The sequence below is a fragment of the Gobio gobio genome, assembly GCF_949357685.1.
Source record: "Gobio gobio genome assembly, chromosome: 23".
NCBI classification, from domain to species: domain Eukaryota; kingdom Metazoa; phylum Chordata; class Actinopteri; order Cypriniformes; family Gobionidae; genus Gobio; species Gobio gobio.
In genome coordinates, this window is record NC_137119.1 from 35827348 (window position 1) to 35971526 (window position 144179).

The window sequence follows — 144179 nt, forward strand, 5'->3', positions numbered from 1 at the left end:
TCCATAAAAGTGCATCTATCCATCATTTAACTGCTCCACACGGCTCCGGGGGGTTAATAAAGGCCTTCTGAAGCCAAGTGCTGCGTTTGTGTAAGAAAAATATCCATATTTAAAACTTTATAGACTAAAATCACTAACTTCCGGCGGTCAGCGGTACGCATGCCGACTTGTGCTAAAAGAGTGACGCGACGCGACGCATATAGGCATCGCAAGCTTTGACGGATAGGGCTGGGCAACAAACTCAAGCCCCTCTTCTCTTATATCGAAATCCTCCGCCATTTCTCTTTAAAAAATTCTCGTTTTAGACTCTAATTCATGACCGGTGTTTTGTTTTGCTCTATCCTCTGCGCTTCTTGCGTTCGTCAATACGCATGCGTCAATGGTTCAAGGGTCAAGGGTTACTCTTTTAGCACAAGTCGACTTGCTGACTGTCGGAAGCTAGTTATTTTAGTCTATAAAGTTTTAAATATTGATATTTTTCTTACTCAAACGCATGACTTGGCTTCAGAAGGCCTTTATTAACCCCCCAGAGCCGTGTGGAGCAGTTATATGTTGGATAGCTGCACTTTTATGGACTTCAAACACGACAACCTGCCATTATAAAGCTTGGAAGAGCCAGGACATTTTTAATATAACTCAGATTGTATTCGTCTGAAAGAAGAATGTCATATACACCTCGGATAACTCGAGGGTGAGTAAATCATGGGCTAATTTTCATTTTTGGGTGAACTATACCTTTAAGGCCAATTCACACTGCACAGATAAACGCCAACAAACACCAACAAACAAGTCTGTCGGAGTTAGTTGGATCAGTGTGTTACCCCTGTCTGCGTCTTTTGCCGTTGGTCGGAGTTGGTTTTCACTCGACTGAAGATGTTTAATCGGCACTTGTTGGGTCGTGGAATATCTAAAGCAGTGTGGTATGATTTTCCAAATAAGGAAAACAAACTCTGACATGACCTGGACACAAACCATTGTTGATGATGAGGCACGTCCCTTGCAAAGACTGTGTGTAGTGGTTGGGATGCTTAGTACATTAACTTTGTTGTGAAAATGGCAGGTTTCTGGACATATCAGAAGACAATTTTAGAGAAAGAGCAATGAGATATTCGCAAAAGCACGCTGGACAAAGTTTAAGCACACACGCATAAAATCTGAGCGAGAGCAGAGCCATTTGAAAGCACCAGTTTTGTGCTAGTGAAAAAATCTGGCTGTGAGCGGATAGATGCATTACATGGATGCCCTCTCCGCCTCTCGCATTACAATAATGCGCTCTTGACATTTAACGCCACAGAAACGGTCTCCAATGAACTATAAAATGAGAAGAAAGTTGTGTCTGAAAGCTGTAATCTTTTATTTTTATTGGTTAAAATGAATGGGGAATATCTTGTGTTTTTCCGTGGGTGCTCAACGATTTCCGTGGGTGCTCGAGTTTGTCGGTGTCTGTTGGGGCAGTGTGAACATGACAGTTATTTTGCATAAAATTCTAAAACCAACAGCTAACTTGTTTGTTGGCGTTTGTCTGTGCAGTGTGAATTTGGCCTTTAAAGTCCCAGTGAAATCAAAATGGACAATTCTTTTTTTTATGGAATATTGCACTATTTAGTATCAATTATTTATCCGTGCACATCATTATCTATTGTTTTAATTTAAGTGCCCTCGTAATCTTTAAGCCACGGTCACACTAGACTTTGAGCATGTGAAATTTCTTCATATGACAAATAGTAATACAATCAAAATGTAAAAAATATACAAATCTACTCGACTTTACTGCAAATATATTGTTCTTTTAATTCAGCCAAGAATTCACGCTGTGACGCTTCGATCTTCTACAGGTCACGTGTCTGCACGTGAAGCAAAACTTTCCGGTCTGACGCGTTCGCATGCGTTTGAATGGGAATCAATGGAACAAAAAGTGCAGTGAGGTGCCATGAGGTGTTTACTGGCGCGAGGGCGGGACAACCTGTCACTTACATGAGATCGGCCAATAGCTAACCCCAACCATCCAATTAATTCACCATGGACAGAATCAAGCCCCGCCCCTTTTCTTGTTCGAGAAGCCGTTTCACTCACATATACATCACAATAGGGAAGGAAAGACTATCACAACTTCTATTTCATGCCGACTTTAAAAGGAACACTAAATTTTTTTGAAAATATGCTTATTTTCCAAGTTAAACGGCTGAGTTTTACTGTTTTCGAATCCATTCAGCCGATCTCCGGATCTGGTTGTGCCGTACCATAGGTGCAGCGGTGCAATGATATTACGCAGCACCTTAAAATAGGCTAACTTCGGTCAACATAACCAACGTGACAACCTGCTTGCACAGGGAGTGTGCTGGGGACTAAGTTCCTTGATTACTATGCAGGAATGAGAGTATAGTTCCTAGCCATATTGGCCTAGAAAATCGCAACTTTTGATTTTCCGTCAGTCTTAGTACACGATGTAACTACAGAAGAGTCAAGTTTTAAATAGGAAAAATATTAAAGGGGTGGTAAAACACGATTTCACTTTTCTAACTTTAGCTAGTGTGTAATGTTGCTGTTTGAGCATAAACAACATCTGCAAAGTTACAACGTTCAAAGTTTAAAGCAAAGGGAGATATTTGCTTTTAAAGAAATCCATTTCTAAGGACTACAGCAAACGGCCGGTAGGGACTACAAACATTCCTCCAGGGTTGTTGACATCACCAGTCCCAATATTTACATAAACCCCTACTTTATTAAATAATATTAACGGTGAATATACTAATATTAAATAAGGGGGGGCGAGGCCATTTTGTATTGCTGTGGGGAAGAGTTGTTGTGGTATAGTTAGTAGGCTGGAATGTTGTTGCCGCAATGCCGACGAAACGCTGTTATTTTCATCCGGATTGCAGGTCCACTTTGTTCAGCCTTCCTAGGGATGGGGGAGTTAGGGATCAATGGTTAAAATGTATTTTTAACTCGGTCCCTCATAATTATTACCCAAATCTCGCTCTCTGTGCTGCACATTTCACGGAGGAAAGCTTCCACAATCTTCGCTTGTCCTGAAAGATGAATTTAAAAACAGAAGCTGTTTACGGGACACAACCTGTAAGTATGATTTATTTTTCGTCGATGTGTTTTCCTGTAATAGTTTGTATTGTTAATTGTTCATTGTAGGAAGGAAGTAAACAGATGACAACGCTCATTCATACTTAACGTTATCCGATAAAAACCTAACGTTACAAACTTTTTTAAAAGCGAACTTGGAATTAGTGTAAATTATTCTTTGATTAGAGCTTTTATGTATTGTTTATCTACAGGCATGCTAAACATGGTTCTGTGTTTGATTTGGCTACTGTAGTAAAGCCAATGTTTGGTGTTCGTTTTGGGTTAATAGTTATTGCGACAGATATTTGGCTATAATCGTTCTAAAAATACAAAAGTAACGGTGCCATTCAGTAGCGATCACTATAGATCTGCAGTCTTTACTAAAAAAAATCCCTTTGAGGACTGAACAGATTCTGCTCGATCATCTTAACTAAAATAGTCTGGGTCTGATTCGGGCTCAAATTGGTATGGTTTTATTGACGCCATTGTTTCTAATACTACCAAAGCACAGTTTACCGGTAAAGGTAAGGGGCGTGACGTTTCCGACAAACGTGCACTAGGCAGTTAGCGAATCACAACACACTGGGCCAGCTAACCAATCTGAGCCCACTGCGTATTTTTGAGGGACCGGCTTCATAGAACCCGGAAAACAACAGACCGTTTTTACAAGGAGGGACAGAGCAGTGTAGAATAAAGGTAAAATATATGAAAAATAATAGAATTTTTTTAAAACGAAGCATGAACACATGTTACAGTGCACCCCACAAACACAATCAAGCCTTCGAAAGAATGTGTTTTACCACCCCTTTAAAAATCTTTGGTCATTTTTGAGCGAGATGCTAACGGTCTAATCAGATTCAATGATCTATGCTAAGCTATGCTAAAAGTGCTACCGCCAGACCCGGAGATCGGCTGAATGGATTCGAAAATGGTAAAACTCAACTATCTAAGTATAGGGGAGTTGGAAAATGAGCCTATTTTCAAAAAAAGTTTAACAAGCTTGACATACGGATACCCACGATTACTAACGCAATCCCATTGCTCTAAAACAGCAAGCTACAAGGCCTTTTATTGTATTTTACCTTTCACTTTCTTATCTTTATTGAGTGAACATAGTCATTGTGACACGCTCTACCTTCGGGTCGGTCGAGGGTCGTCCTGAGCTTATGAGCGCAGGAAATGAGAATCTAAATTAATTCACATTCGCTCCAAGCCGAATCTTCAAAGCTGAAATGAGTTCCCATTCGTGGTGAATCTATCAATATGTAAATCAGCAGATGGGGGCGGCCAGCAGAAAACGCAGCACAGCGCTGATCACTCCAAAAGAGGTCCAGATAGGAAAGTGAGGTTTTCTGAGATGAAGGTGTCTTTAGTAGCGTCTTCCAGGTTTCAGTACTTCATTTATGCAGTACGGTGATATGAGAAAGTACCAGACTGTTTCATATATCACACTCAATCAGGGAGACTGAAATGCTTTATGCACACAAGCGTAACGGCGCGCCATATGAGCGTGACACGCTGAATATTTCATGTGGAATTTTTCTTACTGTGTTCCAAACACTCCCGGAGTGTTTTCTCCACTTTGCTGGCTGTGAAGGGAATTACTAGATGCAATTCCCATTACCACAAAACAAACACATAGACAAAAGGCAATAAACAAGGCTGTACTTTGATTCTCAAAGCACAGTTCTGGCATTGCATTAAATGACAGTAGTTGTTATGTTATCTAACGAGTATTGTGTATAATAATCACTCTTGAATGAAAGGACATTGGCCTACCATGTTATTTACACAGAGTGGATCAATGAGAAAAAAATCAACTCTACTATACAATTAAGAACTAAACTCAAGGCTGGAATCAAGTGTTTAAAGAGATAGTTCACCCCAAAATTAAAATTCTGTCATCATTTACTTACCCTCATGACCTGTATGAATTTCTTTCTTCTGCTGAACACAAAAGATGATGTTTTGAAGAATGTCGGAAACCAAACAGTTGATGAACCCCATTGACTTCCAGAGTATTTTTTTCCATACTACAGAAGTCAATGTGGCCCATCAACTGTTTGGTTACCCTTATTCTTCAAAATATCTTCTTTTGTGAACAGCAGAAGAAAAAAATCATACAGGTTTGGAACAACATGAGGGTGAGTAAACAATGACAGAATTTTCATTTTTGGGTGAACTACACTATAACTATTGTTCAAATGTTGCAACAAAAAAAGCAGTATGTAATGTTATTAATAATCCATTATCCATTATTAATAATCTTCTTTCAAAGTCAGGTGCATTATGTTTAAGCAAAATCACCCATGCAGAAGTGCTGAATGAATAATAGTATGGTGATTAGCCATAGGCACAATTTGAAGTGTGATATTGCTTTAACATATCTACATATACATTTTTTTTAATCCCTTTTTTGCAACTAAAAATAAAGACCATTTTATGAATGATATTCTAAAAACGAAATTGCCTTAAGCACTAATAGTAATAATGAATTCAGATATAATGGTATGCAAATGATACTCATGGTTTCTACACTCGAACATAAAGATTTTCATAGCATAGTAGTTGAACTGGACTGAAAGTGTCCAGGTTTTGCTGGTAGACGCCGGCAGTGAAGAGCATTCAAAATTAGCCATCTATTCGGAATGATAATAATAATAAAACATGTCGCAAGCAGCATTTAAATTGCAAATATTTAATGTATTTAAATATTTAACTTATTATATACAATATAATATTCATCACATTATGATGTGTTACCAATCCCAGTTTCTTTTTTGGGGAATCAAAGCTCAAAGCCCAGAAATGTAACATTTGCTATTTTTCCTTATCTCCTGCCTTTGATTAAACCTAATTGATTAATAATAATAATAATAAACAAACATGTAGCAAGCAGCATATATCAATTGCAAATATTTCATTAAATCATTATATATATATATAATGGAGCTCAGTGAATTCAAGCGTGGTACTGTGATAGGTTGCCACCTGTGCAATAAGTCCATCATGAAATTTCCTCACTACTAAAAATCCCACGGTCAACTGTTAGTGGTGTTAATTCAAAGTGGAAGCAATTGGGAACGATTTGCCATGAAGTGGTAGGCCACGTAAAATCACAGAGCGTGGTCAGCACATGCTGAGGCGCACAGTGCGCAAAAGTGACCAACTTTCTGCAGAGTCAATAGATACAGACCTCCAAACATTGTGTGGCATTCAGATTAGCTCAAGAACAGTGTGTGAGAGCTTCATGGAATGGGTTTCCATGGCCGAGCAGCTCATCCAAGCCTTACATCACCAAGTGCAATGCAAAGTGTCACAATGCAAACCCTCTAGAGCAGTGGAGACGTGTTCTCTGGAGTGACAAATCACGCTTCTCTGTCTGGCAATCCGATGGACGAGTCTGGGTTTGGCAGTTGCCAGGAGAACGGTACTTGCCTGACTGCATTGTGCCGGGTGTAAAGTTTGGTGGAGGGAGGATTATGGTGTGGGGATTGTTTTTCAGGGGTTGGGTTTGGCCCCTTAGTTCCAGTGAAAGGAACTCTTAATGCTTCAGCATACCAAGACATTTTGGACCATTTCATGCTCACAACTTTGTGGGAACAGTTTGGGGACGGCCCCTTCCTGTGCCAACATGACTGCACACCAGTGCCCAAAGCAAGGGCCATAAAGACATGGATGAGTGAGCTTGGTGTGGAGTGAACTTGAGTCCTGACCTCAACCCGATAGAACACCTTTGGGATGAATTAGAGCAAAGACTGCAAACCAGGCCTTCTCGTCCAACATCAGTGCCTGACCTCACAAATGTGCATCAAGAAGAATGGTCAAAAATTCCCCTAAACACACTCCCAAACCCTGTGGAAAGCCTTCCCAGAAGAGTTGAAGCTGTTGTAGCTGCAAAGGGTGGGCCAACTCCATATTAAACCCTACGGATTAAGAATAGGATGTTTTCTTATTATCTTAATATAATATTCATCTCATTATGATGTGTTGCCAGTCACAGATTCTTTGAGGAATCTCTTAAAACCAAGAAATCTAATATTTACAATTTTTCCCTGTCTGCTGCCTTTGATTAAACCTAATGTATGGCCTTTTAGTATAATAAACAAATTATTATGGTTGAAATAACATTTGAGCCGTTTCATCACTGTCTGTACACGACACACAGAACATCCGATAACCAGTGAACACTAATGAGCGAAAGATTGGAAAATGAATGACACTATAGGCCATAAGTCCAAACTGTATGGCCTTTAGTTCAGGCTGTAAAAGTATCTGTGAATAAAACTATTCTGTGTGTTACATTTGCCTCTAATTAATGTGAATCGCTCCATATACAGTAGCTTTCATTCAGTACTCCTATAGAAAATAATTTTCCAGGTCAAAAGTTATTACTTAAGGGGTTATTAAGGGTCAAAGGTACTGATAATTACACTCACCGATCTGTGTTCAGCCACAGAATAATTATGATGTTCAGTCATCGCAGCAATTGCTTAATGAATACTTTGAATTGTTCACACATGGCTAGAGATGTAATTTATATTTTCAAAAATCTCAGCTCTGAGACTGAAAATTGCAGTCTGATGGGTATGATGTGTTTGTTTCTTTCTTTATACATTATTATTTCCCCCCTGATTTATTATTGAAAGTGTAGACAAAAATGTAAATGTCATAATATAAATTGTAAAGGATGAAAATAAAAAACGAACCTTCCTGCCTTAAATAACGAGATGTCTTGGGACTAAATCCTTTCTTATTTCCTTTTTTTATTCTTTACCTGAAAAGACAGATCACATCTATCTATTACTTGTGAAGTTATTATCCGTTTGCTTTTATGGAATTGGCTCGATAGAAGCCACAGAGTGTTACTTTGCCCAATAATATTTCCCACAATGCATTGCTCAAATGTATTATTGAGGCTGCGTCTGCCATGTGCTACTTTTATCCCTAGTGACCCTTCAGAGGCACTTAAATTCATAAAATCTTCAAGTGTTGACTGAAACCGCCAGACTTATGAGAAAAACTACTTTTGCTTGTTTACTTGAACTTATTCCAATATTGGTTGTTTATGCAGGGAATTTCTTTGTTTCCATAAAGGTAGGATCATCTATAATCTCTCTCCTCACATATTTATATTGGATATGATCCAGAAGCATTTGGACTTCCCGTTCCTGTTGATGCCATGGCACTGAGGGCTTTGAGCGTGGTGTCATTTCTTCCAAATCTATTGAAAAGAAAACCCCTTATTGATCAAAACATAACCACATTGAGGATTAATGACAGCGAATAAATGAAATATAGATTAAATGATAACTGTGTGAACCAGAAACCTACAGAGAAAGAGGAACCTAAATGAATGACTGTGGAGGAGAATTGACTTTCCGAGGTTTAGGGCATTGATTAAATGAAATCCCGGTCTGATTATGGCAGAATGGGATTACATGGATGAAAAGCCAGGAAGAGGAAATGCTGGTTGCTCACGCTGCAAATGTCTGGAGTCATCGCCACATCACAAGCTTATAGGAAAAGCCACAGCGATTGACATTTCACAGCTGTACTGATGGACTATTCAAGCACTAAACAAAACCAGACAACAGTAACGAAATCTGAGAATCAGTGATGATTTTTATTATTTCTTACCTTCTCTTCAATAATAACTTCTTGATTTTCCTAATCATGCATCCAGTACATACACTAATGTAAGAGTTTTGTTTTGTTTTGCTAAAAGCTAAAAGTTATTTATATGTGATCTTGGACCACAAAACCAGTCACAAGTCGCCGGGTATATTTGTGGCAATAGCCAACAATTCATTGTATGGGTCAAAATTGTTCTCTTATGCCAAAAATCATTGGGATATTATAGGTAAAGATCATGTTCCATGAAGATATTTTGTAAATTTCCTACCGTAAATATATAAAACAATGTATTATTAGTAGTAATATGCATTGCTGAGGACTTTATTTGGACAACTTTAAAGGCGATTTTCTCAATATTTAGATTTTTTCTGCACTCTCAGATTTTCAAATAGTTGTATCAAATACTGTCCAATCCTAACAAACCATACACCAATGGAAAGCTTATTTATTCAGCTTTCAGATTATGTATAAATCTCAATTAAAAAAAAAAATTACCCAATTGGTTTTGGGGTCCAGGGTCACATATGGAATGTTTTTTCTGAAACATTTTAGTTGGACGTTTGTGTAACGTTTTTTGAAGGCCCACTGAAGTGCCTTGAAATGCGCAGCATTATTCAAAGTGTTGACGTAATTTCCTCTGAAACAGGAAACAGGCGGGACACAAACAGCTCCTCCCCTTTTTTAAAATAGCCAATAGTGTTTCGTTTATGTCACAGCTCGATCAGAGCGGTTGAACTCAGCAAAACCATGGTTTCCTCCTAATCTCTAACTGTTTCTCATCATAATCTCCTCTACATCACTTTAAAATACAGCATTCTGTGCAGAATGGAATTCAAATGGGTCCGATACGTTTTCTGGTCTGTGTCGACTCGCTCATATGATCCGCTCTGTGCTATCGTGTCTCTGGACCGGAGCTGCGGCGGTTCGCGTAACGCTAACGTGAAACCAGACTTCATTCGCCCAATGGAAAGCATATGTACTGTCTGAATCGTTCCCCATCCCCTATAGTGCACTATGTGCCATTTACCATGTAGAAAATAGTAAATGTGTGAACAAGTGACCGATTTCAGCCACGCCTTCAGCATCTATTTATAGTGTAGGGGGCGGGGCTTCATATTCTAGAGAGCATTTTGATTGGACAGAAAATCTGATGAGAAGCTGAAGTGCAGAGTGAAGTGCATCACAATCATTGATTCATATTGGCGGAAGTGAGAGACTAGTGTTTTGAATGCTTATATCTTCTAAATTTTGTAGCACAATAGCTTATAGATTACAGTAATGCTAACATATTCATACTAAAAGCCAAAAAACTTTCAGAACATTCAGAGAACATTTAAAAGTAACATGTTTGCAAAATTATGAAACGCAATGTTCCCTTAAAGGTTCAGTGTGTAGTATTTATGAGGATCTATTGACATAAATGCAATATAATATACATAACTGTTTTCATAGGTGTATAAAGACCTTACATAATGAACCGTTATGTTTTTATTAAAAATCCTTCGGATGAGACGTTAAACCGAGGTCCTAGACTCTCTGTGGTCATTCAAAATCCCAGGATGTCCTTCGATAAAGAGTAGGGGTGTAACCCCGGCATCCTGGCCATTTGCCCATTGGCCCCTGTCCATCATGGCCTCTTAATCATCCCCATATATATATACACATATACATACACACGTTTGCTTTCATCACTCTGTCTCCTCTCCACCGATCAGCTGGTGTGTGGTGGGCGTTCTGGCGCAATATGGCTGCCGTCGCATCGTCCAGGTGGATGCTGCACATTGGTGGTGGTTGAGGAGATTCCCCCTTCTATATGTAAAGCGCTTTGAGTGCCTAAAAAAAGCGCTATATAAATGTAATAAATTAAAATGATTTGTACCTTAGAATGAGCCATTTCCATCTCCATACACCGCGGGTCCCCTTACAGTGAAATCGCCATTTTGTGCCGCCATGTTTCTACAGTAGCCCTAAACGGACAAACTTCTCTACAGAGCGCTAGTCACTCTCAACTCTCTCCGACAACAACATTTTTGCCCTGTGTCAGCCCCCGTAGATTCTTTGTGCTCCGTAAGAAAGAGGTGAGTGTTGGGTGATGCAATTTAAAAACCCCACCACTAGATTCCGCTAAAAATCACAAATTGCACCTTTAAATCTTTGTACAACCAAGGAAAGAAAGAAAAAAAAAATGGACGGTTGGAAAGTTTAGGAAATTTCAGAAATATAATTTTTATAACCTAATGGCAATGTTAGAAAAAAGTTATTTTGAATATATTTTTGAACATTCATTTTACAAGTCCCCTAGAGTTAAATAGTTGAGTTTTACCGTTTTTGAATCCATTCAGCCGAGCACACGTCACGCCTCTCCTCATCAGTCTGCACTGGCTACCAATAGCCGCTCGCATTAAATTCAAGGCACTGGTGCTCGCCTTCAAAACATCCACTGGCTCTGCACCAATATACCTAAACTCGCTCGTTCAGACTTACACACCCTCCAGGAACTTGCGTTCTGCCAGTGAACGACGCCTTGTGGTGCCATATCAGAGAGGCATGAAATCGCTGTCACGGACCTTTTCCTGGACCGGTGCCACCTGGTGGAATGACCTGCCTATCTCAATTCGTGCGGCCGAGTCTGTAGCCATTTTCAAAAAACGTCTAAAGACACATCTTTTCCAGCAACACCTGACCGATCGAGAATAGCACTTATCATTCTATTCATTGTCTGTCTGTCTAATTTATTTAAAAAAAAATAATAATAAAAAATAAAAAAAATTGTATACTTCTGTGCTAGACTAACAGACTTGTTACAGCACTTACATATTGCTGATATTGTTGCCCTTCGACTGCTCTAGCTGCTTCTATTGCCCCCATTTGTAAGTCGCTTTGGATAAAAGCGTCTGCTAAATGACTAAATGTAAATGTAAATGTAATGTTTCACAGAATACCAAGGAATCATTGCGCCGCTGCAGCCATGGTACGCCCGCGAAGATCAACATTATCCATCTGCAATAACGGAGGCTGCACTTTCAGGACCACATTTCTAGGACCGCATTTCTAGGACCCTATTTTTTTGTGAAAGCGCCACCTACCGAATCGGAGAACCGCAATCCCAGGAACGCATTTCCAGGACCCTAGTTTTGGAGATCCGAAACAAGTCCCACCCAGGCAGTATTTTAAACTTTTTTTTTTTTTTTTTTTTAAGGTTTTTAAAGGTTTATTACACTCAAATACTGCTTTCTTTATTGCAATTAAATTTGGTTTCTAGGAATGTTGAGTAGTTACTGGGTCCAAGTTGCATAATTTAATTACTCATCAAGTAAAATAAACAAGGAATGGTTTAGCCTTTTCAGTCAATCACATTTTCAAGTACAGAGGGAATACACAAGGATGACTCTGGGGGTAGATTTAAGATTGTGTACATTTTATAAAATAATATATTGCAACAGTTGAATTTGAACCCACACAAAAACAAATTTGTTCATGACGTGATCCACATAGGAAGAACTTCATGGACAACGTCTGCACTGACTCCTAAGAGAGAGAAAGATAGAGAAGTTAATGAAATAAGGAACATTGAGTTGAACTTGTTCAACTCTCTAATTTTTAACTTCAAATTTTAATTTTTCAAATCTTAGTCACCACAGAGCACACACATTATATACACTACAAAATTATATCAATCTTCATACCAAATAATGTTCATATTACGGTTATTGCATACTGTAAGATTTGGGTAAACAGGTTCTTGAAACATTCATGTCAATAAAGCGCATCTGAACCGAGAAAAAAAAAATAGAGAAAGATGCAGGAAATCTGAATAGAAATAACATGTTATTTCTACAATAATATGAAGTTTCCGGTCCTTTAAATATTTAAAGCACACATTGTGATGTATGCAGCAGCTCTACCTACCAACTGGATGCTCTCCCCTCTTTTCAACAAGTTCATTTTATATAAATAAATAGACATAAATTAGGGCTAAGTCTAGGACTTGACTAATTAATTCATCTTTTGTTATACTTCTGCCTGCCCTGAGCTGTGTCCTTGAAAGCACTTCATAGAGTACAGTACACAATACATGACACAATCTAACACATGGTATTTTAACAGTCAATTATTATGATGGCCTCTGTTATGCCGGACTATAAAAACGTCATATGTCTCAATCAACATTATAAAACCATGCCAAAATGAAGAGACGTACTCACAACATGTCATGTATTGTGTGGTAACAGGCTGACTGTGAGCACATGACAACATTACGATTATTTTAACTTAAAATGAAGAAAAAAAACGTCTCGATTACGTATGTAACCCTCGTTCCCTGAAGGAGGGAACGGAGACGTACCTCGGAACTGACCGACGAATTGGGATCTGTTTCCAGAGACCGACCTACTTTGAGTGATTAAAACGAGCCAATGGACATTGGCATGCGGTTCACACATTCCACGCACCGCCCCGCAGCGCGGGTATAAATACGGAAGTGGAATACCGCATCATTGCTTTTCAACTGAGGAGCCGAGATAAGTGACTCGGCCTTCAGCTGAAGCACAGCACCTGGCGACGGGACGTACGTCTCCTTTCCCTCCTTCAGGGAACGAGGGTTACATACGTAACCGAGACGTTCCCTTTCAGTCGTTCGACGTACGTCGGAACTGACCGACGAATTGGGATCCCTACCAACACGCCAGGAGGCTGGCCCTTCCAGCGTCCTGCCTGAGCTCGCTGGACCACTCCTATGTTAGAGTGTGAGTCAGGGCTCCGGGCAGGGAAGGACAGTCACTGCTGTTCCTGCAAGACCCACTCAGTGTGACTATTGGATAACGCTGGGAAAGTGTGCCCATCTCGGAGATGGTACGCTGCGGAGCCACGTCCTTCAATGGAAGGAGAGGTGGAATACACATAAGGACTAACCTAACAGGGTAGTGCAACAAATGGCAGTCTCTGGAGTGGACCCAACCTGGTTCCAGGGGGGGGAGAACATACCCAGAGACGACAGACACGGGGCTAGCCGAGTAGGGTAGCTGGTACCGTGGAGAATACACATATGGGGTAGCCGTGAGGGGACCGCAACATATGGAACCCAGCCTACACACACGTTCCACAAGCATACGGGTGCAGGCCTGGCGTCAGACGGCCGCCACGTCTGACACCGAAGGGGTGACGGAGGAACTCACAGGGTTAGCCATTTCCGGGGAACACAACTGGAGCAGAATAGACGCACGTATCCGGCCCAGAGGGCGGGAGTGGCGTATGCAAGCCGACACTCGAACGGGCACTTAGCGCTGCTGGCCACTGGGGGCGAGAATGCGGGAAGATACCGGCTCTACACGGAGGCTATAAAATCTAGCGAACGTGTTAGGTGTCGCCCAGCCCGCAGCTCTACATATATCTGTCAGCGAGGCGCCTTGAGCCAACGCCCAGGAAGAAGCAACACTCCTTGTTGAGTGTGCTCGCAACCCGAACGGGCAAGGTACGTCTTGGGACTGGTAAGCCAAGACAATGGCATCCAGTGGGCCAACCTCTGCTTGGAGACAGCCTTTCCCTTCTGCTGGCCTCCGTAACAGATGAAGAGCTGCTGTGAGGATCTGAAGCTCTCAGTCCGGTCAATGTAAGCGCGAAGAGCGCGGACGGGACAAAAAGCTAGGGCTGGGTCTGCCTCCTCCGAAGGCAGCGCTTGCAGGCTCACCACCTGGTCCCGCAAGGGAGTGGTAGGAACCTTGGGCACGTATCCAGGCCGGGGTCTCAGGACAACGTGAGAGTTGGCCGGCCCGAATTCTAGGCACGATTCGTCGACCGAGAGTGCATGCAGGTCCCCTACCCTCTTGATTGAAGCCAATGCAATCAGGAGAACTGTCTTCATGGACAGGATTTTTAGCTCAACAGACTGCAAAGGTTCAAATGGAGGACCCTGAAGTGCTCTGAGCACCAGGGCTAAGTCCCAAGAGGGTAACGAGGTAGAACGAGGAGGATTTAGTCTCCTCGCACCTCTGAGGAACCTGACGATTAAGTCGTGCTTACCTAAGGATTTACCGTCTACTGCATCGTGATACGCCGCTATTGCTGCGACGTATACTTTGAGGGTGGAGGGAGACAGCCTTCGCTCCAGCCCATCCTGCAGGAAGGAAAGCACAACGTTAATCGAACACCTTCGGGGGTCTTCCCGGTGGGAAGAGCACCACTCGACGAACAGGTTCCACTTCAGAGTAGAGGCGCCTCATAGAGGGGGCTCTAGCTGAAGCTATGGTGTCTACCACTGCTTGTGGTAGGCCACCTAGAACCTCCGCGTCCCGTCCAGGGAAAAGACATGGAGATTCCAGAGGTCTGGACGCGGGTGCCATAGAGTGCCCTGCCCCTGAGAAAGCAGGTCCTTCCTCAGGGGGATCGGCCAGGGAGGGGCTGTCGCGAGGAGTGTGAGTTCTGGGAACCAGGTCCGGTTGGGCCAGTAGGGCGCAACTAACAAGACCTGCTCCTCGTCCTCCCTGACCTTGCACAGTGTCTGTGCGAGAAGGCTCACTGGGGGAAATGCATATTTGCGTAGGTCCCAGGGCCAGCTGTGCGCCAGTGCATCTGTGCCTAAGGTACCTCCGGTCAGGGAGTAGTACCACTGGCAATGGGTTGAGTCCGGAGAAGCGAACAGGTCTACCTGTGCAACTCCGAAGTGGTCCCATATCAGCTGGACGCTCCGGGGGTGGAGTCGCCATTTGCCCGGAGGTGTCGACTGGCGAGAGAGCTCGTCGGCTGTCTGGTTCAGCGCACCTGGGATGTGAATGGCACGAAGTGACCTCACAAACTTCTGACTCCACAGGAGGAGATGGCGGGCGAGCCGGAGCATGCAACGGGAGCGTAGACCACCCTGACGGTTGATGTAAGCAGCGGCCGTAGTGCTGTCCGAATGGATCAGTACGTGCTTGCCCCGAAGCGACTTCCTGAACCGGGCCAGGGCAAGACGTACCGCCAGTAACTCTAGGCAATTGATATGCCAACACAGTTGGGGCCCCGTCCACAGACCCAAAACTGCGTGCCCGTTGTACGTGGCCCCCCAGCCCGTGGATGAGGCATCCGTGAAGACCACAGCATGCCTCGACACCTGTTCTAGGGACACTCCGGCCCGGAGAAACGAGGGGTCTGACCACGGACTGAAGGTTTGGCGACAGTAAGGAGTAACTAAGACCCGGTACTGACCGCTCTGCCACGCCCATCTCGGGACTCGGTCGTGCAACCAGCATTGAAGCGGTCTCATATGAAGCAATCCGAGCGGCGTTACCGCGGCTGCAGATGCCATATGCCCCAGGAGCCTCTGAAAGAATTTCAGTGGGACCGCTGTCCTGCCTTTGAACGTATTCAAGCAGTTCAACACTGACCGGACGCGCTCTGGAGTGAGGTGCGCTGTCCGGCTGACCGAATCCAGCTCCATACCGAGATAAGAGATCCTCTGTGCGGGGCAGAGTTTGCTCTTCTCTCGGTTGACCCGAAGTCCCAACGGGCTGAGGTGACTGAGCACCATGTCCCTGTGTTCGCACAACTGCTCCCGAGACTGGGCGAGTATAAGCCAGTCGTCGCGATAGTTGAGTAAGCGAACGCCGCGTTCTCTGAGCGGAACAATGGCTGCCTCGACGACCTTCGTGAAGACGCGAGGCGACAGGGACAGCCCGAAGGGCAAGACTTTGTACTGATATGCCTTCCCCTCGAACGCAAAGCGTAGGAACGGTCTGTGTCGAGGAAGGATAGAGACATGAAAGTACGCGTCCTTCAGGTCGATCGCTGCGAACCAATCTCGGGGACGGATGCATTGGAAAATGCGTTTCTGCGTTAACATTTTGAACGGGAGCTTGTGCAGGGCCCGATTCAGAATGTGCAGGTCCAAGATTGGCCTTAACCCACCCCCTTTCTTGGGTACAATGAAGTAGGGGCTGTAGAACCCCGACCTCCTATCGGCAGGAGGAACCGGCTCGATCGTGCCCTCGCCAGCAGGGCATGATCTCGGACCGCAAGACATGGGCATCGCTGCTCCGCACGGAGGTGAAGAGGATGCCCCTGTACTTGGGAGGCCGGCGTGCGAATTGAATCGCATAGCCGAGTCTGATGGTACGGATGAGCCAGCGAGACGGCCTGGGGAGACCTAACCAGGCCCCCAGAGACCGAACTAGCGGGACCAACGGCACCACAGACTTACCCGGGGTGAGGCAGCGAGGTGGGGTATTCAGACCCGACTCGGGAGGCCCGGAGGCGGCCCGGAGTGTTGCCTGAATACTCCAGGTGGGGCAGAGAGTGGGTGAGAAGGCCCGGGGGGCGTCCTCGGTGCCCAATCTGCTGCCCCCTGGCGAGGGGTGAGAGGGGAGGAAAGGAGTGGCAAGGCCCGGGGGCGTCGCACACTGCCAACCTGTCCCTCTCGGGGCTCAGGGAGGGAAGAAACTGCTCTGAGAATGTGGGTACCGCTGGACTCCGGGGAGCCAGCGGCAGGACCAAAACCAAAAAAATATTCCCCCCCCGGTCCTCCTCCGGGGGAGGGAGGGGTGCGGACACCGTCTCCCCGAGCAATTCCTCTCTCGCTGGGCTGCCCGTTTCAGGGTCGCTTGCCCTTGTGCTTGCTAGCAGGCTCGCGGGACCCTGGACGGGTTGGGCGCCTCCCTTGCGCCCGGCCACCTGCTGCCTGGGTTGAGGCGGACGCAGGGTGGCGCCCTCGGCGACAAGCAGATGGAGGTGCTGCGGCCGACGACTGGGTGTAGGCAGCAGCTGGTCGTCGGGGCAGGTTTTTTTTTTTTTTTTTGCCACCTCCGTCTGTTTCTGGGCCATCAAGAACTGCTGGGCGAAGTTCTCGTTGCCGTCGCCGAAGAGGCCAGCCTGACAGACAGGGGCATTGAGGAACCGAACTTCGTCGGGCTCACGCATATCTGCCAGGTTTAGCCCCAGCTTCCTGGACCACTGGTGTGGACATCGCCTGACCCAGGGAGCGTGCAGTGACTTTCGTCACCCGGAGAGCGAGGTCCATCACCGCACGCAGTTCCTGCATAACCCCTGGGTCGGGACTACCCTCATGCATGCAGGACAGAGGGCAGTGAGAGAGGGAAAAACTTATACAGGTTATGGCCCTTTTGGTGTTCCATATTTTGACACCAAATAGTTCCATGCTGTTAAATTTTTCCAATGCACATCCGGGCAGCCACCCCGGAAAGCATTGCTGTCAACTCTGAATCTGATTCAGCATGAGCACACACCATTATAGTGGGAAACTCAGCATTATCATTTCCAGCGCATAACAGCCCTCTCTCCGATGCAGCAATTGACATCTGTCCTCCGCCAGAGCGCCAAATGAAACGCTAGATCCTTTTTTTTTTTTTTTTTTTTTATAAAAAGGACCAGCAATCCCATCTCACCCCTTTTCCACCAAGGCAGTGCTAGAGCTAATTCAGAGCCAGAGCTAGTCCCAGTTCATAGTTGGTTCAACTGAGGAGCCTTCTAAGAACCGGTTTGCTTTTCCATGGGCTGAGAGCCACAACAGAGCCATGTCTTACGTCACTGTATACGTCTCATCTCTCTCAGCAACGCTATTGCGAATTTTAGTGCCAAAAAAACACATTTTACCCCCAAATGTGATTTTTACTGGGGAATCCCCCCCTGGAATGCGATTGGGCTTGTTTTGAGTAGCAATTGGGAGGGTTTGTTGTGAAAACCTGGCAACCCTGGGCAGCGGGAAACACAAACACACCAGGCTTGTTCGAGATGCATCGTCCTTGCACAGACCGTTCCACGTATGATATAAAAAAAAAACCGCATAAGTGAATCAAACGCATAAGGAGTCATGTGCTCTCGCTGGACTCGTTATCATACGGCGATCGGTCTCTGCACAGCACCGCTGCGAACAAGCCTTCCATCAACAATGCAAACGTTGCGTTACTATTCATTCACATGGCTTTACGATCCTACATCGGCATCAAAACACAACGCAAACACAGCGAATCCAACGCATTCATGTATTTCGCCGTAATTTGTATAGACGGAGATTACAAACGAACAGCAGCTGTTAGCTCCATTAGCTGCTATTTCAAAAATGGTGGATCTAAAGTTTGTGTTCGTCTTGTTGACCCCGCCCCCAGCGCCTGACGTAATCGGTTCTTACTTCTAGCAGTCCGATTGCAAGCCTGCGTGTGAGCACTCAAAGAACGGAAACTCCCAGCCAACCAACACAGGAACAAGTGTATGTTGCAGCGGCCACTCGCTGACTCGCGCCGTCACACCAGCACCCAGGTAAGAGAGCGATCCTCCTCGAGACTTGTCTAAACACTCTTCGTAGAAACAGCTTGATACAGCAAACCGTTCGGCTCCGAAGTTAAAAAGCAATGATGCGGTATTCCACTTCCGTATTTATACCCGCGCTGCGGGGCGGTGCGTGGAATGTGTGAACCGCATGCCAATGTCCATTGGCTCGTTTTAATCACTCGAAGTAGGTCGGTCTCTGGAAACAGATCCCAATTCTACGTCGAACGTGACCGAAAGGGAACAACGAGTAACTAACAAGCTTTCACAACGAACGTAATACAGTTGTCTTAAAGCTGTAGTCTACGATGTTGAAAATCAGTCGAGAAAGCCTGAATTTTTAAAAAACTCATCCCGCCCCTCCACACGCACACCCCTCCCCTCTGTGCGTCACTCCAACAACAACGTCACTCAGTCAAGCAGGAGTAAACATCGGAACAGAGATGTACCATGTGCTTAGTCGCTTCAATCTAATGACCGCGCTAATGACACATCATATGTAAAGTTGACTTTCAACACTTGAACTTAGTTGCTTTATCAACAATTCAATGTCACCATTGTCGTAACAAAATAGCTCAGAGGCACACGTTTGAGTTCACGCCCACACAAGATTAGCAACACATGCAATGTTCTATCGGCTCGAACAGAAAACCGCTAACGTTAGGACTATTGAAACAGTCAAGCACTTCAAGAAATATAATTACTTTGACCCGTGATAGGCGATGCTAAACGGCTAACATTCCAATGCCGACCGGCAGCATGATCATGTTGTCAGACTGATAAAAAGCTATTTATGTAATACACCACACCATAAAAGTATAAATAAATGCATACCTGCTCAACAAAAAGTCAGCGTCGGTTTTAAGTCCAAGGTTTCTCTGAAGCTTCCTCAAACGGGCAATGGTGGACCCTATATTGATTCGGCTTTGAGTCCGGCGTTCTTCACTTTTTTTTTTTAAATCTCTGCTCTTTCCTCAATTGACTTTCTCCTTCTTCCAACCTTGATTGTTGGGGCGAGCAGGGGCCGCTTTCTGATGTCTGTTTGTTGGTTTTTCTCCATTGCTGAGTTGACGCTGCCTACTGTTGTGAACTTCAGTTGTTTGTTGAAGAATAGACCAGGAGACGTCGGATCAAGACAGAATTATTCTTTTAATGAGAACCTTCTGTGCTGCAGGTCGTCCGAAAACAGTCTGATTTCACAGCACAAGATAATGCAATTTATCTACATTTCATGGGAAGTGGTTCTACAGCAGAGGAGGAGACATTCAAACAAAGGAAATGCATATGTTGTGTAGGTAAAAGACACACCCTACTATGAAATCCCTACCAGTCCCATTGAATCAGCATACCTATTCGTATGCTGATACTAGCCAGGCCAAAAAGCCATTAAAGTCTGGGCTCCCAAAAGGTGGGCTCTGACTCATTTAAAACACAATAGAGAATAACAGTTCTGGCAGGAAAGGAGACTCTTGTTAGAGCCTTTGAAGTCAGTAAAACAGGTCTGGGAGATTTGCGTAGCAGACTAATTCATCTGACATCATCATTTTTACCTAAAATCCTAAATGCAATGTACTTTCTAAAATTTGTAATCCCACAATTCCCCCCTTTGGGAGTTCTAATAACTCCCACATAATACAAATTTAAACCTTCATCAGTCCATTCTATAGCTTATGTTTTTTTAGCATAAGCCCCATCGTCTAGTCATGTAACTTGGAAAAAGTTACAGGCACATTTCACTTTCTCTGTGTTGATTGTCTGTAGTGACGAATGACATGCTGCCACAGGAAACAAACATGCCACTAGGGTCCGTGTAGTTCATTACGGGCAATATTCTTTTGTGGTTGGAACAGTCCTTGTGAGATCTTTGTTGACCTTACAGGTTTCCGAACCATGAAGAATTATCTTCAGTCATCTGAAAGATCAAGAATGTCTTGTTGGATTTTGTTCAAGAGTTCTTGACCACCATGTTTGTGCATATGTGAGTCCTTGAATGCAGCCATCTTCTTTGTTGGTGGTAGGAGAGCAACCAGGGTGCACCTGCCATTGAATTGGCTGAGCAGGATGTTATATACAGACGTTCCTCCCATCATGTGCCACCCATGGGATTCCTGCTCCTACTGAAGGCAGGTGTGGCATGCAAACGTTCTTTCCAGCAAACAAGGTGTTTCTTGACATATTCATCAGCTCTGAGAATATGTTGTTTCTGGAGTCTACACTTTGTGCGATGTCGCAAGGCAATCTTGTAGTAGTAAGGCTACTAGTAGCAAGTAGTAGCAAGGCAGTCTTGATCATGTTGATGGAAGACTGAAGTTCCCGTAAATCATTCTCTGCGTTGTGTATTTTTTTCTTTTCTTCTTCTTGACAGTTGACTCAGTAGTGGGTCTCGTTGTCCTTCAGAGGTTGTGGCTTCATACGCAGGTGAGGATCGGTGCGTATGGGTCTAGTTGTCCTTCAGAGGTTGTGGCTTCATACGCAGGTGAGGATCGGTGCGTATGAATCTGGGGACAGCCATCAATAGATATCTGCACAAAGAAAAACAAAAGACAACAGAGCAGTATTTGTTCTAAAAGACAACAAACATCAGGGTTGTCTCATCTGTTCAATTGGAGTCTGCTATTGTTGTTCCTTCTTTCCCTATTTGTTAATTCCTGTGACACCTAAAGAAACAGTGAGGTAAGGATGGACTAGTGGATGGGAATGCCTACAAGGGAATCTTCGCCGCAGGTTTGGCCCCCGAATGCCTGTTGCATTCAGTTCTTTCCTGGGCTCCTCACTGATTCGTGTCCTACCCTATCCCTGTTGGTGGGGGAACAACTTTATAGTGTGTCACATGACTCCAGGTTTTCCTTCCCTGACACAACACTGCAGCTGCTGTAATGTTACCTTCAATCACTTGAGCTGAACCCTCAACAAACAACTCCAATTCTGCATTCTCAATGGGAGTTTCTGCTATTTCATTCGTAGTTGCGTTTGTAACCGTAACACAATCATGAGTCATTTCATCCTCTAACAAAACTTCAGTCATTGCTGACATCATACATGAGGATGGGTTTGTGACTGGTGCACTCTGTAGAACAATGTCCGGGGCTGTGAGGGTCTCGTTCTCTTGTATGCTACCTTTCACAAAAATTATCTGGTCATTGTGATGGATTACCGGGGAAAGGTAGCTACTCACAGCCCCAACAATTAGTTTTTTTCCTGGTCTTGTTGTGCTCTTAGAAGAGCCTGAACGAGCTGTCCTAAAGTTTCAGTGGATACTTGCGGAACTACATCAGGGTTGTAAGCCGGCTGAGAAGGGGCAGAATTATGCATTCTATTTCTTTTATTATCATGCCACTTCTTCCTACATTCTTTCTCCCAATGCCCTAATTTTCCACAGTAGTGGCATGTACTTTCGTTTTTAGGCCATCTATTGTCTTGTTTCGTTGGGTTAAACGTAGCTGCTGCTATTCTCACTTGGGTTTTAACATCAGCATCCCTTTCCCATGTAGCTAACCTGTCTAGGTTACTTCTGAGAGTTTCGTTAGCCCATGTAACATGTAGGAATGGCAAGGCTGATCTGTACTCAGCTATAAGACCATCTGCCCAAATACGGATTAGAGCTCCTCTATCATCTAGTACTTGTTCAGAATCCTCCACTATTCCACTGTAAGTTGCAGCTGCCTGACAAAATCTTTCAGTGTATTCACTTATAGTCTCTCCTTTCTTTTGTACACATCTAGTAATTTTCGACCAATCTATTTTGGGTCCTAAAAGATTTTTTAGGATTTTCACAACACCTTCTCTCAAATCACCCTTACTGGCATGTTGCAGTTCGGAAGTAACAGCAGACTCAAAACTGTTGAATTCAGATTCAGTTAGAATTTGTGACATCAGCTGTGTAACTTCCGGCAACGACATGTCGTAAAGACGCATTTTACTGATCAATGCCCTTCTAAATTCAGAAAAATCTGTGCGTGCTGAGGGTAAACTCTGGGATAGTCTCTCGATATCTTTGGGTCCTAGCGCTTTGGCAACAGCTTGTATTTGGACAACAGAAGAGTTGGGAGGAACACTTTCAGTTCCCTCAATTCCCTGAGACCTTCTCCTTGCCCCACACACCTTCACTGAATCTACTGGCTTATCAGTTACTGATTGGATGTTTACATCTGTTTCAAAGAAAACTTTTAAGTCAGGATAAATGTTATCCGGCTGACTAAATTCTCCCTCATCCGTTTTTTCTGCATCTTTGTTGCGGTGTAATTTCTTAGTCAAAGAAGATATTCTAGCCCGGAGCTCATTGTTCTGTTTCTCCAGCTCTGAGTTGCGTTTAGACTGTTCTGTAGCTATTGCTAAAACAAATTCTCTGTGACAACAAATAATGCCTTTCACATTGTTCTTGCGAATACATGCTCCTAAAACTTTTTTACATTCATCAATCGACCAAGTCTTGTCTGGATGTATTTCATATTTCTGCGTTAGTTCTCGCTTAACTTTCTCTGTGACAATTAAATCCATCTGCACCCCTAACTGTGATTTGAAATCACTTTCGGTCCACAAAGGAGCTGCAAGACCACCTTTTTCAGTTGTGGGGATCAGTCTAGCACTTTTCCTAAACATTTTATGAATTTCTCTGTTACCACACACTCACCAACACTGACTTTTCTGATAATTTCTTGGTTAACACAGCTTAACTATTGTTAACTTTCTTTGACAAAAACAGAGGACAAACACAAATATTAACTAAATGTTAATCTTCCCTGCTTGAAAAACAGAGGATAACTCATCCCTAAAAAAAAAAACACTTTTTTAGAGGGTAATACAAATATTAGCTATGCTAATCTTCCCTATTTAAAACAGAACAATTATTAGTTTGTGAGGCTAATAACTTCCCTATTTGAAAAACAGAGGATAACTCATCCCTAAAAAAAACCTGACTTTTTTTTTAGAGGGTAACACAAATATTAGCTAAATGCTAATCTTCCCTATTTAAAACAGAACAATTATTAGTTTGTGAGGCTAATAACTTCCCTATTTGACAAACAGAGGATAACTCATCCCTAAAAAACACTTTTTAGAGGGTAACACAAATATTAGCTAAATGCTAATCTTCCCTATTTCAAACAGAATTAGAGGGTAACACAAAACACAAATATTAGCTAAATGCTAATCTTCCCTATTTCAAACAGATAATTATTAGTTTGTGAGGCTAATCTTTTCTGTTTGATAACAGAGGATAACTTAGTTAACCAAACCCTACAGCCGTCTGTTAACTCTTCCCTGGCAGCCAGAGGATAAACAAATTTGTACTGGTCTTTTAAGGTTCTTTTGGATAGAGCAGCACTCACCACAACCCTTGGTTGAAAGATTCAGTCTGGAAAATCTTTGTTCAGCTGGAAGTTTCGCTCTGGATTCCAGTCTGGAACGTAGGCAGATCTTTTTCTTTGAGCTTGAAGTTTCAATCTGGATTTTAGGTGAGGAAGCTGGAAACTATATCCGGGTCACAAGGCACCATCTGTTGTGAACTTCAGTTGTTTGTTGAAGAATAGACCAGGAGACGTCGGATCAAGACAGAATTATTCTTTTAATGAGAACCTTCTGTGCTGCAGGTCGTCCGAAAACAGTCTGATTTCACAGCACAAGATAATGCAATTTATCTACATTTCATGGGAAGTGGTTCTACAGCAGAGGAGGAGACATTCAAACAAAGGAAATGCATATGTTGTGTAGGTAAAAGACACACCCTACTATGAAATCCCTACCAGTCCCATTGAATCAGCATACCTATTCGTATGCTGATACTAGCCAGGCCAAAAAGCCATTAAAGTCTGGGCTCCCAAAAGGTGGGCTCTGACTCATTTAAAACACAATAGAGAATAACAGTTCTGGCAGGAAAGGAGACTCTTGTTAGAGCCTTTGAAGTCAGTAAAACAGGTCTGGGAGATTTGCGTAGCAGACTAATTCATCTGACATCATCATTTTTACCTAAAATCCTAAATGCAATGTACTTTCTAAAATTTGTAATCCCACACTACTTGCCCGCAAAATTTCATGTCGCAGGAGGGGGCGGGGTGGGAAACGCGAGTGGAGCAGGGATTGGATGAGAGCAGTTAACCAATGTAAGCTGTCCGGCCGGACAGCTTACATTGGTCAATTTCTCTGCGGGTGTACACCCAATAGAGTGAATGGATTTTTTTCATTCTTTTTTCTCTTCATATTGTTAGGATTGTACTGTAGAACCATAACCAGCATCTAAACGAGGTTATTAATAATGAACAATCTTTGAAATCGTAGACCATAGCTTTAAGACACAATTGTGCTGTCACTAAGTCAACACAAGCTTGCATGCAAGTTAAGTTAAAGAAATGTGCTAACAATTCATTTACAGCACTATCTAATAGTGTTGGGTCCGAGTCCACCTTTGTCGAGTTCGAGTTAAGTCCAAGTCTTAAACAATCAAGTCCGAGTCCAAGTCCGAGTACCCCAACTCTACTATCTAATATACGTATGATAGCTATGCATTCAAGACTATTTAGCAAATCACGATCACTTCGGCTACGTTACATTTCTAATGAAATGCATTACGACTGTTTTTAATGTTAAAATAAAAACTGATTCACATGTGATAGGGGAGAGCAGGGACGAAAGTACCATTTTTCAGAAAATCGTAATGTTAAAAGATAATGTTTTAGATCGAGATATATTTTTGCTGTGGTCAATAACTCACAAGTGTGGTCTATCAATAGCAGGTGGTATTTTGTACAAATGTAGAACGACTACAGTATAATTTCACTTTGAACATAAGCTGCACATTGTTACTTTTGACCCCATCAGGTGGGACGAAAGTAACAACAATACAAGCTAGATTTTTTGGTGCTACTCTTGTTTTTATTAAACATACCTGACTATGACCTTGTTAATATGTAACTGCAAACATATTTTGTCCTTTATCTTTGCAAAAAAAAATATTAAATTACATTTTCATTTTATATGTTAAAGTTCATCAAATGTTTCAAATGTAATATGACAGTACAAACTTGAATTGTTTAGAATATTTTTTATTTGCAAAGTCAATCTATTTGATACGTTTTTTTCTTCAACAGTATGAACAATATAAGAATTAAATTAAATTAAATTAAATGTGCATAATATGCATTATATATATATATATATATATATATATAATAGCGGGACAAAAGTGACAAGTGTTACTTTCGTCCCGACAGGAAGTCCTGACATTTAAACACGATTTACTTTTATACTGAAAAACTCTGAAAAGACAAACCTTCAGGGTGTGTAACAGCACTAAATAACCCGTAGATTGATCATTACTGTGACACATAAAACAAGAAACACAACTTGTAATTAAAAAAAAAAGTACAGCTTCATTAATTTACTTGCCGAACTTGAAAACTGTATTTCGTACCTAACCGCGGGAAACGAGGGCGGAATCACATTATATTTGGCAGATCCGTCATGGGTTGTGTGCTGAACGTGCTGTCATAGCTTGGAATGCAAATGTATTCAGGGCTCGGAGAAAATCGCGTTGTTACTTTCGTCCCGTGTTACTTTCGCCCCGGTTCTCCCCTACTCAAACTCTGATCGTCATCCATCTTTGCTGGTCCTCTAATTCGCTAGGTGGCGTTGTCAATAAAAACCTAGGGTCCTAGAAATGCGGTCCTAGGACTGCGTTCCTGAAAATGCAGCCTCCGGTTGTGCAGGCAGATGCTACTCGCGAAGATCCGCGACTATTACGCAGGAATGAGAACGTAGTTCCTAGCCATATAAGTGTAGAAAATCGCAACTTTTCATTTTCAGTTGGTCTTAGTACACGATGTAACTGTAGAAGAGTCAAGTTTTAAATAGGAAAAATATTGAAAGTGTCTTTGGTCATTTTTTGAATGAGATGCTAATGGACTGACCAGAACCAATGATCCATGCTAAGCTATGCTAAAAGTGCTACTGCCAGATACAAAGATCGGCTGAATAGATTCAAAAACGGTAAAACTCAACTATTTAACTCTAGGGGACTTGTAAAATGAGCCTATTTTCAAAAAAAGTGGAGTGTTCCTTTAACACACTTAAAATAATATTGACATGCAATAAATGAATAAAAAAAAACTCCTTCATGACATTGACCAGATGCACAAACACAAATGATTCTTCAAATAATTACATACAATTATATAATAATAATAATAATAATATAATAGCCCATCCTAAACATAACTCAAGCTTCACTCTTCACTACAATGATAACTCACAGGATAGAAAAAAGAATTGTGTTCCATTCGTCATTTTAAGTAACTTGAGTAGGTAGCATAAATCTATTTTTGAGTAAGCGATGACAGAAAACGACATATTCGTGGGACAGCAGGGCACTGTGTACACAAATGGATCTGACAGGACGTGCGGACAGCAGCGGTAAACATCAGCCGTGGCTTGGATTTACTGTACTAATGTCAGATGGAGGAAAAACACCCCAATGCGCTCTGGAGCAGCAGCCCTGATTCGCATGGATTCTGTGGATTTATGACGTCTCTGCCTTTTGTCCATGACAACTCCCATTATTTTAGGATCACTAACCGAGACGTAGTCAAATCCCAGTGATTCAAAACAAATTGCCCTGGATCAGCCACATTATTTTCGAATGGCTCATCCCTGCAGTACGATGTGGAATGAGTCGGATTACATCCGCCCTCCTTTCTACTCTCCATTTGCTACTTGTTGTGGTAAAATGTCTCAAACTATGATCATCAAATTCGAATTAAGGAAATCAAATTCGCCATCATCAATCACATAAATCTTTTCTGCACTATAGCTGTCATGATAGAGCTCAACAGTATGACAACACACGTTTTCAACAGCCCGGTTTCAGAAGTAGGCTTAATTTCTCATTCATTTTCCATATGAACATTTCAGAACATTCTGTGGTAAACAATCCTAACCCTTGAACCAAATCAGAGATGAAATTGTCGAACATGTGATTTGAATATTCAAAACACTGTGTGAAAGACAATAGCCCTTCTTATTAAGTGAACGAGCAGACTAGGCTACTTTAAAAAGCAGCATGAATGATTGAATGTGTCTGTTTTTGTGTTTATAATGTATTTATATAAAAAAAAAATTATCATAAGAAAACACCAATTCTGTATTTTATTTATTAGGTGGCTAGCAAACATTTTTTATCAAGCTTCTTTTACTAAGGAGATATAGCCTACATTACCCGGAGGGAGCATTCCCATTCATCTCAAAGTCGCTTGGCTCGTACATCATCTTTGCGTCATTGTTTCGGTTTCTGAGATTTTGAGGTTTATTTTGAATGACCTTCAATGGAGAAGCATGCTTTTTGCCCACATAATGTTGTGGGCTTGACTGCTGTAGATAACTAGCCAAAACTTAGATAAATTAACAGGGATGCGTTTCCCAAAAGCATCATAAACCTAATTCTGTCAGGACCATTATCGTCAAAGATGATTGACAATTAGCATCTAGTTTGGATTGGCGGTATGTTTCTGTTCTGGGCAAGAACTCCCTGTGCATCCATGCAGCCTAGCATGGATGAGAGCAGGGAGAGCAGCGAAAAACCCCCCTTAGGGTAAACAGAACAGAACCAACAATGTATTGCAGATATCATTCATGTCAATATTTAAATGTACAACATAATTCAAGGGGAATCGGAATGCCAAATCCTGACTGACGAGAGGAGCTGGGGATGGGGGAGGGTAATTAGCTCCGGAGAAACATGATAGCTGGTGATAATACTGAAGGAGCTTATATATGCATGCTGTGATAGACCCTATAGGTAGACGACGTGATCAGCTGACAGTCAGCTGATGCGTGCTTGACTAACGTGACACGCCAGAACTAATGCTATGCTTGATGTAGATCATAAAGCATTCACACCAATGGTTTCCACGATCAACTTGGCTCGTGATGCTTTTGAGGAGCACAGCCCTGATTGACTCAGGCTCATTTATGATAGAGTGTTTGACCTGAAGAACTGGCTCACTTTCAGTTCATGATTAATTCGAATTGGCCACACCCTACAGGAAGTTCAATTGGAACTTTATTTGTAATGACAGGAAAAGGAATTTACCCAATTGTAGTTCAGAGAAATTAAACATCCATCCATCCATCCGGGATCGTTAAGATTTTTAAATGTTTTTTGAAGGCCATGTCGACACTACTACTAGACTGGGTAAACCCAGCCTGATCTGCCGGCGATTTAATTTCGCCCTGCAACTCTGTCTGGAAACCTGTACATTCATTTCTACTGCTTCTGTTACACTTTTGCGGGAACCAATCACAGACTGGCTTATCCACCTGGCGCGCTATTGGCGGGTTTAACACGATGACGGATAGAGAAGCGATGGGTCGTTGCCCGTTGATCGCGCCTCTTGTGGTCTGATTGGTTGGACTATCCAATTGCGTACAGAGTCATTTAATTTATGCTCGTTGATCACGCCTCTTGTGCAGTAGAAAATACAGAGCAGACTCCCAGACCAATGTTCAATCTTAAATTGAGCTTGGTCTGGTGATAGCCAGACAACACTAATACGTTCGATTGAAAACATATATTTTTATTGAAAACTTATATTTTCAATTGAAAACGTATATTTTTCTCTCCGTTTTGGCCTTCCGTCCACACTGAGACTGCGTTTTAAGTCAATGAAAACGTAGCTTTTTGAAAACGCTCTCCAAAGCAGAGAAATTTGAAAACACCGTCTTCGCGTTGTAGTGTGGACTGTGAAAACGTTGATATTTGAAAATAATGACGCATGTTTAGTCATGTGACACATATTGTACCAATAGGTATTCATAATTATACCGCTATTGTGCCTGTTATCTGCTATGTATAAAATAGGTTACTTCGCGCACTCTTCAAATCACAGTCCTGCAAAGATGACAAGATTTACTCGCAATTGCCGTCCAGTGGCAAAACATGACAGCAGTTGTGTTTTAGACCAAACATATAATGGTGAGTGAGTGCCACCTGGATGCATTAGTAAAAGGGAAGACATTTTGCTTAAAATGATCCTGCCAGAAGAATTGTGTGATAACTTGATAATGTCTTGTTCTGTCTGTCATCTCAGTGAGCTTTTATGAGGTAACGCATGCACAGTAAGGTGAATTTAGCGTTTTCCGACGTTTCAGTGTGGACAAGAGTTTTTGGGAAAAACGCTTGATAATGCTAGTGTGGACAGAGCGTTTTAAAATGAAAATGCCGTTTTAAAATGTATCCGGATTAATGTATATGTAATATATGTAGCCTAAGTCTCTAATGCTCACCAAGGCTGCATTTATTTGATTAAAAAGGAGTACAATTTTTAAATATTACAATTTATAAAGAACTGTTTTTTATATGAATACGTTTTAAAATTGTATTTATTCCTGTGATTCAAAGGTGAATTTTCAGCATCATTACGCCAGTCTTCAGTGTCACATCCTTCAGAATTAATACTTATTCATTCTAAAAAAAAAAAAATCTTATTGAGGTTGAAAACTGTTTTCAGGATTTTTTTTAACAGAATGTTAACATTACAAAGTAACTATGGTCACTTTTGATCAATTTAATGCATTCTTGCAGAATAAATGTATTAAATTCTTTAAAAACAATATCTTACTGACCAATATATCTATTTTTATTTATTTTTTACTTTCAAACAGGCCAAAAATTCATTGTAATTCTGCTTAGTTTTCGAATTGCTATAAAATATGAACAAAGCAGAATGGGGTGTTCTGTGATCCTCAATTTTTTTTTATTGTCCACCAACTGAACATTGAACTATATGAAACTAAGCAATGGGTTTTTAGCACAGGCTCCATTTCACCCATTCATGCAGCTTTAATTACTGAACATTATCAGTTCTAATACTGCTCCTGTACAGCATAAAAATGCATGAGACGTTGCCGGCACGGGCAGAAATATGAGAATCATTCTGCTCACGTTACCGTTCAGCTATTACCAATTATTTCCTCCTGAATAAACACTGTGTCAAAGGAGGAGCCACAAGGTGCATTTTCCTACAAATTAGTCAGGAAAGGAACTGTCCCCCTCCACACCAGTGACAGTGTAATCGATATTCATCACTTATTTTAATGTCTAAACCACAGCTACAGACACAAAGAGGCAGTTTGGTATTCAGCGTTTGTTCTTTTGTAACCGCTCAGAGTTGCAGTTCTGTAAGTTTTGGACATGTTGAGTGAAATACCAATGCAGGCAGTGGCAGGTTGTGCAGAAGTTTAGAAGACTCATAAGCTGTGTGAAATCACCCCCTAAACCCTCATTCATTATTCCCTACATTACTCCACTAATATAGTCCACTTGAAGGAGTGAATGAAAACGAGTGAGTGAAATCGGACACTGAGTGCGCCGAAACTTTAGTTTGTACTTTCTGTTTAATAATCATTTGAAACTTAGCAAAGTGGCATACTCCATTAGTAATTAAAAGATAGCATGACACTAGCATAAACCTTAATTAAACAGGAATTTATACCCATATGATATTACACTGTACCCACATTGGACCAGCGTTTTGGAAAATGGATGGATGGATGGATGATTGCAGATGCCATCTTCTGGTCAGACACAGGAATTAATCCGCATTGTGCATTGTGGGTCTTCACTATAGCTGTTGAGTAAACATCAGTTGTCCACTCATAATTGCAGTGCCGAATGAGTACGCCCACTATGGTTTTAGACACCACTACAAATGGCTGACCCCTCAAATAGTGCCCTATTGAAGGGTATAGGGGGCAATTTCAGACACACCCATAAATTCATCCACGATAGGGCTGTTTCAAGGCAAACTAGGCGGTTGCCTATAGCTCCATCAGTTGAAGGGGTGCCAATGAGTGGGACAGGCGACCTAGGGCTCCAAAATGTCAGCCTGAATCCAGAATCAGCCCTGATCCCAAGAATCCCAATCCTAGACATGCGTGTGTTGAAGCTCTGTAAGACTGTTGACTGACTGAGGTAAACCTAGAGAGGGAACAGTAAAAGAGATCTGGGCGTCTTTTTAGAAAACGAAGAACAAACTTTGAATTTTTCAAAAGCACGATTCATCCCAAGGCATTACTCAAGCTGTTTGTGGGAGGAAAAATGTTGTGTAATGTATTATTAGTGATGTAGAAAAGGAGTATTTAGAAGCCCTCTAATGTTGTTTTCAGCTACAGTCTAATGCAGAATTTTACATGAGAGGTTTTTAGCACATTTAGCTTGTCTAGTGGTTACAAACGCCCCCTAAAAACCCCAAGTCAACCCTCAGCGTTTGTACTACTTCAAACAGTGCTTTCCTTGCACAGCAATCAATGCAGATGATAAAATTCAGAATATCATAGAGACAAGGGCTGAATCCGAAATCACCCCTAAAACCCTCAATCACTATTCCCTACATTAGCCCACTAATACAGTTCACTTGAAGGACTGAATAAAAACTAGTAAAGTGAATTTGGACAGCCGTTGAGTGTACATCGGTTGTACACTCGTTATTGCGGTGCAATGTGGGATAGAATGAGTGCACTCGATAACGTTCACTATGGTTTCGGACACCACTACAAATGGCTGTCCCCTCAACTAGTGACCTATTTGAGGGTATAGGGGACGATTTCGGATTCAGCCTAAGAAACTACTCTAAAAACTCTAGCAACTGTCTAGCAGCACAACAACAACCATTCAGAACAGAACACCACATAGCAGTCGGGTTCCGAAAGTAAAAACTCCTATTTGCTAAAGGAAATAGATTTTTAACGATAACTTATAAACCTTTAAAAGACAGACCCGCTGTGAGCTACGAGGTTGTTAATCGATGGTATTTGCTTCTGCTAAAGCCGTCATCCCGCATGCATTCATCAGATTTTTAAAATAATCATGTTTAACAGTGCAATTCCTGGTGAAAACTACATTACCCATGATGCTGTACAGAAAATTACACCAATCAGAGATGAAAAGCAACACTCCCCAAAATAGTTCTTTAGCTCCGCCCACTCCCATGAAACAGTCTCTCTACGCTCTCAAAATACTGAAATGTTTGTATATGTATGCATATTTTGCCAATAAAATTAAAATATATTGTTTTTATACATATAATCATCATTTGTAAACGAGTAGTTTTATATCTCTCCATTGATTTTAATTTAATTATCCTGACCGCAATGCTTCATTGAATTGTAGTTCTTTCCCTCACTAAAACCGTTAAGTAAACAGTCTTTTACCTTTGTCTGTTTGTTCAAACTTTCAAATACTTTTTTGCTTCAAATCAAAGTTTGTAATGTTATGATTCACCTCGTAGCTGATTGGCTTGGTTCATGGCTTATAACTTTTTTGAAATAAATGGAAAATATACTTACACTGCTGAAAAGGTGGGCGGGAACTGTTCGACTCTATTAAGAACCAATCAGAATACTCCAGCAACCACCTAGCAACACAGGAACAACCACTCAAAACAGGGTGATTCTATCCATCCATCCTAGGGGTGTTGAAATTAATCGATGCGGATGATTCTGCATCGATGCAGTAATAGACCATAATCGATTATAGCATACTGATGCTTCTCTGACACCATTCGTCGAATACGCACTTGTCGCGCTAGCGTGAAATGGTGGAGGGAGGAGAAACAAAAGCGAGTTATAAAAAAATATCCCGTCTATTTTAACATTTACAGCATGCAAGTGTGTGTGCGTGTGTGTGTGTGCGAGCGTTAATGTAACTCAGAACACACACACACATTTCACACAAGTTTCACAAGGCAATGACCCCCTTTTTCTTTTCAGAAAATGTTTAAATCTAACACTTTTATATAAGAGTTTGTCTTCATACATATTTCAATATTTCGCATATTTTTTTAAATTCCTGTGGCTTTGATCAACAATTTAACATCATCAAATCCTAAAATGATTATTAAATTACAGCACACTCCAGGCGTCCTACAACCCTAATTTCATTGGCTCAGTCTCACCTACTCTCCCTCTCCGCCATTATTCATGTAGGTAGGTGTTCATTTAGGTCTTATGTAAAGGGTTGCGGTGAGACTCTGGAGGTTCTGTGTTATTCAAAAGCATTAACCCAAAGCTTTAGCAGTATTATGCAGAAATATAATAAGAATTAGCATTTCATACGTCCTTCTCATTGAGCATTACAATAATCACTAGTACAAGCCACATTCTGAAATATTAACACAATTATATTGCATTATTAAGAACCAAGACTTGTGCAATATAACATTAGCAATGAGAGTTAAAAAGATGACGGTTTCCTTTAGTCACAGAATGGCCATTTAAAAGTTCAAAGTTCTCAAGGAACAATTTCGCCACCTAATTTCAAATCGGCACGCTTGCAAATTGATTATTTTAACGTCAAGAGAAACTCTCCCTCATATAAAACCACGGTACTTAATGAACAGATTCTTATTTGCCCACTGGGTGTCTTCTGACATACTCTGAAAGAGTGCTCATTATCGACTCATTAATGAACATCTTAATTAAGTACATCATTCACGGCACTGCCATTCAAATGTGTGCTTGTCTGTTATGAGAACGCCTAAATCTTCGTTTAACTTCTATTTAAATGAAGGCATTGCATGATGAACATTTATACATCTCAATGAAGTGGTAATTGGCTGTTTGTGTCTCAGAAAATGTACCCGCTCCAACTAATCACAGACACACATAAGAATCGCCCGGCGTAGCAAATTTGTACTCTATTGTCTTTCTCTGTTAAACAGTGATGTTGACATGTATTTTGGATTTATATCAACTAAATTCAACCACTCCTGGCGATTTTCACAGTTTTAGAGAACTCCATAGATGTATCATAAAGACATATAATTATGACATGGCACATATCAATAAAACAGACAATTTGCATAATCACATAATGCTTTATGTCATCTTCATATAGAATAATAATTATGATCATTAGTGCGATAGTCTTGATTACACTTATATTTTTTACTATGTCTCATGCTGAAGACTTAACTATCCCATTAGCTAAATCAGAATAAAAATGTCTAAATTAAAAAAATCACACACCTGTAATCACCAACATAATAAGCTTTGATCATAGGAAAAAGTGAGTCTTGCCCATAAGTCGCCACCTTGATGCTAAGGTGTTGTGTGTGAGTCGAGCTACACAATTAATTGTTAAAAGGATGCGATCTTCATTCAAACACTCACGCAATCTCATTCCTAAATGACAACGATTTGCCTGTGTCTATTAAAGGAACACGCCGACTTTTGGGGACTTTATCTTATTCCCTATTTCCCCCAGAGTTAGATAACTCCATACATACCATTCTCATCTCCATGCGTGCCATAACTCTGTCTGACACACCCGCCGCTAGCCTAGATTAGCACAAAGACTGGAGGCAAACGGCTCCAGCTAGTCTACTGCTCAATAAGTGACAAAATAACGCCAACATTTTCCTATTAACATGTTGTGATGTGTATAGTTACATCGTGTACTACCATGGGTGCAGCGGCACAATGATATTACACAGCACCTGAAAATATGTTAACTTCCGTCAACATAACCAACGTGACAACCTCCTTACACAGGGAGTGTGCTGGGGACTATTTTCAGGCGCTGCATAATATCATTGCACCGCTGCACCCATGGTACGGCAGCAAAGTTCCTTGATTATTACGCAGGAATAATAGTCTTAGTATACGATGTAACTACACACACCACAACATGTAAATAGGAAAATGTTGGTGTTATTTTGTCACTTATTGAGCAGTAGGCTAGCTGGAGCCATTTACCTCCAGTCTTTGTGCTAAGCTAGGCTAGCGGTGTGCGTCAGACAGAGTTATGGCACGCACGGAGATGAGAATGGTGTGTATGGACTTATCCAACTCGGGTGGATACAGGGAATAAGCTAAAGTCCAAAAAATTAGGCGTGTTCCTTTAAACCTTTGACAAAATCAGATTCAGAGCAGTTATCATGTACAAGTATGAAACGGCGTCACAAACAGTCTTTTCAACCACACAGAAGAACTGAGATTAAAGTTTATAGTTTGGATATAAACCCTGTCGTCTACGGAATCGAGCAAAATCACCTTTTGAAAAGGAACTTGATGCTTCAAATAATGATTGTATCAATTACATTGTTACGCCAGTAGGTGGCGACAAGTGACTTTAAAAAAAAAATATTTGTCATTGAATCATTCAAGGGATTCGTTCAGAAATGCTGATTTATCCAGTAATGAAACAAGTGAAGTATTTATGAGCGAGTCATTGAATCTTTCATTAAACCAATATTTCAAAAATAATTAATTCAGATTAATTCAACATTTTTAAATAGACTGCAGCCATTAACATTTTATCAGAACCTCTAGTAAATTAGGCCTACATGTTATTTTGTTTATTTGTCTGTTCAAAATCGTGGGAGAATCGTGTGGCTCTACCAAGGAGTTTTCTACATGGTTGCTAGGGTGTTCTGGGTGGTTGCTAGGTCGTTGCTAAGGTGTTATGGGTCAGGTACGACACACCTCTTCTCAACAAACTACACAATTTGAGGTATCATTCATGTCTGTAGAAAAAAATTGTGCTGTCTATCGATCCATCAATCTCTCTCTCTCTCTCTCTATTTAGAACAATAGCAACCAACTGGCAACACCCTAACAATCACTCAGAATTATCTAGCAACCAACGAGCAACACACTAACAACCACTTAGAATACCCTAGCAACTGCCCAGGAACACACTAACAACCACTCAAAACTATACGGTTGCTAGGGTGTTCTGGATGGTTGCTAGTAGGTAGTCACTAAGGTGCTCTGGGTCAGTAGCGACACACCTCTCCTCAACAAACCGCAAAATTTAAGGTTTCATTCATGTCTGTAGCCCAATTAGTGCGGGACGAGTTACACAATAAAGTTGAATAAGCTTAGGGATTTGATTCAAACTTCTCCAGGCAGAACAGGTGTTTTTGGTTATGATGTTACCACTGTTAAGAAATTCAAGTGATCACTAATTAAACAGAGCTGGGAGGAAAGAAGGCATGTACATATGCTCATACTCACACACATGCCTGCAAGCTCACCTTTGCCATCTTCTGGTTCATAAAAAAGTTAGAGAGAGTTAGAGATTGAGACTGTAATATCCAAGACAATTTTCAATTATCTGATCTGACATTTTGCCATATAAACAGACTATTTATTCAGTTTTAGGTTAAACAAATTCTAAAATGAGCCGGTGTGATATTTGTAAAGGAGAGGGTTTTATCAGCAAGTCTATTTCACAGTTGACCCGTCTTCCTTGAAAATCAAAAAGCTCTCTATAGTCAATAAATTGGTGGCCCTGGAATATAATGTTTAAAACGGCAATTTTCCAAGAGCTGTAGGTACAGGTCTCACTAATAGCAGTTCAACCCTCCCCTCCCAAGTCATTTTACTTCCATGACCCCATCGTACTTCTAAGTGAAACAACATTCAATGAGGAAAAAAAGTATGTTGTTATTCGATAGACAGTCTGAGGGGCCGTTCACATGGTTTTTTACATTTCACTTAGCTGGTTTTCCATTGTTTTGTATACAAGAATGTGCTAGACGGATGCGTTTGACCACTGTGCGCACGGCGTTCTTAAAGGTGCAGTAACATTTACCTTTGTTTGGCAAATTTTCATGGTCAAAATCAAGCCATATCAAATGGAATCCGCACAAATCGAGAATTTCACTTAAAGGATCACACCACTTTTTTTTTTTTTTTTAAAAGGCTAATTTTCCAACTCCCCTAGAGTCAAACAGTTGAGTTTTACCGTTTTCAAATCCATTCAGTCGATCTCCGGGTCTGGCGGTAGCACTTTTAGCATAGCTTAGCATAGATCATTGAATCGGATTAGACCGTTAGCATCTCGCTCAAAAATGACCAAAGACTTTTGATATTTTTCCTATTTAAAATTGGACTCTTCTGTAGTTACATCGTGTACTAAGACCGACGGAAAATGAAAAGTTGGGATTTTCTAGGCCGATATGGCTAGGAACTATACTCTCATTCATACGTAATAATCAAGGGACTTTGCTGGCGTACTATGAGTGCAGCAGCGCAATGATATTAAGCAGCGCCTGAAAATACTTCCGTCAACATAACCAACGTGACAACCTGCTTGCACAGGGAACATGTTGTGGGGACTATTTTCAGCCGCTGCGTAATATTGCGCCTGCTTCTATCTGTCTGTCTGTCTGTCTGTCTGTCTGTCTATTAGTGGTGGGCATAGATACATTTTCTTTAATCTAGATTAATCTCACTGTAATCTTGGAATTAATCTAGATTAAAATGGCTCATTTGAATTCTGCCGAAGGCATTCAGAATATGTGTGCTCGTAAGTGATCGTTTGTCTTTTTGTAGTTTGGATAATAAATAACTTCTGTCCCTTTAAGACCTGACGCACACATGGATCCCAAACACTGTTCTTGTGAGCTGGTTACGACTGTGTTTACCATTAATAAGATGGGAAAAGGAGCTCATTTTTGCACTTGTATGTCAGAGGCAGCTTTATTACGGTATGTGTGTGTGCGCTTCAGATGAGAACGCGATATCTGCAGGAATTAGTAGAATTAACGTTATGTGCAATCCCGCGTGAAATTCAGACCGGTCACACCAATACTAACACACTGTCATGAGGAAAAATCCAGCAGAACACGCGTTCGCAATGTTCAGAGGTTTAACCCATAGGGTTAAACGGACTGAATGAGAGGAGGCGGGTGCGTGTCAACTCGCTGTCGGTCGGAGAGGAGAGCGCAGCTGATATCGATACTGTAGAAAATGAGTATCGCATCGTTTCAGATATTTCAGTATCGATACATAGCGAAATAGCGATATTTTTGACAACACTAGTAGGCATACACACAGGTTCGAAGACTCGTTCTCTCGCCCCCTTCAGTGCAATTCGGCTAGGTATACATCCGCGCTAAAATATCAAGGTGAAAGTCATCATAGCTTGCGTAGTATAGACCCAGCTCCCAACCCAACTTTGAGAATAGATTAACGGCAATATTTTTTTTAATCGCCCAATAAGAGTCTCACGTTAACGCAGCACGTTAACGCCGATAACGGCCCACCTATATATTTTGTTTTTTTTTTGGTCATATTTATTTACTTATTTTTCTAAATGTATTTATCTATTTTAATTTTATTAAGTCTTATTTCTATACCTTATAATTGTGGGGGGATATTGGGCTTTGATGTAAATAGTAAAAAAAATGAAATGTCTAATAAATAAATAAAAAAATAAAATAATTTGTATCGGATCAGGCTTATAATCTATGAGTTAAATCGGTTTCATTCAATGTATTGTTGTCTACTCGTGGCTTTGTTTTTGTCTGAATTTTATCTAAGGGTTATTAATTTGTATACAGTACATTGGTCAATGGCAGTTGTTTTTTAATTGTAATTGTGTTTTATAAATAAATTGAAAGCACAGTCAGCCATTTCTGAGAAACGCTGTTGAAAGTGGATCGGACCGAGCACAAAACCACTGCTCTGATTGTAGCCAATCAGCAGTAAGGGGCGTGTCCACTCGTGAGGGGGGAGGTGTCTGTGTTTTGTAGTGTGTTGGTGAATTTCAGGGAGCTATCAAGAGAGGGGTGTGGCCCTGTCCCAAACGGCACACTTCATATGCACTTTCGGTCTTGTGGACTTACAATGGCTGCCGTGTGTGCATGTCCATTAGGTCCACGAGAACGTAGGGTGTCCCATTTGTCATTTTAGGTCTCAGAAGGGTGCTCGCGAGAGCCACTTTTGCGGTCGATACACTCACAAAAATGGTGCTATATGGCAATAAAAGTGGTTCTTGGTCGTAGTCATAGAGGAACCACTTTTGGTGCTATATAGCACCATATCTTAACATGTTCTGTATATGGTAGCGCTGCATAGCACCTCAGCCAAAAAACCACTGAAGCACCAAGATTGGTGCAATACAGCACTTAACCCTCTGGGGTACTTCGGGTCAAAAATGACCCGTAGCTTCACCGGAATGGTCCGAAACTTGGTGACTTTATTGGTACTTGGTATATGAACACTCAAACTAATTGGGGACAGGATTTGAAAAGTCTAAGTGGTCGTAAAAAAAAATAGTCACACTCAGGATCTTCGGTTCAAAAATGACCCCATAGGAAATTAATGGGAAATTGGCAAAAATATGAAAATACAGAGTGCATTTTTTTGTGCATATAATCTACAAATCAGCCAGGATGCAGAAAAAAGGACTCAACAGTGAAGAAGTGAATCTCTAAAACATCAAGAGTGTAAAACAGACAAAAAAAAACTAAATTAGCAATTAGCTTTTGGAATGGCACGCGTTCATTTGTGTGTGTGTGTGTGTGTGTGTGTGTGTGTGTGTGTGTGTGTGTGTGTGAGTTTTTTTGTCATATTTTTGCCAATTTCTCATTCATTTCCTATGGGGGTCATTTTTGACCCGAAGGTCCTGAGTGTGACTATTTTTTTTACAACCACTTAGACTTTTCAAATTTGTGGGTGTTCATATACCAAGTACCAATAAAGTCACCAAGTTTCAGACCATTCCGATGAAGCTACGATTTTTTTTTTTTTATAATAAAACACAAGATCCACTATAGTGGTAAAAATGTGCTATTGCGTGATAAAAATGCTCAATGTGTCCACCGGATGGCACCGATCTCATTAAAAAAAAATGCTTTCATGAGGCCTAGGCTTGACTCTAAAATTAAATACAGCTTTAATTAAAGATAAAATAAATGTAAAAAAAAAAATGTTTTTTTATTATTATATTCAATGGGAAAAAATGGATCATAATTATAGCATAAATATTAATTATAAATCATAAAATTATCTCAAAACACCAAAAAAGAAAAGAAAATATTATTGAATAAAAATATATTTCATTGATTTTACTCAAATCTTTTTTATCTTAATCCCGCCCTCCTGGGCATTTTTGACCCAAAGGTCCTGAGTGTGACCCATAAATGAAGTACCCCAGAGGGTTAAAGAGGTTCGCATATGATTACGAGCCAAGAACCACTTTTAATGCCATATAGCAAAAATTTTTTAGAGTGTATGCGCTTTTGATGCACACGGATGTGGGCTACGCAGCGGACTTCTTCCCGACAGTCAAAGTGGCGTTGCGAAAGTGCGGACTCATGGGAAGACCACAAGGGTCTAGGGTGCCATTTAGGACAGGGCATGTGATGCTTTTGTGTATGGGCGTGTTTGTTTTGGTGATTTCAAACATCAACAGCCTTTCTCCGAAATCGCTTACTGCACCTTTAACATTAGACCACAGGTTGGCACGATTGACCAATCAAAATCAAGTATTATAGAGTATTCCAGAGAGCCGTGTAACAAACACATTAGAAATCTTATATATATTTTTATATAAAAACTATATTTAGGTAAATGTCAGACAAACATCTAGTATGAAATCTTCATATATCACACTGAAAATGAAGGGAAGTGTGCACCAGTCAGTCAGGATTTACACTCGCCATAAAGGAGGTGAGGAGCGAGGTTTTCCTGTGTACAGTATCCTGTCTTATCTCCACCTCTCAAACTGCTCTCTCAGGATTCTGATGACAGTAAAGCAGCTCTTCTGCACCAATTGAAGTGCCTTAATGCCTGCACTGGCATTTTAAAACCATTTCAGGGAGCCTGTGAATTCGCCTTCACACGGGTCGAGACATTGCGATGGCAGATTTGGCCACAGCTGACATCAATGCAGAATGCAGCACATTATTCGGATGTTTGTTTCAGATATTATGTATAAGGTCTAAGGTAAATGCTTTTAGAATGTGTTTATCGATTCTGCACTCTGGGAACATTTAAGGCTTTCAGATCTACACAGTTCTGCTGTTTCGTCTCCAGGAAGCTTCTTAAATGAGTGTGAGAACATAATAAAACAGGTGAAATTTCATTTTTCTACTCCTTTTTTCCATTTCCAAGAATAATATTGTTTGTCTACCAGCTATTTTAGTATGTGCCATCTGAAGAAATAGAACAAACAAACGCCATTCCAGCTGAAGTAGCCAATTCAAACCTCCAGATAAGCAGCTCTCATTTACATACAAAAATTATGCATGACAATGTCATTTTTGAAATGACATGTATGGAAAAAAATGTTAAATAGGAAAGGAAGGAAAAGCAATTGTTGCTATCACAGTTCATCACTGTTGCCTGAAAGGAGATTGAAAATTTGCTTCTAACTAGAAGAGAACATCCAGTGACAAAATTTAGTTTTACCTGTGAAATGAATATTGAAATGAAGTTCAGCCCAAAGGCTGTTTTGCTTGGAAAATTAAATTACTACATGCTGGCCAATGTAGCCTGAAGCTGTGGCGGTTTAGATTGCGCTAGATCAGTAGCTCTCAACCTTTATAACTCCAAGGTCTCCCTTTGTCAGAGTCGATTTTGCCTATACAGACTTTGATTTTCCTCTTGTACTTCTGTTGAAATGATAACAAAAAGGTGCTTTTTTCAAAGTGCTTTTATAAAGAAACAAAGTAAATATACAGGGAAAATGCGTGTGTATGTACACACACACACACACACAGTCTGTTAACACAAACTCTTATTTCGGATTCCATTTAATCGATTTGACAGCACTAATATGTTATTATTATTAATTATATATAATTTATTCCTGTGTTGAATTCTCAGCATCATTACAAAATCATTTTATAAAATATACATAATTTAAAACAACTTTTTCAAGTATGTACTTATTCTTATAATTTTGTATTCAAATTCATAAATATTGATAAAATATAAAATTAGATGAGACTAATTTAAGACATTTTACATCACTCTTGGAAGTTTGCTGAGGCCACCTAGTGGTAATACAGGCAATAAGAGAAGTTAGAAAACAACTAAACTTGATGGAGGTTAAAATAAGAGATGAAAAGAAAAACTAGAACTGGGAAAAGCATGCAAAAGGGAGTGTAGTCAGCCTGAAATCTTGTCACACTATGCAATGTATTGAAATATTTTACTTTGAAATTTTAGTTTCAATGTTGCTTCACTCAAAAAAAAGTACAAGAAAAAAAAAAAAAAAATGTGTACCTTTTAAGGCACAAGTGGACGTCAAAGGGGTGGTACCCTTAAGAGTACATTTTTTGTACCTCTAAGTAGAGGTAAACAATGGTAGAATTGTACCCTAAAGAACAATTGTGTATCTTTAAAAAAGGTACAGATATACATTTTGTTCCCCTAGGAACAATATTGTACCTCCGCTGTACCTTTTTTCTGAGAGTGATGAAAGGTAGATGGAAGGATTCTTTGCACGAGTAATAAACTAAAACTCTCATTAATTACTTACCCTCATGTCGTTCGACACCCGTTCATCTTCGGAACACAAATTAAGATATTTTTGATGAAATCCGATGGCTCAGAAAGGCCTCCATTGGCAGCAATGACATTTCCTCTCTCAAGAGCCATAAAAGGTACTAAAGACGTTGTTAAAATGTCCATCTCACTACAGTGGTTCTACAATAACTTTATGAAGCGACAAGAATAGTTTTTGTGCGCAAAAAAAAAAGTTGAAAAGCTCAACAAGTTCTTGTCTTCTGTCTGGGCGAAGCACCACGACGCATGCGCGAGAATATGACGTAGAGCCGGCTTTGATAAGGCACTTTTACATGCACTTCGTTTCTCACGGTTTGTGCATCCAGGAAATGCACACTTTAGCACCATTTTGAGCACTACGCCAAGCCCTACAATGTAGAATTCAACGTATACATATATGAGAACGCCGGCTCTATTCTCGCGCATGCGTTGTGGTGCTTCGTGAGTTCACGTCAGAGGCCCAGACGGAGGACAAGAACATTTTTCGTTATTTAGATTTTTGCGCACAAAAACTAATTCTCGTCGCTTCATAAAATTATTGTAGAACCTGCACTGTAGGGAGACTTTTTAACGACGTCTTTAGTGCCTTTTATGGCTCTTGAGAGAGGAAATGTCATTGCTGCCAATGGAGGCCTTTCTGAGCCATCAGATTTCAACAAAAATATCTTAATTTGTGTTCCGAAGATGAACTAAAGTCTTACGGGTGTCGAACGACATGAGGGTGAGTAATTAATAAGAGAATTTTTCATTTTTGGTTGAACTAACCCTTTAAGATGAAAAGTGGGTGAAAGTGAAGGAAAGTTTCGGAGCAGTGTCGATCTTATTAGGGGAGACCTGGGCTGAAAGTGACACCTTTTGTTTGAGCTGAAGCTAACTCAGTGGTTGTTTGTGCTATATCTCTCAAAATTTGATACATGGTAGCCACATTTGTCTGCTACAAATATAACTCACATGGACATGTACAACACAATGAGAGAGTTAATGTCAAACACAAAGAGTTCCGTTGTTAACAACCTACTCCATTACTCGTGTGAGTTATAACACTAGCAGGGGATAGACTGAGATGTAATTTGAAATCTAAATGTATGCAAGAATGTTATTTAAGAACAAAGAATAATCTGTTTTGAATAAAAGTGAACAATTTAAAGTAACACAAATATTGTATTGCATTTCTTTAAGGACTTTGTGTGAGTGTTCTGTATTCCTGTCACATAACCGTTCAGTCACTAGCTCTGTTGCCATACACCTATTTTATGTGAATGTTGGGATATCACATAAACACTGGATGTAAACACTGAGATGCACATACATTCAAAAATGTACTCACAAAAAAAAATTAATAATTTCATGTGCTCAATTGAGGTGGATAATGTTTTTATCCGATAAGACATGCCATAAACTATGATGGAAACATATTAACCACATGAATCCCTCAATGCACAATAAAAAAAAAACTTGCATAATTTTATCTTAAAGGGTTAGTTCACCCAAAAATGAAAATTCTGTCATTAATTACTCACCCTCATGTCGTTTGAAACCCATCAGACCTCCGTTCATATTCGGAACACAAATGAAGATATTTTTGTTGAAAGCTGATGGCTGAGAAAGCCTTCAGATAGGCCTCCATTGGCATTCAGTACATTAATACTCCCAAGATCCATAAAAGGCACTTAAAACGTCGTTAAAGTCCATCTCACCACAGTGGCTCTACAATAATTTTACGATGCGGCGACAATAGTTTTTGTGCGAAAAAAAAAAAAAAAACGCGCGTCTTCCTCTGCTTGTAAACAAATCACTTCTGGGTCATGTGTCCGAGCGCCGGATCTGCGTCATATTCTCGCGCATGCGTCGTGGAGGCACACACGGAAGACAAGAACAAGTTGGATAAAGGTGTTATTTAGATTTTTTTTGCGCACAAAAACTATTGTCGTCGCATCGTAAAATTATTGTAGAGTCACTGTGGTGAGATGGACTTTGTAGCGACATTTTAAGTGCCTTTTATGCGTCTTGGGAGTATTAATGTACTGAATGCCAATGGAGGCCTATCTGAAGCCTTTCTCAGCCATCAGCTTTCAACTAAAATATCTTCATTTGTGTTCCGAATATGAACGGAGGACTTACGGGTGTCGAACGACATGAGGGTGAGTAATTAATGACAGAATTTACATTTTTGGGTGAACTAACCCTTTAAAGGTGCACTGTGACTTTTCCGTCCACTAGAGATCGCCTATTCAAAACAAGGGACTGGTTTGATAATGCCACGTTTGAGCACAGACTCTTGGGACATGTGGTCTTCACCTTACAGCCGGTGGAAAAGAATCGGGATAGGACTCATGTTCATGGATGTGATTATTAACGTTACTGTAGTATGAAGCAGAGCAGGGCCGAGTGTTGTGGAGCTGAGCAAGGCTGCTAGAGCGATTGTTAATAAGATGAACGCAACACACGCCTCACGAGCAGTGGGACTTTTATTATGACACAGTCGCCGGCGCCACTTCCGGTCATGAGTAGGAGGTAATGCAGCTCTGTTTATCATATTAGACACATCTGAGTGTGTTGATGATGTTATGACGTTACTCTGTGTGTTCGCTCGGCGGCTGCTATGACACTTGTTCACACTGCAGTGAGAGTAAAGTGTTTCAGCAAAATAAAAGCGGAAACCGAGGGTAACGCAAATATGACGCCATCGACAGGCGATTCCCTCACACGTCCCGGTTCCTTGGTTAAAATAGCAATTTCTCACAATTAACAAATAGTTGGAAACATTTAGGATATTGTACTCAACTGAACAAAATATATAACACTGGCCTAGTGGTTTTTGGATATTTTACTGAAAAAAATGTTACATAGTGCATTTAATGGGTTGTGATTGATAACTGGAATCATCATAAGGTGTTGTTTGTAACATTTTTAATGAACTGTTACAACTATCCCCACCCTAACAGCCATAACTGTTTGAAGTTAGCATGAATGCAAAGCCAAAACAATGCGCAACACTGTATTTTATGACCCAAAAAAATTATTTTCAGGAAGGAAAGTCACTCTTTTTAATCAAGATTATTTTTTGTCTAGCAATCACAGTAACATGCCACTTCTCCTGTGAGTGTATGATATTGATGACATCACCATAGCTCTTTTCTGACTGGTCAAACTGACAGTGTTACAAATGACCCTGTGTTACAGTACTTTCCGGTCTCAAAAAGATTAAAATCCCAGAAGCAAATACACCCATTAACACCTCAAATAAGATGACAGAACACAAGTAAAAAAAAAAATGTTTCCATCACAGTATGATGTAAAAGGTGTGGTTGCCATGGAGACGGAAGCTGTGAAATTCTGTACTGTACAGCCATCTAGTGGCAGTACATGAGTTGGATCCTTCATGGGTGAATCCCAGTGTTGGATATAATACAGCATTTCTAAGTCATTAAATACAGTTATTTAATGACTTTTCCCATGAAAAAGTAAAGCAAGGGATTACTCTAAATTTTTCTGCAATTTAATTAGCTGAAACTTCTGATGCAATTGCATTAAATGCTGTTTAGAACTATTTATATAAAACAACAGTTTTTTACATCAGAATCTAACGTTAAAATGTATGTTTTCAATGTAATCGTTCCCCTTTAAATATTTGGTCAGTTCAAGAATACTTTATGCAAGTTTATATTATTTATTTGAAAGAATTAAAAGAGCAGTTTCATGTCTATCTTTGTATTGTTCAACTGGTCGAGGTTGATATGGGATTTAGAAAGTAATTAGTAATAAGGCAATAATTTTTAGAGAGTAATCAGTACAGTGATCTAATTAAACTGTTGAATATGTAATTAGTAGCAAGTAATAAATGACTTTTTTTAGAGTAACTTACCCAACACTGGTGAATCGCACCTAAAAAGAATGTGAACGTGAGCTTCTTTGATAAAATATACAGTAAAAACTGTAATATTGTGAAATATTAAATAAATATTTTCCATTTTAATATATTTAAAAATGTAGCTGGATTTTCAGCATCATTACTCCAGTCTTCAGTGTCACAAGATCCTTCAGAAATCATTCTATGCTGATTTGCTGCACAATTATCAACAACTATTATTGGTGCTCAATTATTAATATTAGTTCTTATCATCAATGTTGACATTTTTTTTTGCAGAGTAATATTTTTTTGCAGAAAACTAATATACAGCTTTTTCAGGATTCTTTTATAAATAAAAAGTTCAAAAGTATTTAAAAAAAAACCATTTATTTGAAATAGTAATCTTTTGTAAAATTATTCATATATTTACTGTCACTTTTGTGATTTGTGATGCTGAAAATAAATTCAGCTTTGCATCACAGGAATATATCACACTTAAAAATATATTTAAATGGAAAAAAAAGTATTTTAAATTGTAATAATATTTCACAATATTGCTGTTTTACTGTATTTTTCATCAAAATCAATTTTTGATGAGCCTTGGTGAGCATGAGACTTCTTTTAAAAACATTTTTTTAAAACCTTAAATATTCCAAACTTTTGACCGCCAGTATATTTATAAATATATTGAAACAACTTGCCGCAATAAAATTGATGATAATAAAAAAAAAAAAGTGAATTAAAAGTGTCAAATAAAATAAGACACAAACCATGATGCTGGTTTCAGTCAAATGCATTTTAACTAACTAACATGTTAGTATAACAATCAGAAGTGAAAGACACATTTGCATGAGCAGGGTGGAGTGAGGAACAACTGTTTTTCCCGGAATAGAACAGCACCGGTGCCAGATGTTCACTGCCCCAAAGGGAGCTCAGTTTTAGATTCATAAATAAATGAGGCATGCAAATCCTACCTGTCATAGGGGACTCAGATATGGCTTCATTCCCAGGAGAGAGCAGGACCTACTGGGAAGCATCAGAATTGCCTGTTTTCATGGGATCTCATCGTGTGTTACTCTGCAGACATGCAACTCTCCCTTCACCCAGCATTATTTGAGGAGTTTTAGGATGATCCGTTAAGCTCACTTTCTTCAGCCCTCAGTCACCTATGACACATCATGTACGACACACATGGAGGAGAAATGCAGAAAACATGAAAAAGCATTTTAGTATAGAGCCATTCGATAATTTCACATACACAAAAAGAACTGAAAAATATGCTTTCAGTTTGAAACGAATTTTAAGAATCATATTGTGTATGCTTTCCAAAAAAAAAATAGATTATCAATGAACAAGAAATGATCGTATTTTAGTTTTAACAACATGTACAATAAAAATAGTTCAACAGATGCTCAACTTAATAACTATCACTTAATAGCATTAATAATTGTGATCAATTAATTAAATAATGTTCATATAATCATTTTCATAAATTATATTTGTTCTCATATATTTCAATATTATATTAAAACAATGTCATCTATTCAACATATCCAATATTAAAAGACTTTCAGGTTTGTCAGCATCTTATTAGAATTCAACCATTTATTTCCCCATTTTATTTTAAAATAAAATTAATAAAAAATAAGCTAAACTGGCACACGTAAATGTTTATGAATGTATGCTGACTAAATCTAAACTGACAAAGTAAAGTATTAGGTAAGAGTCTGTGTAAATAAATAAATGCACAAATAAAAGTGTTTTTTTTATTAAACACTCACGTTTTTTATATTATTTAGGGTGGGCAAACATAAATAAAAAATATATAAAAAACATCCTTATGCACAACATCATTATTACATTTACATGCTAAATCCTGGCTTGTTTGCCTTATAAAATATGATATAAAATATTCTTACATTAAAATTATACACATTACAAATATTAATATAATTGTAAAATAAAACTAAATTATTAAACAGCAGCGACAACAACAATTAATAAAACGTTTATTGACCATATTTAAATTGAACTTTAATAATCCTATTATCCTAAAATCCCATTTCTTATTTATCATTTTGGTCAAATATTCCTCATTTAAAAATTTTTTTAATCTATTTCTTTCTTTAAATGTGACCCGTGTTTAACCACATAATGAAACTATAAGACTTACATTTCCGTTGTGTACTAACAGAAAACTGCTACACTTGAAATTAGACCAAAAAATGATTATGCTTTTATCAATAATTTTATAGCAATACTAAAGAAGCTACTTTTTATGTGCTGTACAATATAAAATATGATCATATGAATATTGCATTAGGAGCACATCTTTCTTTGACCGTCATTATCCTTATGTTAGGCGCTGTTAAAAAGATTGATACATATTTGTATAGATTATTTTATGTAGTTACATTACATTTAATGACAGATTTCCGTTGTTCCGGCGATTATTTTCTTAGGAACAGCATTATTTGCATTGCCACTGGCAACTATATAATCCTGTGACTTTAACCTCTTAACCATAACCTGCTTTTCTCATAAAACAGCAAAAATGCAATTTTTCATTTTTCTCACCATCTTTCTTTGGTCACTGACTCTAGGTAACTTTCCTATCTCATCTCTTAATAGATTTACTCCACTTTTCCTTGTTATAGTTTTATGTTTTGCTCTTTTTGAACGTGTCTTAATAATTGTATTATCGTTAACAGTTTCCAGTCAAGAGCAAGTGACTCAGAGCCCTTCAGAGAAGACTCTTCAACTGGGACAGTCAGTTACAATAACATGTAAAAGCAGTCTTGATGTTGGTCAATGGTGTAATGGTAAATATTGTTTTAGCTGGTACCTCAAGAAATCGGGAGAAGCTCATAAACTCCTCATCTTTGGAGGAAACGTCCGAGACTCTATCCCATCTCGATTTAGTGGAAGTGGATCCGGTAAACTTTTCCAGCTGATCATCAGTGAAGTCCAGGCAGAAGATACAGGAGATTATTATTGCTTTGGTGACTTGGGCGGTCATAGATTCACACAGTGATAAAGAGCCGTACAAAAACCTTCTTCAAGAACCTGAGGGGATCAACTGCAGATGCTGCGATACAGGAAGTGAAACCGCTCAATAACAACACACAGTGGGGAAGCAGAAGGTTCAGAGATATCTTCATATTTCAATTGATTAGATTAGAAGATAAAAAGATGACAAAAAACACTTTATCTAACAGTACCAAAAAAGAATAGTGCTGAAAATGCACTAGGATTTCAGCACGTCTACATATGCCTAAATGCATGGAGTTGCTGCCATGTGATTGGCTGATTAGATATTTATTTTAATGTGCAGTTAGGTGTACCTAATAAAGTGGCTGGTAAGTGTTGACATACATGATTTAAGTTATTGCCATCGCAATGTGCTCAGTGATAGTGAAATAACATTTCTTTCTTGATGTGCGTTGTTCACTCTCTTGACTTGATATTTGATGGAATAAAACAACCACAGAAGTTTTGAACATGTTGATTTGTCTGCAGTGAAGTTTTGCAGATGCTTGAGCATGCGTGCGCGTGTGTGTTAGTGATGCGGTTTGCGTTCATATCCACCGATTGGGCGGGCCAAGTAATACAAAATAACCATTAACCAAATAATCATTGTTTGTTTGATAAAGACATATTGCGAGCCCTGCTGTGGGCGAATCATTCCGGTTGCTGTTTTCAAAACAATTCCCACATGTACTGACGGGGAGCCGAAGCTCAATATAATATCCAAAACCAATCATAGCAGTGGGCATTTACTTCATAGTCTTCAATGCAGCATGCGGCCCATAAATACAGAGCATTCCAGCAGCTAGGCTCAAAACCAGGGTAGAAATTAGCCTATTACTTATTCATTATGATGTTTTTGAATGTAAAAACCACACAAATGTCATAAGTTGACCTCAAACAACCATATAAAACATTTTTAAAAGCCAGTTCATGACCCCTTTAACATGCTTTTAAACCATGTGCAAATTCATGTCAACACCATTGTTGAGTACTTTCTCTTCAGAAGTGTGAACCAAAGAACGCTGGTGTTTCTGACATCACAAACTACTTTGTAACCAATCACGTCAATGGCTTTAGCATATCATTAACTATTCACTGAAACAGTGGACGGAGTCTCAAGAGAAGGCAAGTTATCCCGGTATATTTTTCTGTTAATATGAAAAATCAGGTCGATTTAGCAATATAGTGGGTTAATTATGTATATGATGTATATTATGTTGAACTAACGTTATGCCCTTCTCCACTGACGTTCTAAGATATTCAAAGCGTTTCTAAGGATTACTGACTGATACTGAAGGCAGACTGAGATGGCAACATGGGTTTGTGTAACATTAGCAACATATTATTAGCTGCTTGATAACATAGTTAAGCAAAAGGATAATCATATTAATTACCTTAACGATGTGTGCCGTTGTGTGGTGTTTACCTTGTTGGCTTGGAGTCCGTGGGGGCGGGGCTAATTTGCATATTCATAAACCCACGTATACTAAATAAAGCAAGGGTGTTTACATTCAAGCTATTTTAAAGGCACAAATACATTTTTCCACAGGAGAAAAACGTTTAAATATGTCATTTTGGTGAGGTGATCAAATATTAGTTTTAAGGGCCTCTTCTGTGTTTAAACCAAGCGGCAACCTCCCGCAGTTTCTCTTGAAGCCAATACGGAAGTGCCTCAAACTGCAATTCATTGACTGGCCGCTAGGGACAGGATCCAGAAGGGAGCAGAATCTCATTGAGCCCCATGTTAAAATGGCCAACTTTAGAGCAGAATAAAACATGTTTACAGCCTGGTACAAATTGTGCTTTTGGTCTATACGGCTCATTTTGCCCTTCATGACAACTGTGAGGGGGGTGAATTTTTTTATAACTCATTCGTTTACATTATATAAAGCCTTAAAATTATGCATAATTAAGGGCGTGGCCATTTCGAGTGACAGGTGGATAGCCATTTATCTGCTGTCTGTTAGTCATCACGTCACTTAAGCTCCGCCCACGTCCCGCCTTTTTGCCCATTTTCTGTTATCCGGGAGTGACGCGCGATGACGCGCTGCCAAGATGGCTCGTCCCTACTTTGCGCTTCAGAACGGCTCATCAGAATCCTATGGGTGACGTCACGGACACTACGTCCATATTTTTTTACAGTCTATGGTTTAAACTCGCACTGCCCACACACAAAAACATTCAGGAGAAAAGAAGCTTGTGGGGAATACCAATATGGCGGCGCGGTGGCTTCACATTTTATGAAGTTATGAGCAATCCAGTTATTTAGATCAGTGAGCAAAAAGTTACAGACTGCAGCTTTTAGCATCTTTTTATGAGAACACAAAGAACATGGGATTTGTAAAAGTTTAAATTATGGGCGACTCGGCACCATTTAAAATGATCTAGTAGAGTGAATACAGAAAGCTGATTAAAAATGAGAAAATCAATCACGGAAATAAAATCAGTCATTCATTTCAGTCTTTATTCAGTTAGGTAAATGCTCATGACAAATAACTTCTTATAGTTTTTTCCCACAGAAATGTACATCTTGATGCATACCACAAAAATAAAAAAAACCATGTAGTCTGAAAGTCGGTTAGCTGGTTGACTAACCAGGATCCATCAGGTTACTTACATGTGTGATTCTGTATAAAACATGTGGCTCTTTGAAATTGTTTTCAATGCATGTTATTAGACACCAGCAAACAGCAACGTCTATATATAAGGCAATACATTCATGTATATGCTCCTTACAAAACAGTCCAACTGCATATTAAGACACTCGTGATAGCTGACAGGGCAATGTGGAGACTGCAGAGAATAAACAATCATATATTCATTAGATTGGCATTACCACATCAGCAATACATTTAGCTGATGATAGCGTATTGGGAAAACCGACAAGCTAAAAAAATAACAGAAAATACACCCCAGCTGATCCTTCAGTCCAATGATGCCATAATAATGCCGTTTATTATTTCCTCAGGACAGTAACATCATCTATGCAAGTAAGTCAATGTAAATGCTTCCAGCTATGCTACCTCGTATTTTAACTCTTTGAGCATTTTCACAAAATCTTCATTGCCCCCAGAATATTTTGTTGTATGAATATCTGGCCATGCAATATATCAAAAGAAAGAACAGACCCTCTGCTTTTAAGCAAAAGAAAAACATTTTATTCTAGCTTAATGCATTATTTTTTATCAACACTTGAATGTGGGTAAATAGCAATAATTTGACCAAAAACCTAAAACAAAAAAAAAATATTTTTTGTCAAAGACTACATCCAGATAAAAATTAAGAACGATGATCAAAACACAGAGGCAGTAGATCGAGTCCATCAACACCCCCAAAGATTCACAGTCCTATAGCTCGTCCTGGGTCGACACTTCATTCAGTAACATTAGGCAGTTTTGATTTATATGCTGTTATTTTACATATGCATCTGCTTACATATGCTATCACTTGTTTCTGCTTCTTTTTCACCAGTGTTTTGATCGGGAGATACTGTACTCTTTCAGAAGAAGTTTAATAGCGCCCCTCCCTACCATATAACCGCGAAAACACGGAAAGCCGGAAATGTCCCGTCAATAGCGGGGAAAGAGTGAAGAAAGTTAGTAAATCTTTTGATGTTTGTAGCTAACTACCTGAATAACAACAAATCTGGTTTAATGGCATATATAGTGTAACTCTCAACCCCTCGAGTACTAATATAACGTTTGTTAATGCCACAATAACGCAAGAACGCACATAGGGCCTCATTCATGAAATGTTCGTTAATATATGAGCAAATCCGGAGTAATTTGCGCATAAAATGGACCTTTACGGAAAGGTTTCTCCTCCAGATTCACAAACACTTCGTATACCACGGATTCGGTAGTTAAACGTGTGTATATTAATGAATTCCAAACATTCGTAAATAGGACGCGCGTGCACATTCATAATTAGCATAATCCCCGCCCATGAGTTACAACTGCAAATGACGTGGCCAGGAACGCCGTGGAATCTTCTGGACTTCTTTCACGCTTTACAAGGGCAGTGTTTTTCCAGGTGAGATACTTTGATTGCTATGAATATGATAGAGAATATCCATGGCAGTAATGTGTTACTAATATCTCATTTTGAAGAATATTACTGAATATAAAAAATGCCGTAAAAAGCAGTATTAACTTCCCCATTATTGTTGTTCAGTCGGTGTACAAGTAGGATGATTGGTCGGTATAGTATTTGTCCAGCCCCTCCTCCACTGTGATTGGACGGCTTGGTAAAAAGTGAGTGACGAGCGCTGCCTATTACCCAACGTTGAACAGTAAAAAAAAAAAAAGGAAAAAAAAACAAGACGGGGCAAATCTACTCTTGAAATATTATTCTGGTACATAGTGCATCAAAATGCAATGTCATCAGTTTGCCTAAATTAGAACATAGAACGTTCAAATGTTTTACGCACCATTGACACGTGGTAGGGAGCAGGTGTAAATTCGTACCAACTAACATTTTGAAAATACGAAAATTTACGTCAGAGCGGCCTTACGAACAATTTACACACAAATTTGTTCTGCTCGCATTTCATGAATAAGGCCCATTATGTACAACGGGACCAACACTATCATGGCAATTCGTAGCTATTTTACTTTTTGACTAATTGCCGGCTAATTTGTATGAATATGTATGAGCTTATTTGTAGCATCCATTGTAATGGTAGGTTGTAGAGAAGCGACGGCGTAAGAACAAAAATAGATTAATCCAAACAGAACACACGGGAGATAAACAAACATTACTGGACAAAGAACTAAGGAGAACTCAGGAGAGTTGAAATAACAGGGAGCTAATTGGAAGAACAGGAAACTAACTAGGAAATCAGGCAGGGAAAACAGGAACAAAACAAACTAAACCAACATGTGTTTATGCCTCAATAGCGGTTAGAGGTGGACATTCTGGCTTACATGTTCTAAAAAATTGTACGTTTCAGTAGTAATCACATCATATTAAATCGCCACCGCTTTCTCATGACATCATGTTGAATCTGTGCACTTCCAATGTGTTGCCATCTGCTTTAGCATACTTGCGTAGTGTATGTTTCTGCTCTCTGTTTTTCCGTAGAATCGTGTTTAATGAAGAAGATTGGCAGTTTTGAACGCTAACAAATAGGTTTTTCTAAACCGATTATCATCTATTGAGCTCTCCACAGCAGACACCTCCTACACCACACGCAATTCTCTTCAAGAGAGGCAGAATTGCCCTTAAGCCCCCCATGGGATTGTGGGAAGGACGGTTCCTACAGTGACACCTGGAAGTGCTGGACGGAGACTCAGGGAGCATTTCCGGTGCCCCCTGTGAAACCAGTATGCCATGCTCTGCCATCGACCACAGTCTCAATTTCAACTATCCATACTAACTGACAAACTGGATCATTCGTTTCCATTGTCCTTCTCCAATCAATTGGCGGGCCTCCCTCTCAGGTTCCACTGACATATGTCCGTCACCATGGCAACAGAGCATTGTCATTCATATCGTTGTTATGGCACTGGCAGACCCACGGTGTCGGTTCAAAGCGTCCTCCAAGAACGCCACTATCTTGTCACCATCCTCCTGTGGGAATTGATGGCAAAATGTGGGCTTAGGACAACAAGTTGAACAAGGAGTGAACGTTTAGCTGTAGCTGCTGCTTCTGTGAGTTTTTATTTCATGTAACATGCGAGAAAAGATACTGATATGCTGCAAGTTATGCTGAACTTGCAAATATAATGTGGTTTTTAGTCTCACCTCACTGATGAAGGAATGATGGATGAGTTCATTGACCAAATCTCTGGAACTGTCACCTGAAATGACCACAAGTTTTTCATCTAATATTTATATTTTACTTTATTTCAACCTACCCAAAAATGACTGGAAAAAAAAATTTTTGGTTAGCAATAACAACACCATTTCAAACCCAGTTCCATTAGTCAAAGGACACTAAGGCCTACTTAGTTAAAATAAATATACGTATAAATATATAAATAAATGTATTATACTGTTGCTTTATATATATATATATATTGTACATACTTTATGCGTTGGAATATTATATCGCTACTGCATTTTTGTGGGTCATTAACTTTTACCCACCACTTATTATTGTAAAGTGATGATAAAGTGAAAGGTTTATTAAGATCTTTAAGGTTTCACTCACTTGGCATAATATCACAGCTGAGCTGCCGATGGAGTTTATCATCCAGCTTCAAGAAAAGAGTGAGCTGTGAAAACAGTAGATATCAGTTCCATTGGCCACAGATGTTGTCATAAGTATCCTTTAACACGAGTATAATGGTTTGCATTATCATTAATAACTCAATCAACAATAATAATAATCAAAACAAAGACAGATGAATCACCAGAGGAATCACCAGAGACAAGATACTAAACCGAAAATCCCATTCAAATAGCACTGTCAACCCTCCTAATGCATTCGGATCCGTTTTGACCCAGAAGAGGTACATAAAAATGTGTCAAAATCTATAGTTTAATTAATCTGTATGTCTGTTAAAAAAATTTTACGTTTTTATTACAAAAATGTAAGAGACATAACCATTTAAAGGTACACTGTGTAACTTTTTTTGCTCAAAATTTACAAAATGTGTATAATGAGCGAATACATCATGAATCCATCTTCCAAACTGTGTTATTGTCTTATCTTGAATCATACAGTATACCTCAAATAAGTGTTTATATTCTGACTATTTTAGACAGATTGTAACACTAACCGCTGCGGAGTAGCCCAGTACTTGCGTGACTCGTCAAATACATAAACAGATAGAAGTAGCTCCGGCTACAATGTTCTTCAGCAAGACACATGCAGCTTTGTTTATTAACCGCTAGAGCACCAAAAGTTATACAGTGTACATTTAAACTTTGTTTTCGGGTCCATTTGGACATGAAAATTTGCACGATATACTCGCGTACAGACAACAACGTTGTCAAAATGATCACCGTTCACATGGATCAGCGGAAACGATTAAAAACACTGAATTATTCATGCCAGGCCATTAGTAGTCAATGTCACTTTGTAAAGAAACTAAGGCTGTCAATCAATAAATTTTTTGTTGTTGCATTATTCGCACTTTTGTTGTGTGATTAATCACGATTAATCGTGCACTTATCGTGAAATTAAGCGTACGCCATTTATCTCATTAAACACATTAATTTTGTCATCATTTCCTAAATCCAGTAAAGCAAACAATCAGATTGAAGGGTGATTCTCACAAAACTGTATTTTCTGTAAGCTTCAAGGATCATTGGAGACTCCAAAAGGACACCAAATAACCAAATATAAGGAGTCCATATAATTCTATTATATAATACATTTATACAACACCCAAGCACCCATGAAAAAAACGTACAGAATTCACAGTGTATAGTGTGTGTACAGACAACAACAACAAGATTGTTTTCATTTTAGACAAGTCAAGCTGCGATACCGATGATGGCCACACGGAGATGCCAAAAAAAACTCTTAAATCAACCTCTTTGACTGAATAAACCTAACGTACACATCTAGTGTGTGTGGAAACAACGTGCATGTACTGAAATGTGTCTGTACATGAATGCAGCGCGCAATCAGTGATCGAGAGTGCGCACATACACGGTTTGTTCTTTGTGCATCAATATAACCGACTCTCACACGCTTCCTGTACGACTCCTGTACGTCACCAAAATTGCGCTCTTCCGAAACAAATCGCAGAATACGACAGAGCTTGTGACTTTGATTACAGAAATCACTGAAAACCCTTTCCAGAGTTTAACGGCTTTAAATGGCCTGATCACAAACAGAGAAGCAGAATCGGGTTAAATAGTTAGAATGGAAATTTCTTCTTACCAAGGTTACAGCTGCTTGTAGATGCTCAGCGTGATTGTGATAAACTCATAAGATCATCTAACTGCCTGACGAAAATTACATGAATGACGCAGCTTCACGTACTTCTCTAATTTATTTGCGTTAATTGCGTAAAATTATTTTAACGCGATGAATCGAATGCATTAACGCATTAACGCTGACAGCACTTAAAGAAACACAGTGTGCCTATAGTATAGATTGAACACGTATAAATCAGTGTTGTGTAAATGGCCCCTTACACACACATTTTTTTCTTCACACTAGGGCTCGATTTTGTTTATAAACATGCTCACGCATGCACACACAATAATTCTAAAATTAAAATAAAATGACAAATTAAATTAAAGGACAACTCCGGTGAAAAATGAACCTAGGGGTAATTAACACATGGTTACCGAGTAGATCGTTCTCTGGGATGCGTTTTCATGAAAATCGAATCTAAAGAGTTTTATCTCTAAAAACGGATTAGCTTATAACGGCCATCTTGGAAAACAGTCTCGACGAATCGAGCCACGAACGCTGTGCTAAGTGAGCTGGTCGATAGGAATTAAGTTTTCCAAGATGGCTCCTGTCTGTATACGCGTAATGTACTGTCTTTATAAAGTATCTTTTTATTAAACTGTTTGTACACTTAAAAAGTTCTCAATGCTTCGGTTTGCATGTAGGGACCCTTATTATGCTACCAGTGTTAGTGTGAGGCTATTTTGAGCCTTGTTAGTGGTATTAGCTACCGATTTAATTTTACTTATTATATGCCCCATATACTAGCGTTATAAGCTAATCTGTTTTTAGAGATAAAACTCTTTACATTCGATTTTCATGAAAACGCATCCCAGAGAACGATCTACTCTGTAACCATGTGTAATTACCCCAGGTTCATTTTTCACCGGTGTTGTCCTTTAAGTTCATAGACCAAACAGTCTAAAGGAAAGGGGTCTGAAAAAGAAGTCTACATTTCACTTTGCTGCCAAAATATTGCATTACGTAAGCTTGCGTTCCACAGGGTCCAAACAGACCTAGTAATGCAACTGTTTTTTAATGCATTAAGAGGGTTAACTTGCTCTTGGGTGAATCCTTCTGCTTCTAAATACATGTACACTAAACTGTGACAAACTTACATGAGTTTTAGTAGTCTCTTTAATAGACTCCAGGTTACAATGCATCTGTACCACCTAGAAAAATGACAACGTACGATTAAATAAGAAAAAACTGACTGAACTGAACTATCATAAGTGTCTTTTGATAAGAACACACACCTTCCTGGTTTCTGCCTCTTGAGGCTCAGGCGTCGGGGTCTTCACTGTCTCCACCTGTTCTTGGGACATGGAGAGGGCGCGAGGTACAGGATGAGGTCGAGCGGACGCAAAGTTCATCAGCGGGTAAATGCCGTTCCTGGGAAGTAAAATACATATTTACACATTACAAACCACAGACTAGTACTTTTAAATATTAACGCTTTTATCTGGCAACACTTACTTCACATCCTCTAAAAACTTGTCCAGCTCTAGAGGAGAAACATGAGAATACCTGGAGGACAGGAGAGATCAATCAAAATAATTTATCAAACATATATCATTGTATCACAGTGTCACACTATATATCATATCATATATCAAATCGTGTCAAATCAGATATCATTCAAAAGTTTGAGGCTGGTAAAGTCTCTTACACTGACCAAGGCTGCATTTATTTGATGATATTACAATTTTAAAACAACTGTTTTCCCGTTGGAATATACCGGTATTTTAAAATGTAATGTATTCCTGTGATCAAAGCTGAATTTTCAGCATCATTACTCAAGTCTTCATTAGCTATGTTTCCATCCAAAGTTGCAAATGTAACTTGTGCGCAAAATTGCAATATTGCATAAAACATTTGCGAATAAAGCACCGTTTTCATCCAGTGAGTCGAAGAGAACATTATCACTTCTAGGAGGGAAATATACCAAGCATCTTTGACAACAGACTTCTGAATGACCAAAACAGCATTTCAGATGCTTTGCAAACAAGATTTTCCCACTGATTAGTACAGTTATGCTGTTACATCGTGAAAGTCACATGATTTTTTTTTTTTTTATGCGCATCGAGGAATTTATTCGGTAAATGCATTTCCATCGTAGTTCATGTGCATGTTTTCGGATAGAAAATGTATGCAACTCAAACGAGCGCATAAGAGCGCATCTTGGCATTTCCATTCAGCATTTTTTAATGCGATATCCCAAAATGTCTAATATGCTGCTGTTCTGCTCAAGAAACATTTCTTATTATTATCAATGTTGAAAACTGTTGTGTTGCTTTTGTAGAAACCATGATACATTTATTTCAGGATTCTTTGATGAATAGAAAGTTCAAAAGAACAGCATTTATTTGAAATGGAAATCTTTTGGAACATTAAAAATATCTTTACTGTCATTTTTGATCAATTTAATGTGTCCTTGCTTGATAAAAGTATTCATTTCTTTAAAAAAAACAAATACAATCTTACTGAGCCCAAGGTTTTGAGGGGCAGTATAAGGCAAGACTTACTTGAGCTGAACGCAGGGACGATCATCTTTGTGAATAATCTCTGCCATGACTCCATTTGGGTCGAATGATTTGGTCTTCTCCTCCACGCAGTTCTCAGGAAGCATGTCTTTGAACCCAGATCAAATGTGAAAGCAACATTTTCAACATTTTATTTCAATAATAACAATCCATTTTGTATTTTACCGGCAATCCAGTGAATCTTAAAGAGACAGTTCACCCTGAAATGAAAATAAAGCCATCTTTTACTCACCCTGCTCTTGTCCCAGTGCCCTATGTCCTTCTATCTTTTTCGAACCTCAAAAGCAGAAATTTTAAAAAATAGTCCTGTACGCGCTCCTCCATATAATGGCAGTGAATAGCGACCAGGCTAAAACATTAAAAAAATGATACAAAAGTATCACGCAATGATTCAGTGAGACACGCACCATATATGTAAAGTGTTCAGGTGGCATACTATAAGGTTTTGCGAGACAGAAACTGTATTATTCAGTAAAAATACAGAGCTCGACCGTTACTCTGTGCACGCTCCTGTGAGTGCGTGCGAGCCGTCAGAAGATAGAAGGACATAGGGCATTGGAACAACAGCAGGGTGAGTAAAAGGTGGCTTTATTTTCATTTCAGGTTGAACTATCCCTTTAAATTTATGCAATTTAGGTAGTACTTTCACAACAAAAATATCTAAAATTAATATTTTTTTATTTATATGGGTTTATATGGGCTCTATAGAATACTGTGATGATGATGATTGGTCAATTATAAATATAATATATAAATATAATTTCGTACAACTGATTTCCTGCATGCTAATAAAATAATTTAAACTCAAATCAACCTTTCTGTCCAGTAATGTATAGTCAGTCAATTATCTCTTCCATATATATATATATACACACATCATCTATAAGTGAAATTATTAGTGAGAGAGAAGGAGGGAAATAACAGGGAAAGGTAGCATTTTTGGAGTGGTTTAAAACAATGTCATTTCATTCTGTGCAGTTACAAATGCATTCCCGTTTTTGATCTATTTTCAAGCACTTACACTGGTTATTGATGAGGCAGTGTGCAGCGAGCAGCTTCAGTGAGTGCACTTCAAACAGTACCCGGTGAAACAACAGGTCATGTGCCGTTGGCCGGAGTCTAGAGTTGTGACGCACACACGACTGGGTGAACTCCTGTTAAGCAAGAATAAGAGCATATAGTAAGGAAAAAAACTGTATGTGACAAAAGAAGTATGTCTGAATTCACAATACTCTGGCAAAAAGTACCCAGATGACCTGCTACTTCCAGCGAGATTCTGAAGTGTGCAAACGATGGACAGTTTACTATCCCACGAGGACACGGGAGAGGATTTAAGAATGGCAGTGAAGTGACACAACTGACACTGGGTCACATGATATTGACATCAACAGATTTTTCTTTTTACACAAAAGGCCTATTTCTCTCAAATATTGTTCACAAATCTGTCTAAATCTGTGTTAGTGAGCACTTCTCCTTTGCCAAGATAATCCATCGACCTCATGCAAATGGTGGTCACACCAGATACTGACTGGTTTTCTGACCCCCCCGACCCCTCCAATGCACATTTTAGAGTGGCTCTTTATTGTGGCCAGCCTAATGCTGCGTTCACACCAAACGCGAATAGAGCGGCAAAATCGCATCTACCGCGTCTAGTTTGACGCGTGAACATTTTGAATCCATTCTCGCATTCGCGGCGAATTGGACGCGCCTAGAAATCGAGCGTTTCAAGCGAAATAGACACGCGTTCAAGGGGCTCCAGGAAAAATGTCAAAAAACACCTCTACCTCTTTTCATTTTCATTAAAAATATATATTAAACATTAATAGTCACACAAATGTGGTCTAGGCAACTCCTACATTATCTTCACTGCATGTATATTTAAATATCCTAAAAAAGTAAGGTTATGAAACTTCTCTTTGCCCTCAGTCAAAACGATTTGGCAGACAGCAAATTATAGATTCATGACACCAAAGATCGCCCGTTAGATCCACACAAGACGAACCACTACAGGACATCAGAGCCAGCGGCAAACGTCAGAAGGACTGGCCGAGGAAAGGCTGCTCTCGCCGGGGTTAATGAGCACTGAGCGCCCGGTGATCGCCTGGATCTCACAACTCCAAAAACACAAGATTATTTTTTTAAATATGCGCTCTCTTTATAAATAAACCACAGATTTCAGCTTTAAACAACTACATTCTCACCTGAAAAACTCTTAAAACTACATTTTGTGACACAATAGTAGTATTTTTAAATTATCACTTCACTTTACCACGTGACCGCAGCGAGCAGGCTCCTGATTGGTTAACGCGGCGCGAATTGACGCCAAAGTTAAAAAATTTCAACTCGGGCATCAGATGCGAATTCGTTTCAAACGCGTGAATGCACAAAAGCACCACTCGCGTGTAACACGCGTATCGTGCATCACGCAAGACGCTCAATTCGCCATTTGCACGAACTGGACGCGCGAATGAGGTGGAATCGCGTCTATCGCGCTGTGTGAAACGCGTCTATCGCACCGCAAGACCTCCAGACGCGTGTCAACGCTCCTTTCCATTGACTTAACATTGAAATCACTCGCTCCTGACGCTCTATTTGCGTTTGGTGTGAACGCAGCATTAGGCACACCTAAGCAATAATCATGCTGTCTAATCAGCATCTTGATAGTCCACACCTGTGAGGCGAATGGATTATCTCAGCAAAAGAGAAGTGCTCACTAACACAGATTTAGACAGATTTGTGAACAATATTTGAGAGAAATAGGCCTTTTGTGTACATAGAAAAAGTCTAGTTCAGCTCATGAAAAATGGGGGCAAAAACAAAAGTTTAGCGTTTATAATTTTGTTCAGTGTATATAGAACATATTTTTTTTAGCGGTCGTGGAGTAATTACTTATTCATTATAAGTACCTACTTAAGAGAGTATGCGATTTTGGACGCAGCCCAAGTGTTATTTTAGTATTGTTGATATACTATTATCGTTTTTGTTAAAACTTTGAATTAGAATTAATTTTCATATTTTCTGTTTTCATTTTACTTTTAGTTCAAGTTTTTGGAAATTTTTTATGTTTTGTCACTTTTATTAGTGCCTTGAGTGGTTGCTAGGAGGTTGCTTACTGAGGTACTTGAGGTTGTTTGAAATCACGTACTAAATTTTAATTTACTTTGAGCCATTAAAAGTATTAAGAGTATGTTCTATATAGTATAAATATGGGTAGTATGAATGATATTCGCACATACTACATCCTCCATGTTGTTACAGTCATGTGACTTACCAGAGTCAGTTGCGTTGCTTCACTTCCATTCATAAATCCTCTACCGTGGCCTCATGAGATAGTAAATGGTAAATGCACACTTCAGAATCTAGCAGGAAGTAGTACGTCATCCAGGGAAAAAACATTTTCAACTGTTTTTTGCATACTATATAGTAGGGAAGTATTCGATTTCAGATGCAGCGAGTGTCTATGATATTCTACCCAGCTAACAAAAATATGTTCTATCAATATTTTGCTAACATTCCCATTAAGTTATGAAAATGACAAAACATTATTTCGGAATGTTCTCTCAACATTCAAAACATCCTTTTTTTGTTGAACGTTTTAAAAACCTATTTTTGCCATGCGAACGTTCCATTTTATGTTCCAAAAATTATGGGAAAGTTACTTTTGAATGTTCTCTCAAAGTTCTAAAACAAATAGTAACATTTAAAAAAAATGCTAGAATGCGTAATGGGAAAAAAGTACCATGAATGATGTATAAATAATGTTTATGTGCTAACGTTTTGAGAAAATTATTAAAGACCAGATAACTTAGAATGAATGTTCTATTAACATTACTGGAAGAATGTTTGCTCATAACTTTGAGAGAAGTGCTGAGAACATTCCCTGTAAGCAGGTCTAGATCTAACACAAGCCTGTGGTGGTTTTTTACCTGCTTATCATCTGCCAAATGAAAACAATAAGTCTGATTATTTACATAGAAAAGCATCATGCACATTAAACATAAACACTGAAACAACATCATGCCTGCACACATACCCTCATAAGGGGGTCTTCTAACGATTGGCCCGCATTGGTTATGGCCTCCTTGGACACGACAGAATCCCCATTGGCCTGGATCTCCAACACGGCCATCTGGAGGAATACACTTAAATATTATTGCATGAGGGACTTGGCTCGCTACAGTGCAATAAAGAGCTGTAAGTAATATTTAACATGTTTTGTTGGTATCGCACCTCCAAAGCGCAAATCCCAAAGGAAAAGATGTCAATGGCGTAGTCATCTTCACATGCTAAGAATAGAGAAGGAAAAATAATAGACCTGTATGTTAAGTCTACCCAAACGTCCAGTAGAAAATAAAGTGGAGATGTGGTCACACTCACAGCCGTACTCTGGACTGAAGAAGTGCAGGTTCTTCTTATCATCTCGATTTTGGAGTATTTTACCACGGATGCCCCCTTCTGGGAACACTGGGAAAGAGCAGATGATCAGAGTGTTATATTTGATTTGCTTCTAAGTTTTTGACATGATCTACAACATGCCTTTTGTTGTTTGATTGATACTTTATTATTTTTTAGCACGTAAAAGGCCTTTTAGTATAATTCTAAAAACACTATGTTGTTTTTCCCCGCACTAAAAAATCTACAGAGCTTTGATCATAAAACTAAGCATTTAAATATCATATTATGATGACACATTATTGTGAGATATAGGGCCCTATTTTTACGATCGGAGCACATGGTCTGAAGCGCATGGCGCAGGTGCACTTAGGGCGTGTCCGAATCCACTTTTGCTAGTTTAACGACAAAAATGGTCACCAGACGCATGGTCCAAAAGAGTTGTCCCTAGTCTCTTAATGGTTCATGGGTGTGTTTTGGGTGTAATAAACCAATCAGAGTCTCATCTCCCTTTCCCTTTAAAAGCCACTTTCACTCGCACCATGGCGGAATTTGCAAGCGGAAAGACTGAACGCTTCTCCATAGAGAAATCCTTTTATTTTTAATATTTAAAAATGTTTGTGTGCTGCTGCGTGTCCCTGTGTGTGTGATAAGCAAAGTGTAGACGTGTTGTGCACCCGCCTATATGCAGAGGTGTAGTGGTAAAAAAAGAGGTGGGTAAACTATAAATTCTGGGTGACCGCATCGTGGTCACGGTAAGGTGGGCCACTGCCGGTGTATAGCGTATCCTGATGATAGCTATTGTTCTCAGAGAGAACAAAAATATTTAAGAGAGATAGAGAGGGGAGGCTTATATCCAGGGGTTCCAATGCAGTGCACTTGTACATAATGATTAGATTTGGGATTATTTTCATAGTCGATTAATCTGTTGAATATTTTCTCAAGTAATCGATTAGTTGTTTGGTCTATAATGTCCAAAAAATGTGGATCAGTGTTTGCCAAAAGCCCAGAATGACGTCCTCAAATGTCTCGTTTTGTCCACAACTCAGTTTACTGTCACATATGAGAGAACACACTAGAACATATTCACATTAAACAAATCAAAGAAGGAATCAAAGAATTTTACTTTTGTCTTAAAAAATTACTCAAGCCGACTAATCGATTATCAAAATAGTTGTCGATTACAGTTTTTGCCAATTGCTTATGAGGCAGGTGCAGATTAACGACAGAAGGATGAATTTGGTGAAGAAGAGCGAGAGCTTTGTATTGATGATGAAGGTGCAGACAGCGATCGCTTGCGATTGCATTTAGAATGTAAACTTTTGATGAATTTATGAGAAATCTACAGACGCAAACAGGAAGTAAAACTACCATTGATTTTTCTCCATAAGGATTTAGATTATCAGCCATAATGTCTAAAACATCTGAGGTAGACTGACCACAAGTTGTGAAACGAAAGTTTCTGCTTCTGTAGCTAGAGGTCTGTAAGAAAAACTACACTACCCACGACGCATCTGATTGGTCCACAAAGATGTCAAAGATGTCACTCGCTGTTATTACCATAGAAACGTTTACCGTACCTGCGAACGGCTGTAGCGATAACAATAACTAGCTAGCTGACTAGCAAAGGGAGCTTGTTGTCACAAACTTTCAGTGGTTTAAATACCAGAGAATGCATATAATTACATCCAGTTATTTATCTGATAATAATGTATCCTGAATTTTACTTGTAGGCCTACATTGGCTAATGGGAAAAGGAAGAGGTGACTTGTTGAGTCAGTGGCATGAATCTAACCGTGAACCAAATTAACCCCAAAAACATAAAGTTTAGTACTGTTTTCCGAGCTCACTCACTTTGGGCTTGTAGCCGAGCCCGTATGCTGGCATTAGGAGGAGGGCTGCTGTCTTGACGGCTCTTTAAAAATTGCCGGATATCCATGTTTGAATCTTGGTTGCGTGTCGTTCATGAATGATTCACAAATCTTTAATATGAGTCGGGACTACCGAGTTGTCTCAGAGAGTGATTCGTTCATTTTGTGTTGACCGCGCATGCGCATTACGCAACATATGGGTTCTGTTCTGATTCTGAATCGACAGGTGAGATCCGAGTCTTTTGTTCTTCCTGTCAGTCCCATAGAGACGGAAAGAGAAAAGATTAGTTCATTTTGCTGAACGAGACGATCCAAGTCAGTAAAATGATCCGAACTTCCCACTACTCACACTGACAGTTGCAGCGCAATATGAAATACTTCGTCTAACTGTACAACAAACAACCAATGAAAATGAACAATATGAAACTAAAACGACATAAGCTTAATTTAAAATGGCTTAGGAACTGTAGGCTATTTAGAGGTGGATAAACTAAATTTAGAGGTGGATAAACGCACTTTGGAGGTGGGTAAACGCTATTTCCGAATTTTGGGAGGTGCGTAAACGGCGTTTACGTGCGTTTAGCCTCCACTACATCCCTGCCTATATGCACATATTACTAACACACCCTTTAAATAACACAAAAAGATACTGAGCTATTGATTTCAGTCCAGGTTTCAGTCGGTCAAAATAGCAACGCTCCTGAACAACACACCTCGTTTTCAGACCAGCACGCCCATGGGCGAACAGATGGGCGCGAGTGCATTTGCTATAATAATGTGGCGCTGGACGTGAAAATGATAACCGTGCAACTAGCAAAAAAACACTTGCCTGGCGTCGCATTGCCCCGGGTGTATGATAGGGCCCATAGAGTGACATCTGATATGTATATGCACTTTATGCAAGTAGTCTACTATACTGTTATAAAGACCTCATTGATTTACATTACAAGCTATCAGAATTTCATCTTACTTTTTGGCCATATAAATATTAGCAACTGCATCAAATTGCATATTTCTGCTCAGTCACCTCTGAATAAAAACAGTTTTTTCTTCATCGAATATGAGCGCCATATTCTCCAACATCATATTATATAAGCCTTAAAAGCCTGATGTATCAAATTATTCTATATATATTTTGTCTAAAGGTTCAATAAACTGTTCCATTTAAAAAACAAATAGATTTTTATGACTATATCAGGCTTTTCCAGGGTTAATAATAATTTTTTTCTTGAAAACAAAATTAATATATACAGTGGTATATAAATGTTTTTCTCAGTGTAGGTAATGTGGTAAATTCATATACATTACATATTAAATGAAATGTTAAAATGACTCTCACCATTCACAAAGAGTCGGTGCCAAACTACAGAGAGGAAAAAAACAGAAATTTAATTGAAAAAATTGAAGGAAGACATTGGATGATGGTTACACAGATTTTGTTAGAAATCTGTTTTTTCCTAAATAAATGCACTTCACTGTTAACAGATACACTTTTATGTAGTTATTTTAGTCAAAAATTCGACTAAAAAGAGGATATTTTACCTGATCCAATTTTAATGAGGCCGTTGTGCTGAATGAAGATGGTGTCACATGTGAGGTTGCCGTGAATTATGGGAGGGTCACACGAGTGCAGGTAACTAATGAGTGGAAGAAGTTGCATGCTTGTTAATGTACAAATTCCCATGTTTGAACTCACACAACCTTCAACACAAACACACACAAATGAAAAAGTGTGTCACCTGAGGGCAGAGAGAATCTGTGTACACCAGCGTTTCCAGGCCTGAAATACAGTAATGCATCATGTGAACACAGAAATCACAGCGTCGCACAATAATAATATATTTAGACAACAGTCTCAGATTAAAAATTCCTATGAAAGCCTGACCTTGACATTCATGGTCTTGTGGTTTTTCTTGGTCTTTTTGAGGAACTGTTTCAAGCTGCCAGACGACATGTACTCTGTGATGAACACAACCTGTGATGGACATAAAAAGAAAAGCTATTTCGATATAACGCCACTTCAGGTGTATATCAAAATAAGAACAGTTATTTTAGAAACAAATCATATTAGGCTGCATTTCAGGCTCACAATGAAATTTTTTGTTTTCCGTATTTGAATTTTTAGACTCTTCTAACTGCAAGTTATATGTAGTCAGATCTGATTAGACAGCATTCGCTTTTGCTAGCACGTCCGCTATTGGTTTTCATACTACCGATGCAAACTTGAATAGGTTCATCAAGCGTGAGACCACAGCAATGATTATTTTGATTATATTGTTCATGTGGATGGAATCCAAATCTGAACATGTTCATCGCAAGCAACAGAGCAGAAAAACGGGAGAAGGCGCATCTGCACGTTTGTTGTCTTCTCGTCAGAACGGATGACTTAATAACCTTTCAAAAGTGGATCTGAGGCAAAAATTATGGATTTTAGTTACTTAATATGGTCTTTAAGGTTACATACTAGCATTACTATCCATAACTGCACCAAACAGCAAAAATAATGATTGTTTTGTTTCCAAATAAATTGATCAAAATGCATGAAAAATGCCTTTCGCCTTAAAGAGATGCTTTGATTTTGTTATTTTACACTGCCACAATATGAAACCATTATAATGAAAAGGATAGTGTGTGTGTGTGTGTGTGTGTGTGTGTGTGTGTGTGTGTGTGTGTGTGTGTGTGTGTGTGTGTGTGTGTGTGTGTGTGTGTGTGTGTGTGTGTGTGTGTGTGTGTGTGTGTGTGTGTGTGTGTGTGTGTGTGTGTGTGTGTGTGTTACCCGAGCATGATTGTCCCCAATGTCCAGCCAGTATTTGTGAAATTTGACAATATTGGGATGATCCACCTGCATCAGGTTCTCAAACATCTCCTTCATTTTGTCCTACACAAAATGAAACGCACTTGAGAATGTTAATTAAAAAATTTCAGAAAAGATGTATTAAATTGATAAAAAATGATCAATGGAATGGTACAAAATATTTCTATTTCAACTTCTTTTGAACGTTCTATTCATCAAAGAATACTGCAAACAAAATTATCATGGTCTCCACAAAAATATGAACAGTTGTATCTCAACATTGATAATAATCATAAGTGTTTCTTGAGCAGCAAATCAGCATATTAGATGATTTCTGAAGGATCATGTGACACTAAAGACTGGAGTAATGATGCTGAAAATTCAGCTATGCATCACAGGAATACATTACATTTTAAAATATATCCAAACAGAAAAACAGTTATTTTAAGTTAATAATAATATTTCACGATATTACAGTTTTTACTGTATTTTGGATTAAATAAATGTGTGAGCATAAAGGGACTTTTTGAACTGAACTGAATTGAAATTAACACATTTTACCAACTCCAACATTTTGAACGGTAGTGTCAACTGAAATATATTCAGAAATGGTTTGTTTGAGCACTCACCTCCACTGTCTTAAAGACCTTCTTGTCATGGAAGAGGACTTCGTTCCAGACCACCTCAACACCCTCTTCAGTGTCCATGGCCAGAGAGGCGCTCTCCACTCCAGGAACATTCCCCTGACTCACCTGCAGAGGGAGACAAATAAACACTTTTAACATCCACAATTTCCTCCTTTCAGATCACTGCATTTTTCAACTTCTCAAGTGACCTAAAATTTCACAATATCCTCTTATGAGTACTGGAATAAAATGTTGATTTTTAATCTAATGCAACAGACAAGGATTTACTATCAGTTGCACTGATTGTAGAGATGTATTGATCAGACTGATTCATCTTAGATCTCTGCCTATTTTAAGAGTGTCTGACTGGGCAGAAGAGACTCATTATGTCTAGTATAATTTTTAGAATTTACAGACAGCCGTGTCAATAAATAGAGCATATGTTCCACTTTTAAATATTTTTAAAATAATTTTGAGTACATTTTGTATAAAATGTATAAACTTTGTTTTACATAAGTTATGTAAAGTATATTTCATATGTTTTATAATATATATATATATATATATATATATATATATATATATATATATATATATATATACACACACACACATATATACATACACACACACACCGATCAGGCATAACATTATGACCACTGAGAGATAAAGTGAATAACACTGATTATCTCTTCGTCATGGCACCTGTTAGTGGGTGGGATATATTAGGCAGCAAGTGAACATTTTGCCCTCAAAATTGATGTGTTAGAAGTAGGAAAAATGGGCAAGCGTAGGGATTTGGGAAGGAAGGAACAGTGGTGAACCAGCGACAGGGTCATGACTCATGGGCGGCCAAGGCTCATTGATGCACGTGTGGAGCGAAGGCTGGCCCGTGTGGTCTAATCAAACAGACGAGCTACTGTAGCTCAAATTGCTCAAAAAGTTAATGCTGGTTCTGATAGAAAGGTGTCAGAATACAGTGCATCGCAGTTTGTTGCATATGGGGCTGCATAGCAAGTCCGATCCATGGAGGCCCCACTTTGCAACTTACAGGACTTAAAGGATCTGCTGCTAACATCTTGGTGTCAGATACCACAGCACACCTTCAAGGGTCTAGTGGAGTCAGGGCTGTTTGGGCAGCAAAAGGGGGACCAACACAATATTAATATTAGTGGTCATAATGTTATGCATAGTTTGTTATTAAAGCCAGGCTACAAACACTCCCGACCAAATACAATCTCTCCCTGTGGTTTCCAAAACATCACGAACCATTCTGCTTACTACACCGAGATAAGATAATGGAATCTACAGCGCACATAATGAACGGATGCCCTGCGTTCAAAGGACTTTACATCGCGCGCCACGATCGCATCGTAAACACAATAGCTCAAGAACTGCGCAAAGTTTCTGGACAAAGTGCAATACACGTAAATAAGACTGTTCAAACCAGCTGGTTCTCAAACCTGAACGATAATATAAACTTTCTTAAAAGTGCTCTAAGTGAACACCCAAATACTCCAGACATTGTAGTCATTGATGAACTTTCTAAAGATATCGTGATTCTAGAAGTGGGCTGTTGTTTTGATGCTTACATGGACGTGTGTTTTTCTGAGAAAATGTTAAAGTACCAGCCGTTAACAAATGCTATGGCAGTGTGTGGCTACAGGACCAAACTAATTGTTCTTATTTTGGGTAGCTAAGGGCATGTGCACAGATTATGTGTCCGAGGCTTGCAGATTGCTGGACTGAGTAAAAAGAGCTCTAAGCAAATAGCCAGATATTGCTCTGTGTCAGCAATCATAGGCAGTCTGCATGTTTGGAGAAGACGATGTCATCTTTATCCATAGCCCATTGACTGATGTGGTCGGGACTGTTTACATTGTCTGTATTGTCAGGTTAAACATGATAAGCTCTTTATGAATATTTGGATGCTGTGTTGCTTTAATCAGTATTTGTCATTCCAAATAAAATAATTAAAATGTGTGTGTGTGTGTGTGTGTGTGTATATATGCCTATATACATTATTTTTCATCAATTCAACAAATCTTATTTTTGTAAGTCAATGTCAATTAAGTTAGAACTTAATAAATTAAATAATCACAGTTTTATTTATATCTTGATATTTTTTATATATTCTATCTATCTAATATTCTATCTAATTTGCAGTTAATTAAGTTAATTCAATTATTAAATCTTATTAAATAGAATTAAATTATATTCAATTAAATATCACATTATATAATTGTAGCATCAACCATTAAAAACCCATATATGTTGAGCACTGTCTATTTGTTTGGACATCCATTTCTTTTGTAAACCCCTTTTCAAATCAAAATTTGAAAGTATAATTTATCTGGCTGAATTAAAAGGCATCTTTTGTGATTTTCAGAGAGAGAGAATTGAGATTTGGATTAGAGCCAGAGAGAGAGAGAGAGAGAGAGAGAGAGAGAGAGAGAGAGAGATTAGACATACAGAGGAGGATCATGCTGAGAGAGGGATAATGACTGAATAGATGAGACGAAGAGAGCAAGCCGTGATGAAGAGCACATGCGCCTTTGCCGAGTCATGCATGTCACACATAATCTCTGCCTGTGTGTGCATGCGAGCAGACAAATACAGTGTGTGTCCATCTGCACTTGTATGCCTAATAAGTGTGTTTGTCTGCTTTATGTAGCCCTCTGCTGTCAGACAGACACAGCTGAGCTTTTAACACTCTTGCTGAACATCTCCAGCCTGAACACATGATACACTTCAATATGCAGCCTTCCGCTTCTAATGCATGTCAGTGCACACTTCTCATGTGTCAGCACGTCACATAAAAGAGCCACACTCTGGGTGCTATAGCTTTCCGCTGTCGTTAATGTATCAAGCGCTTTTTGCTACTTCTAAATATTTAGCACCAAGTAACCGATTTTTTAAGAACACTGTTGAAAAATCACCCTTCGCCTGGAGTTTGATTGACAGGCGATCTGGCCAATCGTAATCCACCATTTCACCAAATCCGCCATTTTGTCAGACAAAGCAGTCAGGAGAGTTCGTAGATTAATTTCGGTGGACTTGAACTCAAGGCCGTAACCATAGACATTGGGGGGGCCCAAGTTTTGTTGGTTTTTTTTTCTGGGGAGGGGTGGGGGGTTATTGGTCTTATTGGTTTATTTAAAGGAATTAAATTATTTAAGTATTAAAAGGGATTTAAGAAAATAAAGAAAAAGAAATAAGAATGGTAAAGATGTTCAGTTCTATTGCAGTTATGAAGTAAATAAACTATTTGCAAATAATATTTTTCGTCAGCCTAATATGCATAACATTTCTTGTCATGTCAAATTCAGTTCTTTTACATAATGTCATATTTTCAATTCAAAATGGTGAAATTTCAGAAAAAATGTCAAGTAGTTTACATCACTTGATATTACTGTTGTCTAATGTTTATGGTGGTTACGGCCCTGCTTGAACCTGAATAAACGGTGTGTACCTACGTCTTTCTGCGGTTGAAACAACATTCCTTCTGATGTTCATTCAAGTTTATTTGATAAATTAGCTAGTAGGAAGAGATGATTGGTTTACGAGGCGCTACAGCAATCTGTCACGACACATTACAGAGCCACAAAACGGTATTTATGGTTTAAACGTATTTTTAAAAAATGACAAAATTAGAAAGTTGAGACTTTGTTTCATATTAAAAGTAATCTGCTCTGTCCTGTCTGTGGCGTGAGAGCGCCATGGCTTGTCGGACATAGCAATAGTAGCTAAAGGGGGCGGGTCTTTGCGAACGACCTGAATTATCATAAGCCCCGTTTCCACCGAAATTACCCAGAACAATTTGTCCCAGGAACTTTTTTCTCCGCAAATAAATTAAATAAAGCCTGAACCTCGTAGTCGGTCCATCTGTCGTATTTTTAAAAACCCTGTTGTTGATTCGAATAGCAAACAACTCTCACTGCACACACCGCAACAGACTTTTAGGTTGAAATAAAATGCTGCGTGAGCTCAACCAATCAGCATGTTCAGCGCACAAGTCCCACCCCCGAAAGTTCCTGAACTTTGAAAAAGTACTTCCTCGCGAGCAGGGACATTTTGAGGGGGAAATTTTTACCCGGAACTTTATTTAGACCCCGGTTCCTGCGGTCGAAACACACAGAGTACCACCCCAAAGTCCCTAGTTCCTGGGGAAAGTTCCTGCGGTGGAAACGCGGCTTTAGTGACACAAATTACTTTCTCTTATTGATGACATCATACCCTCGGGCAGCAGGCACAGCAGATTTCGCCTTAGTCATTGCCTGTGTTGTACAGTGTGTATGTGAATGTGGGGTGGAGGCATTAAGAGAAGGGTGTGATCCTTTTGTTTTGATGATTTCAAATATCAACAGTGTTTACCAGAAATCATTTACTGCACCTTTAAAATACAATATATTTTACCTTGCAGTCTGAACATGAGATACAAAAGTAAAATAACTGTCAAATATCGGCAAGAAAACACGCCTCTCACGAAAAAACAAACATACTAAAGCACAGCACAGTGTAGTCCAATTTATAAACAATTTGTTTATATACCATTACATATGACAGTGTATTGCAACATTGCAATTATTTCTTGTAATTATTTTAATTAAAAACCTTAATATACACAATTGTTTAAAAGTTTGGGGTCAGACTGTTTTTTTATTATTATTTAAAGAAATAAATGATTACTTTAATTAAACAAGAATGCAATACATTTATCTAAAGTGACAGTAAAGACATTTATAATGTTACAAAAGATTTCCATTTCAAACAAATGCTGTTCTTGTGGACTCAATTAAAAGAATCTTGAAAATAATTATCACTATTTCCACAAAAAATATGAAGCAGCACAACTGTTTTAAACATTGATAATAATAAGAAATGTTTCTTGAGCATCGAATCAGCATTTTAGAATGATTTCTGAAGGGTCATGTGACACTGAGGAGTAATGATGATGAAAATTCAGCTTTGCCATCAATAAATCACATTTTAAAATGTATTAAATAGAAAATAGTTATTTGAAAATTGTAATATTCTCTTACAGTATTACTGTTTTCACTGTATTTTTGATTAAAGGTGTCATGAACTGGCTTTTTTATTTTTTATACTGTTGTCTGAGGTCTACTTGTGATGTTTGTGTGGTTTTCTGCCCTGGTTTTGAGCCTCTCTCAAGACACGCTCGGTTTTAATGGGCGTGCCGCACTGAAGACTTGGAAGTAAACGCCCACTATGATTGGATCAGCTTTGCATATTTAATGAGCTTCGGCTCCCCCATGAGTACGCATGAGGCATTGTTTTGAAAGCGTGTGGGAAAACGGCAACCGGAATGATTCACCCACAGGGCTCACATAAGGTCTAGGGCTGCAACTAACGATTATTTTAATAATCAATTAATCTGTTGATTATTTTTTCCGATTAATCGATGAATTTGATTTTTTTTTTAAACATTAATTTACTATCCTTTATTCAAAAACAGAACTGACAGTGCAAATTCACAGTGCAAAAAATCTTCAGAAAGTGCACAGGTTGCTACAATAAATCTATAGATCTTTTTCTTTTCTTTTTATAAAGAAAAATACTAATCAGAAAACTTAACAGGATGTTAGAACTTGTTCTCTACACTACACTAAGACGCACACACTCACACACACAATTTTATGGGTTTAGTTAAATTTCTCTAAAATGTCCAAACCCATTATATACTCCTTGAGAAAACATCTACTGTATTAACCAAGCAATACAGACACAGATTTAACTGTTGTGACATATAAAAAAATATGATGTAACAATTAAATAAAACTACTCCTCCTAAAGAATAACACAATGTCTTATTTTCAATGAATGATATGCATTCTTTATAACAACTTGCATACAACATTCCTTATAGATTAAATATGGATTAAACAATTAATGTAAAATAAATATAATGAATCCTTATTAAAACTAAAGAGGTGATTTTCTCTGTCTTTTGTTGTTTGATTAATATTAAAAGCACAAGTGGAAGCAGGTTAATGGACTGATGTCACATTAAGACCGAATGCTGACCGAAAATGACATTAGATATTAGTCATAGTTTTTGTCATTCAAAACTGGTTTTGATTTTCGTCTTGTTTTTGTCTGAGAAAAATGTTTTAAAATACTGACAAATTATTTGTATACGAAATTAACATAGCAACAGATTGAAAAATGAATGGGCCAAAAAAGGCAAGTGAATAAAAACGTGTCTTTAGTCTTGCAAACTATACCACCCCTGCTTTACTACTGTTATTAACAAGCTAACGCTAACTTGTCATGCTTGTCAAGCTGGATAACGAGTAAGCAAGCACCAGAAGAGCTACTGGAGGGACGTCACGCTCCTCACTTCCAAACGGAACAAAAGTGGGATTTTGTAGTGACTTAACGTTACCCTGCTGTTGAACTCCCTTCCTCCTCATCAAGGACTCCAAGATGTTTTCATTTTAGGTGCTGAATCACCACCGTGGTCGATTTATTAATGGCGCTTTTCGACTGGTAGCATACGGCTCGGCTCGGTTTGCTTTTCCACTGCGTGGTACGACGGGTACAGCACGGCTCGCCCGCTTTCACTCTGCTTGGCGCTCAACCGTGCTTTTTTATACTCAAACATCCCCACGTCTTATTGAGGGGCATAATAGTCGCGCGACACAACGAATCGATAATGAAATTTGTTGCCAACTCAATTATCGAATTTTATCGATTTTATTGATTCGCTGGTGCAGCCCTAATAAGGTCTTTATCAAACAAACACAATGGTCTATCTCTCATCCACCAGTAATTAATATGAATGTTATTTTATATAACTTGGCCCGCCCGATCGGTGGATATATGCGTGCGCCAAGTACGCTGCAGACAGCATCATCAAAACTTCCACGATTGTATTTCCTTCAAATATCAAGTCAAGAGAGTGAACAACACACATCAAGAAAGGAATGTTATTTCACTATTTAAGATGATACGTATTGGTAGCCCGTCTGGAAAACACATAGCCCAGTTGGGCTTTGCGAGCCTTGTGACAGCGTGGTAAGTTATGTTTAGTTAGACATGTACACAATGTAACATTGTATTTGATCTGTAACAATGCAATACTAGCACATATAAAAACATTTTTTACTCACATTAGTGTGTTGCACCATTCATTCATGTAATCTCATCCTGTCTGCAAATCCAGTCTCTTGTTTACAAACGAATCCGGTGAAATGAACAGCTTCCCCACGTAAGCTGGATAGTCATTAAAATAAAGTTCAACCACAATATCTTGCTATCTTCGGCATGTTTATTGCTCGGTAGCGCGATCCGTTTAGCTCCACGAGTCGGTGGGCGGGGCTACAGAAGCAGGCGTACATATTTATCTGTTGAGGCGGCGATTCACCACACGATGGCGTCAAGGGTCAACATATCCTGAGATCGAGCGTTTTCTGTCAATAAAAGCTTTTCTTTGACTAACAAGGAAGTGTTCAGCTCCGAAACGTACAGGATATTCTTATATCACGATTAACTTTTATATATCAAAGGCTCAAGGGAAAGTTGATTTCTCAATTCATCACCCCTTTAGACAAATGCAGCCTTGGTGAGCAGAAAAGACATTTAAATGGCAGTGTAGATGAAGAATGCAAAAATTGTGCAATGTACTTCTCTCAAGTATGATTTGAGTGGTTAAATTAAATTCCAGATCAAGACCGGGCAGAACCACATTAAATGCATGTTGCAATCAGAGTTGTTTGATTGTGGCCAAAAACGGTCACCTATATTAAATATTTTACGGTACATCTCTTTCTGGCTGGCACTCTGAGCCAAGCTGTTTCTGGAGATATGACTGGATCAAACGTGTCTTTTCCAGGCAAATGGCAGGGTATCTTAACAGACCATATGCATGAATTCCGGCTAATTTTATTTATTCAAGATATTAGGTTTATTATATGTAGTGGATGATTCATATTCTAGTACACTGGTGATCATTCAAATGCTAAAATGATCCCTTCACATATGCCCATCTCAGCACCATCATACCCTTGTCATGGTTAATAATGTGATTATAGTTGTGGAGGAACTGTGCAGCATTCACTAAAGCCTTTGAGTCATCAGCTGGGAATCAAGCCCAGAGCTAGTCAAAAGACTGCCATATATCAGCCTCACAAAATAAATAAGGACACAGACTTGCTTTTCCTGTAGCTTTCTGAGGGTGGTAACCAAGGAGTTGTGGCTTTAACCCTTTTGGAACCAGTACCAAAGTCCTACAGGAATATTTTCTCTATATATTATGTTATGGAGAATGCCAGATTATGTAAACTTGAGTCTATCAAAATGGAGAAAAATATACTGGTCTCATGCAAATGTTTTGCTATTTCTCTTTCTATGTGTTTCAATCAATCTGCAATTATCCATTTTTATGAATCTCAGAAAAAAATCTGTTCTGATAATTAATAAATACAATACATTATAAATAATAATAACAATAAATCAAAATATAAGTATTTATATAATATTTATATTATAAAACTATTTTAATATTTTGATATATACACACACACACACACTATATTGCCAAAAGAACACCCTTCCAAATCATTGAATTCAGGGGTTCCAATCACTTCCATGGCCTCAGGCCTCCAAACTTTGTGTGGCCTTCAGATTAGCTCAAGAACAGTGTGTAGAGAGCTTGATGGAATGGATTTTCATGGCCGAGCAGCTCATCCAAGCCTTACATCACCAAGTGCAATGCAAAGTGTCGGATGCAGTGGGGTAAAGCACGCCGCCACTGGTCTCTAGAGCAGTGGAGACGAGTTCTCTGGAGTGACCAATCACACTTCTCTGTCTGGCAATCCGATGGACGGGTCTGGGTTTGGCGGTTGCCAGGAGAACGGTACTTGCCTGACTGCATTGTGCCAAGTGTAAAGTTTGGTGGAAGGAGGATTATGATGTGGGGTTGCTTTTAAGGGGTTGGGCTTTGCCCCTTAGTTCCAGTGAAAGGAACTCTTAATGCTTCAGCATACCAAGACATTTTGGACAATTTCATGCTCCTAACTTTGTGGGAACAGTTTGGGGACGGCCTCCTGTTCCAACATAACTGCACAGCAGTGCACAAAGCAAGGGCCATAAAGATGAGTTTGGTGTGGAGGAACTTGAGTTCTGATAGAACACCTTTGGGATGAATTAGAGCGGAGACTGTGAGCCAGGCCTTCTCCAACATCAGTGCCGTTTCTAGAAGAAGGGTCAAAAATGATCACAAACACACTCCTAAACCTTGTGGAAAGCCTTACCAGAAGAGTTGAAGCTGTTATAGCTGCAAGTGGGCTCACTGGGCTGATCCTAAAACACCATGAAAGTACAGTACTAGTCATTAGTCTGAGCCCTGATTTGCATGGATTACCCACAATCCCTTGGTCTTGTATGGCATGTTGCCTGCAACAGGGTTTCACCTCAAAGGGTTACCGGGGCAGTGGTGGGGTTTAATGAATGTTGGAATGCAACGGACATAATCAAGGATTTATGGAAACTTTGATTAAACTTGTCCACATGGTGAACTCTTTATAATTCTCTTAAAGGCCTAACAAACAATAAAATACATGTAATTCAGTCTGCAAAACAATAACAAATCAAAAACAATTATCAAAAACAAAAGCATAATTTGTACAGCTGAATAATATACAGTTGAATAGAAATAGCTAAATACTTTTTCGACAAGCAGCCATTACTAAAACCATAAAGATAATTGCTGGCACGCATGAGTAAAGTTCCCTATTGAGCTGTTCTACAATACAACAGTATAATTTTAGCTATAATTACACCTGTCTTCTTTCACACATGAACCCACACAAATTTATTCTCAGAGTTATAAAAGCATTGCGTCTCAATATTCTCACACTGTTTTTGCTGTACTAACATTATGGTTGTTGATACTGAATGATAGGGAACTTAGTAAAGCAAAAATAGGCTTATATCAAAGATTTGCATTCATAATGCATTTGTAAAATGGCACAAATATGTAAGAAAATGACAGTAGTTAATGCACTATAATTGTTTTGTACAATTATACAGCAATTTCCAATCCTGGAATATATGATTGAAGATATGAAGAGTGCTGGCTGATATACTGGGACTTTTCACTCTTTCCACTGATTTTTCTCTCCTATATTAACTTTATTTATTATTTTTATGGAGCTGTAGCTTCTGGGGAAAATGAGAACACATAGTTATATTGGCTGTAGTTCACTGCTACAGTACCACTATACTATTTGTTTACCCAGGCACAATTATATCAGTTCGGAGAACTTCAGAAATGTGAAAAGTGTCCATTAAAATAGTTAATCTGGGATGATTTAAATGCCTGTCATTATGAGTCATTGAATAATTCACTTTTTTAACTGAATATTCCACTTTGAAACTACTTTCATTGGTACTTTTTATTGTGTATGAAACGCAAGCTATTAATTATGACCTTCTTGTTTATTTAACTGTTGTATAAAAGTAATATCACAATCGCATGCTGCTGGTTTGGGTCTGAATGTTAGAATCGCTTGTTTGATTGATATATCCTATTATCACGCAGCTTTCTAGAAAACTTCATTCTGATTGGTCAAGTGCAAAACTCTAACAGGTCAAATAATATCATTTTATTTGTCCTGATAAACCATATTCCAGCATATCTGTATAAGTTTCATATCGTTTATATCACTGTGTGTTTAGAACTTAAACTAAACACAATAGAACTTAAACTAAAATATTTAATGTACAACCCCAAATCAGAAAAAGTTGGGACAGTATGGAAAACGCAAATAAAATAAAAAAAGAAGTGATTTCTAAATTTACTTTGACTTGTATTTCATTGCAGACAATATGAACACAAAATATTTAATGTTTTGTCTGGTCAACTTCATGTCATTTGTAAATATGCATCCTTTCCTGTCATTCAGACCTGCAACACATTTAAAAAAAAGTTGGGACAGTAAAGCATTTACCACTTTGTAATGTTGCCATTCCTTTTCACAACACTTAAAAGACGTTTAGGGACTGAAGACACCAAGTGATGAAGTGTTTCAGGTGTAATTTTGTCCCATTCTTCCTGCAAACAAGTCTTAACCCTTTAAGACCTAAGGGTATTTTTACAATTAATTTTCCGCCTGGTGTTATTTACTAAAAAAGCTTGTAAAACATCAACCCTGTTGTGCACAGACAATTGACACACCTCTTTTTTTTCAAGACAAGTTGCTCTGTCAGTATATTTGTGTTGCATTGATGTCACCTGAATGTAAAATAAGTTATGGGACCATAAAAACAAATGAAAACATAAAACGGAAATTGAATCACTCAAATATTTATTGAAAACACACACAAATAAATAAAAGCTAAGCATATTTCCTCTGGAAAACAGTTTGTTCAAGTCTTTAGAGTCCTGGAACTCAGGAATAAACATGATAACTTATACAGAACCAAAACTATTTACATTTTTCCAAAAAAAGTCCAGGCGCTTTTGGCCTCTTTGGATTTTGGATATTTACTGGTGCCAAGCCTCAAAACAGTTCCTATCAGGAACTTCTCCTCAAACTTTCTCCTCAAACTTTTTCCTCAAACTTTCTCCACAAAACTACTAAAAACTGCAGCACGTCTCTCTCTCTCTATCCTCAAAACTAGCCGTGCGTCTCTCTCTCTTCACAATAAAAGAGCTGTGGTTCATGCGTAATGACGCACACCAACGTGGATGACGGATCAGCCTGTCATTGGTCAAACCCTCATCCAAAATGGCAGCTAGCATCGCGCTAGCGGCAAAAATGACGGAAAATGTATAAATTATGGACATCAAGTGGATATATCTTGGATGTAAGCGTTTTGATTTATTGCTGAACAACTCCAAAAAGATGCACATGTTCCAGGCTGGATAGAAAACCTTCTGTAAAGGCTACAAAGACACCAAAGACACCCCCGTGATGGCTAGCTCGTTAGCTTTCTGCTGGAAAAAACGGTAAGAAAATCGATAAAAGTTAAATGAAATAATATAGATATTTATCGGAGGTGCCGTGTGACGTCGTGGGCGATGCCGTCGGGCTCTGAGGGTTAAGGTGGGCAACAGTACGGGGTCTTCGTTGTCGCATTTCACACATTCTCTATTGGAGACAGGTCGGGACTGCAGGCAGGCCAGTCAAGTACCCGAACCCTCTTCCTCCGCAGCCAGGACTTTGTAATGTGTGCAGAATGTGGTTTTGCATTGTCTTGTTGAAATATGCATGGACGTCCCTGGAAAAGATGTCTTCTTGAAGGCAGCATATTATGCTCCAAAATCTCTATGTACTTTTCAGCATTAATGGTGCCTTCACAGAAGTGCAAGTTACCTTTGCCAAGGGCACTGACACAACCCCATACCATGACAGACCCTGGCTTTTGGACTTGTTGCTGGTAACAGTCTGGATGATCCTTTTCTTCTTTGGTCCGGAGCACACAGCGTCCATTCCTCCCAAAAAATACCTGAAATACTGATTCATCTGACCACAGTACACGTTTCCACTGTGTGATGGTCCATCCCAGATGCCTCCGAGCCCAGAGAAGTCGACGGCGCTTCTGGACACTGTTAACATAAGGCTTCCTTTTGGCACAGTACAGTTTTAACTGGCATTTGTGGATGTAACTACGTATTGTGGTACTTGACAAAGGTTTGCCAAAGTAGTCCTGAGCCCATGTGGTGATATCGCTTATAGATGAATGACGATTCTTGATGCAGTGCCGCCTGAGGGATCGGAGATCACAGTTGTTCAGCTTAGGCTTGCGCCCTTGTCCTTTACGCACTGAAATTCCTCCAGATTCCTTGAATCTTTTAATTATGTTATGCACTGTTGAATGTGAAATATCCAAATATCTTCCTATCTTTCTTTGAGGAACATTGTTTTTAAACATTTCAATAATTTTCTCACGTATTTGTTGGCAAACTGGCGATCCTCGGCCCATCTTTGCTCCTAAATGATTAGACCTTCCTTGGATGCTGCTTTTGTACCAAATCATAATTACAATCACCTGTTGACATCACCTGTTTCAAATCACATCATTATTTAACCATTTTACCTCATTACTAGCCCTAAATTGCTCCTGTCCCAACTTTTTTTTTTAAATGTGTTGAAGGTCTGAATGACAGGAAAGGATGCATATTTACAAATGACATGAAGTTGACCAGACAAAACATGAAATATTTTGTGTTCATATTGTCTGCAATGAAATACAAGTCAAAGTAAATTTAGAAATCACTTCTTTTTTTTTTTTTGCGTTTTCCATACTGTCCCAAGTTTTTCTGATTTGGGGTTGTACATTTAATTACTTGTTAAATGGTAAATAGCCATATAAGAAGGATAATGTATAGTCACTGATGCTCGTTCGGGGGGGGGGGGGGGGTTCTGCTTCGCGTCAGGGTCATAATCATTATGTCTGGGTGTATTTTTGTATCATCAAGGTAAGAATGTTTCTTTATCAACCTTTTCCGTCGCTGTTGCAAACATGCACTTTACCTTTCATTTTTTGCTTTCAAATCCACAGATGGATGAGGTTATAAATATCTCACATGCAGCTTCTGTTATGCGGGCCACTTTCCGCCAGAGTCATGTCTGGTGTACGTGTGTCTATGTGAAAAGGTGAAAGAGCTTTTCTGGATAAGGGACAGCGTCCTTATGCTGACCTCTAAATCCAGACACTGCGGTGGAATCTGTCCCTCTTTCAACAAAAAAAGCCCTGGGCTCATCCCTGCACCCAAGAGGTTAGTCTGGGTTAAATCTGGAGCATGTGTTGCGTGATTGATTTTTGAACCTAATCATAAACCAATTTGCCATCAGTCATGGGAAAAAAATTAAATAAAATGTGCCCCATTTCCTTTTTATGATATATGCCATAATTGAGAAAAAAAAAATCTAATTACAGAAGGTGCTGGCCCTTACAAAACTCACAGCCACAACGCAAGGATGTGTTGATCTGGATGGTTGCAAGGGCTTTGTAAGATTATTGCTACTTTACCAGTTAATACCAGGCTCAGCAGACCAACCACTTGATAAAAAGAGGGGGGAACAATGGAAGAATTGTTCTGAATCAAGAAAAAAACAGCTCTATTGTTCCAGGAGCCGGCAGTTTGCAAACCCTGAGGCATACTTGGCATGCATTTTTATCGATTGGAAAGGTGTTGAAAGTACATATAAACTGTGATTGCACCTCAAACATGCACATCAAAAATCTTCTAGCGAGTCAATGGTTAACTGCAGAAGAGTGAAATGTACTTGTGTGAGCTGTAACTAATAGCAAACATTAGACCTAAAAATACATAAATTACATAAATGTATGTAAAACTGGACTACATTCGCACATAAACTAGCAAGCAAACTGAAAACAGTCAATATCACAGTCTAGCAGGAGTGTCAAACAAACTACACTCACTGAATAGATTTCTTTGTAGACGTTATGTAAGACTCAAAGGTCAATGTGTCTGTGTGCGAAGCTAGCAGGCCACTAACCCTACTCACATTTGGTTAAATATTGACTAATCTCCTTTAACCACTCATTAGGGAAATACTGAAACAGAACTGCAGTATTACTGCACTAAAATACTACAAAGAAACAAATAAAATGCAATTAGATTGTCATTGTTAAAGGAACAATCCACTTTTTTTTGAAAATAGGCTCATTTTACAAGTCCCCTAGAGCTTGAGTTTTACCGTTTTTGAATCCATTCAGCCGATCTTTGTATCTGGCGGTAGCACTTTTAGCATAGCTTAGCATACATCATTGGTTCTGGTCAGTCCATTAGCATCTCATTAAAAAAAAAGACCAAAGACACTTTCAATATTTTTCCTATTTAAAACTTGACTCTTCTACAGTAAGATCGTGTGCTAAGACCAACTGAAAATGAAAAGTTGAGATTTTCTACACCTATGGCTAGGAACTACTTTCTCATTCCTGCGTAATAGTCGCGGATCTATGCTATGCTAAAAGTGCTACCGCCAGATACAAAGATCGGCTGAATGGATTCAAAAACGGTAAAACTCAACTATCTAACTCTAGGGGACTTGTAAAATGAGCCTATTTTCAAAAAAAGTGGATTGTTCCTTTAATGACTCATACTCTCCTTCTGTACTACTGAGCCAAGTTTTAATGGTATTCCTCTTCAGACAAAGCAAATTAAAAGCATTGATTGGATTAACACGATAGATATTTGGATTACTACAAAGCTTTTATTCTAATCTACTGTCAAATTTCATGTTCAGTTGGTTTATCTTACTGGTGTTTATCTGGAGTCTGGACTGTATATAACCCCAGTGAACAAGAGATTAGGGTTGAACTTTTTGAACTCGACCATCAATCTGTATTGTGAAAACACAAATCAAACATTGATTAATCGAACTGTGAGATTTATGGTCTATGGAAGCTTGTTTCCGCCACAGAATAAAAAATAAAAAAAGGTAAATGCGACTTTTTATCTTGCAATGTGCTATGAACTCGCAATTGCGTGCTATAAAGAGAGATATGAGAGAAGGGACAGCCTACAAAATAAACAAATCAGATTTTTTTTTTGCGAGTTTATATCAATTCTGCAATTCTTGCAATTCTGACTTTATATCACACAATTGAGTTTATATTTCACAATTCTGAGAAAAGTCAGAGTTATAAAGTCAGAATTTCAACGCAATTCTGAATTTATAACTTGCATTTGTGAGTTTATCTCACAATTCTGACTTTATAACTGGCAATTGCGAGATGTAAACTGGCAATTGCGAGAAAAAAGTCAGAATTGTGAGATAAGTCACAATTACCTTATTTATTTTGTATTCAGTGGTGGAAACAAGCTTCCATAATGGTCATCTTAAAGGATTAAATGAACAAAAGCCTGCAGAAAAATACTTATACCGCAATCAGATGTGTATGCCAAGTACAGTTGCAAGAAAAAGTATGTGAACCGCTTACAGAATCTGTGAAAATGGGAATAATTTTAACAAAATAAGAGTGAGATCATACAAAATGCATGTTATTTTTTATTTAGTGCTGTCCTGAATAAGATATTTTACATAAAAGGTGTTTACATTTAAAAAACAGCTTAATTTATTAAAATTACCCTGTTCAAAAGTTTATGAACCATTGATTCTTAAAACTGTGTGTCGTTCCCTTGATGATCCACGGGAGTTTTTTTTTGTTTTGTGATGGTTGTTCATGAGTCCCTTGTTTGTCCTGAGCAGTCCTGCAAATTATTCAGTATTTCAGCATCTTTTGCACATTTTTTTTTAACCCTCTCCAGCAGTGACTGTATGATTTTGAGATCCATCTTTTCACAATGAGGACAATTGAGGGACTCGAATACAACTATTAAAAAAGGTTGAAACATTCACTGATGCTCCAGAAGGAAACATGACGCATTAAGAGCCTTTTTTAATTTTGAAGATCAAGGTAAATTGTACTTAATTTGTCTTCCGAAAAACATGCAAGTATGTAATATGTAAGTAATATGTAAGTAACAAAATAAAAAAATGTGGACAACATCCCGTTCAAAAGTTTTCACCCCCCGGCTCTTAATGCATTGTGTTTCCTTCCGGAGCATCTGTGAATGTTTCAACCTTTTTTTAATAGTTGTGTTTGAGACCCTCAATTGTGTGTATAGATGGATCTCAAAGTCATACAGTTTAATTGCTCAAGAACAACCATCACAAAACAAAACAAAAAACAGCCATGGATCATCCAGGTCATGACACACAGTATTAAGAATCAAGGGTTCATAAACTTTTGAACGGGGTTATTTTAATAAAAAAATTTTGTCTTGTCGACTAAATGTAAAAATGTTTATGTAAAATATCTTATTCAGGACAGCACTAAATAAAAAAATAAAACATGTTGTATGATCCCTCTCTTATTTTGTTCAAATTATTCACATTTTCAGATTCTGCAAGCGGTTCACATACTTTTTCTTGCAACTGTATATATTGAAATTGAATAGAAAATTCAATAGATATAATTAAAAAACTATCGTCCATTTTATAATTTTGTTATTGCTAGATTAAAAATTGTATTTTCAATTTATACATGTTGCTATTAATTATTTTGATTATCAAATTGTAGACTCCTTTATCAATTCATCAATGATCATGATTGATTAATTCATATGATTCATACATTTATTAACATACATACATTTATTAACTGATTTCCTAAATATTTGAAAGATCTGTGACTGTGAAACATGACACGCTTCAAAGTAAATTCTTGCCACATTTGAGCTGTTTATAGCTCAAACAGTAGAGCATGGCGCTAGCAACGCCAAGGTCATGGGTTCGATTCCCAGGGAAAGCAAGAATTGCCAAAATGTAAAATGTGTACCTTGAATGCAATGTAAGTCGCTTTGGATAAAAGCGTCTGCCAAATGCATAAATGTAAATGTACATTTTCTTGGAATTTCCAGTAAAATTCAGAGCAGCACATTCTAAGAAAAATTATCGATCTGAATTTAAACGGTAAATAAAAGCATCCCAGCAAGCAGAGTGTATTGGAGCCAAAAAACAAGAATCAATAATTATAATGATGTGAATCCCTTCCAACATTCATTAATGCCATCTGCAGTTCTGAAAGGAGCATTAATAAGTTCTAGCAAAAAAAGCTCTATAACGAGACACTAATCACTACACAGTGCATTACCAAACCAAACCTGTGAAAAGGAGAAAACAAGCTGTTATTTGTATAAACTGCTGGTTTATTGGGGGTTACATTGACAATTCGTTTGAATAGAAGTTCAACCCATCCAGACCTGAGATTTCCAGGTATATGAGTTTACATGAGGTTACAAGAGAATAATTTGTCCATAAATACCAGTAGTAGGAAACAGTGATGCGCGGGTCAATGTATAAACAACCCGCACCCGACCGACGTTTTCAACTAACCCGCCCGCAACTCGGACCGCAAAAAAAAAAGAAGAAAATATTGTACCCGACCCGCTTCCTGACCCGCATTTTTTAAAAGTAGTAAATGCTCATCGTAGCTCATTGGGCCATTGAGAAAATGTTTCAGGCCCTGGCGTGGTGTGCTCAGAGGTGCAGCGGCGAGAGCAGGCAGTTCTTGAGGCGGCCCATCATTTTCCATTTCAGCTCCAGATGCATATTATTGATGAACGCGATGTTTATGTTTCGACCCGGCTTGAAGAATTCATCAGCCCACATTTGGAAAACATTTGGAAAAGTGTGAAAGCCCTTAGGAGCACAAACTGTTATTTTTCTGAATGCTGTATGATATAGCCTAGTGTTATGTAATACAGGCTTGATTTATTCATTTATTTCGTTTAATTTTCTTAACAATTAAGATGCTGCATGTGTTTATCCAGTCTAATCGAAGTGTGCGTCTCTCCCCCGACTTTCCCAACAAAAATCCCGCCCCCTCTCAGAAAATACATAAAACTGACTTTAAATGCGTTTAAAAGTAGCCTATTAAAATGGTACAATGGCATTGCTCAGTTCAACGTTTTGGGAAATCGGGCATTTTGTCCCGCGTCAGCATTTATTCAAAAGTTAATAACGCTCAACATTCAAAAGGTAAATAAGGATTTATTGACGATCCGACCGACCGTGACCCGAATATCATTAAAAATATTTTTGGATGACTCGTAACCGCGGGTGGCCGCGGGCACCCGCTCATTTTGGATCAACCCGCGCATCACTGGTAGGAAATGATAAAAGTCATGAAAAGTACTACTGGAAACAAACAATAAACAATAATTGATCATATGCTTTAGCATTAGAACAGCAGTTAAATAAAGATACAATTCTGACATTACATTTCCTGCACTTCCCTGGAGGAACTCAGGCAATGAAAACAAATCCAAGTGTCAATTTCCTGCTGTGGCCGCAACAATCCAAACATGTCCTCAACCGCCATTTGTGAAGGAAAACACTAACAATATGCTTTCATAATGCAGAACTATCTGTTCTAGAAATATTTATTCTTAGTACTGATGTACGTTTGTCCTGCATGCATTAGTCACGTCTTCGGAAGAGTGACCAAGACTTCAGAATGAATTTCTGAAAATATACTTTCAAATCATTTCTCGAAATGGCTTTTAATGGCTAGCATCCAATAGCGAAATATACTTGATTCCTAATGCAAACGGTGATATTTTTGTCATTCTGCTGTGCATTTCAGAAGTTATAAATCTGCAACTTCCTGAGTTTAATTTAGTATAAAATGTCTCTCTTTAATACCATTAGTGGGGAATGTGAAACCATGAGCTGTTCCTTTAATTAACACAAGTTGAGTGCGCTGCTTGTTCAGCTGACGGCTCCAGAGGGATCGAAGCTCATGGTGTTTGTGTGGCAACAGTATCCACTCTTGTGCACTGACTGATCTCCACAACATTCATGTGCAACTCCTATGTCCAACTTTTACTATGGATTTAACATTGCCCTCTAACAAAACAAAAACAATATCCTAAAGGCAGATATTAAAGGTCCCATGGCATGGCATTTTTCTATTATTTTATAGTGTTTCCTGAGGTGTACTTATATTGTTAGTATGATTTTTACATAATAAAATGTCATAATTTAGAAATAAAAGGCATTTTTTCTATACTGCTGTTTGCCCTGTGGCTGAGTGCCCTGCTTCAAGAGGCGTGTCTGCTGTGAGACTTCAGTAAAAACGCCCAGTGTTGTGATTGGCTGACATCTTTGCCGTTGAAATGAGCGGAGGGGGCGTGGTTTAACGAGGTCTACGACGCACGAGCTGCTGCCAGAGAGACGGATGGACCTGAGTTCACTTCACATCAGTTCTCTCAGCATGACTCAGTTCAGGGTGAACTGTTGTAGTTACTAGCATATACTTCAGGTTATTAGTCTATTTCTAGTCGGAGGGACTGTCACTCATGTCAGAAAGTTAGTAACTTTAGTAAATTATGGATCAGCGCTGACTCGAGACGCGAACCGTTTAGAACGATTCAGTCCGATTTGGTGAACTGGTTCGGTTCACTAAAAAGAACCGATTCAAAAGAATGATTCGTTCGCGAACCGGACATCATGGAGACGGAGCGATTGCTAACAAAGTTATTTATAGTAACTACTGAGTTATGAGAGCGCTGTCAGTCAGCGCGAGTTTATTGTGTTTGTATCGGAGAGTTCTGAATAAACACGAGTCCCAGTCACACCGAGTCCTCTTCATCATTATTACCAACTTTGTAACACATGCAATGTACCATTACAGCGAGATGAACGAGTTAGTAAGTGTTGATTAAAGCATTATTTCTAGATATGTTCCAATCATATGAAAAGCGCCAGTGACGCGCATTGAGTAACTTACACAGCGCAAACAAAGACACAACAGCAGTAATCGAATGTAATCCAGTTTATTGTGGGAATAGCTGGCTAGCCCTGATACGCTCACGTTTACCCCCTTCTGCTTAATCTAATGCCGCGTTTGGTGCCTCCGCTGTGGGCCAGATGCAGTACTGGGGGTCGGGGATGTTGAAGGCCGAGCTTCGGCGTGTGTGATGTTTATCTCTAAAGATGTGGCTCTGCCGATGTTGAGCAGAAACTCATGACTGTATGCACATTTAAGAACAGATAGACGCGACGAGGACGTACAAAAACACTGACTCACAAGATAGAAAACACCGTTCTGTCGGGAGAGAGAGAAGACGCAGTGTGTGCACGAATAATAAATAATTAGCTACACATAAGAAATCACTGATCACAGATCAGAAGGAACTGAAAAAAGACTTCTGTTTTCATTTGTACATCCATACACTGAGAAACTGCCAGCATTCACTCGTTCACAAACAATGATCTCTCGAGCGTTTGCATGGGTGTGCCAGATTCTCTGGGCGGAGGAAAGGGAGGAAACCGTTCCTGCTTGGACGTCAAACCAGGAGACTTCAGGATTGGCTCGTCTGGCCTGTCATTTTCTCAAAGGCAGAGAAAGACAGCCAGAACTCGGGTTTATACCGATCAACATTTCTATCCACTTGGGGACAATATTCAGGCTAGGGGAACTCATATTGATGTTGAAAAACCTCATAAAATGAAAATTTCATGCCATGGGACCTTTAATATACTGTGCACTGAATAAAAATGGTGTAGGATTTGCTTTAAAGAGGTCCTATTATGCTTTTTCACTTTTTCAAATGTAGTTAGTGTGTAATGTTAGCCTGACGTCGTCATACTCAGATTCTAGTCAGAATATGACAATTTGATTGGTCCGAACAGCTCTGGTTCGAGCATAGTTGCTCCACAACAGATCAAGTCCAGACCGATCTTCCCGACCACAAAAGTTCGGCTGGCATCCAGGTTAGTGTAATGTTGCTGTTTGAGCATAAAAAAGATCTGCAAGGTTACAAAGCTCAAAGTCCAGTTCAAAGGGAGATATTTTATTTAACAGAATCCACTTTCCAAGAACTACAAAACGTTTTTTTACGGATCTAGTGAAGTCACAATGTTATTAATTTAAATAATATCCGCCCATGGAATACACAAAAAAAGGGGCGAGCCCTAGTTGAGCTGCAATTTTTCTTTATTTTTTTTCCCCCCAAAATATATTTATTGCCATTTTGTGCAGGTACAACATCTTGTATATTTAAAAAAATAAAATAAACCACAGCTCTGCTTTTCTCCCCGAGCACCCAACCCTTTTAAAAGAAAAGCTGATTTTTTTTCCAGTTTTAAACACAAGAGAATTTCTTGTATCCATCTATCACATGAAGGGGGGGATGCTATTTCCACTTAGTGTGTAGCCAATAGTGTGGTGAAGCAACAACCTCTTGTACTGCTGAAGGCAGATTAGGCTTAAAGGGAATTCCAGACAGAGCTGTTAAAGGGTTTGGGGTGGTTCATATATTAAAGGTTTTTTTTTCCAAAAGTCTCAAATATCAGTCCTGGACAGGACCAGAACGTGTGAGTGTGATTGGCTGGGGATTGTCTGCACCTATTGCAAGTGCCACTTCTGTCCGGGTATATTTTGGCTAGTCTGGCATTGGTGTAGTGTACTCTATGAGGAATCTTACATTGCATCAAGCTGTGCCTGGCGCATATAGAGGAAGAATGTACTAAATCAATGATATAATCCCACTCTGTTTCAAGTAAAGTGACCCCCAGATCTTGTTCACATGTATTTTTGCGTGAAATAGAGGGGTCATTTAATTGATCTATTAATTCATAAATGACAGAGATTAGCCCTTTTCTGTCTGAGCTAAAAGAGAGAAGGGTGTCCATTTTAGAATCAGGAGGAAGATTAGGAACCTGGGGAAACTGATTTTGTACAAAACGTCTAATTTGAAAGAATGAAAAAGATGCGTTTTAGGACGCTCAAACTTTTCTGACAGTTTTGAAAAAGATACAAATATTCCTTTGTCATAAAGGTCCTTAATGGCACTGAGACCCCTATTAGACCAATCACCTTTAACTGGATCAGAACATGATGGTAGAAAAAATAAATGGTTCACTATAGGAGTAGGGTTGGGTATCTTTTGGGGTTTTTACGATACCGGTGCCAAACCGATACTTTTAAAACGGTACCGGTGCCTAAACCGATTCTTTTAAAATGACATTAAATAATGGCTTTTTATTGAAAACAATAAATAAAAAAATCTTTGAATTGAACAATTTATTAAACGTTTAAAGTATACTTAAATATACAGATATACATAAATACAAAACACAACAAATTTACTTAACAAATTCACAATAAAACCTAAGCAGTCTCTCCAGAAAAACGCGATTATGCGATCGCGTGATTTAACGCATAATCAGCCAAAGTCCGCATATTCATGCGGGGGCCGCATTTTTTCAAATACGCCGCACTTTCGCCGCATAAATTGCCTATTTCCGCGTGCAAAATATGCGGGGCTATCATGATTTCATAATCCCCACATTTTCGTTGCAAAAAAAGTCATATATATTAGCAGAAAGTTGAAAAATGTTCGTTTACTTCACACAAGAGCCGCCATTTCCGCCTATTGCCATGGGAACGTTTTGAAGTGACGTGATTACCCGACGCGAACGTCATCGAAAAGCTTCAAACCCCGTGGAGAAACCATAGATACCGGTGAAACCATGATGAAGCACAAACTCCCATTGGCCAACAAAAATAACAGCAAAAGAGCAAAGCAGTTTCCCTGTGTGCTGACTGATTTCAAAACACAGCTTTGAAGCGTTATGAATCAATGAGTCGATTCAGCGGTTTGAAGCGTTATGAATCAATGAGTTGATTCAGCGGTTTGAAGCGTTATGAATCAATGAGTCGATTCAGCGGGTTGGATCGCCAAAGTCACGTATTTCAGCAGTTTGACACGCGATCCGAATCATGAATCGACTCGATGATTCATAGCATCATGACGCTGTGTTTTGAAATCAGTCATCACTATATAAGTCGTTATTTAGTTTTTTTTGCACACAATAACTATTATCGTCACTTCATAAAGTTATTGTAGAACCACTGTAGTGAGATGGACTTTGTAACGACGTCTTTAGTAGGCTACCTTTTATGGGTCTTGAGAGTGTACATTGTGCCAATGGAGGCCTTTCTGAGCCATCGGAATTCAACTAAAATATCTTCATTTGTGTCCAACAACATAAAGGGAAGTCATTAATGACAGAATTTTCATTTTTAGGTGAACTAACCCTTTAAGAGATTGCACTTTGTGCATTGGAAGCACTCAAATGTCTGTTTTGTATAGCGACATCTGTAAAACAGGAAGTTATTTATTAATTTTTTCAGAAGTTGTAGCATATTTCTTTTGTAAAGCTACAGAACTTGATTGACTAAATGTTTTGTAAATTTGAGCCATTATTAAGGTCTTCAATAAAACAAGATGAGAACTTAAATATTCCCAGCACTTTCTGTGATGTAGTGCTTTTTTTCTCTTTCTCATCAAACCGCAGTTTTTGCAAGTTCCCGCAATTTTATCGCATAAAATTGCATAAATATCCCGCATTTTTCATCGCATTTTTTAAGAAAACGTGCCGCATAATCAAGGATTTTTGCCCGCAACAATCACAAAAAAAAGCCGCATTTTTCTGGAAGGACTGAAACCTAAGCCACCTAACCAAACTACAATAGGCCTAATTTAACACTAAATAACAGTTGCAGTATTCTTGTATTCTTGGTAATGGTATGCTACAAACCAACTTCAAGTTTCAGCAATTCTTTTTCAGAAATATGACCATATGTATGACAGATGTATCGCTTTTATTTAGTTTTCCTTTTTATTCAAAATATTCACAAACTTGTTAACTATGTCATGAACTCTGATATTCTGATGTTCAAATATGTGTAAGTGAATGTGTTGTCATTTAAAACCCTTTATAATGATCATGTTAGTTGATCTATAATGCGCGATGGGTGCCGCCATGTTAGTTTGCGCCGCAATCCAGAGAATCGGATCTGTCAGATTTACAACACGTGAATTCATCCACTTCTCACAAAATACATGAAAGTAAGTAACCGGTGAACTGAGAGAAGAATAGAGTTAACTATATAGTAACTAAATAATGTGTATCTGATATAGGGCTGGGCGATATATCGCATGACATTGTTAGGCGCATCTCGTCAGTAAAGCCGGTTCCTTGATTAGTAGTAAATCGCCATCACCTGCTTTCAGATGGAGCGACATTTACTACACAGAGCCGTAGTTCACTGACAAGCTGAGCCATATCGCCTTAATTATCACGGACGTATCGCCTGCGATAATTAAGGCGATATGGCTCAGCTTGTCAGTGAACTACGGCTCTGTGTAGTAAATGCCGCTCCATCTGAAAGCAGGTGATGTCGATTTACTACTAATCAAGGAACCGGCTTTACTGATGAGATGCGCCTAACAATGTCATGCGATATATCGCCCAGCCCTAATCTGATATGAATAAAATATCAATATCGTTATTGCCGCTTCCATAGACATCAGTGTGTATTTTTTTGCTAGTACTTATGAGCATTTAAATGTCTGGAATAGACATTATGTGGTTAAAAACACTGAATAGTTGTAATATGTGACAAGTGAATCAAGACTTTGTAAAAGGGCATAATAGGACCCCTATAAAACAGTTTTCACTCAGAAATTACAAGTACATTTCACAAATAATTATATAGAAATGACAATGGGGGAGAAAGCTAATGCATAACCCCACAGCAGTTGAAAATTACAGACTAAACCACTTGAAAGATTTGAGTTTAATCAGCTCCTGGCTTTTCTTTCACAGAACAACCTACTTGATGACAACCAGTCGGTCTGGCTTCAAAAGCGGACACCCAACAGAGACCGCCCTACTGACCCTTGCTGATCTTTCAAGGTTTAATTCATGGAGAGGAGGGGTGTCTAAATCACATCAGCTGGGGTGCCTCAAGGTTCAGTGCTCGCCCCTCTTCTTTTCTCCATTTAGACAACCTCACTGGGCACGATCATAAAGGCTTCTCCTACCACTGCTATGCAGATGATACGCAGCTCTATCTTTCATTTAAACCTGATGACCACACTGTTTCAGCTCATATATTTCAACCTGCCTTTCAGACATCTCTGTTCAGATGAAGGAGTGTCATCTGCAGCTCAAACTTGCAAAGACAGAGCTGCTTGTAATCCATGCAAACTCGTCAGTTGACCACAATGTCATTGTGCAACTGGTGTCCAGTGTCCACAACACTAACACCAACCAGGACAGCAAGGAAGATGGGGGTGGTGTTTGGTGGCTAGCTGAGCTTTTCCACCCACATCTCAATAACGACCCGGTCATGCAGGTTTGCGCTCTACAACATCATGAAAATCAGACCCTTCCTGTCAGAACACAGCTACTTGTCCAAATGCTTATTTTAATGCTCATTTCAAGACTGGACTACAGCAAATGCTCTACTGCTGGGCCTTCCAGCCAGCATGACTAAGCCTTTGCAGATCAGATCCAGAAATCGAGTCTTCAATCAGCCAAAGAGAACCCTCCTGATCTCACTCCACTGGCTCCCAGTTGTGACCAAATTTACAGTTTTAACACTGGCTTTCAGGGCTACCACTGGAACAGCTCCTCCCTACCCCAATCCAATGTATGCTCCCTCCCTCCCGCCAGCTCAGGTCACTGAATGAGCGATGCCCTGTTGTTCCCTCACAACGAGGCAAAAAGTCTGTCTCTAAAACCTTCACCCTCTCTATTCCTCTCTGGTGGAATGAGCTGCCAACCTCCACCTGAACTGCTGGAGAACATACATCTTTAAAGAAGCAGCTGTAGACACACCTCTTCTGCAAGCACTTACCGACCCCACACTCTTAAAACAATGCACTTACACACACACACACACACACACACACACAATACAAAATCTTCTCTGTATTTCTTCTCTTCTCTAGCTGGTTTCCTAATCTAGTTGTCTATTAAACCCTGGCATTGTCCACTACAACGACTGTTGGCTATTTGATGAATGCTTTGTTCCTCTTTTGTAAGTCACTTTGGATAAAAGTGTCTGCTAAAAGCATAAATGTAATGTAATGTAGGCCTGGTTTCACAAACAGGGCTTAGATTAAGCTAGGTTTAGGCTTTAGTTCAATTAGGACCTTTAAAGCTACACTGTGTAACTTTTTTAGTCTATTCTTAGCTAAAAACACTTAGTTCTTTCAAAAATATATGTGCTCATTAATGTATATTTACTTCTTTCAAGTAATAAAGTATTCTCGTAAGTTTATAATATGCCATTGAAAATACATAAGGTAATGGGATCTAACGGTGGTCGCCATGTTGCCCCTCCATCTTGAAAGTACATTAGCCAAAGAGGGACATACCCGTAAATTCAAGCTTCGCCTTTCGCGTTTCACTCAATGGCACTGTACAAAATTCTCTGCCTCGCGCATGTGCGCGTCAACTTGTTCAGACTTGTCTGGTGCATGTGCAGAGAGTTTTCATCTCAGCAGCTCCAGTAACAGAGTTATACGGAGTTTTCCTGGCTTGTTTATTCCTCAAAAGTCTGTTTTTCCTTGTGTGGTATTTCTGTGCGTTAATAACTCCGTAAGTAATAATAGTTATTTTCATTGTAGATGTGTTTCAGAGTGTGTCATCGCGTAATTCAGTTGATGTCACCTCAGAAGTATTTTTGTGTCAACATACAATAGCGTAATGCTCACCTATTTGAATAATCATTCAGTTATTTTGTTATCAACAATGTTTATTCGTTTTTAGAAAATATTTGCTTGTAATGTATGTTGATGGAAATATGTATCAGGTCTGATCGGCATATTAACAATTGTTATACAGAGCGCACTGCAGTGCTAACGTTAAATCTGCGCACACACTTTTGTAACCGGACACCGCTTGCTAGCAGCAGCAGCGGCAGCTCCGCTCCTTTTAATGAAGCTGCATTTAGCGCCTATATATGGTACAATAAGCTCTGGTTTACGGTTACGTTACAAATGTAACTTATAAATATAGTTATACAGTTATTAACTGTGTATGTATATTTACCATCCTTATTTGTTCTCTCACAGAAACCACATTTATGTACATATCCACGCAAACCTGTTTATGCCTTGCAATTGGATGACTGAATAAACATTACTATCATCAAAGTTCACTCTGGATTAGCTGCAGTTCTTTCTAGCCGAATAATTAGGCCAGTTGAGTTCCAACCATCCCACTGCGCACAGAATATCCCACAGGCACCGTGTCGAATGTGGACGAGGTCGAACTAGAAGCATAGGACTGGAAGCCATGTTAATCTTGGACTAAATCGGCCACCGTAGGAGTTGAAACGAAATCGGAATTGAGAAGAACAGAAACTAAAATTCACTGGATGGTCATATACCTTTTCACCACAAGATGGGGGAAAATATCACACAGTGTAGCTTTAAGTAGTTTTTATAAATGTGCAGAACAAAACATCACTGGTGTGCATCTTGAGACAAAACAATGGCAGTGGCATATTTTAAGATATCTCAGTGCAAGTTGCTTTCAGTTAAAACAGCTCAAACATGCATTTTAGTCTAGAATAGACTTGTGAAACCGTAGTATGTGTACGCTACGCACTACGCAGTAATGGTTTAATTACAACTTCGAAAAATCTTTTTTTTACAGTATCCCCAAAAATAAAGCTTTTAAATAAGGTTTAAAACTTTAAAAGAAGTTTCAGAAATATATAAACTATATCAACCCTCTATATCAACCAAGGAAATCTGGGCGATTAAATAATATCTATCATTAGCCATTGGCTAATAAATTCTCAGATTTTACTCGCCAGTGTGTGTGTGTGTGATGCTAAGAATAAGTTTAGCATAAAAATATTTTTACTCGCTGAACACTCTGAATGAGCGCTTGAAAGTTTCACTCTCGTCAAGCGATCTATACGATTTCAAATCAGCTCATCTGACGTACCGTAAACTCTAGTGTGAAGAACTCGCTTTGCTGAATGCGTTTCTCACACACGCGCGCACGCGAGAGAGAGAGCGTGTGCGAGAGTATTACATACTACGCAAAATGTACCACTACATGTTAACAATATTCTTTGTTGTATTTTCCAGTTGAATTCGAGTTCATTTGGAATTATTCAGCTTTTAAGAACAAGCAGAAGATATGCCGTTTTTTTCCGGGACTAATGCGCAATCTCATTGGCTGGCGTTCATCTTTTCCTGTCCCTGTTTTGATTTCAGCAAATCAGTTTGAGCGAATGCTGTCAACATGATTAATATTCATGAACCCAGCAGCTCATCAATCCTTAGTGCGTTGTATATTGTAATTAGTAGTATAAGTATAATATAATAATAAAATATATCAGTCTGGTGACTAAACAAAAAAATGTACTAGCCAATGGCGATTCTATTGCCAAGGTGTGCGTAGAGGGTTGTAATATAGTATATCACTAATTAAGCAAATCTGTTGTGCAAAAGATTTCTATCAAAATTTTCAATGAATTTTTTCACTCAAATTGTTGTGCTGATAATATAATTTGTACTGAAAAAAAATGTATTACATAAGAAAGGAACAGAAGCATTTTCACTTGTGTTTTCAGATTTTTGGGCCCTATACTGACCATAAACTGGCTGTGTCTCAATCAGCTCCCTAGCTCCCGAGCTTGTGAATCAGTATACAGTATATACATATTGTTCACAAATTCAGGCACTGATAAGGACAGTAAAGGACTCACCACACATTGGGACACTGATGACTATTTCCGTGACTACGCCCTCATTGTACAACATCACTACTGGTATTTATGAAGTGAACAACAGCAGAGCTGATATCTTTCTGACATTACTTGTATAATACTTTGCTTGTTACATATATGTGCAACATTTCAGCCGTAAACAAATTATACATGTTAGCTAGATTATGTTCATACCTGTCTAGCGATGTAATATAATAAAATAATGGTTTGTATTTTTAAAAACATCTATCGCGTGTCGTTATGTGTAGTGTGTTGGCTCACGTGATTTAAGTTTTGCGTTTCAGAACTTCCATTACGGGAACATAGTGAGCATCGATGCACCCTGGGTTTTGCAGTGCATTGTGGGACTTTCTAGGGAGTGAATGTTTCAGTGCACTGGAAAGATTCTGCGATTGAGACAGCCCTTAAAATGGCCAACTCTCTTATCAGTGCCCTGTCTACTGAACTGATTGAGACTAGGGAGCTGATTGAGATGCACCCACTGTATCTTTTCAAATCAGAATTTCACAATTAGGGTCCCGACCCCCACCAGGGGTCACGAGTCACGACAGGTCACCAAACCCATTGATTTTAAAGGAACTGATTCACAGAAATCCTTTAAAAATGTATGTAAAAACTAAATGTTAGCATACAAATATAATAAATACAAATAAATATATTTAATAAATAGAAATAGAGTTTCTTCCACTCTTTGTAAAAGAGACAGTACTACACTCTTAAAAATAAAGGTTTTGCCATTGCCATCTAGGGGATTTTGCACCGGAGAAAGTTTTTCCTTAGCTCCTATAACTAATGGTGGAAGTTAGTTGCACCACAGGAACTGGGAACGATTTTATTTCTAGGAACGCTTTTTGGGGGGACTAATTTCAGAGCTCCTATTTCAGAGTATGATCTAACCCAGCACAATAGAAACTACCAAAGATGTAAGTGTACGCTGATAGGCTGAACGCATGCCATACGAAAAACACAGGCACTCGCCATATTTATAAAAATCCGTACAAACATGGAAAACAGTGATTGTCTGCAGAGTTGTATTCTTTTCTCAGCCTCAATGATATGTAGCACAGCAAGTTGTTGTAGGAGATTTAGTCTCTTTTTTGCTCTTTCAACCGCATAACCTATACGTCTACATTTCATATCCGTTATCACGAAACCCATGACACACAACAAAAACACAGCTCTAATCATGGCATCCTCCAGTTGTTGTTGTTGTTGAAAGCCACCCTTAAATTATGTCACTTCAAAGTCCCTACTGGCAATGTGAATGAAACCGGGAAAATGTCCCTAGAGGAAAATTGAGTTCTCAGGGGACCTGGTGGCTAGTTCCTATAACTGAGCTCCTATAACTACCCGGTGAGAAAGCACCTTATGGTTCCATGAAGAACCTTTAACATCCATGGAACCCGCTACACAAAATAAAAGGAAAAAGGTTCTTTAGATTTTCAAAATGTTCTTTTGAAGAACTGTTTACGGAAAGGTTCTTTGGGAAAACAATTATTTTTATTTTATGGCATAGCTGAACCTTTATTTTTGAGTGTTAACTGCTGCTGAGTACTATACACTCATCTATATCATATCATGATATTTGTTGCATCTGTAATGCCATGAAAGATCTATCAATACTAACAGAGTCAGACATCCTCATGCTAAGTATCCAGTCATGGCCGATTACTGCTCCAAGTAACGTAATGGGAAAGCATCACTCAAGCCGAAGGATAATGTGCTATCAGAACATCTAAGTGCTTCTGCATTAGTGTGCAAGTTTCTAAGCTCACACACTCCTCTTGCTTCAAACTAGTCGAACTGGGTCTAAACTGTCTATCTGTGCAGGAATTTGATCCTTCAGTAGTTGTGGATGACAGCAGATGTTCTTAAGATCACTTATATAAAAATGTACAAATATCTTCAGGGTAGAAAATGTGCACTTCTGTGTGCGCAGACCACATTATTCATGGATGGTTGATCATTTAATAATTTAATAATTAAACAAGTTGTATGCGTCATGCCTTGGTTTCTCTTGATGCTGTTGAACTCTTTCCAAGAGAACCCGGAGGCTTTTTCTGGTTCTATTTTAGAAAGAGGAAATTTGTGTTTCAAAGCCAAAAAAAAAAAAACTGGCTTTAAAATACGTACTGCAATTAGAGTTGATGCATCTGTGAAGAGAAGCCCGAAGCATTTCCACCAAAATGCTAAATTATTCCTAAGTAGTCATTCAAATACTGTGTAATGCTAAATGGTAAATGGTAAATGGACTGCATTTATATAGCGCTTTTAACAGACCTACGGCCATCCAAAGCACTTTACATTTTTGCCTCACATTCACCCATTCATACACCGACGGCGGTGTCAGCCATGCAAGGCGCCATCCAGCTCGTCGGGAGCAGCTGGGGTTAGGTGTCTTGCTCATGGACACCTCGACACTTGGTCAGGTGGAACCGGGGATCGAACCACCAACCTTCCGGTTTGTAGACAACCTACATGAACCACTGAGCCACTGCCGCCCCCAACCATGCTTCTCTGCCCTAAAGAGAAGCATGGTTTAATAAAGCTGGCTGTTCACAGCAGCACTTCACTCACTTGCTAATGAATGGAAAGCAGCATTTGGGGAGGGTCAAACTACTGCGCTATATAAATGATGAGAAAGTGTGTAAGCTTGTGATAACCTTCAGTAAGTTCTTATCTTGTTTTCTGCACTAAACTTTTAATGTCTGAAGAGACTAAAAGACTGAATTTATTCGGACACTCTAATGAGACATTCAATTTGCTTGTTTGTTATTCTGGTAACAATTTACAATAAGGTTTCATGAACAAACAATGAACAGCTGTATTTTTATATTTTGAATTAATACGGTAACAAATGTATTGCTCATGGTTAGTTCATGTTAGTTAATGTTAACAAATTAAACCTTAACCATTATCCATTTTATTTTAATAAATAATTTTTATGAATATATATGGTCTCATCCTTTATATAGCACATTAGTTTGACCCTATATATAAATAATAAAGTGAAAAAATGTATTAAATTAAATATTTCGCATAACCTACATTATAATTAGGTCTTCATATTAAATAAATATGAATTGAGATTAAATTAATCTTAAATAATAAAAAAATTGTATATATGAATAATATATGAATTAAGATAATATATGTATCTTATATATCACAAAAAGGCCTAATTATAATGTAGATTTTGTTTTAATAAGGTTTTAGAAATAAATAAATATTTAAGTGGAAATATTTTGTATTAAATGTATATAATTTATTATTATTAAATTTATATCAATATCATAATTTTTTTATTTTATTATTATTTATTTTGTTTATTTATTAAGATTTAAGATTAATTTAATCTCAATTCATATTTATTTAATATGAAGGCCTAATTATAATGTAAGTTATGGGAAATATTAATATCATTTATTTTTAAACTTTATTATATATATAACGTTTATATTTGTTATCTGTTAAAGGTCAAATATAATGAAAATAATCATATTTATTCATTATTTCTTTATTTCTAAAACCTTATTAAACCATTACAAAAATGCAGGCCCGGTTCTACGGGGGTGCTAGAGCACCCTCAGTTGATAGATACTATAATAATATTGGCGAAAAGATTTGCACATTTGTGCATTTGCACATTTGTTAGCTTTCCTATAGCTCAAACAGTAGAGCATGGCGCTAGCAACGCCAAGGTCATGGGTTCGATTCCCAGGGAAAGCAAGAATTGACAAAATGTAAAATGTGTACCTTGAATGCAATGTAAGTCGCTTTGGATAAAAGCGTCTGCTAAATGCATAAAAATGTAAATGTAAATGTCCGAGTTCTGGAGAGCGTCAAATGCATCTATTTACAGCGCGTTTTTGCAGCGGTGAGTAATGCAGCCAATCACAGTTAGTCGTTGATCTCTCGAACGCGAAAAAAATTCAGGTGCTGAGTTAATGCAGGCTCGCGAAACCTCTCTAACAAACAAAGTCAAGACACGATGTAAGTAAGAGATTTATTGTTGACGAGACAACTTAATTTTTATAAAGGAACTTTGTGAGATCGCGATGAACTGACAAAGCAACAGCATTTAGTGATCGTAAAGCGATCTTGGCTCGCTTTCGAGCCTACAGTCATTCATTGAATAAACTATTATTGCTAAGAGGACCGACGGCTAATTGCGTGCTGCAAAGTTTCAGAAGTGACCATCTAAATATAAATGCCACTGCACGAGACAGAAATATCCTCCTGAGACCCAGAATAGAGGTTTTGCCTCTGTAGAGGACATTATTTAACGAATTTCTCTGACAACATACACCGTTTTAAGTCTGGGTGGATATTCTTATGAAATACAAGACCTTCTTATGAAAATATTATAACATGTCTTTTTACATTACAACACATGAATATGCAAATTAGATACAGTGTATAGATGCATTGCCTATAGAATGGGAATGGCATTTATGGCCATGTTTACACACATATTGAATAAAGTAAAATGGTATATTAAAATGTTCTGTATCTTTCATAACATTGAGAATCATCTTTATACAAAGTTTGGATTTAAAAAAAACAACTTGAAGCATAAAAAATGTTGGGTGAATGACAAAAAAAAAATCCCATTGTTTGTCTATTCATGTCTTTTCATTTTCTCAATAAAGGGGTTCTGGTGTCCTCTAGTCTAGAGCAGGGGTTTCCAATTTTTATGATGCCAAGGACCCCCAAATATGATGAATCTTTTATGAGGGACCCCCATCCCAAATTCCATTTATTTTTATGAAAAAAACATTTAAACTGTTGGATAAATTGTGACGTTATAAACACAAAATATTGTTTCCAAACTTAAAGGGGCTATATGCGTTTTTCTGAAATTTAAACTCGCGACTGACACCTGTGGCCAAAAAACAGAACTGCTCTTATTTTCTGCTCGCTCTCGCAGCGGTGGTGACGTCACATCCGCAGACAGCGCGGGAAAAAAACGACCCGCGAGAAAATAGGAAAAATAGGATACAGGCTTTTAGGTGCACCCACTGTGAGCGGACAAGGTGTCAGTATGCTCATCAGGAGATGTTTGAGTCATAAATGGTAAAATAAAAAGGCTATTGTTACGTTTATTTTGGGGAAAAAGTTGCATATAGCCCCTTTAATAAATTGGCTATACTTAATGTTGGATGTATAAACCCGCAGAAGAACATTTTTCAACTGATTTTTTTTTTGTATAAGCAACTTTCACAATAAATGTATGTAAGCAGCGTCCGTACTGTGTTAAGAATACTGCCTTACAACCCCAGTGAGCAAGATAAAGGGGACTCATAGATACAAAGCAAACATATACAATTCTGGAAAGTATGTATATGGCAAGAAAGGAGAGAAACATTTAGATATGAAACATAATATTCGGTAGACTTTATCCATCTAAATTCACAAAACCTTTTTTTCTGGTTCTCAGGAAGAGGACATGTTAAAATACTAGTAACGTATTAAAGCAATGTAAAGGCAGACTAATAGATTAATAGACAATTTGTAGCTAAATATTTTTGAAATTCCAATTATTGGTAAATGACTTGTAAATAAATAATCATAGATTTCTCACTGCTATGGTGGAGCCGTTGCTTAGCCTATCTGCACTTTACTAGAGCACCCTCAGCAATTTCAGAAGCACCCTCAGTGATTTGATTCTGAAACCGGGCCTGCAAAAATGATCACTAACCATGATCACGTCACTAAAATTATGCAATAATCATGTTATCCATGACAGATGAATAACAAATACTGAGCCACCTAGAAAACATTTCTGGGCACCACAGTGAGCTGCCTACATAGTGATGATCTGCCTGCCAACAGCCGTCATAACAAGTGGCATACAGGGGCATCAAGTTGCCTACACAGAAGACTACATTTTTGAGCAACATAGTAAGCTTCCTACCTAGATAGCATTTTGGGTCATCATAGGGAGCAGTCTGCATAAGTAATCTGCATTTATGGGTACTTGTTGGTCATAATAATAACAAATCTGGTAGTAACTAGTCAACCTGCATATCATAAAAAAGCTGCCTAAGAGTTAGCTTACTACCTAGACTGCCATTGTATTGTATTTTAATTTAATTGTTTGTGCATTGCATAGTTAGACGTCAAAGTTAGTTGCCAACCTGGGGATCATAATAAATGCCCAAGCAGCATTTTTAAGGATCATAATGAGCTTACTACCAAGTCGTGGCGGCAATGCACCTTTAAGTTGGTTTGCCAGCCGCCATTAAAACCAAAATAAGAAGAGGAACTACCTCCTAGACCTCGCTAGACAGCGTTTTTTGGGGATCATTGTGTGCTGGCAAACCAGACAGCATGGCATCAATGTGATGTTCAGCACATACAGAGCCCTGTCTACTTCAGCATCAGTGAGCTGCCTACCCTAGCAGCATTTCTGGGTTGAAAACAAGCACATTTGTGATTTACGAGCGGATTATTTGGGCAGTTGGGCAGGTTTTGAGTGTTTTGAGAGGTACCTGCTCTTTTCGCTTCTGCCAGCGGCCACACGGACTCTCCTCCACGATTTCACTCTCATCCTCGCTCTCCTCTTCCTTCTCCTCAGATCCAGAGTTTCTCTCCTGGACTGACATAGTCATTATATGTCACAGAATGACAGGCACACAAACGCTGCTAAGGAACCAGCGTTGAAATGACGCGCTCGCGCTGCTCTGTGGACGTCCACGCGAGATGACTCAATGCCTGATACGCCTCCGTCTATGGACATTATTTTCTGCCTGTGCCGATAGTTTCCAGCGTGCCTCATTCGTTTTAATATCCAATGAAATACAAAATAAATTACAAGCTGGTTTTCATATTCAAATTAAGAGTTAAATATGAGTTGATCAAAATAAAAATGCCCTCTCCTTCAGCAGTTTACCGCTTTGAAAAACGACACACACACACTCACGCCGAGCGCAACTGTTGGCTCACAGATTACCGTAATGACTGGAGACAACACGACCACACACACCATATATATGTCCATTTCGAAATGAATCAGATATAATCACGGTAATGTTTATTTATTAGTGCTGGGCAATCGATTAATCGCATCCAAAATAAACGTTTGTGTTCACATAATATATGTGTACTAGTTCTGTGTATAATTATTATGTATATAATACACACTCCTTCATGTATATATTTAAGAAATATTTGCATACTGTTTATATATTTATATAATTTATCTTATATATAAATGTAAATAACCTATTTTATATATAAATATAACATATTTTTCTTAAATATATACATCCATGTGTGTGTATTTATATATACATTATAATTATACACAGTAGGCTACACACACGTATATATTATGTGAACACAAACTTTTTTTTGGATGCGATTAATCGATTGCCCCGCACTATTATATATATATATGGGTGATTCTAGATTCATAATTTTTTTCATAATTTTTCAAATGGTCATATTTTTTATTAATTTAATAATCTGTTACACATTGACATGGATCAGATGTTACAGGCCATAACAATATAATATTTTCTGTAGAAAGTGTCTTATCATGATTTCTTGTTGTCTGGATTAGTCAGTGTATTTTTTCCATCATGTATCATTGTGTATTTTACTTTTCTTTTCTAATATTTCCTTTATTTTATTTATAAAAGTCCTAAATAGTAATACCAGTTTAAAAGTAACTTTTATCTTATAAAAATGTGAGTTAGTGTCCATAAATCTTGTGTCCATTCTGTTACCGCACCATACCTTTAGATTGGTGGAATTATCTATAGAACAACTATAAGATCCAGGAAATGATGTCACTGAAAGGTATGTGTGCTCTCTCTGAGAAAATATTTGAATCTAAAAAGTTCTTACATCAAGAGTTATTTTGTAAAACGTCAAACATTTTACCACAATATCAAAAGGAAAACAGAATTTATCACCTATCACACAGTGGGTAGTTTAACCCTCTGGTGCTCTTCGTTTAGGGGTTGCATTGTTGTCTTCCCGGTCATAAGTGACCGAACACCTAAAAAATTAAACTTCCTCCACCCCAGTAAAACCAATGCAATTTATTTTTCTTCAATAATATTTTTTCTTTTTAATTTTGTATTTTGAGATGATTTGATGGTATTTTTTAATATTTATGCAATAATTATGGTCTATTTTTGCCATTGAAAATTATACAAAAATTCTTTTTGTAATTTTTTATTTTATTTTTTTAATTATTGCAGTATTTCAGGTTAAAATAGAGACTAGGCCTTCAAAATATTTTTTTTTTGAAGGCAGATTAGCGCCCTCTTTTGGAATTATTTAATAAATCATGCAACCATGGGTGTAATCACTAGAGGTCTCTGGAGAGGCTTGAGAATTACCTAGTTCTGGTTTGAACACATTTCATGTTTTTTTTGTTGTTGTTGTTGATGGATTTGAATATATATTTAAAAAATCTCAAAGACTTTTTATTATAAAGTTTTAGATTTTTTTGTTTTTTTGTTAGAAATAGATTTTTTTCTGTGAATTTGTGTTTTTGCAGATTTCCCATTCATTTCCTATGGTGTCATTTTTGACCAAAGAACACAAGTGGGAGAATTTTTTTACAACCACTTAGCATGCTCTTTTGTGTGTGTTTACATACCTAATGCTAGAAAAGTCACCAAGTTTCATATCATCCTGATGAAGCTGTGATTTTTAAAAATTCAAAATGTGGTTCATAGGTTCAGTTTTTCATAGGTGTGTGTGAGTGGATGTGTCAATATCACACTCTTGATGTTTTAAAGAGTGTCACCCCTTTACTGCTGTGTACTTTTTTTCAGCATTGTGGCCGATTTGTAGATTGTACACACACAAAATCTGTGAATTTTTGTGTTTTTGCAGATTTCCTATTAATTTCCTATGGGGGTCATTTATGATTGAAGACAATGAACGCTACTTTTTTTTAACGACCAATTAGCATGCTTGAATCATGACCCCAATTTTTGTGTGTGTTTACATACCTAATGCAAGAAAAGCCACCAAGTTTCATATCATTCCGATGAAGCTGTGATTTTTAACATTTCAAAACAGAACATTTTCCGGTCAGAAATGACCGAAGAGCACCAGAGGGTTAAAAGTCTTTTAATCATGATTTCATTAGTGCTATGTGCTCTTAGCATTTATGGTAGCAGGTGGAGTTTTGGGCTAAAAATTCCAAGTTTAAAATTGTAAATCCTGTTACCATCAAACTCTGTTACTAATGTTATTTCTACACATTGCCTAATTTGTCTGTAACAGAGTTGACAAAAAATACTATAAAGAAATTACTTTTTTGTTAAAAGAAAAAAAAGGAAGTAACTTGTGTTTGGCAAGCACTGAATTATTAAAATTTAATATGTTTTCAATAAGTATACTGAAAACAGTTTTCATTTTTTTTCCCTTAACTTTTTAAAATGCAAAATGCCAATTATAGAATCTCTTATATATACTTATTTATATATAGCCATACACACATACATATAGTATATACACTGTGAACATTTTATCAACACTTTCAGATAAAAAACAATTATAAGATATGAATTGTTATTTAATTATTTATTAATTTATGATTAATAATAATAATATAAGTAATTGTGGTTATATTTCCATTTGAACAACTATGGAATCAATTCAATAATTTCCCTCAGTTTAACTCCCTGCAGCACCATAAAAATGGCATGCATTCATTCACTGAAGTAAAAAGGCTAGATTTGTTAATATTATACTAAATATCCGACACAAATATTGGACAGTTTGGCACACGAATTTGGCTTCAACTCAGTTTTAAATATGAATAATATGCATATCCATGATATTGCCTTCAGTACTCAAATATAATGAATGTTCTAGAATACAAGTGTATCATTTTGCTTTGCAAAGCCTTATATACTAAATCTTAAATATGTAGGCCATATCATATTTTAAGCTATATTTTTTACATAGATACTGAAAGTATATCTTTAATAGAATCTCAGATATTGTTTTTTTAACTCACTCTGCGTTGTTGTTTCTTGTTCATTTTTCTGTCTCAGTACGTTCTCTTAATCCTTCCTCAGTATCTAACATCTGACAAATATGAGCATATCTTTGATGTCATATCCATTCACTCTATCAAAACAAAGTGAAACAGCCGGTTTGAGGGTGAAAAACAACTAGTATGTCTCCGCATAAGCAACTAAATCTGCAGAAGTCATCTTCAGCGTCTATAAACTTAAAATAAAAAAATGACTAGTGTGCAGGTTTGCAGAAAGCTGCTGTCCAGGGTTCTGATCAACTGTTCAATGTCATAGCTCATTACCTCGGCTACGTTTAATTCGTTCTTATGTAACATTTCCTGATATAAATCAATGAAAACACCAAATTTCCTAAATGTGTACAATAAAGATACACTCACAAACCTAGTTTCTAAACAGGCATCTGAAGCACAGAATGACCCTAAAGAGAGACAAACCCTTCATGATGCCAGAACATGGTTACAAAAGAGCAACAGTTCAGCCAAGGGCTAAATGCCTTACTAAAAATTGCACTTGTTATGGTTAAATTTAATAAATGATGATCTGAACTGTCAAAGTACTTTAGGGTCAAAGCTGTCTCCTCTCATTAACATTACTGGAGAGCTGGAAGACATGGTTTGTGTCTGAATAAAGCCATCATTTGGTAGTGGCTTCAACTGCGGTTGCTAATTTTCCATGCACAGTGAAAAAGGTTCTCTTTCATAGGTTCACTCGACGTTGCGTCACTTTATGACGTAATGGGAACGCCCTCTGGGTGTGCCGATTGTCTGAAGCCCTTATAGAATCACGCCAATTCATTGGCTGATGGCGCAGGCGCCGCCCCGACGCTCTGACGTCGCCACATTATACTGGTGCGCGCGCCATCTGCTCCTCGTTTTTTCTGGCCCAAATATCTTGGATTTCATTCGACTTTTATCACCAGCACTTCAGCGACTGCGGATAGTGGAACATTGTTCTCCTTGCGGTGAAGTGCCATGTATTTTCGTCGTTGCCCGCCGCCGTGCACTCGCTTCATCGGGAACAATGACCCCCACAGTAAGTGTGTTAAATGTTCGGGGTTTTCACATGTGCGTGAGGCGATTCAGGGGTTTTCTAAATGCAAATTTTGTGATAATCTCCTTCTCAAAACCCTCCGCTCGAGGCTCGCGGTTTTTGAGAAGGAGTCATCTGTTTTTCCCTGTCGCGCTCCTGAGGCCACGCAGGCCTCTCTTGGATCCGCGACCTGGAGTTCGGATGTAGAGCTCGAGGATGTGGAGTGCGAGCAGACGGGCCTCGCCCTTTCTCTCCCTCTCTCCCCCGAGCATGTGCGCGGGACTCCACCCGTCGAGTTTTCACATGACTACTTGTTTCCCAGTCCGGATGCACGCGACGCAGTTTCCTTCGGACTGGATGACGTCGTGTTTACCGCAGCGTCCGACTCTGAGGATTTCGGGCCTGCCTTTAATGGCGACACTCTCCCGCCTAGCGGCCAGGAAGCGCGGCCTTCAGCTGCATATGCGGAGCTCATCGACGTGCTTTCGCGCGCTACGGTTTGACACCGGAAGCAGTTAAGGAGCTGCGCAAAGCCACGGATTTGGCTTTACGAGCCACGAAGCACACAGCTCGTGCCATAGGACGTTCAATGGCGGGCGCGGTGGCGGCGGAGCCTGTGGCTCAACCTCACGGAAATCCGTGACAAGGAAAAGGTTTTCCTACTGGACGCTCCGGTTTCACAGTCTGGGTTGTTTGGGGAGGCGGTCAACATGGTGATTGAGAAGTTTAGAGCTGCTAAATCTCAGTCTGCCGCTTTTAAGCAGTTCATGCCTAGGAGAGCGAAGGATTCTACTAGCCCCTCCCCCTCTCAGTCCAGAGAACGCCCTTCTTATAGAAGGGAGTTTACCAGTAGGAGGAGCAACCAAAGGCATCCCCCACCCACCACGGTCTGGGGAGCTCGTGGGCGCCCGTTTCCCCGCCAACGTCCTCACAGACGCATCGACCCAAAGCGGCCCAGCAAACCTTCTGCTCCGGCCACTTCGAGTCACTCCTGACCCTCCGGTCAGAAAAAGGAGAGCTTCAGCACACATCCGAGGCTGGGTCAGACCGCCTCTCACCAGCTCTCCTTATCCAGCTCTGTTACTTTCGCCGCCCAGCGCGCTTCGAAGTACAGAACTGGCCCGACCCACGCCTTTTTCCGGCGCTGAAGGAAAGAGACGCCTTTGGCTTTCTCCCCTTACGTCTGATTGGCTCACCATCCGCCGCTCGTTCAGACGGAGACACATTCGGTTTTCTCCGGGAAACAGAGCGACCTAGTCTTCCCACTCTGGCTGTGACATCTCCCACTCCGCGCCAGGACGCCACGTGCTCTCCTTCGCGGATGGCCACGCCTTCCTTCGAGGTTCAGCTCGACACCCTATCTCAGGTATGTCCACCGCACCTCAACACCCCACTCCCTCTGTCACATTTCTCCCACGAGTGGAAGCTTCTGCCAGGGATATCATCCTGGGTCCTCCGCACAATTCAGTCCGGTTACACACCCCAGTTCTGTCGCAACCCCCCTCGCTTCGACAGGGTCATTCAAACTGTAGTAAACAGCGCCTCAGAGGCTTCTGTTCTACAACAGGAACTTACTTCTCTCCTCCTCAAGGGGGCGATAGAGGAGGTTCCGTTAGCAGAAGAGAAATGTGGCTTCTTCAGCCGCTATTTCCTGGTTCCGAAGAAGGACGGCGGATTGCGTCCCATTTTGGACCTTCGTCGTCTGAACTTCGCCCTCTACAGAGGGAAGTTCAAGATGCTATTTTGTCACAGATACGTGCGGAGGACTGGTTCGTTACGATAGACCTGAAAGATGCATACTTCCATATTCAGGTCGTCAGACGACACAGGAAGTTTTTCAGATTCGCCTTCGAGGGGAGGGCTTATCAATACAAAGTCCTTCCCTTCGGCCTCGCCCTGGCACCGAGGACGTTCACGATGTGTATGGATGCTGCTCTGGCCCCGCTGAGGCTCCAGGGCATCCGTATTCTCAATTACCTGGACGATTGGCTCATTCTGGCCCACTCCAGGGAGTTGGTGACTCACCACAAAGATGTCGTTCTTCGGCATGTTCAGTCTCTTGGTTAGTGAGTGAACACCGACAAGAGTGTTCTCACCCCAGCTCAGCAGACCACCTTCTTAGGAGTTCATCTGGATTCCATTCCGATGCAGGCCCGCTTGGCCCCTGCTCGGATTTCCAGTATTGTAACATGCTTGGCCCGCTTCAGGCTCGGCCATCATGTTTCTGTGTGTAAATGTCGCAGGCTCCTGGGTCTCATGGCCTTAGCTTCCCTGGTGCTTCCCCTGGGGCTGCTCCACATTAGACCCTTCCGGTGGTGGATGAAATGCTCAGCGGCTCGGTCAACAGGATCGGCCCTTCGCCTATTGAAGGTGTCACGCGGCTGCTTCCGTGCCCTATCAGTATGGCGGGACCCTATCTTTCTTCGGAAGGGGGTCAGTATGGGGGCTGTTTTCCGTCGCCAAATGGTCACGACGGACGCCTCTCTAACCGGCTGGGGTGCGGTATTCGAGGGCAGACCGGCATGCGGGGTCTGGGAAGGGGAAGTTCTCTCTTGGCACATAAACTGCCTAGAGCTGAGAGCTGTGTCCCTGGCCCTTCAGCACTTTCTCCCCTCCCTCATGGGACATCATGTCATTGTCAGGACGGACAACATGGCGGTGGTGTCTCATGTGAATCGCCAAGGGGGATCACGGTCACACATCCTGGACAGGCATGCGCGCCATCTCCTCCTGTGGGCTCAGGACAAACTGGATTTGGCATCCTCACCCGGAAATTTGGAAGTTGTGGGTATGGCCCATCAAGGGCCAGTAGCGCTGGATACTGGTCTTCCTGCCGATGTTCAGGAGACCATTGCGAGTGCTAGAGCTCCCTCCACTAGGAGGCTCTATTCCTCCAAGTGGAGGGTCTTTGAGTCATGGTGCTCGTCCCATGCGGTGGACCCAGTTAACTGCCTGGTGGGTCCAGTTCTGGAGTTCCTGCAGGAAAAGTTTGCCGCTGGAGCAGCGGCTACCACCCTTAGGGTTTATGTTGCAGCTATCGCTGCTCATAGGGAGTTGGACGAAGTTCCTCTAGGCAAGCATAGACTGGTTTTGTCTTTTATGCGAGGGGTTAGGCGCCTGAGGCCAGCACGCCCCCCTGGTATTCCTTCTTGGGACCTCTCAGTTGTCCTTGAGGGTCTAATAAAAGCTCCCTTTGAGCCCTTGGAGTCAGCCCCAGAGCGGATTCTGACTCTCAAGGTTGCTCTTTTGCTAGCATTATCCTCCCTGAAGCGAGTGGGCGACCTACAGGCTCTCTCTGTTAATGGGACCTGTATGGATTTTGCTCCTGGCCTAGTCAAGGTTACTTTAAGACCTAGGCCAGGTTATGTGCCCAAGGTTTTGTCCACTTCCTTCCGCTCTCAGGTTATCACCCTTCACTCTTTTCACCCCCCTCCTTTCAACTCGGAGGAGGACGACAAGCTTAATTTGCTCTGCCCTGTTCGAGCATTGAAGTGCTATGTAGACCGGTCTGACGGTTGGAGGAAATCTAACCAGCTTTTGGTGTGCTTCGGTGCTGGCCGCCGCGGGCTTGCCGCGTCGAAGCAAAGGATTTCCCATTGGGTGACGGAGGCTATTTCGCTGGCTTATGAGGTGCGTGGTTTACCTTCACCTCTTAGCATTAGGGCACATTCTACCAGAAGTGTGGCTTCCTCTCAAGCGCTTTTTAGAGGGGCTCTTCTGGAGGATATTTGTGTAGTGGCAGGTTGGTCCTCCCCGCACACTTTTGTGAGGTTCTATAGCTTGGATCTCGACATGGCTCCGGGTTCGCATGTTTTATCTGCTTAACCTGGCCATGCAGGTTAACTGGTATTCTTTGAGCCAGATATGGCAGCGCTTTAGCTTGGCGTGTGTGGTATATCGTTCCCATTACGTCATAAAGTGACGCAGCGTCGAGTGAACCTATGAAAGAGAACGTCTCAGGTTACTTGCGTAAACCTATGTTCTCTGAGTAGGGAACGAGATGCTGCGTCCGCTGCCAAGCAACAGGCCTTCCTTTTCGGCAGAGAAATCTGAGGAGCAGATGGCGCGTGCGCCAGTATAATGTGGCGACGTTAGAGCGTCGGGGCGGCGCCTGCCCCATCAGCCAATGAATTGGCGTGATTCTATATGGGCTTCAGACAATCGGCCCAGAGGGCGTTCCCATTACGTCATAAAGTGACGCAGCGTCTCGTTCCCTACTCAGAGAACATAGGTTACGCAAGTAACCTGAGACGTTTTCTATTTCTCATTACGATGTCCGATCCCTATTACTGAACATGTGATAATTATTACCAGAAAGTAATATTAAAGCGTGATAGGCTATGTTTAGTCCTCAACAGATACCATTAATAGCACAAGAGTGGGAGATACATTTTTTTTAAAGTATTTTACTTTGAAATCTGTAGCTTCATTAGCCATGTATAGCTCAAAAAATATTTCTTTATTAGAAATCGAGCACAAAATACATAATTTTTAATGTTAGCACAAATTACCCTGTGGTCACTAAGAATATTAAAAGAATGAGGAAAAAAAAGACGTGTAATCTTGCATACTGTAATAAAATCATATTCAAGATTTGTACTCTTTAAGAATTGTGATGTTTTTATGAATAAATGAAACAAACAGCATCATAACATCCACTGACACAGAGAAGTGAAGAATATTATCTATTTCTCATTACGATAAACAGTGCAAAGTGACGTAAAGTTATTAACAAAAAGTGATTTTAAAGATATGTGATATGCTTCCTCCTTTATTGGTGTACGACTGCCAGGAGAGATGGAGATCCGTTAGCGTAGCTCATTTTTTTGCAGTGTTCAACTCTCGCTGTCAACAAGTTCTGAAATGAGAATAACAAATAATTTCCAATGATTTCAAGAGTTTGAGACCAAACATTAAAAACACATCATCAGTTTTATTATAATACTGTATGAAAGCACAGAAGAAAGAGTGAAATCAGGGCACAACAAACAAATCTCCAGTAAAAATATAAAATGTATCTTTTTTCTAAATGATGGGTAGTGAATCTGATTTTATTTTAAAGTGGGATGAGGGAGCTGGTTTCCTGGAAATTGCCTTCCAAAGTTATTTTAGTATCACTGAGATACTAAAATTTATGTAGTTATTGTTTTTACATATTTTGAATTTGTTTTGTTTTTTTCACTTAAAGTCGCTGTATGTATTTTTTTTTTAAGCATAAAAATAACATGTTTTAATTTATTTAGGAAAAAAACTAAATTCAGATTTCTTTGTTATCTGAAAAACAATTCTACAAGAGGACGGAGCGGGGCAAACGACTCTCCAATATTTTTGAATTTGGACGCAGTGAAATTGAATTTGACATTCTTCCCTTGCACTTTGTAACAAATCCTTCCCTCGTGGGTCAAAATGACCCCTTTTTTTGTCCAGTAAGCTTATTACATTTCATTTTGCTAATTTTTTTTCTATCTTTTAGTGCACTTTTTTTAAATTTACTGATGGGTTCTGCATTAAAATGTAACCACATATCTTTGTACAGTCTGCATTGTGACAATTGAAAACACTGAAAAAAATAAACACTGCCCACGTTATTTGAGGGACCTGATGGGAATTCCAAGGTGTGTGTGTGTGTGTGTATGCATGTGAGTCTGTTCTGCATCGGAGATGTTCTATAGTTTCATGCCTTCATCTGTGTTTTTTTTCTGGATTATGCCAGATTTTAAATGAGATTTTGACAAATAAATAAAAAATCCTCACATTCGATTAATTCCTATGAGAGTCAAATTGACCCGTGAGGGAAGGATTTGTTACTTTTTTTTATTATTTCAACTAAACTCCTTGAAAGTAAATTTTTTTGTGTGTATTTTAATTCCAGTGTGACAAAATCTCTTTGAACACTCGATTGTTACTTTTTTTATTTTTTCAAAAAAATTAAATGACCATCGGGAAGGATGAGGGTTTAGATTGAGTCATTTTTGTGTTTTTCTCACTTTTATTTGCGTCGTTTTTTTTGTTGTTGTTTTTTAATTATGCCTACATAGTTTTTATTCATTTTTTTGTTTGTTTTATTAGTTAAACTAAATGAAAATGAGAAACGTTGCTTTGGAAACTAGCAGAAATAAAATAAGTTTAAGGGTTTTTTATATTTTAGTTTAGTTTAGTTAACCTAATGAGTTTTTTTATGGCTTTGTTTTTTAATTTTGGTTAACTATAATAACCCTGCTTTGCATAATGCAGTTTCTTTGAAAATGGGATGTTTCTCGCTTTCTTTAAATGTGCCTGCAGTTTCAATTATTTGCTTTCATTGTAATATTACAAAACTGTCATGAAATCATTAAAAAATGGTCTTATTTCTTGTATAAATTAATTTGTTCAAAAGTTCACAGTGAAAAACACCACAACATGATTGTGTATCAGTTCTAATAGTTCACAATCTGTGTTTACAGTGTTAATTTTTGAACAAATGGCACTAGGTGATGGTGACATGTTTGCGGGATGAATGACCTGTGTGAGCTGCGGTTTGTGAACACAGTGCACGTAAGGCTTCGGTTCACTCTGGATCTCTCCACCGTAGGTCTTATAGCAGATTCCACAGTCAATCAGAGGCTACAAACAGACAAATGAGAAACGTATGCTCAATCACATTCATGTCAACACATTTGAAGCTCAATTTAAGACTGTAGGCCTAAGGATGGGTTAAAATTAGAAACAACTTGAGTGAAAATAATTGTGCAATTGTGCACATGTGCATTTTCTAGATAAAAAGGAATATTCACACATATTTTGTAAAGGTTAGGTACATGTTAAGATAAAATGTTCTTTAAAAGTAGCTACAATATGTATTTTTTGTTGTTGTTCAAAATTAATAATTAAAATAATGAGACAAAACATCATCAATCCTTCTTCCAAAAAAGTTGTTGTCTTACCCTGATGATTTACTAAGCCTATTATAATAAGTGTTGGGATGGTTTTCGCAGGAAATCGCGTACATACGCCTCTCGTCGCCCGTGCGTGTCTCGTCATTTCGGTAAATACCGTAAATACTGGGTAAATAGAGAAGTTGCTCCGGCTCCTTTGACCCGCGTCTGGTGTGGACTGCCACAGGTTAGTTGTCACAACGAGCGAGAAAGATTGACATGGAGCAGCTAAATCTCAATCCTCTGGTAAATCACCCGTTTTAACAAACGCCGAACAGAGGCTGCTGGCAAAAACAGAGCTCGTGTCGTGATGAAACCAAAGAATCAACATTGGCTTGGATTTTCGGAGACGGCGAGAACTGAGGGGTTTGAAATGTTGTAAAAGCGAGGCAGAGTTTTTTTTTTTTTATCACTCAACAGGTGAGTAACGTATTTTACTGACGAGATAAATTGCCATATGTAGCTCTAACAGAGTTCATTGTAAAATATTATCTGTTGTTGAGAGGGTCAAATTCATCCGCAGTCACGCTGAGCCGAAGCACAACCAAAACAATTGTTCTTCCGCAAAGTGCATGCAGTTTTTTTTAACCGCTAGAGGGACAGTGTACCTTTTAAATAACATTTATAGAACGTTCTTATAAAATTAATATTTGATAAGCGTTACTCATGATGTTGAGAGAAAATGTTCTTAGGACAAACACTTTTGGAACATCATGTTATTTGTACTCTCAGAACATCCTTATGATGTTATTGATATTTGCTTAATGTTAACATTCTTTGAATATTACAAATAAAAAAAAGAATGTTATATTGTTAGTAGAAATACGTTTAGAAGAATGTTGTTACTAACTTTATCATAATCTTCTATCATCTTTTTTTTCCCCCAGAACATAAACTTGGCTGGATTTTAGCTTTTTTTAAAGGAACAATATAAAGCAATACAATCATGTGACATCCATTTTCAAGCTATGAAAGTGTGTAGAAAACTTACTCTGTCGTTTCTGAAAGCACATTTAGTCGGGTTTGCATTCTCAGTTCCTTTAGGGCATCTGGTGGCTTTGAGGTAGAAGCGATGGTAGATATAACTCACACCAAACCCTCCCTAGAAAACACCGGGTTATTGAATATCATAACTTCAGTGTACATTAAAGCTCAGCATTATTTCATTAATTGAATTAAAAGTCCCTTCCCATCCATTCCTTGCTGTTTAAATGTTGCTGTGCCTGTGACCAATTTGAACATCTCCAAGAAAAAGTGCACTTAATAACATAAAAAAGGAAAAGAAATTTGAACAGTAAAACTAATTTTAATAAGTAATACAATTAAAAAGATAAGTTAGTTATAGAATGCTACCTTATTAATAAATTGTTACCCTTTTAATGTTAGTGAGACACTATTAAAACATACTGAACAATGCAAAAATGTCAATCTGTCAATCTGATATGCTTATAAAGGTACAGTATATTTATTTAAATGCATTTGTAATGCCTCATGATTCATAGTTCACACTTCATAGTCATTTGTATGTTCTTTTTAAATGAAGAAACACTTACATCAAGGTCAGACTTGTCCAGACTCTTGAAGAAAAGAAAAATGTTCTTGATTGTCTGGTGCGAGTTGATTTGTTCCACAGCCAGTTCGACACCTTTCCTGTAATTTTCTGTAAGTTTGTTGAGATCCCCCTGCGCCTCCGACGTTCCCAGAAAGACTCCAGCGCTGAGCAGGACGAGGATCAGAAACACAGCCATCTTTACACAATCCAGAAAATCCCTCAGGCGGGTTTATCTTTAGGTTCTACAGAGTTATGAACCGCAAAAATTCAGAAGAATGTAAACACTGAGAGATGTGTTGAGTCTGATCACAGTACACGAGGGAGTGAGAGAACAGAGGGAGAGATTGTGCAATGATAGGATGTTTTTGTGGGGTGAGTCCTCTTCCTTTTGGTCTCTGTGTTTTTGCTTTCGCATACAGAGGGAATTCATGTGAAATCATGCAGACTGAGAGAGCGGACTGCCATCCAGTGGAGGACAGACACTAATATCTAGGGATTTTGGTTTAATTATATGGAGAGAATAATATATGTAGGTCACACCTTTTTAACAAACCGCCATGATGAGTTTCAGGCCAATTCTAATCTAAATACAAGTCAGTGAACTGTAAACAGACCAGATTTGACCCAGTTAAAGAAACGATGGTCTAAACAGAAGAGATTTCACTGATGTGTTTGTTCATAATATTTATTTGCATTCATCTTTGTGTATTCATTGACAAATAAAGCTTCAAAAACTTTTTTTTAATCTGATGCAATGCATAGTTTTGAGTCATGAACGTGTTTAAACAGGTCGCAGTTGGTAAATAACATTTCAAAGTGTTTAAAGGAACACACAGACTTTTTGGGACTTTAGCTTATTCCCTGTATCCCCAGAAGTTAGATAAGTCCATACATACCATTCTCATCTCCGTGCAAGTCATAACTCTGTCTGACGCACCCACCACTAGCCTAGCTTAGCACAAAGACTGGAGGTAAATGGCTCCAGCTAGCCTACTGCTCAATAAGTGACAAAATAACGCCAACATTTCCACTGGACACATGTTGTGATGTGTATAGTTACATCGTGTAAGACCGACGGAAAATGAAGAGTTGCGATTTTCTACACTGATTTGGCAGGAACTATACTCTCATTCCTGCGTAATAATCAAGAAACTTCGAACCGTACCATGGATGCAGCGGCGCAATGATATTAAGCAGCGCCTGAAAATAGTCCCCAGCACACTCTCTGTGCAAGCAGGTTGTCATATGTTGACGGAAGTTAGCCTATTTTCAGGCGCCGCTGCATCCATGGTACGACACAAAGTTATTACGCAGGAATGAGAGTATAGTTCCTGCCATATCAGTGTAGAAAATCGCAACTCTTCATTTTCCGTCGGTCTTAGTACACAATGTAACTATACACATCACAACATGTGTCCAGTGGAAATGTTGGTGTTATTTTATCACTTATTGAGCAGTAGGCTAGCTAGAGCCGTTTACCGCCAGTCTTTGTGCTAAGCTAGGCTAGCGGTGGGTGCGTCAGACAGAGTTATGGCACGCACGGAGATGAGAATGGTATGTATGGACTTATCTAACTCTGGGGGATACAGGGAATAAGATAAAGTCCCAAAAAGTTGGCGCGTTCCTTTTAAATTCATTTTGATTTTAGGTCAGGCAGTACAACCAAATATTTGTATTTATATCCTGTAGTTGTACCACCTGACATGGAAAGTGTACCAACCTACCCATACTTGAAATTAGTAGTTTTTACCAGTATTTGAGAGAGATCTACAAACCTTTTCACTCTGCCACAAGGATCAGTTGGTGTACTCTGGATGATGCATTATCATGTTTACTGTTATTACCTTGTCAATTCATTAAAAGTTGTGCCACCCTGACATTTGAAAATATACAAATAGCTGGACAAAAGTTTCTCAATTACCTCAACAGCTTGAAATTTATACAATTTGTTTATACACTGAACAAAATTATAAAACGCAACGCTTGTGTTTTTGCCCCCAGTTTTCATGAGCTGAACTCAAAGATATGACTTTTTCTATGTACACAAAAGGCCTATTTCTCTCAAATATTGTTCACAAATCTGTCTAAATCTGTGTTAGTGAGCACTTCTCCTTTGCCGAGATCCACCTCACAGGTGTGGCCTATCAAGATGCTGATTAGACAGCATGATTATTGCACAGGTGTGCCTTAGCCTGGCCACAATAAAAGGCCACATAGAGTTGATCAGGTTGTCAATTGTGGCCTGTGGAATGTTGGCCCACTCCTCATCAATGGCTGTGCGAAGTTGCTGGATATTGGCGAAACTGGAACACACTGTCGTATCCGCCAATCCAGAGCATCCCAAACATGCTAAATGGGTGACATGTCTGTGAGTATGCTAGCCATACAAGAACTGAGATGTTTTCAGCTGCCAGGAATTGCGTACAGATCCTTGCAACAAGGGGCCGTGCATTATCATACAGCAACTTGAGGTGATGATCGTGGATGAATGGCACAACAATGGGCCTCAGGATCTCGTCACGGTATCTCAGTGCATTCAAAATGCCATCAATAAAATGCACCTGTGTTCGTTGTCCATAACATACGCCTGCCCATACCATAACCCCACCGCCACCATGGGCCACTCGATCCACAACGTTGACATCAGCAAACCGCTCACCCACACGATGCCATACACACGGTCTGCCATCTGCCCTGTACAGTGAAAACCGGGATTCATCCGTGAAGAGAACACCTCTCCAAAGTGCCAGACGGTATCGAATGTGAGCATTTGCCCACTCAAGGCTATAAATGATCCGCCACATGCGATATTACTAGCCGGACTCCTTTAGGTATAAAGAAGTGACGCAAAGATGAACACCGTCATGATTGAATTTCCAACAGAAAGCTACCAGTACCACTCAAATTATAACACATTATTACAAACTTACCGTTGTGAATCTGGCTAAAATAAAGATCACCAAAAAAGTTACTGTCACATGTCTGTCTGGTGGTTAGGTCTTTCAGTTGTATTTTGATCCTGTCATATGTTTGTTCCCATGGTTACCCTCATTAGTTCATTTGTCCCAGCTGTGTCTTGTTAATCATCTCTTTTCTGTTCACTTCTTAAGTTACACTCTCACCTTCAGTCTTTGTCTAGTCACTGTTATGTTATGTTGGATTTCTGTTGCCGTGTTAAAGTTCTTTGAGAAGTTTGGATTCAAGTTTATGTTTGCTTATCTTCTGAGTCTTCAGCCTGTTCCTGTGCACACCCAACCGTTACAGTTACGGACTGCAGCTTAAAAAAATATTTATAAAGAATAAAGTGATATGTCATGAATTTATCAAATTATTTTAAAAGGAAATAGTGCACTTGGACACACAAATATGCACGCCATGTCATTGACCCATATGCAGTTACAAAGATATAAGAAATCCAGTGAATGTTCTTCAGATTCAGGTCATTTGTAGGGTGTATATTTTTATTATTTGGGAAAAAAAAGAAACCCCAAAACAAACAACAATTAGCAATGTATACCTCAATTTTTTATTAAGAAAAATGTGTTGAAAATAATCATTTTTAATGGTAATGCTTTACAGTAAGTTCTTATTAGTTGCTATGATGAGCAATACAAATATATAACATTCATTAACCTTTGTTGATGTTAGTTAATAAAAACATAATTGTTCATGTTAGTTCACAGTGCATGTTAACAGATATAATGTTTAATTGTAATGTTTTAGTAAGTAGGAATGAACAAGATTGATAGAAGTATTGTTTATCATTAGTTCATGTTACAGGTACACACTGTAACTTTTGGCACTCTAGCGGTTAACCAAAAAAAGCATGCTTTTTGCGGAAGAACGTTGTTTTGGTTGTGCTCCGGCTCTGCGCAACTGTGCGGATGATTGGCCCTCACAAAAGTTGAAGCTACATATGGCAATTTATCTCTTCAATAAAAATACTTTACTCAACTGTCGAGTAATAAAAACGGCATCTACACATCGCTTTTACAACATTTCAAATCCCTCGGTTCTCGCCATCTCTGAAAAGCAAAGTCAATGTTGATTCTGGTTTTATTACGAGCTCTGTCGCGTTCTCTTTTTGCCAACTGACTCTCCTCTGTTCGGCGTTTGTTTAAAACGGGTGATTTACCAGAGGATTGAGATTTATCTGCTCCATAGAGACAGAGCGACACGCGTCATAATCTGAAGACCACGCCCATTGGGGGGGGGGCAATCAGACCGTCTCCATTGACTTGTATTGCGTGAGGCTGCCTCCTTGTCATTTTTGACTTATAACAAAAAACAGAACAACGTCTAAAAGCTGATATGTGATGAGGTTTACAGCAAACAACCTAAACAACCCAGAACGAAAGACCCAGAAGTTTGTATAAGCTGTTGACCCAAAAAAACGAGCGTTTAAGGACAAAAAAGTTTATGCAGTCAATTGAGACAGAACGCGACACTGAGAACTACGCCCACTGGAGGGGAACATAATCAGCGACAGGAAATATTATATATAAACCTGACATTTGGATATTTGACTTAACAGTGACAAAATGTTTACTGCACACATAGGCATACTGAGTGTCAGGATCCCAAAATTCCTGCTGAAGCTTCACTTCTTATTGCCTGTCTACACTTTTGTCTCCTTAAAAGTTTTTTTTGGGTTGACAGCTTATAAAAACGTATGTCTGTGTTTTTTAGCTTGTTTGCTGTACACCTTGTCACATATCAGCTTTTAGACATTGTTCTGTTTTTTGTTACAAGTCCGAAATGACAAGGAGGCAGCTTCATGCTATGCAAAATACCGTACCTCCGCCACTTCAGAGAAACTCTATTTACGGATATGACGAGACACGCACGAGCGATTTCCTGTGAAAACCATCCCGACTGGTCCAAAATATGAACATTTATAATATGCTTAGCATAGTGTATCAAGGTAAGACAAAACATGTTTTGGAAGGATTGATGATATATTGACTCAAAAATGTTTTGTTAATTTTGAACCAGTGCATAATGTACCTTTAACTAATGTAGTTAGTTAACAAATAAAACCGTATTGTAAAGTGTTACCTTTTTGAATGAGACAGTATTAAAACATTGAATAATGTAAAAAAAAAAAAAAAAAAGTATGTATAATGCATATAAAGGCATACTGTATATACCAAAATCCGATCGTAATGTCTTATAATTCACTTTATAGTCAGTTGTATGTTCTTTTAAATACTTGTGACCAATATATTTTAATATTTACCTATATGATCATGTCTTATAATGCAATATGTATCCATTTATAGGTACGCATTTTAAAATGTGTATAACCATGAAAAACTTGTGCTAAAGTTGGGGTTACAGTGATGCTTGCTTGTGTTAATTAAAGTGGTAAAATGTTACATTTACTATCACTCCAGTTCTTGTGAAGCAAATAAGCATCAAAAGACTAGTCAAAAAAACAGCTGAGATCATTGACACTGTGTTCTTCAAACCCTTAACATCCGGCTGTCTCCAGCGGTTCATGAAGATGCCACGGCCAGCAGGGTGGGGGATCCGCTGCTGTAACCCATCTTATTACAGTGCTCTATTCTCTCTTTCTTCATGTCCTTGGGTCAAAAACAATTAAATAGTGTTAGTTCATGATGAACATAGATCATGCAAAACACAGCAAAGATAATAATCTGCCCTGGCATATTTATACTTGGAATAAAAGCAAAATACAATCTTACTGTTGAATATGCAACACCTGAAGTCTCTTTATATCGAGGCCAATAACTGTTGCCTCAAGGAGAAATGCCAGTTTAAAATGTTACTTTTTTTTTTTTTTTTTTGTGATAAAATATTTTTATGAGATGTTTAATTCATAAAATGTAATAAAAATTCATTAAAACCAAATCCATAACATGATTCAATGGGAACCCCTACACTCTTAAAGATTCCAAACCATTTGAACCAAGTTTTCACAGTGATGCAATGGAAGAACCATTTTTGGTTCCCCAAAGAACCGTCCAGTCAACAATTCTTAACCATCAGGTCATTGACTTCCATAAGCCGCATTTCCACCGCAGGAACTTTCCCCAGGAACTAGGGACTTTGGGGTGGTACTCTGTGTGTTTCGACCGCAGGAACCGGGGTCTAAATAAAGTTACGGATAAAAATTGCCCCCTCAAAACAGCCCTGCTCGCGAGGAAGTACTTTTTCATAGTTCAGGAACTTTCGGGGGTGGGACTTGTGCGCTGAACATGCTGATTGGTTGAGCTCACGCTGCATTTTATTTCAACTCAAAAGTCAAAAGTTGCGGTGGGTGCAGTGAGAGTTGTTTGCTATTCGAATCAACAATGGAGTTTAAAAAATATGACAGATGGACCGATGACGAGGTTATGACGTTTATTTGCGGAAGACTAAACCCAGTGGGCTCTGGAAAGTCGCGCGCAGTCCTATGTCACTGGACTAATCTTCACGGAGACCTCGATGGAAACGCAGACAGCCGCAGGAGTTCCTGGGAAAAAAGTTCCTGGGACAAATTGTTCCGGGTACTTTCGGTGGAAACGGGTCTATAGTATTTTTTTTATATATGGCAGTCAATGGGGACCATCAACTATTTGGTTACACATATTCTTCAAAATACCTTCTTTCGTGTTCACCAGGAGAAAGAAGTTCATAGGAGAAATTCATAATTCATTTGGAACAACATGATGGTGAGTAAATGATGACAAAATTGTCGTTTTTGGGTGAACTAACCCTTTAAGTTTCTATGTTGTGTGCAATGTTGACCAGAATGAACTTTCACTGTTGTTAGTTGCACTCAAATTATCCTTGTTCACATTAACTACATGAACTTAAATTTACTGAGTTGTTTCTACTAAATATGAGTATAGTCAGCTTTACTTAATAAGAGTTTGTTCGTTCAACTTAACATTGCTTAGTGAAAGAAACAAACTGGGCAGTGGATCTGTAGTTCCCAGCATGCTTTGCAAGGGACTGCATTAGGAGAGTACATTTAGGGATTAAAGTGTTATTTTATTTGTTTTTCAGTAAAGGGAAATATGTTGTTAGTTTATGTTAGTGTTATGTTCAGTTATGTTGGACATTTAGAGGAGTTTGTCATTTTATGGTCACCATTATGCAGAAGAGTTGTGCCTGTGTTTAGGCTGTGGGCACTCATATACACACATATTTATTGGATGCAAATCCTGCCCTCAATTAAATTGAGTCTCTCCGATGAGTTACTTTTGCATTTCTAAAAAATATGCTTGTTGTTATTTAATGGTTTTCCACTTACACTTGTACAGCAAATAGTTAATTTAATAACGTAAATTAAATTGATAAACGTGTTCACCTTACATAAGTACAGTGACAAATTCAAATAGTTTGTATTTACTCCAAAGAAATTTTGTCAGCTTTACTTGAATTTCTTTTGTTCATATAACTAAATTGTTATTTGTATAAATTACTCAATATACAGTAGTTGCGTGGAGCCACTTGACGATGCTTTTTAAAGTAAATTCAATGAGTCATTTATTTGAGTGTGGATTTTAATATTAGTGGCCAGGTCTGGGTTGGGGTTTGTTTGCACCCGACTGAACATGTTCAATCAGCGTTTGTCTATGTTTGTTGGTGCATGACAGTTATTTTTCATTAAATTCTAAATCCAAATGGCCAAGTTGTTTGTTGGCGTTTGTCTGTGCGCTGTGAATTGGCCTTATGACACACCTCAGTGAGAGCAGGTTTATGGACACAGTTCACATATGGTTTGGGTTCAGTCTCAATCAATCCAGCGTAGGTCTTGTAGCAGATGGCACAGTCAATCAGAGGCTGTAGGGATTATAAACACACGTTTAATTGTATTCCACATTGAGAAATTCCAACATAAGGTACAATTACTCGCTCTTATTGAATTGCATGTGTTATATAAATATAACCGCAGATGTTTGTGCAATGCTAAAGCCTTAAACTCTATTCAGAAATTATACAGGTATGTGCAGAGGTGGAGCAAATCATTTTCTATTATTTGCTCAATATAAACCTTACCCGATCATTCCTGAACGCACATTTGGTCGTATCGGCGTTCTCAGTTCCTCTTTTGCACTTGGTGGCTTTCAGATAAAAGTTTTGGTAGATGTAGGTGACACCAAACCCAGCCTACAAAGATTATATTCATCCAATAAACACAGCACACATCAGGGTTATTATTGTTAACTAAAACCATAAATAAACATGAACTGAAATAAAATATTAAAAATTAAACTTATTTTATTCAATCTATTGCAAAGGCAGCATTTCTCATTTTTGTTTAGTTCAAGTTGAAGTACTAAAATAAGTAAAACTAAAATAATAGCCATATTTAACAAAAACACAAAATTATCAAAACTTTAAAATTAAACTGAACAGAAATAAATACAATTAACAGAAAATATAAAAACAAAATCTAATACAAAATTTTAACAAAAATTATAATAGTATATCGATGATAATAAAATAAATTGATACAAAACGTTGAATTTAATCAAATTTAGCAAGTAAAACTGTCTATATGCAATTTATACATGTTGATTTAATATTTTAGGAATTGTACATTTTAATTTTATAATAAATATTTTATAATAGTAAATATGAATGAATACATTAATACAAAATATATTATGTATTTACTAATTTACATAATTATATGTAAGTATTTTATTTAAACTATTTTTTTAAAAAAACACATTTTGTAAATATTCAAAAACGTATTTATTAAAACACAAAATACTTTTTTTTAATCAACGTTTTTAGAAATTGGCAGATATCTAATTGACTAAATCTGATAAATTCGTGTGTTTTTGGCATTCAACCCCTCACGGGGTTATATTTACTAGGAATAACTGAAACTAGCCTGTGTATTAGACATTCCCCACTTTATGTGCTCTTCTGAAAGCACGTTACTTGTACTTTGCATACTACAAATTAAAATTTTAGCCATAGACTGTTTGACCTAAAATTATTAGTATAACGTGACGCCATGCCGAGTCAACTCTTGGAAAGTCAGTCAGTCAGTGAGTGAGAGAAGGTCTTAGGTCTTACCTCAATTTGCGACTGCTGAATGGTTTTAAAGAAGAGAAAATGCTGCTGAACGCCTTCGTGAGCATTGACATTTTGCACCGCGAGCTCCACTCCTTTCTTGTAGGAGTCTGGGAGTTTGCTGAAGGGGGTTTGCGCCTCCGCGGCGGTCAGGAAGAGCAGCAGAGCAACCGGCAGCACACGACGCATCTTCAACCAGTCTGAGCACGACCTGCTGCTGCACTCACTGAAAAACAGCAAAGTTCCAGGAAGTCTGCCTTTGTTTTTGTGCCGTTGTTGAGTAACACAAATGACTGTTGGCATGGGTCAGTTGCTTTTATTTGCTGAAGTTAGGTTTAAAACGACGAATATTAATAAAAACATGCATTTAAACAAATTTAAAGTCTGCATTATTTACAGCGGTACAAATTATTAAGAGTTTTTACTCCTTTTTGGATCAAATAAATCGACCTTACACTGTAAACGCGAAAGTTGGCAAAACTCAAAAAAATCGCGGTAATTGGAGATGCGGTTACATCAAATTGTTTAAGTTTAGAAATTCAAAGTTTAAGTAAGCAGAACTGGCAGGATTGTATTTTAATTCATGTATTAGCTTGAGTCTATATAAAGCCTTCGTTATTTACAGTGTTGCATTAGCTGGAAATATTGCATTATGCACATTAAAAGTTATATATATTATAACATTAGTATAATTATGTATATATAAATACACAAGCATGCATGTATATATTTAAATTAAATTTGTTATGTTTACTTTATATATAAAACAGTTATATGAATTATATATAGGGTACAGTATATACATGCAAATATTTCTTAAATATAGGCTACATGAGTGTGTATTTATATATACATAATAATTATACAGACTACACACGTATTATGTAAACACACACTTATTTTTGGATGTGATTAATCGATTTGACAGCACTAATATACACACATATATCCATATACATACATACATGTATTTATACATACATAAAATATATATAAAATCAGATTTACAATGAAAGTTCTGCTCTATGATCAGATTTACTGTTTACTCTGATTTAAAGTCGCCATAAAAACTAAATTAGACAATTTTTTGGAATATTGCAGTATTTTTTTTATAAATGATTTATCTGTGCACATAATTTGTGCAACCTGTCACTCACACGTGATTGACCAATAGCAAACCACAAGCATCCAATCAGTACCCCGTGGACAAAAGCAAGACCCGCCTTACATTTTTTCTTGTTTGAGAAGCAGCTTCGCTCGCACACATGGAAGCTTGTGTCCGCCACGGAATAAAACATGTCAAAAGATAATTACGACTTATCTCACAATTCTGACCCCCCCCCCCCTACCTCCCTCACAATTGAGAGTTATAAGGTCAGAATTGCGAGATAAAAAGTTGCAATTACCTTTATTCTGTGGCAGAAATAATCTTCCATAGATACATGTCACAATAGGGAAGAAAAGACTTTCGCAACTTCAGTTTCATGCCCACTTGAATTTCTCTTCTGTATGTTTAGACACAACACACAAATACTGAGGGAACGTCCAAGATAAACAACGCCGGTAACAAAGTACAGCGTGCTGCGATTGAAACATGAAGGTCCTGATATACTAAACATCATTAGTCATTAGTGCAGAATAAAACAAAAACAGACACAATGTGCAACATTTTAATGGTAAATAATCACAGAAATATTGAATCATGTATTATTTGTAAGGTATTTTATTGCACTGATAAACAAAATCACTTTATTGGATTAGTGTAATGTGCACTAATATTACTTATTTATTTATAATTATATTCATTCATATTTTAAAGTGGTTAAGGGAGTTTTAGGGAACTCTGCTTTGTTGTCCGCAAAAAAATTATTTCACATGTAGGACAAACATTGAATGTTCTTTTGCAACACACATCCCGTATTGATTTACTGTAGAAAATGTTAGCAAAACAGTGCAATGCTCTCTTTAGTGCTTGACAATCTGATAACATGATGCAAGAGCTGATTTGGAACAGAACAGACACGCTAAAACATGCGTTTCAGATTCCTGAACATCAAGATGTCAGATGACGCTTCTCTAGGATCCAGTGGATGCCACAGGAGTCGGGGTCAGACTGCCAAACCCCGCCTGGTAACAGCCAATCTCTCGCTCTCGCTTGCTTTCCTTGAGTTCAAACAATCAGACAAAGGGTCACTTCTACACACAAATTTTGGGGTTCCATTGCATTAAATGTGTTGGGAAAAACATTTGCAAAGATGGACATTATTCTAGCAATTATTATAAGATCAAGTGTGTTTCCAGGTAATTAAATGAATCGCCAAAAACGAAGAACATGAAATGGGAATACCTTTGACAGTGTTTGACGATTCATACAGTTTAAATAAGGGTTGACACCAATTTTTCCAGCAGAGATCTTGTAGCAGGTCATACAGTCAATGAGAGGCTGGAGGAATATGGAAATACAGCCAGTAAGTTTATGAGTGCTGTGGTGTAACGCATTTTTTTTATATACTGTACAGGGAGTGCAGAATTATTAGGCACGTTGATTTTCTGATCATATTTTTTTTCCAGGCACATTTGACCAATTCCAAACCACAGTAATCCTAATAACTACTATTGATTTAGTATTTAATAATGTATAAGTGATATATAATTGTTCATGAAGGCTGGAAATGAAAATCACCTTATATTCAGGTGTGCAGAATTATTAGGCATGTTTTCTTTTACAGATAAATTGAGCCAAAAAAGAGATTTAACTCAGACTGAAAAGTCAAAAAGTATTAAATGCCCATGAGAAGGATGCAATACTAATGCAATACTAGACATTGCAGTTAAGGCATGACCATTGGACAGTGAAATGCTCGTTGGGTCAGCAGGGTCAGACAAAAACAGGTGGTGAAGAAAAGACACCTGTTAACTGCAAAAGAATTAAGAATTAAGGTGAAGAATTAAGGGTGAAACCATCAGGAACCCTTTAGTCTCCAGCGCCACCATTTTCCAGAGCTGCAACCTACCTGGAGTCTCCAGAAGTGAAGGTGTCAGGATCTCAGAGACAGAGTCTGGCAGTACGTTTTGGGAGTTCATTTTAGTCCATCCTGAAGTCCGTTTTGCAGAGATGGACTAAAATGAACTCCCAAAACGTACTGCCAGATTCTGGAAGATTAATTCTTCAAACAGTGGTACTAGAGGATGTGGTGCTGGTCCTTCAAGAGTCACTCTCAACCTATCTGTCCATAAAGCCTATAAAAAAACCTTTTTCATGTATTTTACAACACTTCAGCTTGTGACTCTTATCTAGTGGGGGTCATTTTTTAGGATTCTTTACCTAACTGAAGTCTCTGAGATCCTGACACCTTCACTTCTGGAGACTCCAGGTAGGTTGCAGCTCTGGAAAATGGTGGCGCTGGAGACTAAAGGGCTCCTGATGGTTTCACCCTTAATTCTTCACCTTAATTCTTAATTCTTTTGCAGTTAACAGGTGTCTTTTCTCCGCCACATGTTTTTGTCAGATCCTGCTGACCCAACGAGCATTTCACTGTCCAATGGTCATGCCTTAACTGCAATGTCTAGTATTGCATTAGTATTGCATCCTTCTCATGGGCATTTAATACTTTTTGACTTTTCAGTCTGAGTTAAATCTCTTTTTTGGCTCAATTTATCTGTAAAAGAAAACATGCATAATAATTCTGCACACCTGAATATAAGGTGATTTTCATTTCCAGCCTTCATGAACAATTATATATCACTTATACATTATTAAATACTAAATCAATAGTAGTTATTAGGATTACTGTGGTTTGGAATTGGTCAAATGTGCCTGGAAAAAAAATATGATCAGAAAATCAACGTGCCTAATAATTCTGCACTCCCTGTATATATATACACACACACACACCGATAAAGCATAACATTATGACTAAAATTTCCAAATATTGTGTTGGTCCCTATTTTGCTGCCAAATCAGCCCTGGCCCTTCGAGGCATAGACTCCTCTAGACCCCTAAAGGCGTGCTGTGGTATCTGGCACCAAGATGTTAGCAGCAGATCCTTTTAAGTCTTGTAAGTTGCGAGGTGGGGCCTCCATGGATCGGACTTGTTTGTTCCATTGGATTGAGATCTGGGGAATTTGGAGCCCAAGTCAACACCTCAAACTCGTTGTTGTGCTCCTCAAACCATTCCTGAACCATTTTTGCATTGTGTCAGGGCGCATTATCTGCTGAAAGAGTCACAGCCACCAGGGAATACCGTTTCCATGAAAGGGTGTACATGGTCTGTAACAATGCTTAGGTAGGTGGTACGTGTCAAAGTAACATCCACATGGATGGCAGGACCCGAGGTTTCCCAGCGGAACATTGCCCAAAGCATCACATTGCCTCCGTCGGCTTGCCTTCTTCGCATAGTGCATCCTGGTGCCATGTGTTCCCCAGTTAAGCGATGCACACGCACCCGGCCATCCACGTGATGTAAACGAAAACGTGATTCATCTGGCCAGGCCACCTTCTTCCATTGCTCCGTGGTCCAGTTCTGATGCTCACGTGTCCACTGTTGGCGCTTTCGGCAGTGGACACGGGTCAGCATGGGCACCCTGACTGGTCTGCGGCTATGCAGCCCCATACGCAACAAACTGCAATGCACTGTGTATTCTGACACCTTTCTATCAGAACCAGCATTAACTTCTTGAGCAATTTGAGCTACAGTAGCTCGTCTGTTTGATCGGACCACACGGGCCAGCCTTTGCTCCACACGTGCATCAATGAGCCGTGGCCGGTTCACCCCTATTCCTTCCTTGGAGCACTTTTGATAGATACTGACCACTGCAGACCGGGAACACCCCACAAGAGCTGCAGTTTTGGAGATGATCTGACCCAGTCGTCTAGCCATCACCCTTGTCAAACTCGCTCATGATATATATTGCATCAATAGCAAAAAATAGCCAGAAAACTATCAGTTAGATTCATTTCAGCTACACTATCGCTGAACGTTTTGGGTTCAGTAAAAAAAAAAAAAAATTCAAAAAAGAAAATTCATAATTTTATGCAGCAAGGACGTATTAAAGGGTTAGTTCACCCAAAAATGAAAATAATGTAATTTATTACTCCCCCTCATGCCGTTCCATACCCGTAAGACCTCCGTTCATCTTCGGAACACAAATGAAGATATTTTTGTTGAAATCTGAAAGCTCAGTGAGGCCTGCATAGGCAGCAATGAAATTTACACTCTCAAGATCCATTAATGTACTAAAAACATATTTAAATCAGTCCATGTGAGTACAGTGGTTCAATATTAATATTATAAAGCGAAGAGAATATTTTTGGTGTGCCAAAAAAACGAAATAACGACTTATATAGTGATAACCCATTTCAAAACACGGCTGTATGAAGCTTTGTAGTGTATCGAATCAGCAAGTCGATTCAGCGGCTCGGATCGCATGTCAAACCGCAAAACTACAGCCGTGTTTTGAAATCGGTTATCAAGACGTTATTTCGTTTTTTTTGGCGCACCAAAAGTATTCTCGTCTCTTTATAATATTAATATTGAATGACTGTACTCACACGGACTGCTTTAAATATGTTTTTAGTACATCAATGGATCTTGAGAGTGTAAATTGCTTTGCCCCCTATGGAGGCCTCACTGAGCTTTCGGATTTCAACAAAAATATCTTCATTTGTGTTCCGAAGATGAACAGAGGTCTTACGGGTGTGGAACGGCATGAGGGGGAGTAATAAATGACATTATTTTCATTTTTGGGTGAACTAATACTTTAAATTGATCAAAAGTTACAGTAAAGACAATTATAATTTTACAAAAGATTTATATTAGTTCAAATAAATGTTGTCATATAATTTGGAGATTGCAACATGTAACAAAATACAGATGGTTCTTTAGGGTACCCCATATTTAGACTCTGACATACAAATGAAAACAGCCGATCTTCATATTAAGACCATCTATGGGTTTCTAAAATGTGCTTTAAATGAACACAATATAAGTCGCACTTACCTGATCATTCTTGAACGGACATGTGGTCATATCGGCGTTCTCAGCTCCTCTTTGGCATGTTGTGGCTTTCAGATAGAAGTTATGGTAGATGTAGGTGACACCAAACCCAGCCTACAGAGAGATGATTTATTCATCCACAGTAAATGTATAGAACAGACAGGCATTTCCAGCAACTCGAATTTTAGTCGTAAACTTCCACACAACCAGCAGCTCAGTTCTGTCCTCTTTTTTGTTGAGATTTTTATATTTGATTTCTGACCTAAAAATGACTTGGCATCCAGAGTGATTAGAATATCTGACCTACTCCTCAGGATGTGTTAGGCTACTCGTATACACACCCTATCAGGCTGTTCGTTTCAGAACATCTTTTCCCTGAAAAGAGGGTAAAAAGCAGAAAGAGAAGAATGCAGTTACCTTAATTTTTGCCTGATGAATAGCTTTAAAGAAGAGAAAATGGTTCTGGACGCTGTCATGGGCATTGACCTGATGTAAAGCCAGCTCCACTCCTTTCTTGTAGATATCTGGGAGTTCGCTGAAGAGCTCTTGTGCTTCATTCAGCCAGACTCCAGCGGTGAGCAGCACGACCAACAGCAGCAGAGCCATCTTTAACCAGTCTGAACTTCAACTCCTGCAAATGCCTGCTTGCCCAAAACCAGGTTAAACATTTTCTAAAACAGTCACTGCTCATGTGGAGCCCTGGCATGATGCGTAGAAGTCAGGGACTGGATGATAGAAGGCAAACATTGCCACAATGTTTAATTGTCTTGAAATTCAGCTTTTGTGAGATTTGATTTTGAGATTTGTTTTTGTTACAGCACACAATATAACCACAATATAATGTAGAAGTATAATTGGTAACATTTTAGTTTAATTCTCACTATTAACTAGTTGCTTATTAGCATGCATATTGCTAGGATATTGGCAGTTTATTAGTACATATAAAACACATATTAATGCCTTATTCTGCATAACCATATTCTACATCCCTCTACCCAATACCTTGGGCCCTATTTTAACAATCTGAGCAAATGGTCTGAAGCGCAGGTGCACTTAGGGCATGTCCAAATCCACTTTTGCTAGTTTAACGGCGGAAAAAATGGTCGGCGTGCAAGACACATGGTCCAAAAGGGTTGTACCTAGTCTCTTAAAGGAACATGCCGGACTTTAGCTTATTCACCGTATCACCCAGAATAAGATAAGTCCATACATACCATTCTCATCTTTGTGCGTGCCAGAACTCTGAGTAATATCATTATTACTCTGCACCCATGGTATGTCAGCAAAGTTAATTGATTATTACGCAGGATTGAGAGTATAGTTCCTAGCCATATTGGTCTAGAAAATCCCAACTTTTCATTTTCCGTCGGTCTTAGTACACGATGTAACTATACACATCACAACATGTGTTGGCGTTATTTTGTCTCTTATTGAGCAGTAGGCTAGCTGGAGCCATTTACCTCCAGTCTTTGTGCTAAGCTAGGCTAGCGGTGGGTAGGGTTGGGAACCGAGAACCGGTTCTTATGCAGAACCGAAACTGATTTTTGAAAAATACCAGAACCGCGCGAAATTCCTAAGTTTCGGTTCCGAAAACGGTTCTGGTGCAATGTGTGTGCGAAGCGCTGGAAGCGTATCCTTTCATAGCGAGTGACAGCCAGTGTTGCCAAGTCCGTGGTTTTCCCGCTTTCCCGTTTTCCACTGTTGCCGCGGACTGTGTTTCATGTCCGCGGGTTGAAGCGATTGTGCAATTGTGCGGGTTTTGTTGTGAAAACCTGGCAACCCTGGCTCACCTCATCATAAATATTAATTACGTTGCCTGCCGCTTCCAGGAGTGCAGCAGTTCAGCCTGAAGCCCTCGCGCTACACATTTATGGTTTTGCGTCAGATATTTTCTCGTTGACCACCAGCATGGCGAAGAGAAAGTCACAAGTATGGATTCATTTCAAAAGAATGAATGATAATGAAGCAAAATGTAACACGTGAAAAGTTAATAACATGCAAAAGAGGCTGCACTAGCAATTTGACAAAACATTTGCTACAGCACAGAGAGTGCCTCAGGGCTTATACCAGATTTATTGTGAAAGGCTATAGTGATTTATATATATATTTATTTATTTATTTGTCAACCGTTGAGTCACCATGGTTTAGGTAAGCGTTTAGGCACAATTACCTTTGTAATGCTGAATTGCAATTTATTATTTACAAGTTCACTGAATAACTGAATTACTATTAAATTAATATACAACTAATTAATAAATATAACTAATAAATATAATTTATAACTTCGTTTTATTCAGAGACAGAGATAAAATGTAACAAGACAATTTCAGGTGTTCATTTGAAAAACAATGTGTTGCAAGAATGGCTTAATTAATACTGTAATATATGTACAGTACAGGACTTTTTTGACATTGCCAACCTGTAAATAAATTTTAGAGCAAGTAATAAACACAAAATGGATTGTTTGAGTTGCGTATTGTGCTTTTTTCCTTTACCACTATTTGTTTAATAATTTTAATGGAACCGGAATCGGAACCGGAATCGTTAGGCGGAACCGGAACCGGAAAATTTCTCACGATTCCCAACCCTAGCGGTGGGTGTGTCAGACAGAGTTATGGCACGCACTGAGATGAGAATGGTATTTATGGACTTCTCTAACTCTGGGGGATACAGGGAATAAGCTAAAGTCCCAAAAAGTCGGCGTGTTACTTCAATGAGTAATGGGTGTGTTTTGGGCGTAACGTGCAATAAACCAATCAGAGTCTCATCTCCCATTCCCTTTAAAAGCCAGTTGTGCTTGCATTCTGGATTCGCTATTTACATGGTGGAATATAGACGCCCTCAACCTGACGAGTCAGTTTAAATACATGTGTGTATTGCCACGATTGGTCAAATAATTAGCCAATTTAATTTGTCATTACTGTAAAAGGTCATTCTGATACATGCAATGACTATCCATTGTGACATGTAGGCATTTTTATCTTTATGTACACAATAATAATCTTTTACATTGTAATCCTTTAATTTTTCATATTTAAAAATGTTTGTGTGCTGCTGCGTTCCTGTGTGTGTAATAAGCAGAGTGTACGTATGTTGTGCACCCGCGCATATTACTAACACACCCTTTAAATAACACAAAAGATACTGATCTATTGGCTTTAGACCAGGGTTTTGTTGCCTCAAAATAGCAACGCACCAACAATGCGCCTGAACACCCCTTGTTATCAGACCAGCACAACCAATGGGCGAACAGATGGGCGCAAGTGCATTTGCTATTTAAACAATGTGATGCTGGACGTGAAAATGATAACTGCGTCAGGCTGAAACTAGCAAAAAACACTTGCATCACGCCTGCAGTCACATTGAGCCAGGTGTATGATAGAGCCCCTAAACTTAACAACTACATTACTAATTATTAAGTATTAAAAAATATTTTATAAACACTCAATTTATACACAAAGAATTAATATTATAAATCTAAAATTAGTTTATTATATATTTTGTTCTTCTCAATGTAGTTATGTATTGTTATATGTATTTTTATTTATTTATTAATTAGGAGTTTAATGAGGCAAAAGTCATAGTTAATAATGAATTAATAATGAAAAATGGACCCTAATCTAAAGTGTGACCGTATAATGAATTAAATTCAATTTGCGCACAGCTCAGCTAGTCATTTTGGGCCATGGCAAAAATAAAATAATGGACTCATATCTGCCAAATAGATTGAAAAATGTAATTTTTTGTCAGGCATCTCAGATGATACACACAGACGAAGAGCCCCCAAAAAAATCAGAAAATGAAATATTTATTATATTATATGGCAGCAGAATATGATTAGCTATTGAGTTATTATAAGCATTTTTAAATGTTTTAAAATACAATTCATTCTTGTGAATTTTTATCATTACTTCAGTTTTCATTCACATGATCCTTCAGAAATCATTCTATTTGCTGCTCAAAAAACATCTCATTATGTCATACATTTATACAGTGATCCATATTTTCAGGATTCTCTGATAAATAGAAAGTTGAAAAAAACTATTTAATACATCCTTGCTGAATGAAATATGAATGTCTTTGACCACAAACTTTAGTAAAATGGTTCTCAACCTTTTGTCAAGAGAAATGTTACTTTTTGTTTGGTCACTTAAACCAAAGCAATTTTAAAAACTGAAATATAAAAACAAACACACACACACACACAAAAGATATGAATAGCCAGTTTAAATAGAAAAATCAACTTTATTTGCAATATTTGGAATTTACTGTTAATATTGCATTATGTACAGTGGAACATTTAAAAATCAAATATTCAATAACCAAAAAAAAAAACACACATTACAAAAGATGTCCACAGATGGTAAATGACCCTCACTTCCCTTTGCCATACTTTTGTAACAAATATCACCAGCCTTTAAAATGACCTCAATGTCAACAGTCTTCATGAACCCCGCAAAGCATCCATAATAAATACCATCTACAAACAAGTGCTGCCGAGAATCCACACAGTCCAGATCCAGTAGCAGCACAGAACCTCATAGTGCTCAACCATCAGATTTCCCAGAGTTCTGCAGGCCTAAACGTGTCTAAACGCAAACCTGGAAGCGGTCGCTGAACACGGGCAGAGGGAATGTCGAAGATCAACAACGGTGACAAAGTACAACGTGCTGAAGGTCCTGATTTACTAAACGACGACAGACGACATGTTATAAAAATATTCTCAAATCAATCACGTGTACGCTCCAATAATGACAAAAGCGTCTAACCAATTCCTAGTCGAATAAAAATAACCTCTATATGATTTCATTTCACTCGCCGTATGTCATTAGCCAGCGCATAATATAAAACTAACATAACTTCCTATAATTAAAAGATCCTTAACATACATCCGATTCTGGAATGTAAATAGCACTCAAATGAGCTAAAGCACTTGTTTTGTAGCATGTTTAAAGCACAATGGTGTGATCAAATCCAGAGATTCAACTAAAATAACAAACATAACATGCTTAACCGAATTAACCCAAACCAAATCATTCAATTTGCCGATTTCATTCCCGCTGGTTTGTGCGCACAAAATATTCTGAGTGAAAGTGTACGTGCAAGAGTCGAATCTTATTAGTGCAGATTCACTGTCTAACTGACTGTAGGAATCCAAATATATATTATACCAGATAATTAGTGAAAAGTAGTGACATTACTCAGGAATTCTGTGGCAAAATCCCTCATGAACTGACATAAATAATACGCCTGTTAAACGCATAAATAATTAGTAAGTAAATCAAAATCTATACTGTGTTTCTGCTGAGAACTTGTGTTAAAAAGAACAGGCTTCTGTTTTAGTGTTAATTCGATGTTGCTAGTGGAAAGACTTCAAAAAAATGGGGTGGAAAATACAATTCATCAGGTGTGCGTTTCCCAAAAGCATCGTTAGCCAAATAAGGTCGCAAGTTCCTGTTGAATTGTGTTGGTAACGATGGAACTTGTGACTATATTTGGCTTATCTGGTCTGTTTAGTTCTTACAAACGAACCATTAGAAACTGAATCAGAAACTTAAAACGCTACAATTTTGGGAACCTCAGAAGGGACGCTTCTTAAAATGGGTTTTAAGACCCCAAACTACTGTAGGACACTAAAACTCATCTAAAAACCTCTCAGGATGCCTCCAAATTCATCCTCTAAATGGAGTTCACTCGCTCTGAATGAGTCATTTGCTCCATGTAACAGTCAATATAAAATATACTACAACTGCACATCTAGAGTTTTTGCGAGAGTTTAAAATTTGCATGCGACTTTAATGCATTAAAAAAGAGAAAACAACTGATTAGAAATGGTGATTGGACGGCAATGAAGGATAAAAATACTGTTGATTGTGTGACGGGTCATAAATCACAACAATAAAAGCGAAGCCAGTAAAACTATTTAAAAGCACATACGTACGTACGGTAGACGATGAAATGGACCATGGCGATCTTTCTTGACCACGAATATACGCTTAAACTACATCAAATATTGCATGGACCCTGAATGGTGCTGGGAATGTCCAGTTAACCCCATACGGTACATTCGTTCTCCTCATAGGCGACACATACGCTTGGTAAAGGCTAAACGGTGTGATAGCAGCTCAAACCCTCTAATACAAGTGTCTGAAATGCCAGGTGGAGATCGGATCCACATAATGTTCTCGCCAACATATTCAAGACTCACTGTGCGATTTGGTTTGTCAAAGTTTGAAAAGCAACTGTCCTATTGGCCAATAGCCTGACTGACAGGAAGACAGGTGAGAGACGGACAGCTGTGGTCGTGGCTCAGACTGGCATGTGCATCTCTGTGTATTCGTCGTGTCCCTCCTTCTCGTCAAAAGTGGGCTCTGCATCGTCAGCGTCCAACTGAGAAAGAGAAGAGGGACAGAAAAGTCGATTATTATTTGAAAATCGCAACTCCTCCCCCCACAAGTATAGGCGAAACAGAGAGAGAGAGAGGGAGAGAGACCATTCACACTCTCAATCTGTATGATAACAAACTGTTTAATTCATTAGGGAATAGGCTATATTAACTCTGACTGTTATTTGACATCGCCCAAAGTTACGATAACCGTTATATGCCACGCAAGACTACAGTGTCCGTGCGAGACACTGTGTTCTTCTTCTGTCGTTTTTACACTGGCAGTTTAGTTCGAAATGGGGCACGGTTCACATGAAAAATTGCTAATGAGAAAGCTCTCATACAGAGGTAACAAACCCCAGAAACCAACACCCTGAGTTTGGTTGCACTCGAAGCAACACTCGGGTGCGCACTTATTCAGGAAGAAATGTAACCAGCGCATGCGTTTTAGCCAAGCGGCAACCTCCCCCAGTTTCTCTTGAAGCCAATACGGAAGTGACTTAAACTGTAATTCACCGACTGGCCACTAGGGACAGGCTCCACAAGGGAGCAGAATCACATTGAGCCCCATGTTAAGACGCCCAACTTTAGAGCAGAAATAAACATGTTTACAGCCTGGTACAAATCGTGGTTTTGGTCTATATGGCTAATTTTGAGGGGGTGAATTTTTTCTCATTCGTTTACATTATATAAAGCCTTAAAGGGTAACTAAACCTTAAACCAACTTTTTTTAGTTAATGATCTGCAAGACTGGGGCTTTATTAATGCTGTTCATTGATTCGAGTAAATGTTTTGACATTTGGGTATAAAGTGTTTAAATTCTATAATATATGGTGTTAAACCGTCTGAGTGCTGCCCTCTTAGGGTTGAACGGTGGCTACTGCAGTTGAATTTTCCTATTGGACGTTGTTTGCCATCGTGAAGTATGATGGTTCTTCCAACGGCTCACTCCCCACGCCCCTGGCACGAGCTCACCACGCTCTCAGAAATGTTTTCCCCAATCACATGATGAGAACGGCTTCACTCCAGTATGAACTCTCATGTTACATGAAGTAGAAACATTATGAATGAAACTTACTTGACACTTGCTTAAACACTGTAATGAAGAAAATGCGGTTAAATAATGCAATAATACACGTCTGGCTTTTCTTGCGATATTATTGATGTTATTCATGTGTACAGATCATTTTCATACATACGCACTTTCAAATCCTGACACGCAAGTGGTTGCCGTGGTAATGAACAATACCGTAACGTGCTGGCGTATATAGTCTAACTTTATTTGAGGAAATCTGTTTATAATAGGCTATTAGGTTTGAACTTATTGGTCCTGCGATGCTTATTGATTCAGTTCATTTGCATGAAAATACATGTATTGGATCTATTTTTAGTGGCATTCAGTATAAGGATTTGACCTTTCATAGATTAGGTCAGATGTCTCATTCTCTTTCGCTGCTGCTTCACTAGCATCGTCGGCATCGGGAGTTAACGCAGTTTGAGCCAGCGGCTCGCATTGATAAGACTCTGGGTCTGTGTCTACAGACAATTCACCCTCCTCCACTTCAGGTGAAGGTGGGGGAGAATGACCGCTCTGTTGCAAAGCTACTGGAGTCACTCCAGTCATTCTCCCTCTTTGCGACTCGCGAGTCAGACAGTTGTCAATCAATCCGTCACTGCGGGTGACAGCTCAGGTGCACGCCCTCCACTCAGTCCTGCCCTCGGTTAGTCCCCTCTGTCTCCGCTGGGCTCTGCCCACTTTTCCAGCATTTTTCAAATATTGCCAGTGGGTGGAGTTAGGCTCTGAGCTGGGGTTTAGTTACCCTTTAAAGTTCTGCATAATTAAGGGCGTGGTTACTTTGAGTGACAGGTGGATTGTCATTTGTCTGCTGTCTGTTAGTCATCTTTGCCCATGTTCTGTTATCCGGGAGTGACGCGCTGTCAAGATGACATTGGCCAGCTCGACCCTACTTTACGCTTCAAAACTGCTCTTCAGAATCCTATGGGTGATGTCACGGACACTACGTCCATCTTTTTTTACAGTCTATGGTTTTAGCTGATTACAATGTCATTAGTGCAATAACATACATGTAAGGGATGATAGTGTTGATGATTTACTAAGATACGAGCGAGAGCGAGCCTGCAGTGTATTCGCGCATAGCGAGTGCAATCAGGGCAGCAAATGAACGGCAATTCACTGTTCCCTCAAAAGAGTCCGTTTGCAAGCCGCCTTCAAGCGACACACATACGGTAAACCCAAGTGTCGTTTACTCAGCTGCGTATATTAGCAGCAAATTAATAAAAGAAAAAAAACAATATATTGACCCGCTTTCTGTTTTCTATCATGCCCGTGCACGTTTGTGATGACGTAAGATGAACACAAAAGCACCAGGGTTCAAGTTGAGTGTGAAACCAGACTAGGGCTGTTGGAACGAATTTCGGTAGTCGAATACAATTCGAATATTAAAAAAATGAATACTAATCGAATGTTAAAACTACTATTCGAATGGGTTTAAAAAAAACAATACAAAATAAAAAAAAATTTGACTATCTTTAGCGAACGTGTGGTAACAAATTGCTTGTCACTCCTGATGCACCAAACATGGCCGACAGCGGTGCACACACGGAGACGGAGAACACCACTCCTGGCAATCTTAGAAGTGATGTGTGGAACTTTTTTGGTTTCCCATCACAAAATGGAAAAATAAGTAAAAAGACAGTAATCTGCAAAATATGTAAGGCTGAAATGAAATACCACTCCACCACGAGCAACCTGAGGGCACACCTGATAACGGTACACCCTGGTAAGCTAGGCGAACAGTCTGAGGGCAATCAACCACTGTTGAAGCAGGCAAGGATTACTGCTTTTTTGCCTCCCTCCTCATCACGGGGTTTACCCACTGCCCGCCAAGCAGCAATTACGGACAAATTGACACGATTTATCTGCAAAGATATGAGACCAATTAACATCTCTCAGGGGTCTGGTTTTAAAGATTTTGTCTACAAGCTTGAGCCAAGGTACACGGTTCCAAGCTGCGCAACCATCACCGACAGAGTTGTGAAACTCTATGATACCACTAAAGACATCATAAAAATGATTAGTGGACAAAAAAAATAAATAAAGAAAAAGCCCTGACCACAGATGGCTGGAGGTCACTGAGGCATATGTGACCATCACTGCACATTTTATCGACGAGGAATGGGAACTGAAAGATGTCCCATCGGAAACATACTTGAAGAGTAAAATGTGGATCGGGAGTCTGTGCTGCTTTCTATCACCACAGACAACGCGGCTAACTATGTTAACACCATAGAAAGGCATCTACAAGCCATTAATGTCCCTTGCATGGCTCACACTATCAACCTGGCTGTGAGGAAAGGGTTGGCAGTGCGAGCTATTGAAAGTCCTGTCAGCAGACTGAAGGCCACAGCACTGCATTTCAATAAGTCAACCACAGACAGCTACCAACTGGAATCTAAGCAGAAGCTGCTTGGAGTAAAACCTGCGAAGCTAATCAACGATTGCACTACCCGATGGAACAGCACGTACGACATGGTGTGTCGGGCAGCTGAGCAACAAGCTCCTGTAGCAGCGGTCATCGTGGAGAAGAAACTATGCCATCTCGAATTGAGTACCAGCGAGTGGACCCTTATGGAGCAGGCGAGTAATAGAAATGTGAATGTCCTGGTGATATTGGCCTAATAATGGGATATATTGTTTAATTAATAATACAAGAGATGTTATGCAAAGCTAGAACGGTAACATTATTACAGTTTATATAATGGTACACTTGTTAGCTAGGCTACCCCTGTAGCTAGCTAGCCATAACGTTATTCTAATGTAGCCTATGTTTGTTTTCCAGGTGAGAGCTGTGCTCAAGCCTTTCAAAATAGCCACTGAGGCGCTATCGACCGACCGAT

At 39.0% G+C, this 144179-nt stretch overlaps 5 protein-coding genes across 9 annotated transcripts in view; all 5 read right to left on the bottom strand.

Annotated features, from left to right (window-relative positions):
* Positions 1-52576: 52576 nt before the first annotated feature.
* Positions 52577-106289, bottom strand: nrbp2b (nuclear receptor binding protein 2b). 2 transcript variants are annotated; one of them, XM_079805633.1, is made up of 18 exons: positions 105828-106289; positions 70222-70344; positions 69575-69676; positions 68684-68773; positions 68538-68578; positions 68341-68435; positions 68138-68161; positions 64913-64999; positions 64766-64821; positions 64569-64664; positions 61557-61689; positions 60518-60623; positions 59469-59519; positions 59249-59384; positions 59111-59164; positions 56292-56355; positions 55883-55938; positions 52577-55708 (listed from the first exon to the last, which is right to left on the bottom strand). In XM_079805633.1, the coding sequence occupies exons 1-18, from the start codon at positions 105945-105947 to the stop codon at positions 55625-55627; spliced, it is 1518 nt and encodes a 505-aa protein (XP_079661759.1). In that variant the 5' UTR covers positions 105948-106289; the 3' UTR covers positions 52577-55624. The 2 variants fall into 2 exon arrangements, with proteins under 2 accessions (XP_079661759.1, XP_079661758.1); XM_079805632.1 differs by having other exon boundaries at positions 52578-55708; positions 64557-64664.
* An 8484-nt stretch (positions 106290-114773) lies between these two features.
* LOC307119425 (retinoic acid receptor responder protein 2) lies at positions 114774-119259 on the bottom strand. The gene is made up of 4 exons (XM_079805688.1): positions 118843-119259; positions 118281-118391; positions 116877-116978; positions 114774-115233 (listed from the first exon to the last, which is right to left on the bottom strand). Exons 1-4 carry the CDS (start codon positions 119035-119037, stop codon positions 115147-115149), a joined length of 495 nt encoding a protein of 164 aa, XP_079661814.1. The 5' UTR covers positions 119038-119259; the 3' UTR covers positions 114774-115146.
* A 3023-nt stretch (positions 119260-122282) lies between these two features.
* LOC307119391 (uncharacterized protein) lies at positions 122283-129165 on the bottom strand. Its single transcript, XM_079805635.1, has 6 exons — positions 129109-129165; positions 127884-128106; positions 126852-126962; positions 126534-126635; positions 123640-124426; positions 122283-123098 (listed from the first exon to the last, which is right to left on the bottom strand). The coding sequence occupies exons 2-5, from the start codon at positions 128067-128069 to the stop codon at positions 124340-124342; spliced, it is 486 nt and encodes a 161-aa protein (XP_079661761.1). The 5' UTR covers positions 128070-128106; positions 129109-129165; the 3' UTR covers positions 122283-123098; positions 123640-124339.
* Positions 129166-129286: 121 nt separating this feature from the next.
* Positions 129287-134519, bottom strand: LOC307119392 (uncharacterized protein). The gene is made up of 4 exons (XM_079805636.1): positions 134294-134519; positions 133880-133990; positions 130228-130323; positions 129287-130043 (listed from the first exon to the last, which is right to left on the bottom strand). Exons 1-4 carry the CDS (start codon positions 134480-134482, stop codon positions 129957-129959), a joined length of 483 nt encoding a protein of 160 aa, XP_079661762.1. The 5' UTR covers positions 134483-134519; the 3' UTR covers positions 129287-129956.
* Positions 134520-138096: 3577 nt separating this feature from the next.
* Positions 138097-144179, bottom strand: part of slc4a2b (solute carrier family 4 member 2b) — a 56697-nt gene continuing 50614 nt past the window's right edge. For 3 of the 4 annotated variants that reach the window (XM_079806530.1, XM_079806531.1, XM_079806529.1), the window contains one exon: positions 138105-140266. In XM_079806530.1, the coding sequence (XP_079662656.1) occupies positions 140186-140266 (81 nt within the window). In that variant the 3' untranslated portion in view covers positions 138105-140185. Of the gene's footprint in view, positions 140267-144179 lie in introns of all 4 variants that reach the window. The other variant, XM_079806528.1, reaches the window with a different exon arrangement.

What these genes read in the sequence shown, in the direction of transcription:
- nrbp2b (XM_079805632.1), bottom strand. Translation starts at nt 105,947, where the DNA reads ATGACTATGTCAGTCCAGGAGAGAAACTCTGGATCTGAGGAGAAGGAA. An exon ending in CAGATTCTCTCTGCCCTCAG is followed by an intron (nt 68,436 to 68,537) that starts GTGACACACTTT and finishes TCCACTCATTAG; the next exon opens with TTACCTGCACTCGTGTGACC. An exon ending in AAGTTTTTAGAGGATGTGAA is followed by an intron (nt 59,385 to 59,468) that starts GTAAGTGTTGCC and finishes TTTACTTCCCAG; the next exon opens with GAACGGCATTTACCCGCTGA.
- LOC307119425 (XM_079805688.1), bottom strand. Translation starts at nt 119,037, where the DNA reads ATGGCTGTGTTTCTGATCCTCGTCCTGCTCAGCGCTGGAGTCTTTCTG. An exon ending in GTGCTTTCAGAAACGACAGA is followed by an intron (nt 116,979 to 118,280) that starts GTAAGTTTTCTA and finishes GTCTGTTTGTAG; the next exon opens with CCTCTGATTGACTGTGGAAT. An exon ending in ACAAACCGCAGCTCACACAG is followed by an intron (nt 115,234 to 116,876) that starts GTCATTCATCCC and finishes TTCTCATTTCAG; the next exon opens with AACTTGTTGACAGCGAGAGT.
- LOC307119391 (XM_079805635.1), bottom strand. Translation starts at nt 128,069, where the DNA reads ATGCGTCGTGTGCTGCCGGTTGCTCTGCTGCTCTTCCTGACCGCCGCG. An exon ending in TTCAGCAGTCGCAAATTGAG is followed by an intron (nt 126,963 to 127,883) that starts GTAAGACCTAAG and finishes TAATCTTTGTAG; the next exon opens with GCTGGGTTTGGTGTCACCTA. An exon ending in ATAAACCTGCTCTCACTGAG is followed by an intron (nt 124,427 to 126,533) that starts GTGTGTCATAAG and finishes TTTTGACCCAAG; the next exon opens with GACATGAAGAAAGAGAGAAT.
- LOC307119392 (XM_079805636.1), bottom strand. Translation starts at nt 134,482, where the DNA reads ATGGCTCTGCTGCTGTTGGTCGTGCTGCTCACCGCTGGAGTCTGGCTG. An exon ending in TTCATCAGGCAAAAATTAAG is followed by an intron (nt 133,991 to 134,293) that starts GTAACTGCATTC and finishes ATCTCTCTGTAG; the next exon opens with GCTGGGTTTGGTGTCACCTA. An exon ending in ATCGTCAAACACTGTCAAAG is followed by an intron (nt 130,044 to 130,227) that starts GTATTCCCATTT and finishes TTTGAACTCAAG; the next exon opens with GAAAGCAAGCGAGAGCGAGA.